General features: G+C 52.3%; 6 protein-coding genes across 6 annotated transcripts; 3 read left to right on the top strand and 3 right to left on the bottom strand.

Moving 5' to 3' along the window:
- Positions 1 to 2,204: 2,204 nt before the first annotated feature.
- LOC100897252 (cytochrome P450 3A4) lies at positions 2,205 to 5,828 on the top strand. The gene is made up of 9 exons (XM_003743638.1): positions 2,205 to 2,309; positions 2,696 to 2,942; positions 3,061 to 3,183; positions 3,319 to 3,411; positions 3,736 to 3,874; positions 4,026 to 4,171; positions 4,366 to 4,562; positions 4,669 to 4,866; positions 4,957 to 5,828. The coding sequence occupies exons 1-9, from the start codon at positions 2,245 to 2,247 to the stop codon at positions 5,351 to 5,353; spliced, it is 1,605 nt and encodes a 534-aa protein (XP_003743686.1). The 5' UTR covers positions 2,205 to 2,244; the 3' UTR covers positions 5,354 to 5,828.
- Positions 5,829 to 13,001: 7,173 nt separating this feature from the next.
- Positions 13,002 to 40,818, bottom strand: LOC100897394 (estrogen-related receptor). The gene is made up of 7 exons (XM_003743639.2): positions 40,386 to 40,818; positions 23,274 to 23,520; positions 21,370 to 21,591; positions 18,377 to 18,632; positions 16,167 to 16,351; positions 15,228 to 15,375; positions 13,002 to 13,965 (listed from the first exon to the last, which is right to left on the bottom strand). The coding sequence occupies exons 1-7, from the start codon at positions 40,563 to 40,565 to the stop codon at positions 13,845 to 13,847; spliced, it is 1,359 nt and encodes a 452-aa protein (XP_003743687.1). The 5' UTR covers positions 40,566 to 40,818; the 3' UTR covers positions 13,002 to 13,844.
- Positions 40,819 to 78,199: 37,381 nt separating this feature from the next.
- LOC100897541 (egl nine homolog 1) lies at positions 78,200 to 79,653 on the top strand. Its single transcript, XM_003743640.2, has 4 exons — positions 78,200 to 78,399; positions 78,540 to 78,775; positions 79,025 to 79,157; positions 79,399 to 79,653. The coding sequence occupies exons 1-4, from the start codon at positions 78,250 to 78,252 to the stop codon at positions 79,609 to 79,611; spliced, it is 732 nt and encodes a 243-aa protein (XP_003743688.1). The 5' UTR covers positions 78,200 to 78,249; the 3' UTR covers positions 79,612 to 79,653.
- A 940-nt stretch (positions 79,654 to 80,593) lies between these two features.
- spict (magnesium transporter spict) lies at positions 80,594 to 84,947 on the bottom strand. The gene is made up of 3 exons (XM_003743643.2): positions 84,931 to 84,947; positions 82,147 to 82,358; positions 80,594 to 81,884 (listed from the first exon to the last, which is right to left on the bottom strand). Exons 1-3 carry the CDS (start codon positions 84,932 to 84,934, stop codon positions 81,027 to 81,029), a joined length of 1,074 nt encoding a protein of 357 aa, XP_003743691.1. The 5' UTR covers positions 84,935 to 84,947; the 3' UTR covers positions 80,594 to 81,026.
- Positions 84,948 to 85,617: 670 nt separating this feature from the next.
- LOC100897688 (sugar transporter SWEET1) lies at positions 85,618 to 89,092 on the top strand. The gene is made up of 6 exons (XM_003743641.1): positions 85,618 to 85,883; positions 87,689 to 87,766; positions 87,939 to 88,062; positions 88,233 to 88,394; positions 88,557 to 88,676; positions 88,829 to 89,092. Exons 1-6 carry the CDS (start codon positions 85,816 to 85,818, stop codon positions 88,928 to 88,930), a joined length of 654 nt encoding a protein of 217 aa, XP_003743689.1. The 5' UTR covers positions 85,618 to 85,815; the 3' UTR covers positions 88,931 to 89,092.
- A 3,434-nt stretch (positions 89,093 to 92,526) lies between these two features.
- On the bottom strand, positions 92,527 to 93,464 carry LOC100898072 (superoxide dismutase [Cu-Zn] 4). The gene has a single exon (XM_003743644.1). It carries the CDS (start codon positions 93,422 to 93,424, stop codon positions 92,867 to 92,869), a length of 558 nt encoding a protein of 185 aa, XP_003743692.1. The 5' UTR covers positions 93,425 to 93,464; the 3' UTR covers positions 92,527 to 92,866.
- Positions 93,465 to 128,223: the final 34,759 nt, after the last annotated feature.

Below are 128,223 nucleotides of genomic sequence, written 5' to 3' on the forward strand. Positions count from 1 at the left end.
GATGGCCAAAAGGGCTTAAAATGAGCCAGTTCACCCGCTCTGGGGGTCAGCGGCTCGATCCGACGACTTTTTTTCCCTACGAAAATCGTCCTTCCATCAAACTGGCGAGGACCGCGTGGCGTTTCATCTCTTTTCCCACCGGTGGTTCCTGCTTGGTCTGACGATTTTTGTAGGGAAAAAAAAAGTCGTCGGATCGAGCCGCTGACCCCCGGATCGGGTGAATCGGCTCATTTTAAGCTGTTTCAGCCATCATGAAAATTTTCGAACTCGGCTTCCCTGAGGAGTTAACGACTGAGTTCAGCGGCAACCCGGAGTTTTAATAAATTTACCCGATTTTCAAACCAAAGTTTAACCCTTCCGCGTTTCTCCCAGGAACATGGTACCTGAATTTCTTCCACGGCATGCCTCCGCCAGGTTGTCCCGCGTCGAACGCAACCAGGTAGAGCCCGATCGACCCAGCGGTCGCTGAGAAAGAGGCCTTTTCGTGGAGCAACGAGAAAAAAGTGACCGATCATTTCCGAAACGCCCGCAACAGGTGAAGTTGGCCGAAATCGTTCCCTTTAGGGACGGAATTGTGTCAGTCAGAGCGAGAGCTGTTGATTGGTCGGTTATTTCATATAGTTTCATTGGGCCGTTCAAAAGTTAAGGCCGGGACGAGGAGGGGGAAGAAAGTCTCGACAAAGAATGACCACCTGTATGAGGTTCCCGTCGAAAGCATTGATCTGAATCCTGACGCACGAGTCAATGAATCCGCATCCCTCAAGTCACAGATCCTTCGGCGATCCTTATCGAGCTCTCGACAAGCCCGATCGTGTAGCGATCCGGCCCGTCACGGCAATGCGCGGGGATCGACTCGGATTCAGCTGGCAGAGGCTACGCGAGTCCGATGAAGGCTGGTGGCGATCAAGGTCCTCGGAAGGAATCCATCTTCAAGCGAAAATCAGCGCAAATGTACATAATATGAATTCGTATTCCCGATTCGGCTGTTCCACTGTGCGGGCAGATGAGCTCGCACACGCTCCTCGGAATAATTTAGTGCACGCGATTGCCATGGAAACTCCTCTGGGACCCGCAAGGAACGAGCCGTGGGAAAACAGCAATCGAGTACATGCGTCGATCACTCTCAGGAGCGAGGACATCTTTAAAAGTAGAGAGACATCTGATGTAGTATTTCGGAATCGAATTCGCTGATGCGGGTATATTTCGCCGTTGGTTTTTCGGGGGGGCATCCAAAGATCTCGATCACGAATTTCTCGATCCGCAATGAGTTAGGACACGATGAACAAAGGGTAACCCCAGAGACCATGACAGACGAGACGAATCACACCTTATGGTTCGATGATGATTGATGAATGAGTGACTCTCCATTCTTTGAGAACCCGAATGCATATCCGAGCTTGAACTCGACTGGCTCCCTTCGATTGGCTCGAATGTCGAGAATCATATTCTCGACAGAGCTCCGCCTGTGGGTTCTCCAAAGCGATGCTTTGCGGCACGTGTCGCTGACGTCTTCCTCCCAGACAGATCTGTGGCTGAAAATGGTCAATGCCTCGATCTTTCCAAGTTCCATAACGTTCTCCTCGGTTTCTCGTCGTCTTTCTCGGCCTGAGGATCTCTGACATGCTGCGGGTGCAGCAAATTCGACAGAAGGGTCAGTGTGCCACGGCCTCCGGTTGCGAAACGTGCTCCCGCGGAAACGTCGTTGACTCTCCAATGAGCGGAGCCTGTCGGCTACGAGGCAGTTCTCCTAGGTTTTCGCTGGGTTCCCCCTAGGACCTCCGGGGAGGCTTTGCTTTCGGTGTCGCTTGCTGAGCTCATCCATCGGTGTTCATCTGGTCTCGATCGGCATTGGGCGGCGGTATCTATCCCGGCTTGTATCCTGCACCTATCTTGATATGTGTGTGTACCTTTCAGAGATGGCAAGGACATTGAAAATTTCTACTTGAAGGAGAGAACAGATTCCTAGGATCGGGAAATGCAGTTGCGCGCAAGGACTGATCGAGCGGACCAAAGGATGGGAACGAGCGCTTCGCTGAACCTTCGTTCAGTATTGATTCCTTTGTCCAACGATGAGACGACCGATGGAAATGAGGGCGGTTGAATCGAGAGAGATTTGTGATAAGCCGAGTGATTAGGAACCTGTTCGACAAACACTTTCCACTAAGCTACTCCTCCCAGTAAGCTTTGATTTTGGATGTGAATCACACGCCACGGGCGCTTCGCAACGCACAACGCAACGTTACGATGTGGGGATCCGTAGCAGCCTCGCTTTTCTTGGTGGTTCTATTCTACGTGGTAATTCAGTACAGGTGCGTGATCCAATCGAGCACCCTGACAGAGGAGAATTTTTCATCAGAGCGGCGACTCCTTGATTGTGACGTCGCATGATTCAAATAAGCATAATACCTAATTATAATAGATGTGTATGTACTAGAAGAATGGTAGAATACTTCGGGTAGAAGTGTCCGGTGAAACAGACGAAAGCATGGGGTGGGCCTGTTTGGGAGATTTCTTCCGATTTCGAGTGCTACAGTCCATGACGAGGATTGTGAATCCGTCGAGGAAATGGAGATGGGGTGTTCTTGGAGTGCTCCAGCGGCTCCGCGTTCAATGGGTCACCCCCTGCACTCCTGCTCTGGGTATCACAAAGAGTGAGGTTGAATTGTGAACTACTTGCGAATGAGTGTCTCCACAGACGACGTCGCGAAATTTTCCGGCGCTTCGAGAAGATCAACGTTCCTGGTCCGAAACCCTCCTGGATATGGGGGAATGCCTTGGAGATAGAACGGAATGGTTTGATCGCAATGCAGGTCGAATGGCATCGGAAATACGGACCCGTGATTGGTTATTTCATGGGGGAGATTCCCATTTTAGCGATCTCCGATGTGGAGCTCCTGAAGCTCATTGAAATTAAAGACTTCATGGACTTCGCGGATCGACCGGTGAGTTCATCTGCCGCTCAACTCCGAGCTCCAAGACTATGAAGAGCATCGCTTCATATTGAACGAAGCGCACCCCGTCGCCAGAGCGCAGTCTAGCCATCGTCCTCATCCGTTGCAGAGGTTTATGACCGGTGCCGGCTCAGGAATTCATGATCACGCACTGACCGCTCTCACAGGCGAACGCTGGAAACGCGTTCGATCGACTCTCACGCCGTCATTTACAATCAGTAAACTGAAAGCGGTTCGTACGCGCCGATTCTCGGGAATGACTCCGCCTGAAGGCGAGAGCTATTCCCCGTAGAGAGAGGATGAGAGGGTGGAGATCCTGTGCTCGACAAGCAGACACAAATATAATTTTCGTCATGTCTCCCTCAAGCTCAATCCCGAAGTTGCTGCCATCGTCGACGAATTCATGGAAAATGTCGAGAAACACGAGAACAAGGACATGGAGATATCTTCGTACTATCAGGTGGGTCATGGAATCACTCTAAATCCGCCGGAAGCCGTATTACCCCAGTTCGCGATGTACGGCAATATCGGAAACGCGTGATCCGAAGCGTGTCTCGTCCCCAATTCATTTCCCCCGAGAGACATCCGTTGTCCGTGTGAAAGCGTGAGAATTTCCACATCGCGTGAAAATCGAATCATCCATCAATCCGATCCATCCGAGCTCGCCCCGAAAGGGCCGGTGTCACCTGTGAATCTGAGAGCTAGGCTTCGAGAACGTATATTCGGGCCAAGTTCCGACAGGAGCAATTCACCGGAGTGATCCTAAATATTCTGTCAACTGCAGGCTCTGACTATGGACACAATTTGCAAGAGTGCACTTGGAGCTGATTTCGGTATTCAAAAACACGGCCCCAGCCATCCACTCGTCGTCGCCGCGAAAGCTCTCTTCGATGCGCATAGCAGTATTATTCAGACAATTCTTGGTGAGTTCAGAGACGTCTCTGCCCGAGTTGCGCGGTGCAAACCCTCCATCACTCGATCCATGAGCGAACGATAAGTTTTGGAAGTTCGAAATAGAAACCGCACCTTATGTTCATGTGGAGCATCGATGTAATTCCTGAAGCGTCATTCCAGGGAGCTTCCATCCGCTTCGTCACCTGCTCTACCTCATAGTCAAGCTCCGTATGTGGATCTCTGGGAAGAAGCTGTCGGGGAACCCCATAATTTCGTTGAAATCGAAATGTAGACAGATTGTAGAGAGTCGAAGAGCTGATTCGAGCGTGAGTGAGCTTTCCGCATAGTCCAGAGACATACGACGATAATCTCGCATGCATTCCTTCTTCCGATGCGTTCTCCGGAATGAATCTCATGAATACGTTTTCCGCGCCTCGCTACTGGCTGTAACGAGAAAGAACTTTCTTGCTCCTTCCCGAGCTCTCGAAACCTGCGCCTAACCCCCGAACTTTATTCGCAGAACACGCGAGTCGACCTTTTACAGATGATGATAGACGCTCAAGGATCTGAGCTGGAGCACACGAGCCTGACGATCGGTGAAAAAGATGATGACTCGAAATTCATCGCCCCAACGTGTCCTATGGCGAATGCTTCGAATCCGTACAAACTCTCAGAGCAAGAAGTCATCGACAATGCCTTCCAAGTGCTGCTTGCAGGGTGATCTCCTTTCCCGCAGTCTCCTCCGTGATGATAGGTCTCGATTGACTCAAAAGAGTTCGCCCAAGCCAATGCGCGTATTCGGAATTCCTCTTCGACTTTGCAGGTATGAGACCACTAGCAGCAGTCTAGCGTTCATCACTCGTATGCTCCTACGTTTTCCCGAAGTTCAAGAAAGACTCAGAGAAGAGCTAATGAGGGCAACCGATGAGGGCAAGGTCTTCGATTTCGAGAGGCTGCAGAAGTGCTCCTACATGGAGGCGGTCATCCAAGAAACTCTCCGACTCCGGCCACCAATATATTCGTGAGTCGCAACACTTACTGGTGTAAGAACGTTAGCTCCGATCCCCGCTCTGGATATTGAGGGGACCTCCCTTTCTTCCGCTCATTCCAGGTTCACGATTCGAGAAGCTTCTACGGAGAAATTCTACGAAGATTTCAATCTGAGGATTCCCAAGGGCCAAGCGGTTTTCGTCTCTACCCAAGCCCTGCATCTTCGGGACGATTATTTCGCCGATCCACACGACTTCAAACCCGAAAGATTCTTACCGGAAAACCGAGCCTCACTAGTGGCGAACGCGTGGCAGCCTTTCGGCGCCGGACCGAGAAATTGCATCGGGATGCGTTTCGCGCAGCTAGAGATCAAGCTCACTTTGGCGAAACTTCTCACCAGATATCGATTGTCGTGTAACACCGAGCCCGCGGGCGACCCGAATATCGAGACTGTCTCGACAAACAATGTGATACAGAGAGTGAAAACTCCTGTCGTATGCAAGATAAAGAGATTGTAGACTCCGAATTCTCCAATTGTTTACATCCGATAGTCGAGCTCCGGTTCCGCGATAAATCTCTGTTCATTAGGCTCGTTCCGCCTACGCGCGTCTCAGGCGGCTTTCCCCGAAGGAGCCCAGGCCATGAGGAGGATCTCACGCCCTTCGCTCCACATGATTATCGAATCAGCCCGCCCGATTGCTGTACTAGTATCGCAAGCTTATCAAAATCGACCGCAGACAACGGGCTTTGCGTCGATTTTTGGTCACCGGAACACTCGGAAATCTTGCGGGAATCGTTCACGAAAAATCCTGTGAGGGCTGCACTCAGCCGCCCACATGTATTCGACATCAAATATCTACTCGCGAAGAGCTACTAATGAGAATTCCGATCACTATACATGACGTGGTGATTATCGAGTAAAGACAATTGAACTCTTTTCTCTTAGACCGGGATTGTGTTCAGTAAATTATAATAACCCCTCACCCCCTAAAAGTAAGCCCGGGAGTCTTTCTTTAGGGTCGAAGGAAAACAAGCCCCGGACTTAAATTCGGGGAAACACGGTAGCTGCACGCCAACAGGAGTTTTCGATCTCTTGGGGTATTGACACAAGTGGAGCTCCGATGAACGCCCACGCAGGGTTATAGGGGAAGATGTTCAACGATTAAGTTTATCATGTCCTGCATTCAAGAGGGCAACATTGCGATGCGACGCGCTGCTGCTTTTGCAAAGCCTCCCCCCCCAAACCTAGGGGACGCACAATCCGATTGTTCACGGCCCGACCGTCTTTGCGCCACAGAAACGGAGGCCTTTCTCCGCAGAATCTATCCGAGCTGTGCTGTATGGGGAACGAGTAGGGAAGACAGCAGGTGAAACACCGAAAGACTGAAAATCACCCGGTGGAGTCCCCCGTCCAACTGTGGCGGTGCAACGGATTGGGCTATGTAGAATAGGTCTTCATCTAACAAAGGGGGTAGGAGGCCGTCATCAACGTCTAATGAACGTAGCGTCCCCTTGCGGGCCCGCGGAGTCCATCTTGCCCTAAGTTTCCCTGTTTAGGAGTCCGGTTCCTTCTCTCACCACTTCTGGAGTGAACTATTTACTCCAGCAAATCAGATTTGCTGTGGGGATAACAATGCTTTTAGTCTGCTTTCGGCGAGGGGTCGATGCAAGCTCCCCGAACTTTCAGCAAGAGACACGCTGATCGCGAACCCTCGGCACCCCAGTGAGCTGTTCCGATGACTGATACGGGAAGAATGATTCACGCGGATACTTTTTCTCCACGCGGGAACTTGAGCATCGGCAACTGGAGCTTGATCCTCCATAATAAATGAACGACTAGAGCCGGGGAAGCGAACTCAGTAGCGTTCAGATTGTCGATCTTCGCAGAATGCAAGGGATTAAGTCAAGGCGGTACGTCTATTCTGAGCGTGCCTCCACAGCTCTCCGTGCTAACCGGAGGGGGATTTCGATTGAAGAAACTGAGCACTAGCGGAATCAGGAAGGAAAACGCAACGCTCGTCAACTTTGTGAATGTATGGCTCTATCATTTTTATTCTTCTTAGTATTTATATTATATATAGTAATAGTAATAATAATAATATATATGAATGTATATCGTCTAACATTCCTCTAAGCCCTCCTCCGTCTTCATTTTCGTCTAAACAACATAGAATTATTTCCAGACTGCACGCCTGTGCGTGCGGCAAGTTGCACTTTTCGATATTTCAATTCAACTATCCTGGAAGCGACGATCGACTAAATCTCTGATCGCAATCTCTGCTGTCTTCAGCTCAGAGACATTGATCTCGAAAAGAAACTGTCATACTGAATATAGCCGGCCAGAATTCTTTCCAAAGCCAGCACGCGAAGTCTCAGCGAGCACCTGACGGCATTTCGTGGGTCTTGCGTCCTCTTTAATCTCTGTCAGACTCTTGATTCGGCAGTTTGCTTCCACTTCCGCGTATTTGTCATTCTGCAATATCAGGTGCCAGTAACTCAGTTTGAGGGAACGGAAAGAATCCTGAAGGAGAGTGAGTAATTGGGATACGATGCAGAGGTCGACTTCGTCACCGAATCATTGAAACTCAGATGAGAAATGACCGGAGTCAAGCTGCTATATCTGTGTGGTATTCCCTCAGAACTTGTTCATGAAGGCCGGTAATAACAAGTCAGGACACCCAGAGAAGTCTTCGCGGCTTCTTCAGTCCTAACCGGCATCTCTATCAGAGCTTTCTGCGGAATACCGGAGAAGAGTCCTCATCGCAGACGAAGTTTTTGGCGTTCCGTCATTCGCGGTCTGTCTTTGGTTTCAATTTTCTCTCAAGATGGTGAGAATGATAGGAGGATCGAATCGAGACTTCGCCATGGACTATCCGATATCGGTATGTGCTACCGATAGCTGAGAGCTTGACTTTTTCGTGATATTCGTGAATATTACGCTCGGAATCGAACGTAGGTATTTCGATTCTGTAACAGGGATCCTTCTGTATCGACCACAGTAGCTGAATCCATTGTTGATCATAGATTAGGGTGTGGATTAGCTTGAGGTACAGCAGACCAAATCAGAGTGGATTCAGCCGAAAAGGCATAAGTAAGCGAGAAATCATTCCATATGCATCTTCACATCATCTCATGAAGAAATTGAGAACATACATTGCTAAAGAAAAAGTCAGCATAGTCGACCAAAAATTAAGACAGTCATATATCCGAAGTATGGGTGGCTTGCGTGTTTTTTCATTGTTTTGATTTGTAGCTCGCCAGGAAGGGATCCGGGGGATCGGGAGATATCGATGATGAGTTCGATGCATGCGATTGCAGAACGTATGTATTTTTGGTATTCAGCACGTTTTCGATCGCTCTTGGATTTTTCCTGCGTCTTAAAATGAGTAATCGACCCGCGCTAGGCTCCGCGATCCAGAAACGTTAGATTTTGGCAGTTTGGTGAATTCTCCGACAGGAAGTCGGCAGCTCAAATGAAGACAGTTTCCATCCGTGAATGGCACACTGATGGGAAAAGGAGCGCGCAGGGGTGATAGAGATATACCGAAGGGAGAGAGCTCAGATACACAAGACGGAGCGGAAGATCCCGAGCAAAAGAAAGGAAGATGAACGATGCTGCGGGTTAAATGGGAGGTGAGTAGGCGAATGAAATCACGCGTATATTGGGACCAAGTCGCCTAGCCGATAAGGTTCATGAAGATTCATTTTGTACTTCGCATTCGATAGAACCGGCAATTAGTTGGAGTTCTGTGAAACATCTGCGAACTAAGAATTGCCAGCTGTTGCCATCGCTGCCGCCGTCCTCTAGGTGGGACGACGGAACATCCTTCGACTAGTTGACACCTCAAAATCGCCCCGGAACGAATCCACCGATTTTGACTGACATAGATTGTACTCGATTTCGAGCAGTGTGTGTATCCATTTCCAACAAGGATAGAAGAAGCTGTGGTCACCTCGAGGGGCGAGTTCTCCCATAATCCACACAGCAGACGGTTCCCCATTCAGACGGAGTCATTCACACGCAAAATTCTCCAACAAGTATAATTATTGTATTTCTGTAGATTTTGAATCCCGCCAAGCTCAATCGCATCGGCGAAGGCAGTGATTGATATCGAAACGTAAGGGAATGATCCCCCAATGAATAGCCGTCGCTTGCGAATGGTGAATTGAAGACCCGAACATACAGCATGAGTTTGAATGGCTGGAAATCCACGACTGCAGATGTTCGCGTTCGGTTCCCGACGTGACTCAGTAAGCAAGCGTTGAGTTCTCCGAGCTTTTGATCATCATTCAGCTTGCTCTATATTCTCTCTTTCTCTGATGAGTATGAAGAACCGTGATTGGCGATTAGGTATCCCGCAAATACGTTGTCCAAGTTCCGTGGGGTCCCGCGGGAAGATCGGGGGCAGAAGGCATACACTCGGTCGATGTTCTATTAGCGGACGAGTTGCATCACTTACAGTGATTTCAAGAAGCGGAATCAGTTATACAAATTCTAGTCTACGGCACAACTCCGAGCGGTCACTCCCACAGACTGCAATTGACCGAAACAGTAGACCCATTCACGCGAGCACGTTTGTGTCACGCAATGCAATCGTCCCCTCTGTTCTCTGTATAATTGAGCTTTCAGACCGACATCTGTATTCCCTCGCCATACCTTAGGTCTCTGCGCATTATCACGCATTCTCATCAGAGGCTGCCCGAAGTCGCATTCGGCGCCCGGAACCGTTCCACACGAAGGTCGCGGATCATATATCCTGAACACCTTACCCCCAGGTTTTGGGCCGTGGCCGAGCAGCGCTTGACTACCCCACGCCTCAAACGACCAACCGCCGCGCAGTCATGGATTCCGTCGTTTTGAGTTTCCTCCAAATGTGTTTCGCCGCCCTCTATGACCACATCTCTTTTGCACGAGCGTGCTACCGAAGTTCTCTATTCGATGTGTCAATACGGAACCGATGATGATGATAACCATCTGAGTGGGAACCGCAGACCAGAATTCAGAGGAGCAACCCGCTCATTTCCGGCCTCTTCTATCTCGACCGAGCCTGCTTCAGACCATATTATGCAGACGATCGCTCGTCATGATGCGATTGAAGCCACCATATGCGCGGTATCGCCGCACCCTTCATTCATTCCACACTCATAACCTGCTCGTATCAATTCTCTGCTACCTTCGATAATATCAGTACTCTCGCTATCTATTCCTCCATCCAGTTTCAAGAGCATCCTCAATCGGACATTGTCCAATGTACTTCCATAGGTAGGTTTTCTCAGTCAGATTTTTACATATTTGACATCGTCGAACGATAGAAACCGCGACGCCGAGTTCTGCTCGACTCCAGATAATCGCTCATCGATAACTGCGTCAAAAAATGAGCATGTCCGAAGATAGATTTGTCGCTAGTACACGGTAAATCGTCATCGTTCGAAATTGCACGTCGATGCCGGATTCCACGCGATCGCCGGAAACCTTGGAAACAACAAAGGAAACTCACTATAACATAACAGGATCATCCGCTCATTCGAACTCCATGCTTCCGCGTAGCCGAAGAGGGTAGAGAGAAATCAGGAAGACGAGCTGAGCGGAGGTCGATAACCGTGCTCGATAGTTTCGCTCCGACTCAATCTTGCCGGGAAAATGAGGAGGATGAGGGGAAGGAGCTATGATTTCGGCAAGGATGCGAGTGAGAACATCCCTCCTCCGCTGAATTGTACTCGAGTATATGAGCACTCCTCCGAACAGTTTGAAGGGGTTAACATTCTCTCCGCGTAGTAAGGGAACGCTACTCGACCGAACGATTTCGCCGCAAGCAGCACGCTCATCCAAAATAACCGCAATGATGAATAATCCTCGTTCCGGAAAATGATGTGAATCGACGGATATCTGTTCGCAAACTGCACTTAAGAGTAATTATCCTCCGTTTCGCTCATAATCAGGGGTATAATATTACAGTGATTCTAGTAGGTCTACGTGAAGTATTCGAGTCACAGCCGCACTCGATGGGCAGGATCTCTACTTGACACGAGGACAGAAGTTCGAGCAGAAAGACTTTTGAAACCATTCATAAAACCATCCTTGCTGTCCTCGCGTTGAATCTTCGTTATATCACTAAGGATGATCACACTACGGAATACATTATATCACCACCTACTTAAGTTTGCGTTCCAGTGTCTAGGCAACTCGCATGGGAGGGTTCCTAACGAAATAAAGTCCTTGATAACGACTCCATCACAGCTGCATTCCCTCCTCTGAATATCTCCACGCCGAGTTCATGGCTCGCCGTTCCGTGCCAGCAACTCTGGAGCATGAATCTATGTCAAGCGATTCCGGTCTAGTTTCCAACCTAAGCCACCGCACAAACCTCCCGTCGAGAGTAGTTCTAACCCATCCATTTTCTTTCGCAGTTGGCCACCCGCTTGATCAGCTGTCCGACTGAACGGCTTCGAATCGAGTCTTCCATGTTGAAGATGATCCCAAACGGGCCGAGTTCGAAGAGTTCCGACCTGTGCCGGTCACGGACTGAATCGTACGAGTTTAGAAGCTCTGCGAGAAACATTCATGAGGCTTCAATCATTCGAGTTCAGATGTTCTCAGACAATCAACACAGTTCAGAAAAACTTGAGATCATTGTCGGTAGAACTCGCTGGGAGATTAGCTGGGCAGCATCGTTCAGAAAGTTTTGTGAGCTTCACCGGTAGATCGGGGAATATTCCTGCTGGATCGTGTTCGTCAGTGGAGCTTCTGTCGCTCTTTATGGCGTGTCTCTCGTATCGCGATCTCGGTCTTTTCCAAATCTTGGGGTCAAGTGTTTTTAGGACAATGGAGGACATGAAAATGATTGACTGTGACGGATAATTGATTCGGAAATAATGACATCCCTACACCCGTCATGAGTTTCCCAGCAGATGCAGCATCGCATGTCGTTCTTGACAAGCAGCGAGCTGTGCTTTCTGTTGATGAAATGAACGCGATGGCTAGATGTACTCTAAACGTCAAAGCGTTCCCGTATCTAAGCTAAGAGTCTCCTCTACAGCACTCCATGGACGTCATCATTGTTTCTGAGCAGCGCTCTCTTGCGTGGAGAGCGCTACTTTTGAACTTGAGGCCCATACACCGAGAGCGGCCTCGCGCCTCCCGAAGGTTGGATGAACCTCTCATTTGTACTAAGAAGGATTCCCAAGCGGCACAACCATAGACTGCCGACAAAAGCTCTTCAATCATATTTGAGGTCGTCGATCGAGCTCGGGATCGCTGAGGAGCTCGTCCTAGAATTTTGTAAATTGAGTTTCCCACGCAGTATGGGAACAGCTTATGAGGGAGAGTTGTGACTCGATGATGCAAAATGAAAAGTTTCCTCGCATCCCCTCGCGATCGATGAATTTGGGCATAGATAGCACCTCTTGCATCCTTGGCAGTCTCCTCCGAGCATGAGGGCAAGCCGGAAAATGTTCCCGAGCCTCACGTCGGAGCTTCCCTGAACGAAATCTCAACTCTCCCACCGACTGTTGAAATCTGGATCTGATTGCCATGAGAGAAGAGCTTTTTCAAAGCACCAGGGCACTCTGCCCATATACCCGACCCCGGTCACCGACGATAGAGACTCTCTCTATTCCGTCGAGCGATGTCGTTGTACAAACAGGATATCATACGTAGCCCTATATATCAGTCCGTTTGCAACTCTTTCAAGTAATTATTCCGCTCTGTCGATTACACTCAACAGTCTTCAATCCGTAAGTAATTATTTCAGAGCGGACTCCTCATCAACACCTTCCCCTTCGATTGGAAATCTTAGACGTGACTCTTTTCTTTCTGGAAGCGACTGGAGAATGCAAGATAACGAGTATCCACGACACGAGGCATGACGACGAACCACGATGGCACAGAGCTCGAAAACGAACCGAACCCGAATCACTTGACGAAACGCAATGACTCGACGCGAATTCACGATCGACGGATCAATTGTACGATCGGCCCACCGACGAATATTCACGCGCCCCTTGGAGCGGGAACATCATCTCTATGAGAGCACTATTAGCGAACAGCTTTCAATTGCTTGTTTGTTGGTAGGTAGTTAAGTTTGAAGTTTATCAATCAGTTACACCAGTCTACACGGTTCCAACCGCACAACATTCTCTCCTATATATTATCATCATCATCATGTGTATATATAAATTTATATCTATAGCCTTCAGTGTTCATCTATGTTCCGTCGTTTCGCGAACGTCATTTTGGGTAGCTTTGTTGTGCTGATTTTCTCGTATGGATTACTAACAGACGGTCTCCGATTCGAATCTACGTCCCAAGTCGTAAAGTCGATAGTCGACCATCTGACGACCCACGCATTTAATCAGGTTGTCAAGCACTCTTAGGGGTTCAACTCACGCCTCAACACAATTACTTGCCGCAGTCCTACAAAATCACGGACCTCCATTCCTCAGTCGACGGAGCTTCTGTGACGCGATCAGATCGAGCTTCCAGAAAGACAGCGCCGCAAACAAGGAAGTCAACCCGTAACAAACCCATCACTCCGTCCCGATTCTCTACCTCTTAGGCGCCACCAGGTTTCGTACTTATTCCAAGCTCCAGGTTTCCCGAAGCTTCAGTCAACGTAGTCAACAATAGATTTAACAAAGATGAGCCGCGATGCTTCCTCGCTCGACGACCGAGTTTCGATCGAATGGATATACTCGCATGCTCCTCAACCTCTCGCACATTCAACACGCCCAGGAACCGTCGCTGCTCACGTCTGCTGGTGATCGCGCTGCTGGTATTCATGCAAGAGGAGGGGCCCACTCGACTTTTCATCTTCTTCAGTTCCCCGCCTCCAGATCCACTTCGTCGAGGGAGGAAAATCCCCCTTGCTTTCTCGACCGCGAACCCAACAGCACCATCGAAACAGCTGGACCGTTGATTCGTCCACTGGTGCTTCCTGAATCATTCTCATGCATATTCGAGGGTTTTCGAGTGGACGACGGCGTCTTATTCCGTGACGAGTTCCTCCTGCTTTAACAGCCCAGTTTGAATGTCATGTTCCACTCTAGCATCTCACACAGTAGTTTGTTCAATGTGGCATTCCGTTCTGAACGCATCCGCTGCCAGAACTGCCTGATCAGGACATCGAGGTGCCTGCGGAGGGAAACAAAAAAAATTATTGTGAGACACCGAGCTCTTGAGCGATGCAGGAATAATCTCCAGATGGAATGTCGGACCTTATTTCCCTAATTTCCGACGAACATGAGCAAAAGAAGGAGTCCGCGACCATGTGGAACGCGAGACTTTTCCCTTGCAGAGTGTATCCTCTGGACTGCTAGTGGACAGAGTATTCCTTAACTCGATGGGAATTCAGTGGAATGGTCGAAACATTGGACACCTTCCACTCCTCAGGGTCAGGGGAGACGATGAATTCCTCCCACGCTCTGATCCGCCGACTCTTGTCCGCGACTCCAGAAGGGGAGCGGGTAGGCTCGACGTGATCGAGGAATTAAGAACGCGAGGCTGAAGGACTCCTGGATTTGCATGTCTGGCTAGAATCCCTCACAGATGGGGAGTTTGGCCGAACAGGCGAGACATTTATTTTGATCTTGGCGCCTAGAGAATTTTGAAACCTAAGAAACTCCATGGAGCAAACCGACCAGCAAGACGAGCTCCCAGTTTCCTTGTGAGCCGGATAGTTCGCAGCAAGGCCGCCGCAGAAGGACTTCATCATCCTCCACACGGTTGACCATTTGGGAGCACGACAGGCGGGCGTGCAGGCAGCAGGAGCAAGCTCCACAAACTTGTTTGTGAGGGAAGAGCTCCAGGTTGAGCAAGAAGAGCATCCCTTGGGCGCCGGATGTATTGGATGTTTGGAACATCTTGCCCCGTAGGCAACGTATGGCGTGGGAGGAGCCGGAGCGGAGTCTCTCACGATGTCGCCTTCTGAAGGCACGCTTGCTCGGATACATTTGTTTGTTCGTGCCGGTTCGTACGCAAAATATCTATCGATATGCCACTGCTGCGACTAGATGAAGGATTTTCGTCGGACGCCAATACGGTCGAGTATGTCGGTGTATGCGAACGCGCAGCATATTTCATCGGGTCGTCCCGTATCTGCATCCTCTGAAAACTCGATAACAGCCTGAGACATCGCGTGATGGGACAGTTTGATTCAGAAACGACTGACATAGATTCTGAATGTCACGAGGGAACGGATGGATATCGAGCACATCGTCGAGGGAACTTCTCTCAATCGCGGGATAAGAATAATCGATCCAATCCGACGAGCCTGAACTGTTTCGTCACGCCGGGAATCGGCCGTCCCATGTATTCAATTCAGGATTCGGGGGGAAGTATCCGAGTATTCCCTGAAGTAGGCAAATAGCGTGGAAAATAAGAATATTCGTTCTCACCTGAGTAAGGGCAGCAGAAGAAGGAGCTGTGCCATACGGGGAGCCGCATTGTTTGTACTGGGGCTCAACGTCAATATGCAATCCTGCAGAGATTGACTGATCGACTCTCGCATCTTGTACACTAGAGTGGAATTCTCCAGCACCGTATCTGGAAGTTGTATACGGAAACGCTTTAGAAAACTCAACACGAGCAGCCGGGCGGTTGGGACCGAGGTATGATTCACTTCGTAGGACATCGAACGAGCATTCGAGTCTCATCAGAGACGTATGTGCGCCGGAAGATTTTTTCCCGATGAAAACAATTCATTCTCCTTGACAGTCCTCTGGGATCCCTCGGACCCGGAGCCCTCGGCTCTTCTCTCCGGAGCACGGCAAACCGCAGAATTCACGGGACCGGAACTCAGCCCAGCATGGCTCGCCCAGCGGCCTACAGGAACTAACAAACGGCGACTTTGACAAGTTCCGAGGATCGGGGGAAGAGGCGTCGTTAGGAGCATCCGGCGAGGAAACGATTCTAGTTTGCTGTTGCAGGGATGGTCATTTTCGGCCGCGTGAACGGCGCCGTCTCCCACCAGTGACAGATGCTGTCCGCAAGGCTGCTTTCGCGGATGCGGTGCGGGATCGGGCGCTGGAAAAACGCCACGAATCTGCGGGTTCACTGCTCTAGAATTGATGCCATCTAGCGCGAAGAGGGGCTCAATGGTGGAGGCGCAATCGCCAATCCCCTAACGCACATCAATCAAACGAGGAGCCTCGGTGCCGCTCAGCTATAACAACTATCTAAAGGTGAAATCGCAGCAGATTCGCCCCTTTCGGCCATCGAGCTCCGCGGAAAGGTTACGGGAATGAATTGGAGCATTTGTATGCGCGGAGGAACCATTTGTTCCGCGTGCGATGCGAGGGCGGCGGGCACCGCGGCATTCCTATCACCGAACCTACCGGCATTGATAAGAGCCATCGCTTTGAGAGCAAGGTACTCCTCCTTGAAGATCCGGATCGCATTGAGCCTTTGAACGAGATGCTTGGTGTATAGGAAAATTTCTTCGAGACCCATTTCTTCAGCTTGTACCTGAGATAGGGTCAGGTCGTTTGCGTACGAGAGACCGTCACTGCTCTCCATCGAGCTGAAATGGGGAAAGATATTCGTTATCGATAATAATTCCCTGCGATTTGAGAGTCCCGCTAACTATTAGAGCCTAGGCTTCGAATGCTCGATCGAGTTTTCCGTGGACGCCTTCAATCTACTCGTTCTGGCCAGCCTTTCCACTTAGATCGATTTGAAACAGGGCCGAGTGACCCAGCTCTGGGAGCTACCGCTCCGGTAAGATAGCGGCGGGGCGTATTGAGGTGGAAGGACAGAGGTGGGTCAAGAGGGAGATAAGAGAAAATCTCCTCTGACGACGAAAAAGAGAGAGACGCTAGTCCCGAATCCTCAAGAAAAGTTTCGTTCTCCCATTCCATCAATCGCTCTGACTTCCCTGAGAGTAGAACCAAACTAGAACAAATGGAATGCAATATATTGAAAGTAACAATGATCGGAATAGGAAAGGAGCTCTAGAGAGCTCGATGCCCTGTGAGGGGAGAAACAAAAAACGAAGAAAAATTGTTCCTTTCGCCCCAAGCCGAGATCAATGCCTATAATAATGCCCCTCCCCGCCTTCTCCCCTTCCCCCTCCCCGCCTTCTCCCCGCATGTTGAGGGGGGACATTCGGGGACCTTGAAAATTCGGAGATCTATCTTCCTCGCGCCGGAGTTCTGCCGCTATGATCATAGTGCCGAGGAGGAGAAGATACTTGACTTCATAGCGGTGTAGGCAGTGGATGAGGGTTTTTAAATCAATAGTCGCTGATTAGATGAACGCCAAACAAAGGCACGTCGGACCCCCTTCCCCCCCCCCTTTCGGCAGTGGCGCGCAGAGTGAACGTTTGCGTACGGGATGAGAGTGAGCCATAAACTCCTCCCTGCCACGTTCGTTTGGTGGTGGCGGTGGAAGTCCGTAAACTTGCTCGATGTCATGATCCTGCGGTCAAATTTGCTTCCTCCGTAGACTCTAATTTTCTATGAGCTCAAAATTGCGCCGAGAATTACGGTGCAGTAGGTCGTGGGTCTGGAGTCTTGTGAAGTCTCCAAAATGTTTTCTCGGCAAAAGTCGCGGCTAATATATTGACCACACGGGAGGATTCGACGCTGGGAACGAGAATCGGAAGAATCATTTTTCAGCGATGCGAAACAATTGAGTCGTCGTTCAGGAATCGATGACGGTCGAGACGATCCCGCGGACTTTTCTTCTTCGAACTGAGCGCAAGTCGAAAATCTCCATGGGTCATTGTCTGCGGAGAACTAAAAGCGAAACGAATTTCTTCTGATCCTCGCGGAGGTCCGGGGTATCCGTACATTATTTCCGATGACGCTCCATGGAGTTCGAGGTGCGATGCACACCACATTGAACACGGCCCAACGATTGTTGGAGCGACGGCGATCGCGACGACGAGGCGTCATCGTCGTGAAAACGCATCGCGAGTCGCTCCTCGTGACCACTTCACTCTTTCCTCCGGGCCATTACCCCACGAGCTCGGGAGACTCGGGTCCACGCGTTCGATCCGCTCCATCCCTCATGGGCATCCCGGTCCTTTCAGGAACCCATAAACAACAAAGAGGACGGCGACAGCACAGCTCTCGCGAGTGGGATCGTATTCTATGCCTTGCTCTCATTTCTCCTCTTTCGCCCTTGCGGCAAAATGCGCGGCGAGGCGATCCGGCCGACATCGTTCAGATAGAGATGTGCTCGGAATTGAAAACTGCCCTATCCCACGGGAACCCCGTCGAATTCGGAAGAGTATTTTCGGAATTGCGGAGCACTTTCCAACAGTTTCTTAGCCCCACTGCGATCGACGGAATCCCGATGGAAGTCTCCCTGAGACACACTAGCCGCGTCGGACCTCACAGAATGACGAAAGCCTATAGGAGAACTCGCGATCGAGGCGTTTTTAGAAAATATTATTCTGTATCCCTGATGGCGCTCTGCTATTTTCGGAATCGTCTTGACCAATTGACATCCGATGCCCTCAACCCACGCAACTGAATACCCGCAAGTGACGCGAGCGAGACCCGAGCCCAACCCCTGGCCTCATAACGGGCAATTCACTTACCGGAACGCTAGCGTTAGCGAGAGGACTTCTCCCCACGACATCTGAAGGAGTCGCATCTGGTCGTCGAGATGGATCTGGCTGAAGCCAGGAATCTGACGAGCCCACCCGATGATGTTCACGAGCTCTCGATCGATGAGCTCTCCGAGGGCGGCTAGTGCGGTCTTCGAGTCACAAAAAGCATTCGTATACTCCTTATTCATGCTGATGGATAAGGTGGGCGGCTCGCAGGCGATAAGTGCTGAGATGATTGTATTTTCTGCAACGGAATCAGCCAGATCTTTATCGGAGGAAATCTCTCAGGCCAGGCCTGTCTCCCTCAAGATCGTCTCCATCCTTCAAAGAACGAACGAAAAGAACGCGGTAGCCCGAACACTGTGGTTTCTCGAGATGATACTTGGATTATCCTATCTACTCGTTTAGAGCGATGCTTAATTCCGCCGGAGAGCGCAAAGTATTTTATGGGGCTACTGATATGGAGATTCGCACAGGGTTGGAGGCGTTGGTCCAGCGCTTGTTGCCATAGTGCACGGCATTCCGACACGCGCATAGAGGCGCCGTTTTCGTGTTACTGTCAGACGAGAGGCAGGCGCATCGTTGCCAACAACGCTTTATATTTGTCGTTGGAAGACAGAGTTGACAGATACCAGCGAGCAGGCATCGCAGTCGGCCGGCGCAGTCTTTGACGCCAACACAAAAGATCAAGTGACTCGCAAAAACTTGCTGTGCACGATCTGAATTTCAAATGTAAGCTCTAGGTCCACTTGTGGAAGGTCTCTGGTGGAATCTAGCCGTCTGATCGAGCCCGGGGAGAGGGCTCAAGCATCGGATAGAATGGCAGAAGAGCAAATCCCCGATTGCTCGCGGCCGGAATTCGGCTATGCTGCAGGCGGCGGCGGTGGTCGCAGAAGCAGCGATTGGAAGAGCAAAAAGCCAATTAGAAAGAGACAATCGAATCACTTGAATGAAATGAAACGAGAACGGCGCTGCTCGGACAAGCACAACAAGCAAGCCGCCAACGAAGCGCCCCCGGAGTTCTCTCGGCTTTTAAGCACGCACCGATACCGAGCGATCCAATTAGGAAGGGAAGAATTTCCCAGAGCGGATACTTTTCTACATGCGTACCGCCGTGACCGAGTCTGCATCGACTGCGGCCTGTCCGGCGCGCTGTGTTGGTGTGTTCGAACAAACCGTGGGTCGAGTCGAACAGACATTAAGGAGTCCATGTTGTCACTGCGGTATCGACGAGCAATACACTCGTATGGACTCGTTTACTCTCTACGCGGCGTATGTAGGGTAATAATGAATCAATATTTCGAATTGAGGATTTTCTATCGATCGTGGGGCTTTTCGCTATCGTTCAAATACCTCAATCGAACATTCGCTCCAAGACCCTCCGGACGTCTTTAAGTGAGCAGCCATGCAAAAATGTGCATGCTACGCTCGTGCGGTAGAAGAAAGAAGGAGCCTTCGGAGACGCCTCCCCGATCGGAGCAAACGGGTGAAAAGGAATGGGGGAGTTCAATTTAGTCATTTTCCGTTTGCCCTCGCAAACCGGACCATAACTCTCGGCTTGAGGGGGAAACCGCCATTCTAGCCGTCACTGGGTCAGCTATCTGCATGGAGGGAGTTGACTGCTGACGGGAGACGTTCTCAACGTTTAATTCAATTTTGAAGCTCAGTCAGACAAATTGCCGAGGCTATTTTTCTCGAGTGGACGAGTCGTCGAGGAAGAAGCTTCTCTATCTCGCCCACTGGAAACTCACTCGACACGGTTTCTCCGCACCGCGGCGGAGGACTCCCGCTGGAGGAAAGCTCACGAACAACGAGCTGCTAATGGAAAACTTCGGAGGGAACCTTGAAGCATCGAATATGGTCTGAGGAAGACTCACGAAAACCCGCTATTACGAAAGCCCGAGAAGACGTCTATTAGGAGCCACCGAAAATCCGAGTGAAGAAACCTCACAAAGGATCCGTGAACGAGCTCAGAAGACAGATTCGTGGACAGCAGCCGGGACTAGGCATAAATAACGCCAGCGTCGAGAGGAAATGGAGGGTGGGCAAGGCAAGGCTCTCCCACCGAGGTGGAAAGCAGAAATAATGGCACCATGGCTTCAAAAGTGGGAACCAGTTGTTCCCGGACCGAGTGCTGGTTCAACTCAAGAGCACCAGTGGCGTTCGCAGAGCGGAGTCACCCTCGGCGGGTTTCGATGTGCCGACCACTTTCGAAAATCAACCGCATCGAGCTCCAAAGATTTATTGCAAATAGGTACATGTAATGTCCACCGGGACATTCGTCTGCTCAGCGTAGCCGACCGACGCGCTATTATTACAGTTTGGTAAGTCAACCGGTAGCGAGCCCAAACTCCGCCACTGGGCGATAAGCAGACGGCGGGCGATGGTAGTTTTCCGCCGGCGCTCGGTGTCATCTTTCGCTCGTAGAGCAATTCTAAGATCCATTGCCGAGCCATCAGTACGACGGTCAGTAATTCGGCGATGGTCATTTCCTATATTTCTTCCTCGTTGACTCGATTTGCTCCTCCCGAGATTTGATCTGATTGAGACGAGCAATTCGATATAGAGACTTTTCCCCCGGGAAAAAACTTCGATCTCTCGATTGACTGACCGACTGACCGACCGACCGTACGAACATCTACACGATGTTTGACCGGAGGATGCTCCAAGGAGTCCTGAGGTCCCCCAAGGAATCGAATCGAAAATTTCAAGAATAGGGGGTTGTCTTATCCCTTATGCTCCGGAGAGCATCCATACCGAGTAGGCAGCTCCTGCCAATGAATTTCTCTGTCTCGGAGTATCCGCGATCTCCGGGGCTCCATATCGATGGTGTCTGTACGTGCACGAGGGTCCCAGGTCTAGGCCTGCTCCAGGAAGCGACGAGGCCAAGTTCGTCGAGCCCACGGGAACATACCTCACCGACCGAGTGTTGATTTCGGTGGATTTGCAATTCTACTATTGTCAGTCAATGAGCCACTTACCGTCGATCGTGATGCGTTTGATGGGCTGTGCTGCCACCTGATAAGGACCTTCGGGATTCCTTCGGTACTTCTGCCGTCCACCACGGACTCTGTCTAAACGAACTCCTTCTTTGAGCATTCCCGTTTTGAGGCATTTTTGGAAGCGACACGCTTGACAGGCTTTCCGTCGCCGCTTGTTGATTTCACAATCGTTGTTCGCAGGACAGGTATATTCTATGTTCCCTGCAAGCGAAAAAAAAACTCAATTATCGTTCCGCGGCGTAGACGATGCAGGAAACGTTTCCCTCCAGCGGAGGCTGTCAGTCGCTCGCTCGCTCGCCTCGCTCGAACGGGCAAAGCGCGAGAGTAGGCCGGAGTTGCGATCTAAACAAGAACGTTCCCTCGTTCAGTCGTAGCGGGCCAATCACAAGTAATTTAGTGCTACATTAACGTTCAAGTTGCTGATTGGCATGGCGAGCCTGCAACTCTCTCGAAGGGTTCGGGTGCCGACACAACCACCTCGTTGGATGGATAGGGCTCGAGGTGTTTCGAAAAAAAACGAGTGACGCACGCCGGCAAACAAGACCCCACGCGTCGAATCGAGGGCGCGGGCGCTCGCTAGCTCCGGCCGGCCATGGTACTGTCTGGTCTGAACCGATGAAAATGATGACAGTCTGGTTTTGAGCGTTCTTTGTTGCCCCTCGGCAAATAATATATTCTTCCCGATTCTCGTGGGGACATTGTTCAAGCTTTCAAGCAGAAATTAAGTCCAGCGCGTCGGGGGGCGTTGGGCCTTGATAAACCCCGGGCGGTTGAATTCCGTATTCCCAAATGATGAGATGAGCAGAAAGTCTCGAGTGAAATGCAGTGGAATAAACCATGGCGTCCTACGCGCTCGAGTGGTGGATACGTCGGCGAAGTTTCGAGACAAATACTCCTTCCCGTGGGGATTCTGACCGTAGACGCGACACGCTCCATTCAGCTGAGAGGCGCGACGAGCGGACCGATCATCCGTGAGGAAATGTCCGGACGGATCGCGGCTTGCGCGGGGCTAATTCTTCCCACGAGGGAACCCAATCCGAACACGCTATAGTCGTTCCACACCGGAGAACCTGCCGGTTATCTGGGAGGAGAGGTGACGATTCCCATGGCAGCAGTGAGCCATTCCGATCACGAAAGCAGGAGCCCGAGAGGGTAGAGAGTTTGGTGGAGTGAGGGGTCGGTTGCTCGGACATCCCGGGTCGAGTACCACAGAACTTGATCGAGTTCCTCGTCGTATGGGACGATCTAACGGGACACTGTGAGGTTTTGATAGAGCCGCCCCGGGAAGCCGAATATCCAGCCCCTTCGAAAAGAACCGGAAGGTGTCATGGAAGACCTCCTTTCGCCCCTCGGAGTGAGGATAAGAATCACAAAGCCCACCGGTAGGTGCTATCAGAGTTGTTCGATCCGAGGGTCGGAGGGGGAGCCGACTGCTTCCGCGCCATACTCCTCCATAGCAATGCTGTCTTTCGGCGAAAGGGTTCCAGAGGCGCCATCGATCAAAACAAAAATAAGTTCCATCATTCCATGAGAAAGAGAGGGGAAAAGTCAGGGAATCAATGAATCGCCATGACTGAGAGCATGGACCCGAGTTCTCACAACGATCCGAAATTCGAAGGGAGGGAACGAGTTCTCCTGAAGGCTCGTCGCGACGCAGGATGATTACAATAGGCATTGGCGAAAAACTGGAACTTTCGTCCGGCGCCAGCCTTCTCGTAACCCGCATCGTCCCATCAGCGTCCAAATCCTATTAGAGTTTCGTGAGGAGAGAAACGACAAACTGGGGAAGCCAACGACATGTTTCTCTTCGTAGATAATTCCAAAGCTCCTTTTTTTTGCTCATCCTACCGGAGTCGTTCGAGGTCGTAAGTACGACTTCTTACCTTGGATCGTTCGTTTGAAGAAGGCTTTACAAGCCTCACAGGAAGCCACTCCGTAATGGTAGCCTGAGGCTACGTCTCCGCAGACAAGACACACCCGTCGAGGAGATCCTTGTTCTACGCGAGCTACTTGCTGAGCCGCCGCTGCACTCTGAACAGAACGCATTCCGAGGTAGAGCTGGTGATCTGTGTTCAGTTCGGGGCTCAACGGAGGCGACTGCGAGGCCTCGCCGATGTCATCGCTGTACGTCTGCAAAGAATATGGAACTTTAGCCGAATGTTACATTCCTGTCCCACTTATTTTCTTGATTCGAGAATACTCCAACACCAGTCTCCGATTTCTCGTCAAGAGAGAGAAATCTCGAGGCCGAGGCGTGTATGAAAGCCAGTTTCCCCACGCGTAACGTAATTGCTGACGACAGGACGTTTGATCGCTCTGTTGGCTGGAGCCCCTAATCCGTAGTAAGATGGATGAAGCCGATTTTAAATTGCGCAACCTGGAGAATCCGATCCGGCTGGGCAAGCAAGAGAGCTATTGGGAAACCCCTGAGCTCCCCGGAGCCCGATCGAAGAGAAACACCTCGACGCGAGTCCTACGAGGCGTCGCCGTCGTTCCGAAGGTGCCAAACCTTGAACGTTAGCTCGCGAGCTCGTTTGCATACTATAGGGACCATCCCGTTCGATCAGAGCTCAATGATCAACGCGAAAGAGCAGGGGATCCCGGGAAGCCCCCCGGAATGGCTTCGTTAATAGCGCGTCCGTCCGATTAACCGGAGAGACAGCCAACCTGGCAGCGCTCCACATCAGGCGACCCGACTAAATGAGCAATTTCTTCTCAAGCTCTCCACAGGCGGCAGTGGTCCCACGCCGCCCGTCGGATCGCTTGTTTGTGGAATTTTCCCGCCGAACCCCTCCATCTGAGCAGACAGTGCATCTGTTAACTTCCCAATGCTTGGTACAGGAAATAAACTTCGCTTATAGCATGTGGCAAGATTTCGATCTAGGCGAGGGTAGTAGCGGAGTCGACCACCGACGATTAGGTCCGCTTAGCCGGAAGACGGCGCTTAGCGAAAACTGCCTCGGGCTCTTTAAGATGCAGGCCCAGCGTCTCATGATGTTTTAATAACGAATGCTTCTAACGTGGCTTTCCGCAAAAGACCTAATAGAATAAATAGTCTCTCACATGAGACTGACTTATGCCGTTGGGAAGCATCACCAAGCAAGACCACACCGCGTACCTACATTGCGGTGGTGTCGACGATGGGTCCACAGCATAAACTGGTGAGTGAACGACAAAGCGAATTTATACGCTGCCTGACAGCCCCCGAGAACGCGGGCAGCTAACGGTAATCATCCGAAACATGGATCCTCGAACCGCATGTTGAGCAGGTATTCCTGCGGACTCGATGCGGAGGGTTCAGGATGCGTCGGCAACAAGGTTATCGACAATAAATTTCCCCGTGCCGTCAGCAAATGTTCCGTCGATTCGTCGCGTGGCTCCTCGTGCGGCACGATCGGCTGCCGAAAGAATGAATGGTCGGATAGAAACGACTGCAGTACCGGAGCGACGGCACTCGGCACCACCGTAGGGAAAAAGCGGGAGCCTCGAAGGAGGGAATCGCACACAGGCGAGTTGCCGCGAAGACCACGCAGTTCACACGGGTACAGTCCATGTCCGGGGCATTGCCAGTGTTTCGCGATAAGGTGAACTAGTGACGGGGCAGGGGGATCGGAATCATGAGACCCCTCCCTGAGGTCTTGGTTCGAAGAGCAGGACGGAAAATTTAGAGGGGGAAATGGGGGAGGGGGCCATGCCGTCATGACCCCCGTCCCTTCCCCCACCCCCAAGCCCCCGTACGCTTTGCGTGTCTCTGTAGCACGACGAAAAGCAACTTTGCCTTGAACGGACGACGATTTTATGCGGTAGAAAATTCTAACGATGCTCCGATCGATACCGTGCGGGAATTCTCCCGCCTTCACCCCGAGGAAAATCTCTCAAAAGCATCGGTCGAAGTAGTTTGATCGTCGAGTATTCCAGGGCAAGGTCTGCGATCGGGGAGCATTTTTGCTGTTATTGAAAGCGTCGATGGCGATGGAGTACATATATTGGGGTGACGAGACATCGAACGATTCTTCATGAACTCATCCATCAAACTTCTTCGTCTCGTTGCATCACATCGGAAACTCCTCAAAAGTCCTCCACTCGGAGAAGGCTCCAACTTCACAATATTGTGGGGTTTCCTCTTCAGAGCGACAGGTCTTCGGGCCGATGTTTGTCCGAGCTGATGAGTGAGTCGCTTAGTTGCTCGCTCTCTTTCTCACTCACTCACTCACTCGCTCCAATAGTGCCTCGGCTAGCTGGCGCGAATCCAAACTTTAAACTCACTCTGGCAGTGATGAAACGCGACGAGAGTCTCGGAGAGCTTTTGAAAAATCCGTGCCACGTTCGTCAGGGGGCTCTAAACGTGCATCAACGAATCAACAGAAGCATAAAGCGGAATGTGGTCTTCTTTCTCAACGGCAGCGGCAACAAAGACTTCATGAAGGTACAATGGCCTCGTGAGAGGCATTTGGAGAGACTAGTCGCGAGGGACACGTCTAGGCCACAGCAGCTCTGGTTGGGAAGACACAGACGTCGTACCTTGTCTTACTTTGACAAAAGATCTCCCCCAATGCCGAGAAGCGCTGGCTTCATGCGGCTCATACAGCTCCGAAAGTCTCTGCCGTTTCCAAGATCTGATGGGGCACTCCGGTAATAGTCGGAAAAGACGGCGACGGAGTCTCCGATCAACGGTATGATGCGTTCATGTACTTTTGAAGCGCATGAATTTGTCTCCCGCGCCCCTGTCACCACTCGCAATCATCACCTCGATCAGCAAGCAGGTGCCGTGTTGAGTTTACTTAGCGTAGGAATGCGACTGCAGGTTCATTAACGCGTCTCGTCGCCATCGAGCGCACAACGTATGATCGTGTCACTCGAAGCTTGGAAAATGATCGCAGGGGAACAGACAAGGATGAAAATAGATGGAGGAATGATAAACGTAACTTTCCCCGGCACGACGCGTTCTAAGCTCAAGGAACTATGAGTGGGACCGCGACAAGAAAAGAGAGGCTGGACGCTCATTAGCAACGAAACGAACGTGTATCGACATTCGACGTCGCTGCTGATGTCGCGCTCGTCGAAGGTGCCACTCATCCTACGGAGACCCGCAACTCATACGGAACTTCCCTTCCCGAGACGGCGTGGCTCCCTCGGATCCCCGTGCCTGTGACTTGAGTTCGTATTCTCAATCCGAACACTAGGAAATCTCTCCGCCCACGCTCGCTCGACTCGCCCTCTATTCCCTCCGTTTTTTTTGTTTCCTCGGCTTTTTTCCCTCAGTTTAATATTGCCCGAGCGGAGGCTATTCCCGTTTTTCCGCTCACCGGAACAGAAAGGCAGACTGAAGCAAGGAAGTCCCATCCCCCATCGGTCGTGGGAAAATAAAGAAGCACCACCAGTTAGAGCCCGAGCTCCAACCATCGAGCTCGCCGCAAGCGAACAAGGGACTTGGGGGAGGCCATGAACGATGAGCAAGGATCGTGCAAAGCGGTGGCGGGCTTGAGTTCCCTCCTGGGCCATGGCTAGGATTGGAGGCGAGAGCACAATAAAACGCGAGAAGGAAGAGAAATACAACTTATGCTGCTCGTTGGGAACTCATCATACCGATCGGAACTTGCGGAAAAGATTGATGCAGGAGCGACAAGTCCCTGTCATGTTTTTGTCAGACTTCCATTCGCTTCGATGGCGGCTGGCTCATCTCTCGAATCCCCAAAGATTAAATAGGTACGCAACGCACTCGTGAGATCCCTCACGACGCGTGAAGAAAACAAAGCGAACAGAGGTTCAGAATCGAACGCCTCCGGAATGAAGGTTGTGCCGTCGAACCTTGGAAAGGATCTTGCGTTCGCCAGTGACCTCGCTGCGGCTCCGACCATCCATCCACGTATTCCTGGGATTCTGTCCGAGGTCATCGTTACAGGCCGATCTCCTGTTCGAGGCTGCTATCGGAGAGCAATGGCGTGTCAGATTCAGGCAGGAAGTATAGTCGCCCCATTGAAAAGTGAGAAATTTCTGTCCGCGATTCACCGGAGAGGTTTGGTGACCCATTCTGCTCCGGGACGGCTTCCATGGAAAACCTCCCAAACTTTTTCCAAGAAGTTCCCTGTTCGAGCCTTTCGACTCGGAACTCGAGCTCCCGAGGAGAGCAATAATTCCCGGTAAGCACGAAAGTTTCGCATGAAATCTGAGTAGGAGCAACCGCACCGGTATATTTATTAATCGCTGTAATCAATTCGCGTTAATCTATCCGTAATTCGAACCGGAAGGCCTCCGCTAATGCGTCACCACGAATTTCAGTCATTCCACCCGCGCCCATGAGAGAAGCCCCTTCACAGATTCCTTCGGGCTGCCCTCTTTCCCGGACCTCTGGGTGAACGATCGAGTGGGAAAAGAACTGGCGGAGGGTAGACGAGACGTCTGCCAAAACAACGAGGGCATTCCATGGCAAGAAGAAAGGAGCGATTTTCGGTGGGAAGAGCACAAGCGGACCCGCAGACAGCGAGAGAATAGCGATGGCGCGCAGTGGACGGAGGAATCGGGGAGATGTGACTTAATTTAGGTGGTGATTCAGTTCCCTCTTCCCCGCATACAATGCGCCTCTTCCTGCTCCTATTCCATGACGTCGAACAGCTCGCCAATGGAGATTTCGGTCAGATCTACGAATCGCAGCACTTGGTTGATTCCACCGTACGATTAGGGGGACCAGCTCGGTCGATTGTGTCTGTGACGACAACAGACACAGAAGCGACCTTACTTCGGGAGAACAAGAGGATGTCGAGACGTTCTATTCGCCGCGACTAGACAGCGATAGATAAATAGAATTATTTTCTGCCGTATTTACTGTCATAGGACGCGGTTCTGGGTGTTGTTTCGACGCCGCGTCGGCCTGTACCCACGCAACTCTGACATCCCTCCCCCGTCTCTCTTCCTCGAATGCAGCGCTAGGGGACCGCATAATACGAGAAACGCGAGGATGCTACATACATAGAACCAAGGAGGGGAGAAGAGTACATCATACGCCCGAGGCGAGCGTAATACAAACACTAAGCGACTGTGCCGGCGTGGAGCGGTCTCTGGAGTCGGAGGATCGCCGCGCCGCCGCCATGTGACACCGGCCAACGAATTCAAGAGAACAAGACTCTCGCTTCAGACTCGCATTCTCTCTCCTACCTATGGGCTGTTTCCCGCTCGGTTCAATCCTGTCAACATTTTTCCGCCGAACTCTCCCAGCCCCGAGCTCCGATATGATATTTCACGGAAAAATCCGGAAATAATATGACGTTTGGGGACGGTCTCCGGGCTCCTGATGGAGACAGTCTGACAGTCTGATTTGGACAGTTGTTCCCTCACGGAATGCCCCCGCTCCTCCCGATACGAACAAATAGGTGCCTATACATTTGCGCGCAAGTCAACTTGCGCGCAGCGTCGATTTGAGCGCAGGTACAACTAGCGCGCACCTTCAATTTGAGCGCAGCTTCGATCAGCGCGCACCTCCAATTTGAGCGCAGCTCCAATTAGCGCGTACCTCCGAATTGAGCGCGGTACCGATATGAGCGCAGATACGATTTGCGCGCACCGCTGATTTGGCGGATAGATGATTCGTTGAGACTTTCGGAGGATATAGTCAGGAGTTAGATGTGAACGCGGGCAGTATGTAGAAGAAGAACAAAAAATTAATCACGTGAACTTCACACTCCATTCGACTGAACGTCAATTAATTCATTCAAGAAAATTCCGATGATCTGAGTCAGACTATCACAGACTATCGCACAAGCTTTTCTTCTGTCAGGACTAAGACTATTTCAGGACTAAAAGACACATCGATCTTCACAATTTTATATTGTGTGCAATGGCCTTCAAATACTTCCAACCTCGGACGATTGGTATAGAATTCGACGACCTCTGCCAGCCGTTTCGTTCGATCTCGATAAAACTTCCTCGGTTTGCTGGTACGTTCTTGAGCAAGAGAGTTCGTTACCGTGAATTGTGTTTTAGCTTGCTCCACTCTCAGGCATTCCAAAAGCTTAGGCAGGGTTGGGTGCTGGGCGCCTAAACTCAGAAAAAATTACCTAAAGGAACTTAATAAACTCAGATCCACCCGCCACGGTTTACTCCAACGTTACTTGAGTCTGTCGTCACCATCGCGGTTGGCGGGCAGGTAACTTCCCGTTTTTCGCAAGATCATGAGTGCTCATGACTAGTCTATAGCCGGGAGGTAGCGCAAGATAACAGTTGGTATCACCGTTCAATATGTGATTAGTGTGTTCGAGCTATTCCGAATAAATTAGGTGACGCTCCGTCTTTTTGCTGGCCTTCACATCTGAACCCTTTCTCCACGAAAGTCTCAACGAATCATCTATCCGCCAAACCGCGGTGCGCGCAAATCGTATCTGCGCTCATATCGGTACCGCGCTCAATTTGGAGGCACGCGCTAATCGGAGCTGCGCTCAAGTTGGAGGTGCGCGCTGATCGAGGCTGCGCTCAAATTGGAGGTGCGCGCTAGTTGTACCTGCGCTCAAATCGACGCTGCGCGCAAGTTGACTTGCGCGCAAATGTATAGGCACCGAACAAATACGACCGAGACATCTTCAACCAGAGCTCATTCGGGCAATAATAATTCGATACCGGCACACGATCCGAGCCCTATGTCAAGTTATTGTCCTGCTTCTTGCTTACCGTGTGTCTCCACGGGACTGTAGCGTCACACTCGAACATGATCAGGTCAAGCACGGCTTCATCAAGCTGCCATATCCGAGACGGGCTGACCCCAAGCGCAAGTGTTCGAAGTGTTTCCACGACTCTCAGGAAATTGGAAACTCGGAGGCTTGCTGTAAGCGAGCAATTATCGACACGAAACGCGCCGATTCTTCGAGCAAGTATTTCGAACGACGTGTGTAAGTTGAGAAAGATTGTCACGTCGAAGGTTTCGATGGCGATGCACATGTCGCGCATCCAACAACACTGGCCGCCGTTCCTGCGCAGCACATTCTGGAAATTTTCGCCCTTTGATAGAGCGCAAGTCTTCCAGCGGAGTCTCTGTCGAGATGAAAGGGAAAAGAGTGGGGTCGTCCGTTTCATCTTCTGAGAGTGCGATGGGAAACGTTCCAACCTGAATGAGTCGGGAAGCCTCGATATAAACATCACGTTCCCAAGTCACGTGAAACGTCACCGAACTACACAGGGATCGAGGCGAGATTTTCAAATCAATTTCTTCAAGCAGATCCGAGAGGAACAGCTACCTTTCGAAAGCTCGGGGAGAATTCCGGAGCTCCAACTTTCCAGTTGACACAATTCTCGAGGTCTCCGAGGAAATTTCCCTTATTCCCAACCTAGATCTCCACTCCCCTAATGTGATCGGTTCTCGACCCAACCGTGGCCGGCACACCGGATAGCTATGCGGAAAACACGAGAAAATCCCTCTGGAAGTTCCCTCGCCTCCCGAACGCGAGATACGGGACACTAAAGCAACAAACTCGCTCCCTGTTCGAGCTCTGCTTCCAGGGCAAATCAGCGGAACTTATCTCGGCGAGCCCCTAGATTCAGCGTCGGTCTTCCTTCGCTTCGGCATCCGCCGCTTCCTCGATTTTCCTTCGCTTCTGTTCCTCCGTTGAATGCACGTTGCAACGTACTCCCTCCGACGAGGGGCAGTCGAATGAATCATGAGCGTGATGAGATAAACGCAACTCACTCAGTCGGACGATATCGATTCGTGTACAGTCGATCCTCGAAAAGCGTCCCGAAAACGATGACGGTCGCATTGCGGAAGAACGAGGGACTCAAAGCCTGAGGAGCCGAGGAGCTGCCCGACGTTCAGTTCATGCGTTATATGCACTGGCCATTCATGTATTATACAACAAGTACAACTTCAAGTTGAAAAGCCAGCGGCTGCAGAGGGCAAACCGTGTTTCGTCAGTCCTGTTGTTTGTACATGGCTCGTTCTGTATTCCGGTGTTCTGAGGAGAAGGGTGTGGTAACAGGATCGGTTGTGCTGAGCGAAGCAGACCCGCTCTCAATGGAAGAGCCCTTTGTGCTCGCTCGCTCGGCCAGTCAGATGGACGCTCGGAAGCCCAGTATATTGCACTTGCTCTCCCTTCGCGGATCCGCCTCATAAGGGATCGCCGAAGCTGTATCACAACGATATCACAATGCTGATAAGCAAGCGATCATCGGTTGCCGGGAGGTCATTAGGGGAGCGTCCAGTATATTCTCAGACGGCGAACTTCTGCCACAACTGGCTGAATGACCCTCCAAGCCGACCATACAACCCGTACGCATCGCGGGTACACTCGTATCCTCTCGTATCTTTTCGTTCCCCGTGCTCGTCCCTCCGCCCCCTGAGAGGATCAGTCTTCGGCCCTCGGGGAAGACCGCATGGATCGAAGACGGACGGAATCGGAGGGAAAGAGAATCCGACTCATCCCGACCAGGAGGCGGATCTATTACGAGTTTTTTTTATTATTCAAGCGACTCGATTTCTATTTATGGACTCTCGCATCGGAATTGCGCTGCTGCTCACTGGTACTGGCTCGTCGTAGTCGTCGCTGTTCCACTCAACGTCGACGACTGCGAAAGAGGAGAAGATCGATGGGGGAAAGGGTTCTCTTTTTTGCGAGTGGAGAATTATACGGTGCTTCCATCCAATGAATCGGAACGATTCGTTACAGAAGTCAAGGCTGTTCAGCCTGTCTGAGAATGCTCTGGTGGCTGTCTGCGGGAGCGTTTTCAGGGAGAATCCCCACTTTTCTCCAGAGATTTCCAGCCGGACAAGTTTGCGGATATTATCATGGAATCGACGCGGGTCTGGCAATCCATTACGAGGCGGAATCGCTGCGTCGCTCCCCGAGCCCCTGCACCTCAAGCCTAGCCCGGGAGCGCCGTGACCATGTATCCCCCGGCGAGCCTCAACAGAATGTCATCGGTCGATAGTTTCAGGTCGAGTAAACACCACGAAACTCACCAGTCTAACGTTTTGAGATCGATCTCGATCAATTCGTCTTCATGGGAAGCGTGTTCCTTGCTATTATTCAACAGTTTTGCTAGCTCGCGATATCGAAGATCCGTTAGGGTTCACGCTTGGGTGCGGCGGAGTCCGCAACAAATGGATTTCAATGAATAACTCTCTGAACTCGAATGATCCGGTGCTGCGCACAACTTGGAAGATTCCACGAGCCGGAATCGGACAGCTCGACCGCGATCACTTCGCAGACGAGATCGAGATTGTTTTCGGGGCCGTCGGGTGGTGTTTCTCAGAACGTTACCACCTGAGAGGCGAGCTCTCACGGCACCTCTCGGGATGCTTAATTGAAGGAACGCATCTCAATGAGCTCCTTAGAGACAACAGCTTCATGCACATTTCGAGGGAACGGTCACGCTAAAACTGATGGTTCACCTCGCAAGGAAATCAAGCCCGAGGCCAGACGAAGCGTATCAGGACTTTATGAGCGTCCACGGATGAATATATTACGTCCATCGATAACTTCCGAGCAGACGAGTCCATTACGCGTATCGGCCACACACTCCGACTCGGGAAGAGCTTCTCCGGGCGGCTCCGGTGTTTTTAGCAGCCAAATTGATCATGCCGAGAGATTTTCCGAGATGCCCGTCAGTCACAACGACAGCTCGTCGTCGTCGGCTGCTCTACGCGCCAGTCCGAGATCCACAGACCTAGGATCTCTTCGGGTCGGTGGATGGGCACCGCGTCGCGAGCGTAGTCTTCCGCGAGATTCCCTAATTAGGATTGATGGACCTGCTTCTGAGCACAAAAGAGCAAGAAAAAATTTTCTTATTGCAATACACTGCTATCTCTCTTTGTGCTCTCCGCGCACGTCGGATCGACTGCGAACGGAAGGAATGATGACGACAATTCCAGGAATCTGGGAGCTGGAATGAACGTTGAGGGAGTAATGGAAAAGTCGGCCGAGCAGAGGAATCCGGAGCAGGAATGGAACTGAATAGGTATCCCGGATCCAGAGAAGGGTTTGATCTATTAAATTTCTTCGATGCCCTCGCAGCAGCTGTAGGTACGAACCGCGTTCCGTCGACCGAGATTATCGGAGAGACGAAAATGTTCATAGAAGTCTCCTGCTTCTTCGATCCCATGAACTCGTCGCGGTGGAACACGATGAGCTCAGGCATCGTTCGGAGGGAAAGCACGAGGAAAAACTGCTGGGAAAAGCAAGACACTGGGAGGAGCGAGCTTGAATCTGACCTCTGCCCTGAGCCCATGCTCCGGAGCCCTGTGGAGCCCGGGATCCTAGACAAACTATCGACAAGCACCTCGCGGGAAGAATGCGGGAGACCAGCGGGGAAATTCAGCAGAGCTTGCGAGGGACCGGCAGGTCCTTCCGGTCCGGACGTGCACCGCCAAGGGCAGAGATGTGCTCACTGCGCGATATCTTTCTCCGTTGATTTCGTTCCCGTCTCGTCGATACCCTTTTTTTACCACGACCGCCTGTAGACTGGAGACTCACTCGATTCTAGCTCACGCCCAGTCGGCCCCGAATCCTTGCGGGAGAAACAAGGGGATGCGCTCAGAGATATGTAGTTCTCTGTTTGCCTGAGCCTTCGCTGCACCGGATGGAGTCGAGGTGGAATTATTTGTTTCCGAGCTCGAGAGCAAGCCAGTTGTCAATGAGCAGTCGGTCGTTTTGGAGGCTCTACATTTGTGAGAGTACTCAAACAGTGAATCAGGAAATCGGGGAAGCCGGATCGGAAAAGAGCCGCGCCGGCAGCAGTTCCGAAGTCGACTTCAAGCGAGCGAGCGAGATGAGCTCGGGAGCTTTTCTGTACTCCGCTCTCTGAGGAACGCACTGTAAATATTTCTTTGCTGGGAACAAATCCTACTTGAGAAGCGAGTGGGGGAAAGCACCTCGGGGGAAGGCACAGAAGGCGATGTGGGGGAGGGGAGGCGAATATAGTAGCAGATGGACTGCGGAAAAAACACCGCGGAAGAGAAACAGAGCGGGAAATGAGGAGAAAGGATTTTGAGATTGTTGATTTTACGACCGGTCTGAGAAAAGCAACCCAGCCACTGGGCAGTAGTCCTGTCGATTGCGTCGAGTATAAAAACCGGACCAGCGCAGCGATTGGAGAGCTGCACGGCCCAGCGGGCAAGCACTGCAGAAAGTTTTCCTTCTTCTCCCCACAGGAACCGTGACAAAATAATTCGAGTGGGTCCCTTCAAAAACTGTTGCGACAACGAGAGCTCGATGCAAAACGATTTCCGAACCTCCGGCTTCGTGTTCGAAATCCAGAGGATATTGACGTCAATTTCTCCTCACAGCAGATTTCGTCACCGGGAAAATTAGAACGGCTAGATTTAGCAGGGAACTTTCTGCTGATCGCCACGAGAAGACTTCGGAGGCAAGAATGCAGCACAGAGCTTGTCCCTCCGGCGCGTCTTGCGCGACTGTGAATTTCCTCCTGGATATCCCCAGAACTGTTCCCTCGTGGGTCGGAGCCCCGGGGTCTGCAAACAGCTTTTCGGAACTCCAGAAGACTCACAAGCAAGCGTTTGACGGCTCTTCGAAGATATTCCACCGCAGTGCCAGCTGCATCGGCGAAGCTTTCCATGGGAGTTCCTTCGTCTTTGTTAGCTTATACCCGAATGTAAGCCTCTTCTCCTAGGTCTCAAACCCTCCAATCCTCCCTTTGAAACACTCTTTTGCGCTTTCCCGCACCCCGCTCGGAGCCGTTCCGGATTCAGCGTTCCCATCCCGTCGCCGCGCCCTTCTCCTCTAACGTTTCCCTCTACATTCGGTCGGGGATCCGTTTCTTCGAAATTCGGTCCACCTAATTTCTATCGTATCCATTATTATTATCCAGGAGAGTGACTGGTGAGTGAGGAGAAGACGAAATTGACTACCGCAGCCGGCTGCCAATGAGCTAATTCGTGACCTACTCCAGTCATCGAGTTGTCAGCAGGCTCTTCGACTGCTGCATCCGCGGAGGGTATAATTCAGTTCAAGGAACTCCCGTGACGTTATCCCAGCCGGATGTGTTCAACGGGAAATTCCCAGGGGGAGCGCCGGGTAAAATGCAACCAGCGGAAAGGAAACGTTGTTCAGCGGTTTCGCCAGCAGCCGAAGCTACCCGAGCAAGGATATTTGACGCACGTGTTGCACAACGCCTCGCTCGCAACGCACGCCAGTTCCGCTCTCTCCCGCTCCCACGCTCGGTCGGTCGCTCCCTCATACGAACAAACGGACGCTCAGTCCCGTTGCTTGCGAATACTCTTGTAAAGCAACGACTTTCTGCTGTCGTCCTCTTGGAGAAAACCGCTCGACATGCTGCAGAGTGGCGGCGAGCAACAAATGAACGAGCGCAGAAACTTTCTAGCCATTCAGTGGTTCGAGCATGAGACTTCCCTGAATTGATGTCCTACTCGGCTCGCTAGTTCCAGTGGTGTCCCGAATCCTTCATCAGAGTGGAAGCTTCGTGAGTGTCACCACGTTTTTTTTCGGCACGCAACTCCCGTATCCGCCCGCTCGCTCGCCGTCAAGGATCTCGATATTAATGACATTAATGATGAAGCTCGGTGCCTTCCTCTCCTACCTCCATAGCCACCTTATCGGGGCAACGTAGTCTTTTTTTTCCAGTTCGTAAGCGGAGCCGCCACCGCATGCTTGCTCTCGTTAATGCATTGGAGAGTAATTAAATTAATTCATCAGTCTAACCAGCCTTGGGTCTGCATACAGCGATCGGGGAGAAATAGAAGGAAGGAGAGGTCCGACGGAGAAGGTATGAGGCATTAGATGTTCAGCCAGGAGATCTCCGCGAGGAGAAGCGGTACGACGAGCAGGCGATTAGTCAGGACGACTAGAGAGCAGCTCGAGTGAAGAGACCGATCCAGGAGCACATGGAGACAGGATCGATCGAGGCAGGAGCTGCGGATGAGCTCAGAGGAGTCTTTTGCACTTCTCGGTCAACTTGGAGGGGCTCTGAAGAGACAAAATAAAGTCGAACGACTTTCGCTCCATGTGTTGTGAGACTGTGGCAAACGCTCGGTTGAAGGTGAGATCGCTCCTTCCCCCATTCAGCGGAAAATCCCACAAACGGCGTCGGATGGTTAAAGGAAATGACGAAGTCGTTGTCGTCAACGACGACGACTGCCCAAATCACCAAAGGAGCACGATGGCGGCGAGAACCAACACTCGGACAAGTTCCGCTCGGAACTCGGAAGTCGAAGACCACGAGGTCGGCGGCGTTGATAACATCCGACGCTCCTCCTGGGCTCTACGTGACCTTCTTGAAACGCTTGCTCCGATAAATTCCTGAAACTACTCGACGGTCGCCCGGCTCTCGCCGTGACATTTCGACAACGAGGTCAAACGGTGCAGGGAGCATTGATAGACGGTATCGTGAACGCGTTCCGTGCCTGGTCACGCCCCGCATTTCCACATTGAGTCTCCGGTTTTATCTTTATGCCACGAAATTGCGGGAATCGAGGTCCGCGCAGCGGCAATGTCCATGGAATGGAACATTGAACGCAACGTATTGATTGCTAACATTTCTTTTTCCAGCGGTCGACCTGTTCATTAGGACTGATCGATTACCTCATAACTACCTCGAGAATAGACTGGGGCGTCCTCAGACGGGTCGCCCGGCCCCCCATCGAGAGAATCAATGAAAGAGCGAAAACAATGCAGACCTCGGTCAAGATTATTCGATATGCGGAACCTTGCAGGCTCCATGCGTTATAATTTCCGACAGGTCGCATTTGCTCTGAGAATCATCTGCTCTCAGGTCGGGACTTCGACTCGGTAACAGAGAAGTCCGAGCTCGGGTCTGTCTAGCTTCTTCCTTTTTCCCCTCCCGCAGCTGGCCCTATCCCCTCACTGATTGGCTATTATTCCCCGATTCTCCCGTCTTCCCCTTCTCCAGTTCTTTCGAGCATCGGCACTCCCATGCGTTCCTGGGAAATTGACCTGGGGGCAACACGGTCGGTACTGGCGATGTTGGAGTATCCATCGATCACCTCCGCCTTCTCGGAATCGTCCTTGTCGCCCTCACGCAAACGTTTGTTGCTATAAATGAAGACACCGGGGAAACGGATTCGGCCCTTGCGGGATCGTACCCAGCCGGAACGATATCGGTCGAGGTTTGGAGCATCGGGGAAACCGATCCCCATTCGACCAGCGAGAAAAAGATGAAAGGATGGATGGACCGACGGACGGACTGACGCGTGAGTCGCGGACCCACCCACTCACAGTTTGAGGCGGTGCGGCTGTCCGGTCGATGTCAGGCAACTCTCCAGCGGACGGTGCAGGATTCGCCCCCTGAGAGTTTTCGTGTCTTGGCGAATTTGGCCAAGCCATCCGTGACTGTCTGTTCCTCCCACCTCGATCGTTCCCCCACCTGGACCACGAACGGCGGCCTTCCAGCAGAATCAACCTCTCTACATAGGGGTAGCCCCTGATCCCGCTTCGGAAGGGGGTCGTGATGGCTTCATGTCCCAGTGGCAACTTGATTACCCTCAATTTTCTCAATGGAGCCGAAACTGTCTAATTCGGTTGCTCGTCGACCTATCCACCTCGCCCAGCCAAACGAGTGGAATTCGGATCGTGACGATAACGAGTCCTGTTGTTGAGGTGCTGCCTTACTTTTCATCATGGAGCGGCTCTCCAAGAATTCTATGCCGAATCCGGTATCGGACGCATTACTTCGAGAAGCAACACGAGTAAAGCTTCGAGGAAGGGGCCTTGTTCGAGTCCATCTAGGGAGTCAGTGGAGCCGAAGGGAACTCCGCCTTCAGCGATCGACGATCCAACGAGCGCCGGACCGCAACCATGAGGAGCCGCTCCGGTAGGACCCGCGAGCCGACTCGTTTGCAGTCGGACGCTCTTGACGGGTAATCGAGTGGTTAGCGCGTTCGTCACTTCTCGTGCAAACGTGCAACGACGCCGCTCGTGCGGGAGTTGGAGTGGGTTCGATCCCTACGTCTGGCAAAACAACCCGTAGGATCTGTTGAGGAAACTCGCCCCTGATTCAGGGTCGCTCGTGTGTACAATGAAAACGTGTAGGAATGAGTGAGGATCACAAACGACCATACAATAGCGATGACCGAATTTCCGCTCAATAATCCCGTGATCCGTGAATTATTCGGTGCCTAAAGCCCATGCGCAGAGTCTCATTTTGACGTAGGCGTACCCTCTCAAAAGGACTGACCTTTGAGGATTCTCATTGCGAGTTTCTCCGCAAGACCAAATTGAATGGAGGCTTCATCCTTTCATTGAGGCCCATTCGTCGCGTGTTACTCTCCATTCTATCCGTCGACGCTAACGATTGCTCAGCAACATGTGCCAAGAAATAGTCTCTTTTGTGCTTGAGTCCGACGACTTCGAAATTCTAGGAACGAGCAGACTATGAAGCTGTGCGATGTCGGAAGGACGAGCGAGAAAACTACGGCGTCATCGGGAGCGACGACTCTGTTGGGCTCCAAGCCAAAAGAACAAGCCAGGAACGAGTCCCGGCAGTGTCGTTGCCGCTGTGGCGGTCGTTTTCCTTCATCAGTTTCGCGGCGGCGCGTTTTCAGCATCAACGACGCCACCTTTCCAGCGCGTTCGGTGGGAATTCCCCGATGCTCTTCAAAATCTCCCCCGACCGATCCGCGCTCTCGTTCTCCCTCCCTCCACCGAATAGAATTTCTCGCGGAGATGTCGTCGTCCCACGCGCCGTCGTCGTTTACCGAAGACAGAGTCACTTCCCGGCGCGGCGGAGCCCCACTGGAAGCAATTTATACGACTCCTCCCTGCGGCACATAGTGAAGCTCGCCGGTCTAATCCTGCTTTACGCTCATTTGACTCTCTCCTCTCGAAATTCGTCGTCATCCGCCTAGGATACAACTGGGTGGAAATTACTCCTGAGTGAGTGGAGCACGGGGCCCGCACGCAATTTCCGAAACTCTCGCCCCCGTCTCAGGTATTCCTCACGGCCGAATTCCGTCCGGAGCGAGCGTCGACGTGGATGAAGATCGTTTCATGAGCGATTCTTTGCTACAAGTGATGATGGATGGCGAACAAAAGCGCGAATTAGGAGAAGCTGCATCGAAGGAAAGACGCTGACGGTTCTCAGGCAACCGTCGATGCACGTCCGTCATCGAATGGCTTCCCAGATCCTATCGATCAGCTCGGGCCTATTCCTCTTCCCCATCCCTGAGAAGCGATGGAATTCACGGTCAATCGCGAGCTTCGGCCTTCCCGGGAGAAACCACTTTCCAGCTGCCGCTGTCGACAATGCTCGGAGACCCTATCCTCTACTCCAGATGGCTTCTGTGCAGAGACCAACGATCCAGAGATTCATGCAGCATTTTCGGATAGCCCGACAGATGCTCGAGTTTCACGAGTCGTCCGTCCACGGACCGGCAAACAAACAAACGAATGACAAGAGCAGAAGTCCACATGGATCCGTCGTCGGACTCTGTTACCGGGGCCGGCCGGCGACAGAGGGTGGCGAGGGGCCAGCTGACTGAGCAGCTGACCAACCGTGTCGACAAAGGGCCACAAACAAGCCGTCGAACACATTCGGGGGCTGCTTGCTTCCAAATAATTAGTTTTCTCCATTCGCGTCGACGTCACCGGTTCCCTCTCATCCTACCGAGTCAACGGTAAATGGAAAGGAGGGCGAAACTCGCGATCTCAAGTCACCCTTGTGATCCGCTCGGCGAGGTACGCATCGTGTACATATGCGGAGTGTATACACAAACACGAATATGAAATGTGTTTACATACGGACATACATAATCAACGCGAGATGCCGCCTGGTCGGACCGAGGAGTTTGTCGCTCATGGAACGAGCAGGAACAGGCTTAGATCCCGTAATACGAAGTGAAATCACCCCGCGCTACCTCGGTGACAGTTGCGCCGACGGCGCGGCGTCGACGTACGCGTCCCATGGCGTAACACTAGCAGAAGTTATCGATTTTTGCTCAAGTCCTGTGTCACGAGGCGGTTGTCGAGCTAGTTTCGCTGCTCGGAACTAAGGGAAAAAAGACGGGAAAGGGAAAATTCACTCACGAATTCGCTGATGAAGCTCATCTGCTCCTCGTGGCTCGGAGAGACCGACCGCTTGACCACATTGTTGTAGAGCGCAGTGGCCGCTTCCGAATACGACGATAGCATAACCGGCGGAGGAGTTGACGAGGATCCGATCGACGAATTCGAATCCTCCCGCTTTATCATGTGATGGTGCAACATCTCGTCAACCCAAATCGACACGCTTGAGCGTGCTGCTTCCTGCTGATCCGCCGGCTGCTAAGAAGGCTTCGCTGATGTAGGTGCCCTAGTTCGACCGGTCGACGACGCTTTCATTCACATTAACATGCTAGATGGGGTATGACTTGTGGGACACATGATTTCAGTTTCTCTATCTCCTCTGCTCCCAGTCAATCACTGAGCCTAAAGGTCGACGTGATTGCAAAAGCAGCGAGCTGCGGTGTTTTCCAAGGAACTTTTCCCTTCGACTTGTCGGATGGGCCTCGTGATATTGCGTATCCTTGCGATGCACTCTCAGGTGTTTGCGTTGGCTTTCTTGGCGGTTTTATCTTAGGGCAAGTGTTCAGATCGAGGGTAGGGTCCTAGGATTGAAGTAAAATGACGGGTTTCTTGGGAAGAGGGATCCTGAAATAGGAGAAAGGCACAACGTTAGTATTTCGTACATTAGTCACGTTCGCGAATTACTTTAATATGCGGCCGTTTCGAAAGAGAAAAAAGCGGACGGCAGAGAGAAACGGCTCAAACAGCTCATGTAAATCATCCCGACGAGAGCGACATTTCGAGCCTGGACGAGTGCGCGCCTTCTAGGCTCCGGCTCCAGCGGAGTCGGCCATCCACAGGCCGTCCGCTGGCTCCCCTCAGCTGAAGATGATGGACTTCATAATTCATTTACAAATGTCCGACTCCTATCGCGCTCAGGGCGACTTCCGTCATCCTGTCCAGGATCTCGTGGGAAGGTCGCGGCAGTTGTTGAGCTGGCAGGGGAGCAAATTGTGCGGTCGCAGATTGGCCTGCTCTAACGTTTCGGCAGAAAATATCTTTAAGCTGTTTGTGTCATTTTTCAAGCGAACGTGGCTCCGGACCCCTGTGACGGACATCTTGTGCCCTTCGGCCGTTGGTCAGTAGGCGAATGGTCGGCCAACATGGCGGCACTCATTGCAGTATAGAAAGAGAAGTGCCTCAATTTGTTCCTACAAAGCAAACAGGCCCTGCCTCTGACGGTGCCTGCCACCATTTCCGCAAGCCTGCCCACCCTACCGCTGGCTCGCTGACCCCCATCCGTGACTCATCTCAGCAGGAAGAATCTCGCATGATTCGTGTGAACACACAGGCGGGGTAGGTTCACGACTCGCGGGATAAGTACGATATGGGATGAGTAAGTCATGGCAGGATTCGTTATTCGCAGAAAATCAGTCGATCGAAGATGTTCAAGTCACGGGAATGAATTCCTCATTACCAGATACCGGGTATTTTCCCGGCGATTCGAGGACATACGAGGGAGTGGGATGAGCGCAGGACGGGAAAGGATTCGGTGCCTCCCCGGCCAAAAAAGGAAGACTGTGCTGACACGTTCCTTCAATTGAACTCGAGCCCAACCCTACCCGGCCGGCTTGTGGTTCCTTTACGTCGGCGCTCGGGAGCCGGGGGAAAAACGGAAAAAGCAATAAAAAGCAACGCTCTTCCGCTCTCGGGAGACGAGCGGGGGATCCTCCTATCATAGAAGCATAGACAATCTGCAGCTTATAAAGCAATTCTCCTTAGCGTGCTCCCGAATTCGCCGGGCATGTTCCTCTCCTGACATGTTTTTTCCTCGGGGAGACGACTCGACGTTCATGTTCGGCAGGACGGAGGCTCGAGCTCGTACCTGAATTTGTTCATTCTATTTTAAGACGAATGAATGCGAATGCCCCTGCAAAGGGATCAATAGAGTCCTCACGGGGATGACGAGATGGCAAGAAATAACGGATCCTTTTTGGGGACAAAAGTCCCTTACACTGTCAATCACGGCAGGCAACATCGGTATTTCGCCCAGGGGGCTATGAATCGACGACGGTCTCAATGTCAGTCGGACCGAGATCCATAGTGCACGTCGTAGAGGATGACAGAGAGAGTATCTGCCTCGGCGTCCAGTAGCATGTCGACGATTCTGTGCATAAGTCTGTGAATATCAGCTTCTCTGTTGTTTATTCAGCCTCCCATCAGCACGTTTTGAGAATCGCAAGGTTCTGCACAACAAGAGTACCTCCCTATCAGTTGCGTCCGTTCGAAACGTGGAGCGGTTTCATCGATAGCACGCACGATTCTCAGAATCGACAGGATGGGCGCATTGAAGAAACTCTTGTAGGAGGAAGCAAGCCGGGGCTTGAATCCGGCAGCTAAGGACAAGGAAACCTGAGCGAAGTTTTCTCTGAGAAATCCTTGATTTCGAGTCGACACGGAACGGTAATCCGAGAACGATTACAATTTCGGGAATATTATAATCTTTCCTGCTCTTGTAATTCAAGGGAAATTTCGAAAACGCAAAGCAGAGATGTAATTATGCTGTTTCCCGTCGATGCTCCAACGAGTCGGAATCAGCCGTGAATGGCGCGAGTAATAATGACGACGATATCGTCATCGACAGGCTTCCCCGACTCGCTGCAAAATGAGCTTTCTTCCCTCTTGGATTCGCATTCCGCTCTCGTAGAATCGGCACCGGCTGCAGATCTGATAATTCGAATTGATCTGCTGATTGATTTACCATTCGACGAGATACTCCGCGATTGACTGATTCGGACGTTTTCCGGGTCGCTCGGATGATTCCCGAAGACCCCTGTCGATTGAAAAGCTAAGAAATGGATCCGAGAAGATCCCATCGTCTGTTCGCCTAAAAACCGCAGCACGTCTCGCTGAGAACCAGGAGCATCGGAAGCTCCTGGGCTCCGCAATCCAGCCGACGGTGCGATTAACATGTCCGGGTATCTCACGCGAGGCGGCGCCGCTCAGTCCGAAGACGGTCAAGGTCTAAAAAACTCTTGCCGTTATCAAACTGCAATCAGCTGGCAAATCGAGGAACCGCCCTCCAGGTTCTAATGGAAGCGGGGAAACTAATCAATCAAATAACGAATCGGCCGTGCGCGTTGCACGGCAGGCCCCGGCCCGGTTTCACTGTTAATGATTCGATCGTAACTTCACTGACGAGATGTCAAAAACAAGCAAGCTCGCCCCCGCTGGCGTCTAACCGTCTAGCGAACCTCGGAACCGGCTTGCGGAGCCCTTGGAATTTCTTCGGGCAGCCGGACCGTCATCGACGTCATGCTCACGTTCCGTTCCCAAGCCCGACCGGAAAGCGACCCATCAATCAATCAAAACCCCATCTATCGTTCGTCTCGGCCACCGGATTCGGGATATGCGAATCACCCATGCGATGAGGTGCCGAGACTCTTCAATGAATCCGAGTACCGCCCATGTGGATACCGCACCGCGGATCCCTCGAATGACGCGGGTATACGTTTGAATACATTTATATCGAATGACACCTCTTCCCCCGTGAGCCCTATCGGAGAAGAGGTCGAGGAGACTGAGCCTGATCCGAAGAGAGGCCCGGAGGACGAATAGACAGACGACACGAAAGGCCGACAACAGTCGAAGCAAATCTCATCGGATGCACCGGTATCGATCGATCGACTGCTCGAAGAACAGGATCGGGGGAAAGACAAGCAGAAAGAAACAGCATCGCCCAACCGATTCAAGATCGAATTGACGTGTCCCAGCGGACGAGTATCCAGCCTCCTGTGGTCGGCTCCTGCGCAAAGGAGCAGGCGAAGGAAGGGAACAAGCTCCGAGTCAGTGAGTGAAGAAGACAGTGAGAAAGAATGAATCAATACAAAGACCGCGACAGTGGGGCTTCGAAAGACAAGTCCACTGACGCTGCCCGTCGCTACTCTCTCTCTCTCTCTAAGGCCGTCTAAGGAGCACCGACTGAGCGAACCAGTGTGACTGAAAAAACGAGACAGCCAACGGGTGAGCGAACGGGCAGATGAACGAGAAACCAAGCAAGCAATCGCTCCTGGGAGACCAACAACCGAAATTCGCCTCCGACGGCTGCAGCATCTCTTGCCGCATCTCCTTGTCTGGGTCTTCGCCGACCCCGCTTTGTGTCGGTCCGTCCGTCCGTCCGTCTGACGGTCGGTCGGTCACGGAGAGCGCCTGGCTGTCTGAGAATACGAAACCACAAGCACTCACACGAAACCCCTCCTTTCCCTCCCCCCCCCCCTACTATCGTTCCTTCATATATTCCCTCGTTTCTCATACTTGCGTCTGTGTGCTCGACGTCGTTGGGATATTCGAGATCGCTCCGAAACAAGACAAATAGTCGAGCGCACGTTATAAACGTCTGATTCACGCCCTTCATTACCGTCAAGACCATGAGCGACCAGTGATGCAGCTCGCAGCGCAGAGGCACTTGATTGATTTATTCGAACCCCCAACCCAATCAATTCACGAGGCTGAAGCCCTCGGAAGAGAGATCTCGAATTGATTCATATCCGAATTCGCAAATGTCTGTCTCTCGCCGAGCGGGGGAAAAGACTCGCTCTCGGCACTGGATACGTAACAACAGATTGATGCGTTGGCTCAGATGGACGGAATCGAACAGATCTCGTGATGATTCTGACACCGCGGAATGTTTCTTTGAAGGAATGAGGAGAACGGTTGTTTTCGGAGTGACAGATTGATCCCGGGGAGGAAAGGGGACAGGATTGGCGATCTGGTGCATAGCCCTGTGATGAGGCGGGCGGGGGACTTCACGCCTGTCCGAGCCTTTTCATACGGCTGTGAGTCTGAGGGACGGCCCGTCTCGAGAACAACTCGCCTCTCGCCCTCACCAAGCTAAAAACTCGCTCAGCAGAGGCAGCGGGAAACCTCGAAAAAGGTGCAAATCATGCTCTGAACACTTTAGTCTAAACGACGGGAGAAAAAATCTCCACAAGACCCACCAGCCGTCCGCACGGTGAGCCTTTCATGCGGGTGTGGGCCACGTAACTACCTCTCGTCTGCCCCATCCGTAATCCCCGTCACCCCTCCACGGCAGCAAGGGTGGAATTGAAGTCTAACCTTTCATCCTTCACCATGGCTGCCGTCAATCTTCCGAGAAAACTCCCGCGCAAAGCGCACTCTCAGCGGATGTCGCTAGAGAAAGCGGCAACGGTGGCATTTTTCCCTGCTCTGCATTCGGAGGCGATCGGACTTTCATGTAAATACTTCCTTCCGACTCGAACGAACCCAAAGAATGAAAAAGCTTCATCGCGGAATTCGTTGGTCGACGCTGCGTCGCTCTATGGATCGAGCGAGAGAAGCTCCATGTTTGCCTCACCAAACTCTCGGGTTTTTCTCGTGAGCATACTTTCTATCACCGTGTTTGTTGAGGGACTCGTGTAAAATTTCAGATAGAGGCAACGCTCGCTTGTGAATTCTAAGTTTCCAAGAGGACTCCTTCGATCGCGGAATCGGCGAATCGTTATTTCTCGTAATGCACTTCAAAGCGGAACCCAATGACCGAGACGACGCTGTCCGCGTGACTAGACAAATCTTAGGCGATTAAAAGTGTTTTACGTAATGACAATCGCGCTCATGCGCATCCCTGATGCCGACCGAGCCCACCGCGAGCGGTTCCAGTTCCATTACAAACAGAAATCGGAATCTTTCGGAGCTGAATCGGCGGTCGTGATCCAGGGAGCAAGGTTCGTCTGATCACGCGCAAAATCGGAAATCTCCCCTGAAAATCGAGCGGGCAGATTTCGCAGCGGGTTTCCAATAGATGAATGAGCCCGGGTCAGGACTACTGCGAAGATTCTGCCTCGCCCCCCCCTCTTGCCGTCATCGGTGCCATTGACTCTGAACAATCGCCCATCACCATTGGTGGGGAATCTCCGTGATTTTCGGTTTCCCTCTCTCCTTGAGGATGACTCGGGTGATTCCGCAAAGCCGGGTAGTTCTCCCGTCCTCAATTAATCAGCTGAATGAACGTTGCATCGAAATAGTTTTCATGATGATCTTTTCATCTGATAGGTCCCCATGCGGGAAGATGAAGCGAGAGTTTCCGACGACGTCAGCCTTCCAAGGTCGACGCATGTTTTCGTGTACGTATTCCGTGCATGACATACTCGAGAAGGGAAGCGCACAACTCATAAGGTAGAAAATAATAAGTGACACATGAGAAACCATCAATCTCGCAGAACTGACTCAACGGACGATAGAGAGTTTTTGAGAGCAACGGAGGCGAATAACGATCAGTGCTAGCTCGTCCTGTATGATCTCCGAGGACCGGAGTCGACTGTGAAGCCCATCCCTCCACAGTTGTCGCTTTTTTGCGCCCTCGTTGAGTTTGCCGACTTCGAGGAAATCGCATCAGAACCGCTCAACAATGGAGCTTCTCTCCCGATTTCCCTAAGGAGCTTGTGTTTCAGAGCGTCGGAAGCAGCCGACGAAGTCAGCTGAGCCTTCTTCTGTCATTGACTTGAAGTCCCACATACTGTGTTCCGCTTTCTCGGAGTACCTCGCTCACTTCTCTGTCGAGCCCCTCTGTTCGGCTCAGACCTCCCCAGTTCTGCTACCTGTCCGTCCGGTACCTCCCCCCAGTCAGTCAGTCAGTCTGACAGTAAGTCAGACTTTCTCAACGGATACCTACTCTCGCGACCGAGAACATACCAAGCAATCCCTTTTTTTCCTGCCCTCAACTCCCGACTTCATCGTCACAGCCACCTGCTCACGCTTCTCTCAGCTCTCCCCCTTAGCCGTAGCCACGGTGCGTTGTTTCTTCTCGTTCGCTTCTGTTCTTGTCTCGGGCGTCGTTGGCGGAAAACCGAACCTATGCCCGGGAGAACACTTAGGGTCGACTGCTAATGCCCGTCCTACCGTCCCCAGACTGCTCTCGTTTCGGGACCCAGACTGCCTGGTCTCCCTTTCTCCCCTTCAAGATTCTCGTTGTCCTCGAGCGTAATTCCGTGTTTCGGCGAGACTTCGACCGCGATGGCGACCGACAACAATGCCACGTCGCCACCTGGGCCGTTATACGAGATACCGTCGACATCCATCGCCATATTATTGGTTTCAGATTCCTCTCTCAGTGAGGGCATCCTATCATGAATTATTTGTCCCGGGCCTCAACGTCCGGGCCCTTGTGTCTCTCCTGCGATCTTTCTTTCCCGCTGCTTAAAAAAAAATGACATGCCGAGACTAATTACAAGATATTGACCGATGTGGTACCTGACCGTGCGCTTGACTGAGCCGGATCCAAACGACAGTGGAGAGAGGAGCTATCTCGCAAAAAATCGACCTCAAGCGAGAGCAGCATACGTACTCCGGATACCAGGATCGTTTTATTGTCGAATTTTTATAGCACATGCGACTGCGAAGCTCTCGGAGTTCATGATTACGCTCGGGAACGTCCGTGCGCGCCCCTCAGACTTTTGAGCATCCGAGAGCTAATCGAGAACGGAACAGACTCATGTTATGCATTGTGGAACTTCGCAGTTCGGCTCGGATGTCCCTTCAGATTGAGACGTCCTCTCTCAACTAGAATTGGATTTCCGTTTTTCTCTCCGGAATTGATCGAATCTATCTCGACCCCCAAACCGCCAGCCCGCGCCTTATGAGGACTCGGAAGAGGAGGTGATTGATTCACGGGCTGTCTCTTTGCCGGATGTAAAGCTCAAATCAGCTCCAAGAACACTCTATCCGACGTTCGAGCGAACCTTAGGTCTGCGCACGAGGAGCCTTCCGAACATCCTTCATGGAAGCAATTCTTCAGCGGGATACTATTTCCCTGACATTTTGCGCAGATCCATCACTCGAATATGCAAAAGCTTGAACTCTGGGGAATTCCGAACGAATGCGAGAAATACGAAACGAAGAATGGTACAAGTCGAAAGATTGTAATCGTACAACAACTCCGGATGTTGAAAACTTCGTACGAGAGAGGTTCGGTCTCCTCCCACCTATCCATTGGCAAGGCTGTCAGGCGAGCAGGGGAAGCGGCAGTCGACACCTGAGCCCGGCAGGTTGCATCGGGTTCGGATGCGACCCATCACGACGTCGACGCGGAATCGGCGTCTCAAGCGGTCCCTCTCCACGAAGCGACGCAGTTGATTGAACAAACTATGAACAAGCTAAGGCGTCCGAACCGCAGAAGACAAGCGGAGGATTTCTGAAAAATTCGAGCAATGTTCATAAGTGGGCCGGCAGGAGGGGAACGCAGGTCGGTCGACTCCGTGAGGAAGCGAGCAGAGACGCAGAAGAAGAAACGAGAAGTCAGAAGATCGTCGTCGTTGGCATTAATGCCCGATGTCACCCCTGCCTCCGCTAACCCATCGCCTTCCGTAAAGCGTTCCACCCAATGTCGCTCTTCCTCGGAACGAACGTCTAGCGGCTGATGTGACAAGTTTGGCAAAAACCTCGGCCCCGGCTCAAATATATATCATCATAATAGGAGTTTTGCGAAGCAGCAGCGAGCAGGGAACGCTGAAGCAAGCTGCACCGGCCGCCGCAACGACAACAACCACAAGCTACGCCGACTGTGATCGAGAGTTTTGTTTCGCCGGTTTCGCCTCAAGTCGACCGTGAGCATCGGTGGCGCCGCGGGATTCAATATTTCTCGTCCCGAATACTCGCTGACTGGATTATTGCGAAAGACAAAGGCTTATTTTTCCTCGGCAATCGTTTACACACGACTTCGATTCCGGAGGCGTAGAGCGTTGTTCCGAATAACTTCGTCGATGAGGTCAGGCCAAGTGGAACTCTCATGAATATTTGTTAGAGCTTCGCCGGACTCCGTTTAGTTCAAATTCTGAGCCCGTCGGCAACACAAACGATAATTGATTGGGAATTTCCATACTGAGCCATAAGTGCGCCCCCTGTACCTCCAGGAGCGGCTTTAGACATCGGAACTCAACGCGCGCCCCGAGCGCCTTCTAGAGACGTACATAAAGCGTTTCCGATGCGGACTGCTCGATTCATGATGGGCATCCACCGCTTGATCGGTGACTCGGACACACCCGCGACGGGATGGAGGTCCGCTCATGCGAACCGGTGGTTGGGTTCGCGCTCGAATTCGATAACGTTTGGACAGAGGTCCTGAGTCCGGAAGAAGAAAACGCCACCCCGATCGTGATATCGTCCATGGACCAGCCGCGCGGTGGGCCGGCGACCGACCTCACCGGAGCTCGGAATAGCTCACGCTAGATATATATTCATGATTACATCACTTGCAATACAAGAGGCTGCGACTAAAAGGGCGCCTCCATGAAGCGCCGCTTCCAGCCACTCTCCTCATCCATCGGCGACGACCATGGCCGAGCTCGGAGCTGGCCGACGGGAGCCCAACCGAAAGCCGACTGAAGAGACAAAATTTCCTTCGTGGCTCGCCATCTCGTTTGCCATCTAATTTCACATCTGCTCGTAGCGAAAACAAGATATTCGAGTCCGATAGTTTTCCGAAGGTCTGGAAATCGCGCGCGCACACGAAAATTCCTATCGATCCAAGGTTTCCTCACTCCGATCGATACTCCATATAAAGACACTTGTCGAAGTCAGAGAACGACGCAACGTCCGAAATAGACTCAGTCTCGTGGCCGGAGATCCTACAGCGAGATCTCTTGGGACAATCAAGCATCGAGTCCACTACGATCCGGAATCATGGGCACAAAAGCAGGAGAAACGAAGTCAAAAGCCATAAACCCAGTCACGGACAGTGCCCTACCGCTCGTTCATCGGTATTCGACTTCGATAATCCTCGTGTACTCGTACAGTCCGGAGCACGTCCCGCTCATCCGTGACCGGAGTCCCGCAGGAAAACCGCGTTCGGACTCGTTCGAAAGCCAGGCGATTCGCTCTCAGCTCGGTGTTGTCGGCTCGCCATTACGGCAATGTCGCTAATTCCCCGGTGCGACCTCGTTCACGCACCGACTAGCGACTTAAGTCGTCGCGAGTCGTCCCCAAATGTCAACTCGGCCAAGCTCATAAAACAGCTTAGACCGACAGTTGAGCCGGGTGCCCGGGCTCTTGGACGAGCGATAGCGTTCGGACTCCCCGAGACGAACCAGGTCCGCGAGGAGGTCGCTTTCCCGCGAGCTCCGTTCCGGTATCTTCCGTCGTCTCCTGTTTCCGGGTCATGCGCATGCCGACATGAGTACGGATTCGGTCCGAAATCGAAAAAAAGGAAAAGCTCGAGTTCGCTCCCGGTAAGTAGAGAAAAGGAAAAACCCGCTCTTGCCTTCGCTCTCGTTTTCCGCTCTCGAGTCGCGTCTCCTGATCCCATCGCTTGTCTCCGCTGTCCCATCCGGAACCTCGTCGGGCGTGACTTCTCTTGGTCGTTGTCTAAAAGCTCGCCAACAAATGAAGGAACAGTCGGATGAACGGAGCAAGCCCTGAGCTTACCACAACGCGACGTCATCACGATCCGGAGCCATGATTACCGTCGCCACCTTTCTGCGCTGGACACCCGTCCGCCCGACGGCCTAGTCGGCTGAAATCTCCATCAAGAAGGGTTTCCGATGCTTAGCGCACACGACATTAAGCGAAACTCGACCCGAGCTCCCTTCGGAGTGTTCCTCTGGACGGAAGAGGTCGTATCGGATATTTCCCCCTCGCTAAGACACGATCTCGGCTCGTCTGAGGCTTGAAAAAGATGCCGCGCACCATAATTGAGAGTTCGTGAGGGAAACGCAGCGCGGAACGTAATCGATAGTTACAAGCTCCGGATTTATCCCGCGGCTCGGCGAATTCAAAGTCTCAGACATCCTTCCCGATGATTACAATGTTGGCGCCGGTGGAGAAGCAACTGGAGTTCTGAGCCCCACGTCGAGGGTCTCTGTCCCCGCACGGACTCCGAGAGTTTTCATTCCGTTTCCCGCCCCTCCCCGATTATTGAGAATTCCCGGTTGTTGGTCGCGCTTCTACACCAAAGGCTGAATTCGAATCTCTGTTCGACGTTGTTATCGTTGTTGAGTGAAGTGCTTTTCATGTAGTAGCTTCCGGAAAATATTATTCCCGAGGCGCGTGCTCCTCGAGCTCGCTAGCTGGCTCAAAGAGCATCTGCATGGCGCCTCTCTCAAATTCTCGACTGGAGCTGGACACAGGAATTTCAGCTCCAGATCGTTATGTCCGATGAAAAATGGCGGAATGAGCCGCCGTCGATCAACTCAACTTTTTTTTCTCGAGGAGAGCAATGAACTCGACAAGGCCAGGAAGCTCGCTTCAAACTCATAAGCGACCTCCCAAAGTATCTCAGGTGGATCCGCGAATGCTTCGGTCTCCGAGTCAAGCCCGCGGGGTTGAAAGTTCGCCCCCCGCTGAGTTGCGCGCTCTTCGGCAATGACACATTTAGAAACCTCTCTTCCGAGACCTGGAGCCCTGGAGGATTTCGCTGGTGTCATATTACAGATAGCTCTCCCGTAAATTCTGTTTCCACATAAAATGTTACGCCCGGACTCTTATTTACGGCCGAGCATAAGCCGAGCGAATATGAATCGGGGAGAGTTCGAAGTAGTTCACGAGCCTCTAGGCTCAAAAGTTGTTTACCAAGCGAAAATGCGCACCTTAAAACGAATCGCCCCGTGATGAACTCTCGGAGTTTGGGGGTCGGTCCTGAACTCTGAGAATCACGAATCAGCGTGATCATCCGATTCGAGGAAGCTCATGGCCAGGAGCTTTCCAACGGAGAAATACTTAATACGTGCGTCTGTGAGGGGTATCGGCGACTGACGCCGTCACGGGAACGGGAACGGGAAATGAAGCTCTCTTGATTGAAAAAAGAAAAGAAAATATCTGGAGTTCCAACGCCTCCGAATCCGTGAATGAGCGGCGCTCTCCCGAGGTGGAATTGGCTTTTTATCAAGTTGATAGCGTCTGGGGGAAATAATGTTATCGGAACACTCAGTTCTCTTCTCGGTCTCCGCAAGCTGCCGAATCGACAACGTTCGTGTTCCCAGACGCCAGCCAATCAGCAAGAATCTGAAATATGTGACCGCAATCGGAATCTGAGACGAACGAAGACGGTAGGAGAAAGCGTCTAGACTTCGCTAAAAAGTAACCGGTCAAAGCCTTACAAACGGGTCCACGATCGGGAGCTTATTGCTGGATGGATTGAAGACCCACGGATGGATCACATGGGCTCGATAGAAGAAGGAGGGACCGTCTTTAGAGAATCGGAATTGAACGAGCACCGGTACGAGAAAAAAAGTGCCTGCAGAGGGTCACCCGGGAATTCGTGAAATGTAGCACAACACCGCGCCGAGAAGAAATATCTCGAGAAGCGACTAAAATAGAATATTCAGATTGATCAATTTACAGATAGTCGGATTGACTGATTGACGGAGAGCCGCTGCGACCCACGGGTCGTCGTAGAAGCCGACCGAACAACAAGCGACGCACCAAAAGGTTAGCCAGACAGAGGCCGGGGACAGACAGAGAGACGAACGAACAAGCGCAAGTGCTGTCGACTCAAAAATAACTTTTGTGACTCTCGCAGCTCAACAGAACGGTCCGACGACCTGGCGAGTTCGTCATATGTAGCACCCGCCGGAAGGAAAGGTCTCGACGCTCGGATGGGGGAAGGCTTCCAGCTTCGAGCGACAAAGCGACCTGACCGGCTGGGAGTCGAGCGTCTCCGACCGGGGCAGCCAGCGTAGCCCCAACTGCGAATAGAGCGCTTCGATAGAGTGCTCGTGGCGTTCTTCGAGATGACAGACCCTCGATCATTTATCCTTCCATCCACTTTCTCAGGTAATCAGCGGAACGAAAGGCGGACCAGCGGCTTGGAATACGAGATTCAAAAGCATATCTTTCTTATAGCAGAGAATGGGTCATCCGACTCGATGGTGAACGATCCGACTCCTGTGAGACTGTGGTCCCGCTCTTTGTGAGGATGGAAGTAGACACTGGAACCTCCTGTATCCCGCTCGGAGGAATTTCTCGATTCCTCCTCGGTGATGCCAAACCTGGCTGAATGGAGCAACAATGTATTTCCCGATTTTCCAGGGGATCGGAGTAACTCTGATCGGGTCGGACAGATTACTATTCGAGAATTCGAGCTCAGCGATGACCGCGAGGCCACTGACAACGTACAGCCGTCAGCACATTTCTCGTGCATGATTCATCATCGATGATTAAAATCGCTGGAAATCGGTGCCCGAGCTCACGGTTTTACGAGATTCAAGAACGATCAAACACGCTCGAGAACCAGACTACCTAATCGTTATCCAGTGTTTAACACTCATTGAGGCGGGTGTGAAGCGTGGGACCCTTGGGCCAACGACAGCTTGCCGCACCATCATCGCCTAGGGTCGAGTAGCAGGCCCGGCAATGCACCGAACGAACTCTGTGGGTTGGCGCACGCTCAGTTGTCTGTTGGCCGCTCGCCGATTGAACACATACCTTTCTATCCGTCAGTCAGCTTCACTCACTTCAGTACCGACGCCGCTACTGTCTAGAAGAGGGCTCGCTGCCTGGAGGGCTAGGCATGAAGCCCGGTGGGTAGCGGGCCAGCTCGTCGCATACATGCAGATAGATAGACCCACAGACAGATAGATGAAGGGATACATAGATTGGGACCTCGCCAAGCTGGGCCCGTTTGCCTACCGGGCAGAATGCCACCGAGCTGGCTATGCAGTGGCCGCGACTACGACGACGCACTAAGATGCCAGTCAGTGAGGCGGTGAGTCGGGCCGGTCGTCTTGCGCAAGAGCAAAGTTTGCACTTTTCAGGAAGACATCGCCGAACGATCACAATCGCCGGCGGGAACAAATGCCCTGCCGCACTCTCAGAGGAACAGCGAGACAGGACCACTAAAATAAACAGACTTTGACAACGCTCTATTCGTCTATCCTGTGCGTGAACGAGCGACGAGGGGACTAATGCGGAGCGAACTACCTAAGAAGATCTATGGAGACAGCTCGGCTCGTCGCACCGAGATCGAAAGTGAAACAGGAAGCAAAACACAATGAGGAGACGAATCGCCACCGATTCGATCAATGCTTTCACAGCATCCAGAGGAACAGATTGTCGACCATATATATCGCGCGCCTCCTCCGCGGCGTCGATCTGTTAGCGAAATAGTTCGACGCTCGCTCAGATCATCGTTCATGTGAAAGGAGACCCTTTGAGTAGTGGAGCTCGATTTCCGGCTGAAGATCCGACCGAGCAGAAAGTCCAATTAGTCGGTAGACATCTTTTTCACCCGAGTCTGGGGAAGCCGAGCGAACCCGAAGAATTCAAAATCGGACTGTAGGACAGTCTCACAGGGGCAGGAATTGAATCTAATTGAGGAATATTCTCCTCTCGGGGAGGAAGAAATCTCGACGAGAAAACAGAGACTGGCGAAGCGTCACTCAGAGCAGTAGTCGGGGGAACAACACGAGTTATGACGTTCACCGAAGCAGTGTGGACGCGCGAGCAGACCGGCCGACTGACTGACTATCGGAGGGGGGAATCCAAGGATAAGGACGGAAACAAGCGAATATCGGATAAATAAAGCGGTTTTCAGGAGCTTGTCCGACCCTTCACCTCGATGATGAGCTCATATTATATCTGGCGAGTCAATGCATTGGGAATTTATCGGACGACCGGACTTAGCGACCCTGGCCTTAGCGACTGAACTTCTCCATTCCCGTCTCTCCTCATCTTCTCGCTCGGCCCGATCACTTCTCGCTGACAAACGCTCACGGGCAGGTATTGTTTTCCCCAATCCCCCGTTCTGTGTTCCTCCTGATGTTCCTCGTCAAGATCGTTCTCTCTCCTCAAGCCCCCCTGGCTAGACAAACAGGAAGGATGTTGTGACCCACCCACGGCAACTCGCACCACCGGCAACCGCTGCGGCGGGAAAAGCTCGCGGCAAATTGAAGGCAGACACTCCAGGGTTCGATTTTCGTTCGTCCCTCGCGTGGTATTGTCATTCGCAAGGAACTCACGTTTCCCCTGAGGACTCGCTTATTCAATGAGTCGCCTTCTATAAGAATGAGATTATGAGGGCCAGGTGGGAGAATTTTTTTCTTCTGTTCAATCTGGTACTCCTCCAGATCGGTGAGCGGATTTCCCTCGAGCAAGACGACGGCGATGGCAATTTGATTCAATTCACGCATCTCGGCCGAGATTCGATCCAGTTGACTCGGTCACGGGAAAATGTTTTTACCACCCGGGAAAACCTGGATATCTCCAAGTAAAACTATTCCATGTCTCGTTTTGGAAAATCCTACGGGGCCCGACAGCCTGTTCGACGGACGGTCTAACCCCGTCCTTTTGCAGTCCCTGAGGAAAATCTTTAGAGAGAAAGGACAAGGCTGCGGTCTCTCGTTTCCCAAGGCGAGGGAGTATTCCCGAGCCGGTGCTCCTCTAACTCGACTCCGGGCAACTGAAGGAGTACGAATAGCGAGAAAACCGAGCGAAGAAACAAAAAGTTACAGCTATATAAACCAGAACGAACTTTTCGAGCGAACGCTCCTCACCGGCATCCTCAGTTGTTGTGCTTGTCAGGCGCAAGAGTCCGAGAGCGTGACCGGCCACGAGTACCCTCGGACCACAAAAATCAGCTCCCAGTCATCAATCGCGTTTGACGAGAGCCTAGCAAATCCGGACGCCAGCCGGTTCTGGAGAACAACCTCATCCCAGAGCTGAAGCGGCGCATTCTTCCGTGGCTTCGGGCAAACAACGCACCCGGAGCTCATTCCGTGCAGTCAGTGCCGTTCCAGGTAGGCGGCAGCTAATGATATTGCTTTTTCGGCGGCAGTTCGGCGGGGCTTTCCTCTAAAATCGAAGAGCCGCCCAAGCACACAGGGTCCACGGAATCGACGAGGAAATCAGGAGAAGCTCGACTACGCCGTGCCGTCGAGTCGTCGAACTAGATGCACCGATTAATTGAAGTCGACCCCAGTAAGCAGACGGAAATTGTCGGGACAGCGATCGAACTCGCGCAAGAGAGGAAGGTGGAAAGTTCAGATGAGTGAGCTTCAAGACTGCGTGCGAGGGATGAAGGGCGAGGCCCGTGTGGGACGACAATCTAATCCTCTTATTCGAAGGCCATGAACGCCGATAGGTTCCAGGCTAGCTGCTCTTTCAGGCTAGCACGCTAGCTCTAGAAGCAGCGTCCGGGCAGGGGCGGTGAGCTGAGGCATCGAACCAGAGGCTCTGGACGAATTGAGAACGAACCGAGGGGTATTGGTCGCGATCGGGAAGCTCCTCGTCTACGGAAAAGAAATAACAGAGAGCCAAGACCGGTGATTCCATAGACGAGATCCCACGCGAGAGCTAATGGAGCCTTTCGTGGTGGAATTCCGACGGTATCCGTAGACCGTTGTGGACTGCCGGAAATGGGACGAGGAGGAGGAATTTTCTCGCAGGGCATCTTGCCATGCGGTTTGTGCCTTGAATGAATTGTCCGAGCGTCGGGTGGGACGTCGGCGACGAAGACAGCGAGGGCAACAATCGTTCACACGAAGCGACCATGTATAACGCATGTTCACTCTATCAGGAAAGAGCTTAAGATAAGGACTGGACTGCTCTCATGTCGGGAACATCTCTCGCTTCGGAAAGCTGTCCTGCTTCCACGCACTCGTAATGGGCTCCCGATAAAACTCATCGAAACGAGGCTCCACACCACTAGAAGATAACGAGCCGGCATTCCGGGCTGCCTGAACAAATACGCTCTCGGGGTGCGGAGGCAGGTGCGATCAGAAACACAATTTCCGCCTCGATTCTACCAGATGAGAATCGTATTACGTATTCACTAGCGTTTAGTCGCAGGAATTCCCGCATAAGGAGCTTCATAAATAAAGAATTCACACTTCCCCGGACGAGTCAGGTAGGTAACGCCGCAGCGAGCGATGTTTTCACAAGTGATTATTCTCTCCACGGGATTGTTTTCCCGGGAGCTCGGCGAACCCTCCTCAGTTTCCGGCTACGAGCTCCAGCCCTCAGGGACAGAACTCGGTGGGGACCTGGAGGCTCTCCGGAGTATTCGGGAGGGATATTCGGTATCCTGCGTTCGACGCTGCCGAACGATTTGGTGCGGCGCGTGAGTGAATATTCGGGGAAACGCGTCATGGAACCACAGACTCAAGCCGGGTGCTCCTCTAGAAGTCACCTATGATCATTTCCTAAGCTTCAAGCTTGATTTGAGGCTGTATTCCATCATGGAAACTTCGGTGCGTCGCGGCTCGACAGCTCGGCACAAGCATGGTGGAGTCGCACAATGAAAAACGAAGGAAGAAGGTTCAAAAACGCCAAGAATTCCTGATGAATAGTACGCGAAAGTGTTGCTTCATTTGCATGAATGGTGAGTACGCTGCCTGTGTCAGCTTCGGTCACAGCCTTTGCAGTGACAGCAGCTCTGTCGAAGAAAGTGAGGGGAATAAGCCGCAGACCCTTGGCATGCAAAGCCAAGAAAGATTCCTTAGCCGGCTGCCGCGGCTCACCGACCGTTGAAGAGTCACCGGGTCTTTGTCGAGAATTCGCGTTTGACGTGAAGGCGGTGAAGGCGTCACTCCATCGAAAGTGGGGAAGAATAGTGACAGAAGAATGGTGCCAAAAAAAAAGTCATAATTAATTCATTTGCGAGAATAAGCGATCGCGAAAGATGACAATAATCGCTCCGATTGAAGGACTCCGATTGAGAAGCGGGAACAATTAGGATGCCCTCTTCTTCGCGAGACATCCTCTGCTCCGGGTTTTAATCATGGGGAGCCGGCACAAGGAACGGGATGGAATTACGGCTCTGAGTGAGAGTGACCTGTCCCTCGGCGGAAACGTTTCACGACGACGGCACTTTCGCCGTCACTGCCATCAGCCTCTCCGTATGTGACAGTACACTAATGATCGCTTATAGGGTTGTATGCATTCCTCGTGATCCACGCCCTGTCGAGATCGCTCACACCGTCACCGATCCGCGTTCTCCCCGCAGCAATCAATGCACATCGTTCTTTTCACATGGAATCGCTTTTTGAAACTTCATCACCGTGCCGGGCGACCGCCACCGATACTACAAGTGTTGCTTGACCCTTCCGAGCGTCTGAGCCGCTCCGACTGAACATCGATCCGACGAAGGATCGTCGCGGAGGGATCGATGATCAGTTGGATGGAGGACGGAGCGGCCCAACGCCCTCGAATCGACCACTCAACCATTTGTCAAAACGTCTAACGCAGTTGAGGAGCCGCTCCGATACCAATTCACTCAGGTCTCAGAGCTCCGTCTCCCCGACCACCACACTCGGTCCCGTGCCCTTTCTGAACTCCATGACCTCTCTCCTTCGAATACTCCTCCGATGGTCCGCGTAAGCTCTGCTGAGCCGATCAAAACTCTCGGCCCGGCTCTTCCTCCGAAGACGCTCTCTACACGGTCGGAACTCGTCGTCTATACCCTCTCCGGAACCCTTTCAAACTTGCTCGAATCCGTGGGAGAACTTTGAGCTACAACCGTCGATTTGTCCGTCTTGGCCTATACTTGGGACCGTATCGGATTTTATCGCTAAGTGCCTCATCGAGTAGCTATAGTCGTCGGCGTCGTCGACGTCTTTTCTCCTCCCCCTCCCACCCCCGATCCCCCTCCCGATACCCACATCTTTCTCGAGCCATTCTCCTCGAGGCGAGCGAGCGAGGCTTTTGAAAATCTCTCCCTGGATCACAAACTCCGTGAGCGTTAAACGCCTTGGTTCCGATAGCTAGTACAAAGATCGGCGGATAGAAGCCCAAGTAGTACAAGTCAGTCGAACGAGTCGTCGATGTTCCGTCTCCGGTCTAGGTCGCTCCACAAAAGTCAGCATCATCGGTGCAGCTTCACTCCACGCCCTGCGTTGTCGTCAACGTCAGCAGCCCCCGCGGAGTCGGCGGCGCCAAGCGATCAATCATTCACCGACAAGATAAGAGTGCGCCACCAAGGAAAGATCTGCCAACAAGTAAATCTAGCAATGCGGCCCGCGAACTGTAATCGCAGTTTCGTGCTGCTGTCTTCTTTCCGTTGTAGGCTTGCAAGCTCGCCAAAATCGAGAAGAATCTCTGCGAGCTCCAAGCCGCCGCTTCGAAGCTCGGCTTAAACGATGTCACTGGACCTTGGGAGCGAGCGAGCGGGTGAAGCAGTCGGCCTGACCGAGCGAGAAGTCGATTCGACGCTTGCCGCATCGTTGGTCGTTCGTTCCTCTGCTCTCCGCCTGCTTGTCTACTACTCGCTTTGCTTCCCGGTCTTCGTTGTCGTCTCACCAGTCCTCGCAGAGTATTCTTTCAATTCTCCGGCAGACGAGCTACCTGGCGTCTGTTCAAGCCGACCGTCGTCGGCCGCGGTTCTAGATACTGCGTCGCTGCTGGCTCGACCCGCTAGTTCAGTCGCTCATTCGCCGACTCGGTAATAATACAATGTCGCCCTCTACATCAAGGGGCGTTTGGAGACAGGTGATGACTTCGTTTCCAAGTTTCAAGCTTCTCTGTCACTGTCGTGTTATGGAAGAGCGGCTTGTGCCACCACAATGGCCACATTACGCTTGCTTGATTTCTTTGTTTGTACGGAGATGCAATTTGGAGATTCGAGTCCGAGCCACCGGGTACCCTACTCTGCCGATCGGGGATGCTCGGGAAACATCGACGACTGATCCGAGTGGCTTCCTCTGAGAGAGTCTGTGTCGTTACCATCCCCCCTCCCCTTCCCCCTAGAGTCGAAGGTTTTAGCCAGTGACTTATGTAGCTTATTCGAATCGGTCGTCGAGTTCCCCTAAACAGATGGAACCGCACGGTGACGTAAATCACCAACCTCGGTTTGAGTGTCAGAGGAAAAGTTGGTTTTCTATTCTCTTAGAGTCTCGGATCCTTCGAATTCACGGGGGACGACCTCCTCGAAAGCGGAACGTTTTTCGAATCTGAAGAGGGCACTTGACGAAGTTGGAAATCACCAAGGAAGAGAGGTATTGAAGCGAATCCGAAGAGCGAATGTCCGAGCTTGGCGAATAAACCGGAAACGATGTATGATCACATGTATAATGAATAGCTCCACGAAATGGGGATTCGATTGTGTCGACATGAGGAAAGAGCGTTACCCCCAAGGTTGAGGTTTTCGGGTTCGTCTAGCGAAATTCTTCCAAGAGATTATTGGGAAAAGTTACGGGAGCGCTTTCCATTTCGAAGTCCCTCCCTAAACTTCCCTTTCCGATTGTCTCTATTTTGTTCGAATGAGTCGAGTGGGCGATGTCTCGGAGCCACCGAGAGCGGAAGGTCGAAATAAACGTCGAAGATCCTGCCCCTCATTGAAGAACTTCATTACTTTAGCTAGTTGTTCCAGCGTGCTAAGCTCGAGTTCACTTTGAAGTCCCGGAGTCCGAAGTCCCTCTCGGCCCCGATTCCCTCTCGAGAGACGTCACCGCACCGCTTGATCCGGAGTTTCATTATTTAAACCTCTTCTCGGAGCGCATATAGTCCCACTACTGTGCTCGTCATCGTCCTCATGTCATATACTCAGTATGACCCTATGCGCGAATTCCTGTCATCTTTCAGAACGGCAGTCAGCAGCGACGGGGAAGACGTTTTTTGTCGAGGGTGCTTCGAGTGAAAGATTCAGCATGACCGGCACCGTGGCGTGAGTCGGAGTTGTCAATCCGCGATCGCGGGATACGCTCGCGAACAGAGTGCGTGGTGGTCATCGGAAGATCGGTGCTCGGTAGCGGTTGTGTAAAACCACCTCGGTGGTGTCGATGCGGTTCCTGATGACTGATGATGCACCCAACGATCACCGAGATAATGAAGAAGACGGCGGCGGCTACGACGGCGATAATTAGTGGTCATAAAGACAACGTCAGGAGCCGAGATTCCAATGCAAAGATCCTCCGGCCGCTGTGAGCCGTCTACTTTGGGTCAGCGGGACGCACAACTCACGTCTATCGTCTGAGATAGCGATCGAGAGTCTTACGCTCACGGGATCTAGAGATTCCATCGAAAATGCTCGCGACTTGTGTAACAGTCGACTCTTCGAAATGAAAGCAGCGGTGGCGGCTGCATCGAAACGGACGCAATGATGCTCGTAATGTTCCTCGACTCTATTCCTGGGCGTAATACCCAATGAGCTAGAGCATGATGGCAATCTCGGTCTCATTCGATCACGAACGAATCGAATCGAGAGCGGGGGCACGTGCTCCGACCGACCTCCTCGCTTTCATTCTCTTGACAAGAGGGCAGAGCTCGAATGGAACGGCGCCTATTCGCTGCCTCGAGCCTCGGTTACTGGGCTTCACACGAGTCGAGTTTTGGCACCCGTAGACGGTCTCGCCCGGCGGAGGCCTCGAGAAAAACGACGTCCTTGGACTCAAGGCCGAAGATTTGGATCAACGGTCAGATTACGGAGGGCTCTGCTTAATCATTCGTAAACCATCATCCAGGCTCAGTTCAAGCCCTCTCGGGACTATCCGGGTAAATTTACGTACACGCGACCAGAACCCGCTCTCCGGTCAATTTCCTCCTCGCGGTTCTGACGGATTGCGGCGACCCCGATTTTCCAGCCAATCGATGTACGTACGATACGTCTGTTTCTCCATAGCGGCCGGATCGCCAGCCTTCCCCTAGGTGCTCCCCTATCTATGACGGAATGTCTCACTCAGGCTCTCTCGAGCATCGTCCGCGCTGCAACGCATCGAGAAACGATGATTTAGATAAAGAGATGCCGTGCGCGCCGGTCACAAACCGAACGTTGAAGACGATGACAATCGCCGCAAATTTATAGACCCCGATCTGATTTCTCGAGCCAATGAGTTTTCGGAACGGATGAGGCAATTTCTTCCGATCCTGCGGGGTTATGTTAGATGGTTTGCTTCTCAGGCTCAACAGAACGCATGGCTGAACCTGGTGAGGCAGCGATGCCCGGCTAGGATCGCAGAGCTTTTCCCCACGCGTCGTAAGAGACAGCGATACCCGGCGAGTACCGCTTCTCCCAGTCGAGATTCTCTCGACTGAGCCATTGTTTAGGGAAATGTCGACGAGATTCCAGCTCGAACGAACTTGGGACTCGAGAGCAGGCTCCTCCCGCGTTGATATCGGCTGGCTTTCCTGAGGATTCGAGGCCAGTGCTCAAGGACGTGCTTGTTTTTAGCGTCGAAGCTTCTAAGGCCAGGGAACACGTTGTCTTTTTCGGCAACAGTTCGTGAACAACGTAGTTCCAACGTGACTGATAAGGAAGATTGCAGCCGAAATCGCGCCGGGTCCACTGCCGCTACGAAATCGGAAACTCGGGATATTGTCGGGAAGCACTCAGTCGAACAATAATAATAGAGATATCTCAATTGTGTAACGATGTCCTCGCTCGGGATCGCAGTACGCTTTTTCCGGCGACGCCAACGAAGATCCAGAGACGACATATCCCAACAGAGAGGATGCGCCAAACTCGATCGCACTCGAGGAAAAAAATCTTCCCCAACACATGTTAAAGTTTCGGCCAATCATCTATTTGCATATTTCCGTATTCCATATTCATATATTTCCATATTTGCCTCCCTTGAATCCAACGTTCGCGCACTCGATTAGAGCTGGGCCAGCCGAGTTGCAGCCGTCTTGCAGACTCCGAGCTCCCGAAACTGAACGACAAGACGCTCAACAATTCGACGAGAACAGCGGGGGCGCAACACTGGTAAATCCATTCCCACAAACAATGTTTGCCCAAAACTTGCTTCGCTCGCTTGCGTTCTCGAACACCCTCTCCTTGATTGACCCCCGGAGCGCGAACCAGGGAGTTCTGATTTCGTTCTGTGGAGCGAGATCCAGCTTGCCGCCAAAGGCGGGTGGCAAGGCTAGACGCAATCAAGTTTCACGGCGGGCTCCAGGAGCTGAGTCTGACGGCGCGTTCATGAACTCGGCGAGAATGAGGGTAGGAGGCCTCCGGTGGATGCTTCGCAGAATACGCTTATATCTGCTTTCGTTCGGGGTGAAGAGGAAGGCGTCCGCTCCCAGAGGCCGTCCTCACTTCTCGGATGATGTCAATATCGATGGGGAAGGACCCGGAAAAGTCCGAACCATCATCTCCCGCGTTCCAGCAGAATGGGAGGAGGCCGGCATCCGAAGACAGGCCTCACGCACTAGGCCTGTTTTCTGTTTCCTCCATCATTTTCAATCTCCCGCGTCCAAACCGCAAACTTTCAAGCACTCGTCCACTATCGCCGCACTCGTCGCAATCTCGTACCGCGGCCCGTGATTTTCCTCCCGCAGTTCACGCTGGAGACCTCCGCCCGAAGAACGGACGCTCGGGCTGACTGACAGGGAGACAGAATATGATGGCTGTCAAAAACGTGTTCGCGACACCGGACCGTAGTCGGACCTTGCTTCTGGTTGGGACACGTTCGAACGACACGCCTGGAACAAAGGTGCCCGGCTCAAGCGAGCGATCGCGGATGAATTCGTCCTCCATACATCTCAATCGGAGGCGTGGAATCGGCCCTCGGAGCGGTCCAGACAACCACTTGCCGAGGAATCTGTTGGCTCTCGATTCCCGCAAGTGTTTTCTCTCATGCCTAAACGATCTCGCTCGCATCTTCCGCTGGGGTATACGGGAAACGGGCTGTACGATGCTTGTACACACCTACGTACACCGATGTGAATCAAACACGGGGCTATCGCGGGCGTTTCTGCCACTCGGGATGCAGCACATCTATTTTTACGTTCTTCGGTCGTTAATATTTACACGATGCCCGTGAAGCCGATGGAGACGGAAACGTGCAGGGGAAAACTCACGGCGAAAGAAAGTCCGGCATCCGGAGCATCAGGGGAATGGAAAGGGAAATAAAAAGACAAAGGCTGACTGGTTCCTCTTCGGAGCAGGCAGAGGGAAAATAACAGTATCCGGACGATCGCGAACGAACCTACGATGGAAAAAAACTTGGGACAGCTCACTACCACCTCGGACGGTGGGAGATTCCATAAGGACAGAGGACATTTATTTCCCTCGCAGTGGCGAACGCTGCCGTCGCAGAACATATTTGCGGATGGCGGTGGGCCCTGGAAACAGACAACGAGACTCTGGGAGCCTTTCAGCGCTCTCGAAAAAAAAAATCAGATCACCCAACAGATCGTGTTACATTTTCGGGAATAGCAGGTCGAACATCAATGTTCATTTGCGATGTCACGGGACACGCAATATGTCCAGTTTGAGGCCAACAGCCGCGTCGAATCGACTGACCACGCGTAGAAACCTTATTCATTCGTTCATTCGGAGCCGTCGGTATCGAGAGGAACGACTGATTCGACTAAGCCGCCGCCACCGCCGTCGACGACGCCATCCACTTCAGTTGTTCGGACGCAAGTCATCCAAAACCGACCGAGTAAGTCAATCATCCGCACTTATCGGATGACGATGTTGCATGGACAGAAAATAATGCGCGACATCATCGGCTGTCGACGAGTACTCCGGCTCGACGACGGAATGTTCGCTCACGAGAATCACTGGATTCGAGTTTTGGGATTCCGGGAAGGAATCGATTCGGCTCGAATCAAAGTCGTCGAGAGTGAAATCGAAACCAACACGGAGAAGCCCACGGAACCTTTGTCTTATTGTTAGAATCGCCGGGGCTGAGTGAGTGCTAAAGCTTCCCCCACAGCCCCCTGAGGTGAAGAGCTCGACGGAAGTGGAAAGAACACTTCCGAGCTCTCGAAGTCATTCTGAGGGCTGAAGGGGGCAGAGCGAAAGGAATAGAACGCTGGGAACTTGGAAGCGAGCGTTGACAGCCATGATGACGGGGAGGAAAGGTACGAGGGTCGGCGGGCCAGCTGGAAGATATTCATTATCACGTCGTCGGAAATCATATTAAATGTGATAGGATCATACATCACGAGTACAACGGCCGAGCAGCCACTCTCAGTCAGACGTTTTCCTCGTTTCCTCATGATTCTCTCTCCTTCGGTCGTTCTCCATACTCTCGATCACTGCCAGCTCGCGCAATCGTTCGTGGTCGACATCGCCGCCAACCGAAAGAGGAGACAGAACGATGGGAGGACTCGGGGAGCGATTGAATTGGACTCTCGGAGAAAGTTCCTATAGCTTGAACATAATCACATGGCAAGCGCAATCCCGAACATACTTTGATCTGGGTAAGCCCAAGGAGGGCGTCCTGCATCCCGGAATTCGCCTCCAGGACCTGCCCTGGGAACCGTAGGCGGCTTGAGGTGTACTCTAAAAGGAGCGGCTCTGAAGAGAAAAATCGCCTTGGCGGCGAAGCTTCCCCAACTCGAGAAACTCCCCAGACATGACGATGACTTCGCTCAGAGCGGATAATGCTCATCTATGGCGACGACACCGGTCGCGGTGCGCGAGATCATCGAAAACTTTATTCGTCGGATAGATATCAGGCACCGTCGAACGGAATGCGAGGGCACTTGGTCAAAATACGCGTTGCGTCCCGCGCAGAGAGCGAGTTCAAGTTCGTCCCCGACCGGGCATGACGTCAAATCGTTGCGCTCAGCACGTGGTTTTCCGAAATTAGACCTACTAAGTCCAGTAGCCCGCTAAATTTAGCGCGCTAACAGGCGTGGACGGCCTCGGACCCACAGCAAGCAAGCAACCAACCAGACAGGGTCTCGATAGGCCGCGGGTGGAAGGTTAGGTATCGTTCGATGATCGATGATACACGTACGCTCTCACCTTCGGCTGCGAACGGGTTTCAAACCCAGACTTGCACCCGTCTGATCTCGGAGGGGGCTCCGTCGAAAACCGATACGAGCATGCGCCCTCGAGATGCCGACTCGACAAAAGCAGCAAAATCTGGACCAGTCCCCCGGACGCGACAGTCAAAACCGTCGTTCTCCCGAAGGAGTTCGACGAAGCGAAAAAATTCTTCTCTCGGAGTTTCCTCCTGTCCGATCTCGCTTGTCCTTACTCGCGGCTGATTAGTATTTCCTGAAAGGAGAATTCCTCAACATCCTGGAGTTGAGGGAAAAACACTCGGGTGGCCCATCCCCTCTCTGGTGGTCGTTTCCAGTAATATGCTTCGGCGCAGGCCTGGGCGGCGAGCTCGTCAAACCCACTCTCCTTGATATTCAGGACCTGCCAGAAGTAGCTGCCCCCTCGTCCTCCCGAGGAGCAGCGGCGTTTTCTCGGAGTGACCAACGAGCCATCATCCGTAGAGCATCCGCACTCTCGTAGGGTATGGGGAATCACAGGGCTAGAGCGGCGGAGAAGGTTTGAACGAGAGCCAAGGAAAAAAGTGGCGTTGAGACCGAAGACCTGCTCCCGTGGGGTAGCGGCTCAACAGGGACGGCGGGCAGGCAGATTGACGTCAAGGAGCTCAGAGCTTATAACATTGGCTTGACACAAGCTTCTTGGCTCAAGCGTCTCAGGCTATCCCGAGGGGCATTCCCAGAAGCGACCATATTAGCTCCGACCATCGGTGGAGACGACGCGACGCTCCACGCCAGGATAAGTGTCATCGCTGTATCCTGTCGATGTATCGGCTTTTCAATCTATTGGAGCCCGCAACGCGATCACGAATCCTTCAGCGAACGTTGATGACTTACCATCTGATGGCCGGGATTTCTCAACTCATCGTAGGACCTCGCGAACATATATGTATTCATTTACAGAGATACGTATCCTTCCGCTCATTTGAATATGCACATACAGCCGGAGATACATTTACTCGTCGACTAGCATATGTCAGAGACGGAAGATTAGCTCACGGAAGATTATAACTGATCGTGTCGGCACGGGGACTCCGAAGAGCAGATCCGGGAAGAAATCGACACCCCATTACATCCCCATGTCAGGTTATCGCAGTGACTGCGGTCACCGGGGAAAATGAGAAATCAGATTACAATTTATTCGAATTTCGTCCGCTCGAAAAGCTGATTCTTCCGTTTCTACGACCATTTGCCGCTCTCAATCCATCCTCGTGTGTCACACTCTCTCCCCCTCCGTTCTCCAAGTCCTCGAACAGCTCCACCCACTGCGCTCAAAGTCTCTATATAGATCCAGGGCGACAACGATGACACAAAAATCAGCAAATGGGAGACTCATAACCGATAGCCATCCGTTGGCTATATTCTTTCTCTCGCCCCACTCGGTTCCCATGTTCTTTCGACGTTTTTCTCCAGAGAAAAACTTCAGCCTAAATACAGTTCGGAAAACTCTTCAGCGCGGGACCTCAGGCCGCTCGAGCAATCATTAAGGAAACGCGGTCCGCCTACACCCATCCTGAGTTCAAAGGGAACAGTATGGTCAATCGATGTAATCCTACCACTCACAATTAGTCTATCGATCGAAAGGCTCGAGAAGAATATGCGACCGAGCAAGGATATTGCGGGTCCGAGTCCCGCAAAAGGGGCGGTTCGGATGGAAGCCCGGGGGAAGCCCTCAAAAGGAGCGACATTCAGACTATCAGTCCATCGATCCTTTTTTCGTAAAACGACATTCCTCGTCCTCGTGAAGACAAAAGGAGCCCGAGAACCCTTACCAGCAGCGAATATTGAGGAAGAACTCCTCCTCAGTCGGCTAGAGCAGCTGCCTCGGACGCTAAGGTTCGTGAGCTATCGCCGTCACAATATTTGCTGATCTAATCCTCCGACCGTATAATTATGCATTTAGCCAGGCAGGGCTGGCTCCGCGGGAAAAACTCATGCGAAGTCAGTCCGTGGTGGAAAACCCGCCGAGAACTCTCCTTATCACCAAAAAATTCACAAATGTAAGAACGCTCGAAGTGGAGAAATTCCCCGAGCTACAAGAGCGAATGGGTTCACCATTTACAGGGAATCTCGACTGACCGAAAAAGACCACTGACTGGCTTAATCCCGCGTCCCGGAGGCGATGGAATCGCCGCGGCGCAGTTTATTCAGTTGCCGTGAGTCCATACTGAGAAAAAGCCGGCTCTTCGAACGCCGGCGTAAATCCCAATACCGTACGTTCCGAGCCGAGTAACTCTCGTCGCCTCCGTTACCGACTCCGGCATCCTATATCTGCCGCGCTGCTGCTGCTGCTCATACGTTTTCTCGGAGTTTCCTTCGAGCGCACGAACGCGTCGAGCGCAGGATCGGAACGGTACGACGGCAACAGCTTGTCTGTGAACGCAAAGTCAGTTCATGAAGTCACTGTTTCGTCGCCGGGCCACTGCAATGGGTACTAGAGGGAATTCATCGCCTCCACTCTCGACAGATAACTAGGCCGTGGACATAGATGGTCGGAAAGACAGCTGCCCTCAATCTCCGAGACTATTCAGAGTTCGTCCTCTGCCGGTCGCACGGTGAGCGCCCTTTCGTTATCGGATTCCGTGTCGCGATTTCGGGCTTTAATTGCTACTGAACGGCCCGCGGACATTCCTATTTTCTATCGATCCGTTCCGGTGTTCTTCAAGAGGCGGAAGCGAGCGGAGAGTTCTCCCAAAAGTCTTCATACTCATTGCGGATGCAGACGGCAGTACCGCCGATTTCGAACGTTACCCCATACTCTGAGTTCGTCTCCCTCGTTCTTTTTACTCTCACAACCCTCTATTGCATTCCCTCTCGCTCACATTGTTTCAGAATCGACATCCCGTTTGACTGACAGGAGAACGAGTTCCGCAGAAGTCTACTGCTACCGCGACCGCCACCGAAGTAAATTCAGTCGATCCGGACCGTTGGGCTTCGGCCATGTTCCCAACCGGGCTTTTCCGTCAGATGATAGATACACTGATGTTGTTTGGAAGTCGGTATTAGCTGAGTCTCCGACCCGTCTCCCTCTATCCCCGGACTTCGCTCTTCGCATCGAATCTCCTGTCGAAGGCGGTTTCTTCGATCCGATCAACGAATTTCTTTCGGACCTGATCGATGCGCCACGACATTAGCGAATGGCTCCGAATCTGACCCCAAATCTCTTCCATTCCTCTTCCATGAAACAGGAGCAACGGGGACGAGTAAGGCTCCAAAGGCTCTCACCCCCACCATTCTTGTATCCGGCTCGGAACACAACGACTGCTTCCATAATTCATGACCTGAACACCATTCAGACAAATGCGTCTATCTATCCGCCCGTCGGTCGCTCTTTCTATCTTCGGGTCCGTTCGTCAGTCCGTCAGTCTTTCTGCTCGTCCCTCACTCTGCCCCATTGGCCGGTGGTCTGGTCGTCGAATGACTATTCAATAAGGGCGGAATTCGGTGGCGGCACCGCCGAGGCCCCTCGACCGAACGTCCGGAGGGGACCTGACGCGGATTCTATCGAGAGCCTTTTTTGCTCATGCGAGTCTGTCGCTCAAAAATTCTACCCCACGTTAGCGGCGGACACGCGAAATTTGTCGCGAGCCGCGTTCGATGTGGAAAAAAAATGCAAATGCTGACGTCCCGGATATTCTTCCTCCCATCAGACTCCGGCGACGTTCTTGATATGCTCCCGGTACTGGTAATCGAGTCATCATTTTCCGCTACCGATTCGCGACCGGCCAGAGTCGGCTAGCTGAGGAGCATGGACTCGCTGGGCCGGAAAAAAAGAAGAAACCATATGCAGAAGCTGAGCGAGCATGTGATTTCATCAAACATCATCGAGCGACGACGGAAGGAAGCGGATAATCGCGACCCAGAAAATCTTGATTGCGGTCTCTCTAGTCGGTGCGGCTCTCGTCTGCACGAAATCGACAGGGCGATCCAGAAGCGAAGTCGGCCGCTGCTCGGATGTAGTCTTCAGATTGTTCGCGATTCGCCTCCTTCACACATCGACAGAGGAGCCCTCGAATTATGTAGGGGAGACGCAATGGCCTCGGCGACATGCTCGTCGTCCATCCATGGAATCAAAGGAAAGCGCCATCTGTGGGCTCGTCGAGCTATGTATGTGCGTCCCCTGGAGGAAAGTCAGCGGGAAATTCAATGGGAAACCTCACAGGAAACCCGCTGCTATGACGCTGCAATATAGCCGGGAATGCCGAGAAGATGAAGCAGAGACTTGAATCGCTCCGAATGGAAGACTTGTTCACCCGTCGACTGCGCTCATCCGACCTCCGACTCGGCGGACTTCTGTCATTCCGAAGGAGGAATGACCGGTCGGCCGACCCACCTCCCTGACACGGTATGCGATTTGGGCGGGCGAGGTGAAAATGGAGTTTAATCGCCCTGCCCGACCGGGTGCAAGCCGGGAAGGTTTCGAAAGACCGTTCGAAGGCCACGCACGTACTCGCTCATAGGGAGTTCACAGGAGGGACAGAGAATAACATTCGGTCAAGGTCATACTTTCGACATAGCGCATGCATGTGCCCGCGCGAGAGACACGGCTAGAGCCGCAAGCCCGCGGCGCCAGAGGAGTTCTGGCTGCGAGCGCTGCGTTTGAGGCAATTCATCGACGATGTCACGTATATAATGTGTCCGGGCTGCACGACCAACGGCGAAAGCAACGTCGAAAGCAGGACTGGTCATGTCGGACGAATATCGCTGAAGGAAGAGCAGAAATTCCGGTGGTCCTGAGATTGGTCGATCATTCGGTCAGCCAGTCGGTCTGTCACTCGGTCCGTCACTTGGACAGGTGCAACATTTCAGCGTCAGACGAACCTCTACGTTGGTAGCATCCTTGGAACAAATGACCACAGCGTCAACAATCGCCGCCAAAAAGAGGCAGTGAAAGATGAGAATCCTCTAGCTCAAACCTTCGAAGCCACAACGAAATCAACGACGCGATTGGAAGACGCTCTCGACAACCAACCGAGAAACCACGTTTTTCCGCAACCGTTGGTTCGAGACGAAAGCGTGAGTGCTCTTCCTCGATTGTCCGTCTAATAGCTCGACAACAGCACCGCGGGCAACGACGCCGGATTCGGAGAAGGAAACCAGTTCTGGCAATTACTGCCATCTGGTGAAAGCGTCAGTGTATTCTGCCTGGGGTATACGAGCCCTGAAGAGCAGGGCGGATGCTGTTGATATTTTCCTCCGGGAGAAACCGCTCCGTCGGTTGTTGATCTCGTTCTTACGTTGACGAAATGAAATCCATGCATCGAATCTCGATCGATTCAACACTGATAGGTCTCCGGTAGCAGACCGGAAGACCGACTACATCGAAGAGATGGACGACGGGTGGGACTCAGCTCAATTAGTTGAAGCAGCCTATAAAACAAGCTCTCATCGACCCACCAGACGCTCATGCAATGAGTTTAGTCGAGACCGAATCGAATTGGATCGAGCCAGATAGGTCCAAGAAACGGGAAGGGAAATGTCTCTGGAGCGGGAAAAATCCAACGCTAACGAAGACCGGCCATACATGGAAGAATAATGTCCTAGTGACGGCGACAGTCGTAACTCGAGCCGATATCTAGACCGGCTCGCGAGTTTTAGAATCACTGACTGAGTGACTGACTGACTGGCAGTCCGCCGGACTGACGGAGTAGAATGAGTGAATGAATGAATGAGCGATCTGGCCGTATGGCTGACAAGCTCCGTGGAAGATTCTCTCGGAGATCCTGCAGGACCGACGGTCATGTTCTAGGCACTCTGCCGTCAACATTGGAACAGAACAACAGACAGGTTGCTCGCGAACGTCACGTGAGCATCACGGGATCGGACCGACGACGGCGGCAACACAGACGTCGTCGCCGCCTCGATTGAAGCTATATGTACAGTGGAAGGGCCCGGAAGGATTGGTAGTTTTCGCCTATTGCCACGAGCGGGACACTGGGTAGACTCTTAGATGAGCGACGACGACAACGACGACGTCGATGGTCAGCGTTGAGTATCTTATCCGGTTTAGCCGAATGAACTACGGCAGCAACACTCGCGGCCATCGACTCTCACGAGACGAATGACACACAAACATACTCTCAGGGAAATACTGACATCACAAGAGGATTCGATCGACTCAAAGTATCAAACAACGTAATCGACTAGGGGAACGCGCGTTTCTGATGCTATCCTCCTTCACTTGAGCATGCCACACGCGGAAAAGCGGAAATACACCTATTGGCACAATTGCCTGATTTCTCATGACGGCCAGCGTGGACCGTCCGGAGTCTCGGAGCGCCAGTCATGGGACCGGGAAACGGCCGATTTACATGGAGCAAGCAAATGGAAACCCGCAGCCGAGTGACGTCTGGGACGGGAGCGGGAACGCGCGCGAATCGCGACCTCAGAGGATGAGTGACGAATCTCGAATCGGAGGAAGCTCCGCCGCTCTCTCCGGAATGTAGCTGCAGTTAGACGGGGCTGGTCTATCTTGCTCCTTAGGGAGCCTCAGAACCTGGTCCTCGTGAGGGAGTCGTTCACCACAGGATCGGTTTTTGGTCAATCGATTGTCGGCGTGCTGCTGACCATTGGAGTCATCCGAGCATGGTATGACTAGATCAATTCCAACCACTTCGCTCAGGCGAGCTGGCTCCGGCCCCGGGGGAGAAGCCAAGTTCGATGTCAAAGCGCTCAGGTCTGCTGACATTTGCTCTGAACCCCAGAAGTCGAATCTGGTGCACTCTTTCTAATGGAATTCATAGGCAGAGCAGCTGTTCGAATCACTGGTCAGAGCAGAGTTAAAAATAATTGCTGCAGCCCGGCGCAAAACGTTCTCTGCCGGCTTGGCCACACGAGACAAGGTAAGCCTTTTGGAACAATGTCATTTCGTGAAATAGGCAACAAAGTTCGAAAATTCTCGGCGTTCGATGTGGGTCAGCTCACTGTCGACGGTGACTGTGAGCTGAGGCTGTATGGTATCTCCTGCGCGAATAGTTCCAACGCGGCGGATACGTGGACTGTGCGCGGTGATCTTCTCCAAAACTTTTGTTCACTTCCCCATGAGTATCCAGTGAGCCTAGAAGTCCAGTGTACTCACCTGATTGAAGCCGAAACGGCTGAGGAAGCTCAATTTTAGCTCAATTTTCCCACTATGAACACGAGAACCATAATAAAATCGCTAAATACTCGAACAGCAGCGATGTTTATAACACTAGAGGCTGAGCGGGTCGGAGCAGACGACGCATCGAGGTAATAATGTCATCGGGAGGCCTTTAGCGCTCCCGAGAGGACTATTGACAAGAGAGAGCAGACACTATTCAAAGATGCTGGCGCCGATCTCCGAGGGAACCAATCACTGGGCTCGATTGGTGTGGTCTGGCTCGAACCGGAGGCGGGTAGTTCGATGCGGGCTCCGAGAGCATGAGGGTTCAGCAACTCTCGAAGATTTTCCCCCTGATCCTCGGGAGCAAGGCTCATCTAGAATGCGCATTCCGTAGGTTCCTGGAAGACACCACCGCGGTAGTTCCGATCGGCGGGGGCGCTGCCTTCTCTTCTCTGCGCAGAGCGTTGCTGGTTTCTTCGCTGACGAGTTTCCTTGGAAAGCGCATTCCAGCTCCGTTTCGCGGCGTTAGGGCGCGAAATACATAGGTCGCGCACTCCGCAAACGTAGTACCGGTGCGCCAAGCACTCGGCCATCTCCTCGGTCTTCCCTGCCGGTTGGCGATGAAGTAACGGGGGAAAGGGGGGTTTATCCGCTTGAAATGACGTGGAACCTTCCGTGTTCTGTGCCAAAGCCACCAATCGATGTGAGCTCCCGCAAACTCGTTCATGAGTCGCGGCCCTACATTCTTCGTAAGATTGGTCCTACTTCTGCTCCCCCTCCGAGATGCTGGTCATGAGGATCTGCAGGATCTGCATAAGTTGCATGCCTGCGCCGCACGTTCTCCGAAGGGGGATCGTCCCGATTGGTGACCGAAGTCTTCAATATCGGACTGAGCTTGAAGGTCTTCGATCGATCTTTCCCCAAAGTCTGGAATGGAGTGACCCTTGAGAAACCCAACGGTCTCACCGTCCCATTTGTCGGCCTCCTGTTCAGGAAAGTTTCGCATCACTCACGACCTCATCTGAGTTTCGCCGTTCGGCGATCGTGACGATTCACGGGATGAATACGACAGACGTCTCTGAACACGTGGAGCGTGGAGTGAAGACCAGATCGAAGGCAGAGACATTTCTTTCCACTCTTCTCTGATCTGTCGGATGTCTGTCGCAAAGAGAGTGTGCTAATCCTTCATCCTCAACCCTCTATCTATCTATCGCGATGCTATCCTACGGTACGAATGCGCGCGGGATGCCGGGAACACGAGTAGGTCCCGGAACGCACCGGCTCTCGCTTGCTTACACGAGCGCCTTCAAGCGCCCAGATAATAAAGAGTCGGGAGACTCAACTCCTCCATTGTCCTGCTTACTTTTCCTTCCAATATAGGTGTCAGATTCCATACAAACTCCCCGGAATGAAGGATATCGCGAATACTCGTCCAACCACCGCTGCTTGGACTACAGGACTTTTTCTGAATTCCTCTCACGAGGGAATCTATCGGCAACCAATAATGGCTGACAGCAGATAAGGGACATTGCAGGCCGCCGGCGGCCAGTCAGAGAGCCTCGCGGCCGGTAGCGCTTGCGGACCGGTCAGTCCAGGAGACAGTATTCTCTATCCGTAACTTCAAGGAGAGCCTCTCCGCACTTCCTATCGGTCGGTGATTGGTCGTCCCTCCATTCTCGCGAGAGGGTTTCGAAACGAGTCAGATCTGTCCTCGGCGTGATTGATTTTCGCAGCTTCCAGCTGGAAAATCTGAGTGAAGCTATCAATCACGAGGAGCTCTCCTATCCTCTCATCACGCGGGAGATTCCCTGCGACTGAGATTGAACGAGCATGACACGGCGAGGCATCCCCGGAAACGAGGAAAAGTTGATAGGGAATGCCTTATTTCCGAGGAGAGACGGTGAACCTAGCAGCAGTCCAAGAACTTGGTCTGTGGCTCGCCTTCGACAACCCGTGCCCGTTGCCGTCCCTTTCCAGCTAACCATTTTTGAAGCCATTCCTGAGCGTCGAAGCGAGAGACGCTATCGACGGTGAGTTTTCGCTCCATATGACATTATCCCTCCCGCTCGTTCCGAAACCCCATCCTTTGCCAGGGCTCACACAACTTGCGAGAGGGCGTTTTTCTTCTCGAAAAAAAACAGTTTCCTTGCCGGATCACACAGATCGTACAAAGCCTCGTGGATCAGGGAAGGTTCCCTGTTTGCCGCTCGATTTCGAAGGCTGTAATTCCCACAGATTGCTCATTTGGAGCCGGGCGCCCATACGCAGGGGAAAGAGTACGAGCGGAAGGAAGACCGAGAATGTATTCCAATGCCGTTCGTATCCTGCTAAGATTCGAGACCCTCGTCGACTTCTCGTGGCCGGTCACGTACATCGGACGATTCTTGTTCTGGGAGTCTCCCTCATCGCGGAGAAAAGGCAAAACATACAAAAAAGCTGGAAGCAATAAACGGTCCTGAATTTTCTAGGTATGCTCGACGATTCTTGCGAGCGCATTCAATGACAAACTATTTTCTTCCAGGTCCGTAGTCTGAGATCGGGCCATGGAGTCGGGAGGAGGCCCTTCTTCTCCCGGCGGATGCCTCCTCTCTGATACGCTTTCCTCAAATACTTTTTCATCGAGGTCCGAGAACCAGAAATAATTATTCCTCTCTGCTCTCTACGAGCTGACGGCTGAGATTCATTCGAGCGAATGCGACCACAACGTCAAGCTGTTCCGATTCGGGAGAGAGAGAGCCGGGGGCATGAGAATTCCAGATTGATCGCTAGCAGATCCGAAGCCGACGTCGTTTTAGAACAAGCCTGAGGGAATGTGAGCCACTGCAGCAGTCCCAGATGCGAGCCAGTGTCGTTCATACCTGTTCCTCTAGATATCATGAAATCATGAGCAATCCGCTGACGGCACGGAGAACGCACTCGACAGGGACCGGATCGAATGAGGAGAGAGGAGCGCGGGTCGAAATTATTGGGAACAAGGGAACGTTTCAATGGACATTCGTCATATATCCTACTCGACGCGAACATATCGCTGGAGTTGTACGATGGACTGGATCTAATATTGAGAGAAAAACTTCATGCTCCAATGAGACCACCCCGTTCAGGGAAGATTACTTATCAAAGGAGATTGTCACATACCACTGAGAACGGAGCATCTCCATAGAAGATTGTTCGAAATCAGGAGGAACATTGGCGAGAGAAAGGCGACCGACCGAAGCAGGACCATCGCTTCGATTAGGCTCCGTTTTTGGATTCGATATGGGAGCGACCACGGTGCCAAGGGCTCCATTGGACGTCATGATCTATGTATGGTCTGAACGAACTTCCTGCGTGACTCGGATCTCATCGGTTTGGGACGACACAAAGAAGTCTTCTCACACCTCACGTCGCTCCGATCAGTCGCGTCCCCGTATCCGCCCCCGTGCGACGCCGGCTCTCGTTCTCTATTAACACGCAGCCATTCATTGTGTCGCAAATTACAGCGCCCCTCGCTGGCCGACTGGATTAACCGCCCCCCGGTCTTTCAGCGCAGACCGTTGATACGGGACGGGCTCGAACGAGCGGCATCTCTCAATCCATTATTTTCATGCCTCGGGGAAGTGGTTCTGATGAATTCCGGCGGACTATTCATCAGCTCGTCGGATGTCACCGAAATTCGGTGGGTCCCGCGAAGCCGTTGTGAGATTCGCCTTTCTAACCGAGCTCGATATTGGAGTCGCGCCTGATTCTCGAATTCCGGCCGATAATGGTCTCGGGTGCTTTCGATCCGTGAGGAGCAAACGCCGCGTGGAAGCGATCACGTAGCTCACCGGCGCGCCCGCAGCAAAAGAAACGACACTTGCTCGCTTCGGGTCTCGAACGTCGCGTGGAGCTTCCATGGATGGAATCGCAGTCGACCGCGAGGGAGCAGCTCAAGCTGCCCGAGTGAGCCACCGTCATATTCCATCGCGGCGGTCCAGGATGTGAAAAAAGGACGGGATCGGAGCGAGCGCCCTCGGATGAGGCTCGGGGGCTGGCTTCGTGAATCTCGGCACGCCGCAGGATTTCCCAGGTAGGGTCCTATTCCGGGGAACTTTCGCCTTACTTCCTTTCTCGAACGCGTGGAATCGAAGGAGAGACTCCGGGAAACCCCGGAGGAACGGGTCGAAGGTTCCAAGAGCTCCGAGCCCAAAATCCCGGGGCTAAGAGAGAAGCTGGAGCCCCCGGCCTTTCTCGGTGTAAGGGGAAATCGTTCAAAACCTAGGAGGTAAACGTTGGTTACACCTCACCCCTATGCCCCGCCCAATCGCCCGATTACCCCCCCCCCCCAGAAATGATGCCTGCCGGATTCTCCATCGATGACAGTGAGGCCAGTTCTCCGAGAAGCTCTGGGACCGGCAGAATGGTTCGCCGACTAATTGTAAGAGCTCGGTCCCGAGAGCAACGTGGACGTCTCGCGTTTCGAGCTGCCTGATGCTCAACTCGGAGGGAACGGCTGGATTCGCCAATCAGCTTCGCAGCGGATACCGCAGGAGCTAGGGCAAGAACTGCCGGGCATCGGACACAGTACACTGGCGGGGATATCGAATGATGGTCGTATCGATATTGTGCTGCTGCTTTCGCAACTACTGCAGCCGAGGCTTACCGGAGGAACTCGAGCTTTCGGGAACCTCAGCCGAGCTCCGTCCGATATGCACGTCTGCCTGACTCTCTCAGCAGAATGAAGCTGGCTGCCTCAATATTCAGCTCACTTCCGGCGATTTCTGCAAGAACAAAGAGCTCGGCTCCAACGACAGGGTTTGCTTCAGGGATTTATCGAGGATCTGGGACCGGGAGGATCCCCTCCGTGCGGGGAATTCGGCGAGGTCACCTCCGCGGGAAGGGATTTCCAGCCGATTGGCAGGTCAAGATCGACTTGGAACTTGAAAGTCGTGTCCTTTGAATCGGCTCGCTTGACCCTGGCTCACGTCGCCGGTAAGGAGTGCAAACAACGTCACCCTCCCGAGACTCGACTAACGATTTCGAGGGCATTAACAGGCATCGCTACAAACACTCTCCCAATTAATCTCTTCTAATCTCCACAGCTGCCGCGGCATCGCCAAGAGCTTGGGATCTCATTGATGGCAAGCTGTCCCTCGACTTGTCCTGCGAGTACCGATATCCGCCCGTACGATGTTGCCGACAAGTCGCTTGAACAACATCGTGTACGACATGAATACCTTCGGAATCTGCGTCGTGGACGGGTTCCTGGGCCCAGCGCGAGCGGAATCCGTGCGGAAGGAAGCAATCGGCATACTCAATGAGAATAAACATCTGTTCAAGGTTGGTTCCCGGGCTTTCTGGGAGATATTCCTCTCACCCGAGATTTCCGAGTTCGGAAATGACCACCAGCCCCGATCAATGCCGATTCATAACGAGCGGAATCGATCGTGGTGATGATTCGGGAACACGGACTATTTCAGAACGGTCAGCTCATTAACGACACTGCGTCGAGAGGCGGTTTAGTGGTTCGAGGAGATAAAATAGCCTGGCTCGATGGATCCGAGAGCTTTTGCAGTTATACGAACAACTTTACGAGATCCCTGGACTCCGTTATAGCCCATTGTGTTGCCAATGACGCGACGGGGGAACTCGGCCTACACAAAATTAGCCGAAGAACCAAAGCCATGCTCGCTTGTTATCCCGGCAGCGGCACGAGGTAAGTATGCATCTTCGCCGGGAGGATCGGTCGCCGATATCCACAGCAAATGAGATTATCTTGAGGGAAGGAAACAGTTATGCGTCGGTTTGCCGCCCATGAGACAGACATATTCAATTTCGTGATTGTAAATAATGGATCAGGAAGAGCTCCCTCTCTTTCCATGATCCCGTATTCCTTAGGGCCTTCGCAGGTCGCTGCTAATGTTCGGCTTGGGAATCCCATCGAAGTTCTCCTTCGTTCAATCAGATACTTCAAGCATGTGGACAATCCGAACTTCGACGGACGTAAGATCTCGTGCGTGTATTACCTGAATAAGGATTGGGACGTCGAGAGAGACGGCGGAGCTCTCAGGATTTACCCGGAGGAACACCCGGATCAGGTTCGAGATGATCGCGAGCTTTTCTCCCGCTTCCCTTTTCCTAGATGCACTATCGATACCAGCTGAACGCTGTATCAGAATACCTACCGCCGGTTCTGCTCTTCTCTCGAGATGCGAGAGAGCAGCTTCGATTTCTGACCTTTGTGTCGGACCCCTGTATTCGTTTGAGAAGGGGTCCTTCACAGATGCAAATACCATCTCATATTGTCGGTCCATCTGAATACGCGAATTCGCCTTACAGATGGCGACAGTGCACCCAATCCTAGACCGCCTCGTTCTCTTCTGGGCAGATCGACGGAATCCTCACGAAGTCATGCCCGCAGCCCGATGCCGGCTCTCTATAACGTTGTGGTATTTCGATGATAACGAACTCGCGATGCAGACCTGTATAAACTCAGCGCTCCAGCAACGCATCCAAGATATGGAACCGTTCTCCCAACGAGATGAGGGATGAGTGTGATCGAAGTGTGTACAAATAGACAATCCGTCTCGACATGCAACGTGCCTATCCTTTCTGCCGCACCGGGAGTTGCAAAGTGACTGTTGTCCTGCACGGCCAAAATAGGACGACGAGGAGTTTCAGCAGGATGCCGGAGAATTCTCCAGCTTGATCATCGTTCCCAGATCTCAAACTCCAATAGTCCTGCATTTCCCGGAGCATCCCGGCCACCATGGTATCCGAGCTTGATTTCCAAGGTAACAGCCGCTCCGTCAGACATGTGCTGTTACCGACAGCAGAGGCGGAGACTCATTCGGGCCCCGACACAAATTAACACGCGAATGTCCGCTTACGGTGTTGTGTGTCCACGCTCAGGTTGACAGCATCCGTCCGCCCATCCGTCAAGGCCTGACAAAGCAGAGAAACTTTTGGATGACTCGTCCAAGCATGGAGATAGGGTTCCATTGAGCGGAACATCATACGACGAGCCATTTGTACAGGTTGAGGAGCCCGGGATACATGATGAGCTCTTCGCAGGTGAACAGACGAATTTCGTGATGCGAGAAGAGAAGCCGAAAATTCTCGCATAGAATCGAGGACAATAATTGAGTTGAGAGCCTTCTGGCGAAATCGCTCCTGCTCCGAGAGGTCTACGGGGTCGGCGCTCCTGCAGTTGGAACGACCTTCTCCCACAGAAAAACTTATTCTGCTCGACTCATTTGTCCCTCGCTGCGTCTGTCCCGGTCGCTTCTGGTCGTCTCTGGCGAGTTTATTCATGACTGCTCCTTTCCCATCCTCTGAGGAGGAGGTGAAGGAAAACCTCGGCAAGGAGACAGACGAGAAGAGCTCTATTGTGAGTTTCCCTGTGTTCCCGCGCTCATTTAAATGAAAAAGTATTCGCAAAGAATGGCGATGACTCTGGCGCAATTTGCGCCTGGGACTTCTCCTAACCCTCGTAGCTGCTTCGGGAAGAAAAGGAAAAACCTTGTCGAAAGAGCAGCTTTGTACACTTTATTCAGCAGCTTCGGCAGGTGTAGAAACTCAAGCGAGAGATCCTTACATGACTAGCGGTGACTGCCGCGAAGGCAGGATGCCCTTTTTGTTCCAGACGGCCCTGGTCCTGCGGTATCTCGTGCAACTCCCAACATACGGAGAGAGAGTCTGACTCTCAAAATTGAAGAATCTGAGCCTTGGTCTCACCAAGCTTTCTCGACGCCAATGTTCCAGGCACTAAACTAGACATTTGTCAATCTGATCATTCTCCCGGAGTCCAAGATGGCGGGCTCGGTGCATGGCTGAATTAGAAAACTCGCTGATTCGGTGGGGCTCTGCATTCATAATAATTTGTATAATCGAGGAGATTCCCCTGGCGGCGGCCTCCGGCCGAATGGACTTTTGCGATTTTGAAACAACGTGAGGTGGGAAGCCCCTCAAATCAAAGAGACGTTTTCTACAGATACTAGATAGTCGTCCGCATTCGCAAGCTCGGAATTATTCACTCGGGAACTCGTACGCTGACTCGCTGACTTCCGGACGCTCTTCAAAGTCACATCTACATCTTTGAACGCGTTCAGGAGGAAAATTGCGCATATCACGGTGAGGAACCCCGATAAAAGACCAACGATATCTCTGGCGGGCATCATCGTGAACTCGTTGAATAAAATTCCGGAAGCGATTAGGACAAAAGTTGTGAAAAAAACATAATATATGGGGGTGACGATTGACGTATTAAATATATCGAGCGCTTTGTTGAGATAATTCATCTGTACAGAGACGCAAAGCGTCACAGATATGAGACAAACCCACGTCACCCAATGGAACATCTGGTTGTTCCCGGCCAATGTTTCCCTGATAGCGAGGCCTAAACCTTTACACGACGTAACCGAGAGACTGCCGATCAGCGAACAAATCAGAATATAGAAAATGACGTTCGTTTTACCGTAGCGGGGCGCATAGATCCAAATGAACGCGCTCGACAGAACAACTACGAATATCACATAGAGGACGAACTGTGGTTCGAGGAGCATCATCCCTAAAATTCGTACGTAGTTGACGTTGCCTTCCGGTGGGCTATGGAGAACAATCACGGTGGATCCTAGAACGCAGAGGAGGCAGCTGACTTTTCCCAAGAGGTTCAGTCGCTCATCGAGATAATATGTCGAGAGCACGGCGCTCACCAAAACGCTCAAAGCACCCAGCGGAGTGACTAGAGACGCCGGTGCGAAGGCATAGGCCGCGAAATTCGCTGCCTCACCCACGCCCATAAGGATCAGCCCCGCCCACCACACCTGGAAGAAATGGAATCAGTTGAGCGTCATCTTTCTCAATAACTCCCAAGAGCTATCTGAGGAATTATTCCACCGTGCCCGAGTGTCAGTCACTCCCTCCGTTGAAGACCTGCAATATCCTGGTGGGGGTCATTCAGGTATTGCGGTCGATTGGCAGCCATGAGCCACGAGAGACTCTCTCCTATAGTCGGAACCCTGTCTCTGAACCCATGATTTTCTTTGCATTGGCATCGTTCCCTCTGCTCATCGACTTCGATCTTACCCAGTCCCGTAGATATCCAAAACCGCCAGCTCCGGCTCGCGTTCTCCCGAATTTCGAGAGTCTCAGGAGACCTTTTTTCTTAACGATGAAAGATGATCCAATAAAAAGACTGCTGCTCACGGCGAGCACCAGGCCGACCGTGAAGTTCTGATGTTGTGCGGGAAGCGTCTCAGCGTCCTCGCTCGCTGAAGCGTGCGAAAGCATCGAAACTTCTGAAACCAAAGGCTCAATCAAGCTTTTCGGATCATGGAAACAAGCGTCTGTTTCTCTTCAATGGCATCATCCAGCCGAGCAGAAGATTTCCGATTCGCAGGATAAATCTAATTCGCCTGATACAAAGCTGCCAAGCGAATCGGAACCGGTCCAAGTACGTCCGAGAGCGCTGCTCGTTTTCGCTCTGTTAGGGAAGGCAACTCGACCAACTCCGAGTAGGAGAGCCACTATTTCAAACTATCTCTGTTATTCTGACGGAGCGGAACTGACGCAAACAGCACGCTCGCTGGCAATGGGCCAACCTCAAAAAACCTATTGGGTCCAAGAGACCCTCTCGTAGAGTGCTCTTGGGAGGGGAGGGGCAGCGAAAACAGCGTATGGCTGACTGCGTTGATTTGTAGTCGACAGCGGTAAGTGCCTCTGCTGTGGCACCTGCTCGCATTAAAATCAATCGACCGCTCCGCCCACTATGGAAATAAGTCTCGGTAAGGAGTAAGATTATCGCTTATAACAGGAACCCGCATTTCAGTGACCAGGAATTGGAGAGCGGAGGAATGTCGAAATCTTCCCGATAATTAGAGCCACGGAGTGTCGACCGAAGAACGGAACGAACGTTCTCCCTTGCTGACAGCTTTCTCCTGCTTGCTTTCACTCTGTGCCTGACGCCGATTGCGACATTACGGAGCGACGAGCGGGAAGGCGACATCGATCATCGCCCGTCGGGGCGGCGCAGACTCTTGCATCCGCAATATTTCGCCCTCCGCCGACATCGAGGGCTTCGAAGAATTCCGCGACGTCCTCAGGCTGCTCTGACGTCGGCAGTCGAGCAGGCGACGAGAAATCCCCTCAGACGCTTGTCTCCCTCACGAGGCTTCGAAAAATGACGGATGAGTTGTCGAACATATCCTCATTGAAAAATTTGGAGATGGAGTATCAATATCCACTCTTTGAGCGAAAGTTGATTGTGCGTCAAGTTCAAGCTCAGAGGAGGAGAGTAAATATTTTATCCGGTCGGAGGTTGCGAGGTGATCACGCGGTAGACGAGCGACGACGACGCTGCGTGGCCCTAGATTCCCCCAGCGTCCTTAGGAGCTGTCGAGTCTTAGCGTCATTCATAATCAGTGACGTCATCTTGAATACCGCCTCCGACCACGGGATTATCAAGGGGTTAGCGCGTCGCGAGACGTGATGGACGCCGGGATCATCCTCGCGCAAGAGGGTTGGCATGCTGCTGGAATCCCTGTTGCCTTAGGCATGCACAGGTCCGAGGCCGGGGTTCACCAGAATTCATTCGCATCCAGGGTCTGATCTCGGGGGCGGTTTCTTGATCGACGTGCCGGGAATTTGAAGCTCGGCTGCAGGGGTCCGCTCGGACACGGAAAAAGGTTCAAGCGCTCATCGAGGTATTTGCTATACCGTGAGCATAGCTGACCACCAATCAGCGCTCCTCGAGAGGCGTCTCTATGGGAATATCGCTCGACCCGGGTGAGGTCGTACCTCATCTTTCGGCCAAGAGGTTCCTCCGACGATTGGTGGGTTGCCCGAAAATTCGAAAAACGGCGCGGCAGTCTCCGACTTCGTCCCTCGATGAATCGAAACTATCGTCTTCATCATATTCTCCGGATTCTCCGGGAAGAGGAATCGAGTTCCGCAAAGAACCTCGAGCGGAAATTTTCATTCGCCATGGGGATGCTTCAAAGCCTGAATGAACGGAAGCGAGATCTCGTCGAGGAAATTCGACGAGATGCATGCTAGCTGTCCATCAGACTTCGTTTTCCAATTGAAAAGAGAACCCTCCTGCTTTCTCTAGCCTCTCGTCGCAAGATTAATCAACGGGTTCGCAAGCTCCCGACGGTACTTGTCCGACAGATGCACTCAGGATATATTCCGGGAGTCTCCCTCTCCGCGGAAGGACTCTTGGTAGACTATGGTCGATGATGATCGAAGAATATTAATTTGAGGAGAGGCAAGAATTTCTCTTGTGCCATGTCAGATGCGAGCAGCCCCCCGCAGAACAGTTGGTCGTCGGAAACTCTATGTTACGCTTTGATCTGTCTCTCGCGCTGGCCAGGACAAGGACAGGCGTTCCGCGTGGGAGAGAAACGAAATCCTCGCGTTCCAAGTCTCATCCTGTTCCCGATAATCGAGAAAGCCTGGATACCCGAGAATGCCGGTGCACGCGGCGAGCGCCAGCGATTGATTGGGTCGGGATACGATGTAGAAAAAGGGAAACCCAAGATCTTCCAGATTCCCGAGCGCCAGCGTGCCGTACGTTTCACTTGACACAGGCTGTAAATCATTTCCCCATAGATTGATACGAATAGTGAAGAGAGCCTTTTGATTGCTAGGAGCAGAATCAGTGATGCTTCATGCGGCGTCCGGGCTACTCTAATAAGATTGCATGTGCCTCGCGAAAGATGCTGAATCTGTGAGTCATCGCTAGAAATGAGTGACAGGGAGTTTGTGATGTTCGAGATGTCCCAGAAGGGTTTCAACAGAACTCTGACGGGACCCTCGACTCGCAATGACAGCCATAATCCCTAGGACGCCCCGACTCCTTGACCGACTTACCCATGACGACCGCATCGATTTACAACACGGGTGATGAATCACGGACACATCCCGGGGCAGCACCGATTTCAAATCTCTCACGATTGGCGCGCCGCTTACATCGAGAGTTTATGATGTGACGCTGAGAATCAAATTCGAAATTTGTTCTGACAAGATCCTTATCAATCAGCTGTCAGGAGAAAGCCGTCAGAATCGAACACGGAGCATGCTTGCTTATACTCTCTCCCTCTTGTTTACCGACAACGACGCTTGTGATTTGTGCTGAGCGTGAACTTCAACACCTCGAGATCGCTAGAAATTCTGACTTCCTCCTGATCTCCGAGAAGAGATATTCTCGTCCATCCGCCAATCGAGAGGCGACCATTCGGTGATTCGGAACTGGGAAATGTGAGGTTGTTCCCTCGGCACCTCATCCTGAGGGAGATATTCCAGGCTCTGTTTTCCCTGAGCGCCGGGACCAATCGGAGCACAAATCTCTCGTCCAGCAGGATGACGATGACTCCTAGTCCTTGAAAACGTACTCCGGCCGTGGAGTGCTCCGAACGACTGCGAGCAGTTCGAGGATAAGGGAGGACGGGGCAGTGTGACTCGGTCAGAGAACTTCTTTCCGCCGCCACGGCCGGTGATGAACCTTCTTCCTCTCGAACAGCTGATTCCCTCTTGCCCAGTTTTCGGACCGTCAATTCCGAGTGGCGGTGCCAACGTCGCTCGGACAGAAAGCTGTTGCTTTGCTGCTACTTAAATATGTTGTCGACCAGTGATCCAATACTTTAGATTGTCCTCGAAGACCTGTGCTCGCCACGTTGTTCTCCGATAAAACTCCGGTCATAGACGTTACCGCGACTACCGGAGCGTTGTTCCGAACGCCAGCGAAGTTTAATCCTGATGGACTACACGGAGATCATCGCTAACTTGGCGACTGTGGCCACGGTGATCAATTTCGCCAGTGGAGTGTAAGTTCGGAGTATGGACAGTAAGCTGCGGAATCTGCCGGGCTCTAGAGCATTCAGTCGATTCCCTCCTCCCTGATAGTTCCGACTGGAGCTGGGGTGGAGCTGCTTGCGGAAGGATTGGAAGATAGAGGATTGGAAGCGAGGGAGCTCTGATCGTCATCTGGAAGCGATTCGGGAGCGCTAGGGGCGCTCCACGATTCGGTTCATCTCTGATGAATGGTCGTTCCGTTGGGTTATTCCGCTGAATCCTGTCACCCGAAGCTCCAGGGAACCGCCGTTATTCGAAGATGAAGGGGGCTCTTGGAAGACCGAGCTAGGAATGATTTGAACCTTATGCGCTATGAGCTTCCGCGGAGCCCGGTCGAAACTGAGCACCGTAGTCTGCTGTGTAGTTCCGATCTCCCCGCTTTAGCACTGTGATACCGTTTTGGCAAAGAATCGACTGGCCCGCTACATTTGCTCCAGCGGTAGTCGTACGGAACTGGCTGTTGATGAGCTCAAGGTCTCCGGGGCTCCAGAAAGCGAGGCTACCGTTCCGGCGAAAGTTCCACAGAAGTTTTTATTCCTCGGCGGCCGCCAAGTGGGTCGCAACGTTTCTCCGCCGTGTCCCGCTTAAGTTCCCCATGCAGTTTTCGTTTCGTTCCCTGATGATCCTGCTCATCCGTCGGATCGACGAGCTGACTATAAGCATGGTCAGCAGTCCGTTTCGCTGGGAAGCAGTATTCCTCACCCACGAAGCACCGATACAGCAGGGGGAAGAGGGGTTTACTCCGTGACTACTCACTTAGACCATTCTGAACCCTCGAGTACGAGACCCCGTCCACAGGTTTCGAGCATATACGCTGCGATCGGAGGCTGAAGCTTCGCATCAGTCTTCTCCGGGTCGCGAATTTTCGACTCTATGATTTATTTTTCTTGGCCGGAATTTTCCGCATGATACTCTCGCTGTCCACATGTAACTGGATATTGATAGTGAAAACATCCTCGCAGAGGAAATTGCTACCTTTAGAAGATCGTGAACCTTGACTGATGGCGTTTGAAGGATCGAGTCGGTGACTCGCTTGGAAACTCTTGCGCATCACGTAACATGCGTGCGATTCGCCTCACTCGATCAAGGGAGTAAGCGAAGCCTTCGCAGCTCAATATTCGCTAGGCACGAATATTGAGATTCCCGCCGCCGAGCCGGCTCTCAAGTCGAGCAAATTATGTGATACCTAGTCGCGTTCCGATGCGTGCTATTGCTATATGGGATGCCCATCAGCTTGATGCTTCCGGCTCATCCTTTCTGCTCTCGGATCAGGGAGAACCATGCGAGTCCCCGAACAGAAGTTTGTCCAGCTCCTCTGCATAGTCTCCTCGATGCCATGCTCGCCATGGCCTCCATCATTCACAGGAAGATCCTCCGTCTTGCTCTCACCCTGGGTCATTAGCGAGCAATCGGCGGGAGCCGCAGTTCGCCGGCGACGGGCTCTTCAAGTCTCCATGATCTCGATCTCGATTTCCCCCGGAGCATGTCTGTGGTGCTACTTCTGTTCCTATAACGGGGAGCTCGACCTGCAGTCACGCCCTCTTGGATGGTTTCGGAGGTCCACAATCTAGACGACCATAATTTTCAATTTCCTTAGCGAAGATGATGATTGACTCAGAAAGTCTTAGCCGATTCGGGCGCGCTCATCTAGTCATTGTCAGTCCATCTGCGGGAAGTGGAACGCTATCGGGACATTCAGAGAATGGTTTTGAAAACTAAGCTCTGTGAACTGGAAGCATCGTGACCGGGCTACTAACTTACAGTTTCCGATCCACAGGGAAATATGCTACAAAATCTACAGACAGAACTCGACTGTCGATTGCACACCTGCTCCATTCATGATGGGAATGCTCTGGTAGGTACCAAGACCGGAAAGTCACGCAACCTCACCGGCCAGAGGCTCGCGATCGATTTCTGGAATGTTGTCACGAAAATAGCCGTATCGGGAAAGTACTTTATAGTTTACTGTAGTCTGGAAATACTATATCTCTCAGCGGATAACCGTTCTCCACGTTCTCCCTCCTTAGTTCCTTCCTCTGGTTCCAATATGGCATCCGGAAACCCGACATGACCGTCACGTCGGTTAACGTGTTCGGCTTCACGCTATGGACAGCTTTTTTGTTTTGGTTCTATCTCTATTCCAAGCCAAAGGTGCGTTGAACATCGAATCGCCTGAAAATCGATATTCACTCAAGAAAAGACACGGAGGCTCAGATTTCATGCACATCCCGTTCCGTGGATTCCCGGAGGACCTTATGGAGTCAGGCTCGCGCTCCTCCCATCTTCCATCAACTTCTGATGGTTCCCGTTCCTCCTTTCAGAGTCATCTCAATACCCACATAGGCATTCTTCTGATTGTTATTTTTGGAACGCATTTCCTTCTCTTTTACGGGCTTGAAGATGTCGATACCGCATTGAAGGTCGCAGGATACATGGGCGTTATCTCATCACTCGCGTATTTCGCTTCACCATTGCTGCTTCTGGTAAGTTTCTGCCTACGTGAGTCTCGTGTTCCGGCTGCGGATCTATTTCCATGGGTAGCTCCATAAGAATGCCAATGCCGACTGCAACATGGTGTGCCATGGTCCGGCTCCTGCCTGCTCTGGATGTGGGAAAAATACTACAATAGATCTCTCCTTCTCCAGGCGAAAGTTCTCCAGACGCGGTGCTCACAGTGCCTCCCATTACCATTGATAGTCTCTTCGTTTTGCACAGCGTCTCTCTGGACGCTGTACGGGCTGCTGCGCGAGGACTCCTTCATTGTTGTAAGTCACAGTGGGGAACTTTCTACGAAGATTCTTGCGATACAACCCACTGTTCTCCTTCCCGATTTATTCTCGTCTTTCTCGCCATATCGCTCTACGCTTACCGCGGAGGATATTTCACCATTCGATCTGAAATCGGTCTTCATCGCTAGGTTCCCAATGGAATCGCGTCCGTGATCACGTCGTCCCAGCTGTTTCTGATCTGTATCTTCCCCCGGAAACCCCAGGGGGACCTGACGAGACTCGTCATATGAGATCCGAGAGCTCAAGTGATATGAAAAACATTCCCTACGCATCGTTGGTCCGCATTAGCAAGCGAAAAGGACAAAGCGAAAATGTACAGAATAATATACGTATTTATTTTCTACATGTGATACGGGAGCGATCCTCGACCTCATTCCGCATAAAGAGGAAGATGTTTTTGCATTGGCCAAATTCGTCGTGGAGTATTTTCGCGGACTCTGACCGATGTGCAGGGAGATATTTTCTGACAGTCTGGACCACATCGACGCATGCAACCCCCGTCAAGGTTCCAGGAGACGACGTCCCCATCGGGGATCCATCGAGGAAGTTTCACATTCGCCGTTCGCTAGCCGGAAACGGGATGCCTGTACGGAGATCTAGAAACGTCAGTCCGTGACTCTCGCTCGGCCTCTGCCGTATATCCCGGAGGCGATGCGACGATCGTCAGGTATTCCGCAAAGACCCACACTTCCGGAGCAGGGGCAGCGGTAATTCCCTCCTGATTTTGAAGTTCTGACAGCGTGCGCGGGGAGGCCTCGTGTCGGATCCTCGAGGAGAGACATCAGGTTAGGGTAAGATGAGATGGAGCGAATATGGACCCGGCTTGCTCCGATAACGACCTTCGTGCCCCTTGCGTTTCTCCGCTGAAACCCGTGAGACGGTGTTTCCGCCGGGATAGATCTTCCACCGCCCGTCTCAGTCGAAGATCGGGCTCGTCAAGCAGTCGATTCAGGGGACCGAATATCGCTCGAACGAATTCGCTGAAAACCTGAACCTTCTTCTATGCTTTCCAGATCATTGGGGAGGAAGGGGGTGGGGGCGATACAGAACTCGCATATTCAGAAGTCTGTGTGATCATATCTTGGCTTCGGCGTGGATTAAACGGTGCCGAATGACGAGCATCGCAATGGATCTCGCGCCGCCGAGTTCGGGACACACCGGTGGGCCCGGCAAGAGCGTCAGGCATCTCTCACGGCGCGACTTGCATCCTGGAGTGAAGAGCGTGTACACATAGCGACCCGTAGTGATGGCTTGGTGAATTGCTTCAGTGAGGCGAGTCTGCGTGGGTGTGGTATCCCTATTCTGAAACGGAGGCGATTTGGGAAACTCTCCTTACAAATAGGAACATTCCAGTCGCTATCAAGGGAGTGTCATGCATCGAGGGGTGCGTAGGCGAGCAAGGCTTAATTACAATGACGATGCGGATTTTTTTTCCTCTGGTCTCTCGGGTCATGGTTCGAAGCTTTCTACCGTCTGACCCCTCCGGGATAGAGAGGTGACGGAGAATGGTCTGCCCGACAGATTTTATATTTTTTTGGTAAAATAAAGGATGAAATGGTAGTTGATGCCTATACCTACGATTTCCATACGGTTTGTGTCGCATTCGTCTCTCTGAATGAGCTTCCGGCCTCAACAATACTTCTCCTCGGAACTTCCGTAGGCTCAGGGATTTATTTCACCCAGATTTCGCTTCTCAACTTGGAAGACGGGTCTTGGAAAGGGAGAGCTCCAGGGAGTGAGACCTTTTCTCCGAGTATCCTATTCATCCACAAGCGCCTAGACAGACGGTCTCGGGATAGCATCCATTCTCGGAGTTTCCTTCGTAATTCCAGCGCCTTGCTGGAACTGTTCTCTTGATTTAATTTCTCATGTCGTCCTTCCTTACGATTTCTCACCCCCATGAGCTGGAGCGAAGTGCTACAGCTGTCCTCGGCGGTGGACTCCGTCGAGAATTATTTATTGTGCGCTTGCTGTGCTCCCCTTCTTGAAGACCCGATTCGATATACTCCGAACCGTCAGGAAGAAACCCGGGCACCCGGTATTCACACGATCTCGAGGATCCGAAGACGGGTCTATGTGCCTATTCGAATATTTCATCATCTTCCTAATCTCACACATCTTCGAGCAACCTCGATCTGTCGGGTCCTAGCGGAATGCATCGATTCCGAACTCCGCGATAAATTTCGTTTCTTCTCTTAGTTCGGAGCTGATCGTTCTCCCTGGTCAGGAACCTCTCGCGAATGGCCTGCGCGGAGCGCGTTGCGGGCTCGTGCCTCCCAGTCCTCCACCTAAATGTTCTGCCCCTCGGGAAGTCCGCTTCAGACGTACTCCATGTGCATTGCATTCTAGGTGAACGGAATTTCCGACAGATCTATCAAATGCAATGGCTCGTGGTCATCCAGAGTGCCGGTCGCAATGTTTCAGGCCGTGGTCGTTCCGAGCATCAGGGACTGGCTTGGAACGTCGGCGCGTCTTCCGAAGGCTTATACCTCAACATCAGGAACGGGGACGGAGATTAGGGATCGAGGGCGGGTGAGGGGCGGATTAGGGATTCACACTCCAGTGGAAAGACGGATCGTTCCCAGGTCGGGGCGGTTCGTACTTATCGTCCGGGAGGGGAAAGCCTGCTGCATGCCTCAGGAGGACAGCCCAGTCCTTCACGCGCTTCAATCAGGCCTGGTCGGGAGGGAATGTTTTGGAGAACACCGAAAGGTATAATGAATGGTGGATTTTCGTAGCCGATTACCCCTGCAGCCCTCCTACTTTAGCGGAGGTCAACAGCGGTGAGGCATCAAGGGATGGTGCACAGCTCGCATTCAATTGACGTATTCCAGGACGAGTAATCATTCCGCTGGCGCAAGAGATACTTTGGCCCGACTGCACACGGGAAGCATATTCACGAAGATACCAGACGGTTGGAGCAGATGAAGTAACTTTCACAATGACTCATCACAAGGTCATAGGCCAGGCCTTACAGCCAATGATGGACCGTCGATGAATCATGATTATTAGAGAGAGCTCTTCTGACATGGCAGAAGCTCTTGATAGTGTTGTGGTGTAAAGCGGTAGGTATTGGAACATCAAGGAAGACACCGTCGAGTTCACCTGGTTAATACTCAGCTCGTACTTGGCTCGTACTTTGCTCGTACTTAGCTCGTACTTTGCTCGTACTTGTTTATTCTGGGATCGGTGGCTCCTTTTATAGTTCTCTAGAGCAAGGGCCACTTTTAACCTTGACATCTCGATATCCGCTATGCTGACTCAGAATCGTTGTAATCTGGTTAGCAGTTTTCCAGTCTACGCGTTAGGCAGGAAAGCCGACCGCGACAGATAGTCCGATCCACCGGACCCAATGTTTACGTGACTAAGGGGAACACTCAAGCCGAGCCCACTGTAGATCTTTGGCGAAACGAAGGGGGGAAAGAAGAGGTTTCGTTTTTGATCCATCTGATCCACGGATAGGATATCTCCCCAATTCTGCGTAGAGCCTGTCTATCGAGGAGGGGTTTGTGGGGAGTTCGTGGAGTGTCGCAGCCAAGAGCCCCTACATGACGGGTCTGTCCCCGGGTCGACTCTGATCTTTCACGAAGATTTTTTCCCGAATTCCTTCGGTCTATCAGCTTCCCCAGATCCGAGCTCAAATTACGGGATCGACACCTTTCGAGAGAAGCCCCAATCAGATTACGCCTTTCCTCTCTCGAAACCTCAGATAACTGAGGTCTTCGCGGTACTCAATGGCTTGAGACCGCTTTCGCGTCTCGGCTGTCGGTCATTGCCAAGCGTCTACGTCACCGTGAGATGTTGAGAATGGGAAACGAGACACAAGACTTTATACTATGATTCTGACTCGAAAGTTTATTCAATTCCGAAATGAATAACAACTTCAAGGATGAAGTCCCAGATGTGATTCTAGATAGAGCTTCCCATGCAATCAGACAAAATCACAATATCACATTAATTGTCTCAGCAGGCGAATGATTTAATTAGATTGCGGCCCGGGAAACCGCAGGAGAGCTCCACCTCTATCAATATCGAACGTGAACTCCTCCAAGAATGCCTTCGCGGAAGAACCAGCTTGTTGAGACGACCCTATCGCAAGCAATGTCTTCGAAGAAAGAAGCTTTCTCACAAATGAACGCAGGCGACGAACTCGGGACCTGTCCAGGTCAAGCTTCTATGATGACGCAGCAGGCCAGACGTGGCCCCGCATTCCCGTTTATCTTTGAAGCCGACGTGTTCCCCCGCCCGTAGTCATCGACGCCTTTGTGTATGACAATCGATCGGTTGATGATCGCGATATCTCCCGTTAATCGCGCGACTGGATCGTTGAAGACGAGCATGAACGGTATCCCGGTCACTTCGAAGTTGCCCCAATCACCGATGTGTCTTATCTCATCATGAGGTCCTCCATGATGAACATTGAATGGGTTATAGTGTCCGCCGGATTCCTCACAATGGTTCCCCGTGCTGCCGAACTCGTGCACGTGGATTGCGTGCGTTCCGAACGGCACTTCGTGGAATAGTCCTTCGACCCGCGTCCCATCATCGAATTCTTCCAGCACAAGGGTCCCGTTCATGGATCCGACGAGAGCGCAAGTCGCACGAGCCACCACACCATTGTCCTTCTTCGCGTAGAAAAAAACTGCGACGAGAACTGCGATCAGGACGATGATGACGAACAAGCCCAGTGCGCACAGTATCTTCCTTCTGCCTGAAGATCCCATCGTAGGTCCCTTCTCTACGTGTATCAGCCTCTGACGACGAAACTCTGTCGTTCCTCGCCACGCGAGAGAGGTTTGCGAGTCAGACGCCGGGAGCCCTCTCCGGATTGGAATCTCACGCAGTTTACAAAGTAATTCTAAAATCGCGGACTCCGGCGTCGCGTCGTACGCTTATTTTGAGAATCATCTGATTTTTTCCGAAACACTTTTTCCTGCCTCAGAGCTCTAAATACTCGGAGCCAGAGGTGCCTGTGACGGACGGTGACCGTGAAGTCTAAGAAATCAGAAATCGCGAATTCATTATCTGAATCCGTTCCTGAAGACCAATGAGCTCAGATTGCATCAGAAATGCGACGGCCCGGAACAGAGGAGCCCGCTCAGTCTACAGCGACACTCGCGAAGCTCCATAAATATTTGGCTTCCGACGATTCAGTTAGCTTCATTAGATTGTGCCAAGTCAGGTTCTCCATCGCGCTCCGTAGTCATTCACTCTGCAGATGCTTGAGGACTCTCCGAAAATTTTCTTTTGGGCCCGTGGATGGCGCCACCGGCCATAGGACCGGCGAACGGTGCGGACACACCGACGGTCGCTCTCATTTCATGGGAAGTCCTGCGCGATCAAAAATAGAAACGATGCGAAGCTTCCCGATGGAAACGCCCGAGAACTTTCATCCGCCAATCAAGATGAAACCTAACCACACCCGAACTGTCCTCGGGGTATAATTTTGGTAACTCTGGATATTTCCTGCGAGCGAGACTCGGTCCTGGAAATGAAACTTTTGGAGCGCAGATGAAGACCCCAAAGAAAATGCGCAATTCGATTCCGCAATCATTTCCGCGGGAACTTCGAATAACTCTCCCCAAGGGTTTCCCCTGATCTCCCGAGAGGTTTCCGGCTGTCCCAGCCCCAGGGTCCCAGCAAGGACCTCCCGCATTTTGGACGATGCGCTTCTCCGATGATGCACGATGCTTTTGAATTTGGCATCGTAAATTCTACCGGAGGGAATAAAACGTTCTCCCTGGGTGTGAAAGATCCCATGGAGAGACGACTCCGATCCGACAATAAGCATAGTGGCTCCTCAACCAATCGCCTGATATCTTATCGCCATACCGAGCCGATAATACATTGGTGTAATGAGGGAAGCGCGGAACGGAACCTCTCGCAGAAAACTTCGCGAATCAACGATTGTCTACTCCTTGTTCAAGTTCTCAACCCTCGCGAGCCCGATATTAAGCGTCACTGGGATGGTCAGAGAGCGAAAAACTTCTTACGATCTTTCAGTCACCTCGCAAACATCTCTCTCGAACAAGGTCCATCCAAGCGACAATGTCGAATGACGGCTTGAGAACTCTTTCGAAGAAGAAAAAATCCAGCTCCTGACGACATCAATGCGAGCCGCATGTTTACACTAGTTCGGAGCTCTTGAGTTTTCTTTTCCCTCGCTTTTCTGCTTCATCTTCTTTAGCCAAGTTTTTGAGGTTCTCTCAGTGTGACTAGCGGTCAGGTTAGCAAGCTATGTATGTGGAGCTACGAGAGGACCGACAGAACAGAAAGACCACTCGACTGAGGAGGCCATTTGGCGTTTGACGCTCTGGGATCTCTGCTCGGTAGTTTGAGGACGAGTCGTCCACTTTGTCAATCTACTGTTCGTCGACCACCGTAGATGATCTTCTCGCCGAAGCACACAGCTTGTTGAGAGAGACGAACGCATCTGCCAGCGAATTCGAAATCTTCTTCTCCTGCCTCAGGGTTCGTCCCTACTTCAGAAGCAGAAGAGTCCCACGATCGGGGAGCGCGGAATACTTCTCACAATCTTCCAGTTGTTGGATCTGATATATCGATCCATCAACCAATAGATTTTCGCAGTACTTCTTGCCGTACCCCGTGAGTGCAGCTACGTTCGCAGTGTAGTCATACCTCAGGCATCACTTCGGCGAACTTACATGGCGAGCTCGGAACTAAGAGACCTATTCGCGTCGAGACCAGACTCGCTTTCGAATCCTCTCGGTTCTGTGTTTTCATTAACGTGAAGTTCGTGTATATGTAGTGTCATCGGCTATCTTTTTCTTTCTCTCTCTCTCAACTCTCATTCACTGGATTCTCCGCTGAGCAAACTCACCGCTATTGACACTGGCGAGACCCAGAGGAGACAATGAGTAGCATTGGGCATGGTCCGGTCGCTCGCAAGAACAAACTGGACAGATTTCGCTTCTCTGGACCTATTATTATCGACAACATCCGTTTCTTATCTATGAATAAGGCTTCATGCTGGGAAACCCGAGGAGTATAGCGACGCCCGAGGTGCGAGACCGATGAGAAGCGGACCGCAGAATCCATCGAAGGATACGGTACGCCCCGTCGCATACGAAAGCCTTCGTTTTTCCTCGACTTAGAGACAAAGAAAAGCCATGCCGAAGTTTAACTTGATGAAGTTAAGTGCAAGCGACGTGCGCTTGTCTCGGAGGCGCCAAGTACTCGATGTCGTCTTGTTGTCGTGGACAGCAGCAAAGCTTTGTCCGTGAGTGATATTGAGAGCTCTTCTTCACTCTTCAGCTGAGCAAACTCTTCACGAGGGGGCATGCGCTCATCTTTGCGCATTGTGCCGTCTGTGCCGATGGCCAGGCAGCGAATCCAGCAGAGAGACGGGCATCCCTCGTCTCATCAATCCGTCAATCCACCCCTCACCTATCCACCTGATTCAATCGCTATTTCTATCCATTCATCTCGAAAGGTCACTCCGTCAAGTCCGGCGAGCATCGAGCTCCCCAAGAGTATCGCGGGAGAAACGGCTCCGAAAACGATTTGAAGTGGCCCGGAGGCCGCACCGCATGACGGCGTGAGTAGTACCTCGATGTCCATCGCCGGCGCGATCGATCTGCGTCGGATACCTGAGACCGGAGAATAGGTTTACGGGAGCCGTAAAAACGCAAAAGGGTGAATTGACCGGAAACCATTGACCGGGAGTAGAGAACCGTCCTCCCGAGGGTTAGTTTTTCTTCTGTCAAATTCCGGGATAATTAGGTTGCTCTTGCCCACGCGAGCAAACGGCTCGGTATTCGATGAAAGATATTATTGGCGGGCTAATGCGAGGAGCTCAGCTAACTGTTTTCTCGCGCATATTCAACAGCGGTCGCAGCGTTTAGGCTCGACGATGGTGTTTTGTTCTCGGTTCACACGACAACGATGTAATGTCAGAGCACTTATGTTCTCACATTTCGGCTCCAGTGCGCAGTCTTCGGAGCAGCATTGTCGAGTCGTCGTCGGATAGCGTTTCTCCCGCTTTCGTGGGGAGTCTCAAGAGCTCTGGAGGGCGCTGAAGAGCCGCTGCCGCCGCGGCGGCCTGCCAGCCGGCGAGCCTGCCAGCCGGCGAGCCTGCCCACCCGCCCAGGGTCTAGTGGGCCCCTGAGGTTTGGTTTGTGAGGTTTTTTCGATTCGATGAGAACAGGACAAGATGTCGCCGTCGACGATGTCGAGCTCCAAGGGTAAAACCCAGATTACTCTCCACCAAAGGTGGACAGAGTTGACGGAGTCCGAAGTGGTCGAGGGAGCGAAATATCCAACCGCACCCCGCTTTCGTTGAGCGTCTGTTTTGTCGGCGCTCGCTAACGAAGCTTTACCAAGATTAACGAACGCATCACTCGCCTCGAGCTCGGGGCTCGAGATTTCTCGTACGGACAATCCGAGTCCGTACGAGAATTTTTTTTCCGATGGAATAAGGAAAATAAACCATCAGAACGAGTCGACGCGTGTCCTTCCGTAGAGCTGACCCTCATCGGAGAGAGTCGGCTCGCGAGTGCATTGTGAGTGAAACCAGTGCAAGGTTACGACACGGTCTCGCATCTGGACTGAGCAACTTTCACTTCTGTTAGCTAACCCGTTACAAATTGCTGCTCGGATGTCTTTATTGTAGTTTGCGGTCACGCCCCCTAAAAGCTAATATTCTACCAGGTCGCGAACCGAGTCCCTGGAGTCGGGAGTCAATTTAGCAGCCATGCAAACTTTGTACATCTGAAACTGTGGAAGTTCTGTGCACTGCAGATGTTTACAGTCCGTTCGGAGTCGAGCCAACGTTCGTCATCGAGTCAGGCCGGCTTCGGATGAACAGCTCGATCGAACGGACAGTTCGTCGTCGAGGACATCGGAGCGCCAGCCTAAGGTGGAAGCCGGTGATTGAACGCTAGTTTACTGCCGAACACACCCTTTTCAAAGGTGGATTTGAATCTCTGCGCTTTCGATGCTCTTCGACGACAGTGGCGGCAGCAAAAGCGATTCGCAGCCGTCGGTGAGACAACTGGGAAAGCGGCAGGAATGAAAGTATTCGACTGCGATCAGAATCCAAGACAGAAATTAAACCGCTATCCGACCGAAGGATGCCGAAAGCGTCAGGAGCGCTCCGGGAGGAGACAACCAAATGTAGAGTCCTCGGAGGATATTTAAACCCATCCCCTCGTGGAAGACTACCCATTCTTTTTTCTCTGCCTGTTCTCACTAAACGCCCAACTCAACACCAGGTGGCTCGGATGGAGATCGGTTTGATTCTCCGTTGGATAAATTGCAAACGGAGGAAGAACACTTCAGGCATTTGATTCGATTTACGAACGATTTTTATTTGATGCTCATTTTGATCACAGGGATTAACCCGGGCTTGAAGAGAGGTGCCGCGACGAGTTCCCGTTCGACCAGAACTTTGAGTAATCTCGGTGATGGAGAAACTTCAAGATAAATCCAACCTGGGAGCATTGGCTCAGAACGAGCTCCGCCGATCACTGGAACCCATTCGCGAGTCGCGGTTTGTCTCCTATTCCGTCGCACTCTGAGCTCATGGTCTTCATCAGAGAGTTTTCATGGATGAATTGTTTTGTGTGTTTCGGTCTAGCTACTAATCTCCTCAAAGCTGAAAACTCCCCGCGCTTCTTCGGCTCGAGCTTTAATTCGAACCTATGTCCCCTCAATGAAACTTGGTGAGTCTGCGAATTTCGATGTGTTGCTCCCAGCCTGCGGCAACGTTTCGCATCGTTTCATCGGAGGCCAGAGTCCGATTCCCTCAGTGCATATTTGTTCTGCCGTTTCCCCAGCTTTTGTCCGATATATCATCCGAATAGATTCCCCCGCGAGTGTCGAAACAGAAATCGCGAATTCAGTCTCCGATCTGGAAGGGCTCGAATGCGCGATTCTCCAGTGTTTCCCTTGGCGAGAGATCTGCCAAGAGATCTGTCTTGAGGTTTTCGGCGGGAGGAAAGCTCTGCTGTTCCACTTCGACATCCTCGATATGAGCATAATGTACTCTGCGGGTATCTGGAGTCTTCACGAACGCCCCTTGTCTACCGAGACAAAACAAAATGTGCTCTCACGTGCGGGCGTTCACGTGTTGCTCAGTATTGTCCCAATGAAGGACAGTCACCATGTTTAGCTCACACCTCGAATTCTGTCATGCGTTCGTTTAGTTCCGTTAAGCCAAATCGGAACTGACCGCCCTCTTCTGGTTAGCAGTAGATGAGAACTTGGTCGGTGTCCACCTTTCCCGAAAAGAGAGTCTCCAACAAAGCGTTTAAGCTCCAACACGAGCGTGAGTGTTCACTTGAAGATAGAAGCTGCATGCAGCGGCAGAGCCATAACCCCGGCCGGCTTTAGAGAGGGGCTGTCCGCGATGAGCGCCCGGTAAGCTCTAAGCCCGATTTTATTACACGCGCGTGCCTGAGATTTGTCTGACTGAGTGAGTGAGGAAGCTAATAGAATGCGATGCTCACGACCAGCATCTTTTCTCGGTTCTCGCTTCGCTATCCCGAATCAGATGTCATCGTGGTCTTCATCGGGACTGTCCATTTCTCTATCCTCGTTCAGTAGCGATCCCGTCTCGATACAGGACGCACATTCGTATATAAGCTCGATATTGATTGACGGGCGGGAGCGGGAGAAATACAGCGGGGGGAATCGAGTGATTGGGGGGGGGGGGGGCGGGCGTCATCTTGTACAGCTGGAGAGAAAAGGACAGAAAAAGCGTCTTGACTGGGAAATTTTCAACAGTCCCCCTCTCTCTCGTTCTGTACCGAGCGGAATCATCAAATAATGGATGTGCGCAACTCTGTAGGAGTGATGAGAATTCGAGGTGGGAGTCACGGAGTCGAAATACGTCGTGATTTTATCACTTCAGCCACGGAAGCGAGCTCTGAATACGGGGACATCGAGTTCCGCTGAGGGCGTTTCCGTGAAGGCGAACGGAAAAGCGACTTATGGTCTGCGTTTCGTGTTGACTCACCTGTCCAGGGCGGAATCGATTGGTCCGCAGTGGAGTCGACACAAGTATTTTACGGTCCATGACATCGCCGACCGCGACAACCCGGTTACATCTCGAACCAGGATATGTGTAACGATGATGCGAATCTGAGGAATTCATCGATTCTTCGGATCGACGCTCCGGAGCAATTCAATCAGTACGATTGCGCCCCGAAACCCGGGATCGGTCATGGGGGTTATATTTTCATAAAATCGACCTGTACAATCAAGGATACAGTCGAACCCGCTTATAAGAAAACCGGTTAAAAGAGAAAACCGGATATAAGAGACCGATCCCGATTCCCCGATTTTTTCTCCATAGGGTTTCATGTTAAAAACCTCGCTTATAAGAAACTCGGATATAAGAGAAAACCGGATATAAGAGACAATTTTCAAACCCCGGCCCCATAGAGTTCCATGTTGGAGACCTCGTATATAAGAGAGGACCGTCTCAAGCAGAATTTCTGTTTGCTCTCCCATGACTCCTCTTCCTCTCGGAACCTGCGCGAATGAGATAACACGCGCAGATCCACGGTTCGATATGATCATTGCTCCGAAAATGATCGTCTCTTCACAGGATCATGATACAGGCATCCAAGTCATACGAGAACGAGATGTTTCAAGTCTTTTCGTCGAAAAACCGTACCTCGGATATTAGAGAAACCGGATATAAGAGACCATTTTCAATTCCCCGAGAAGTCTCTTTTAAGCGGGTTCGACTGTACAGTATCAATCGGGAGAGGTCAAAACGCACGCTACGATGACCGAGCGTGTACAGAAACTCCTTCATTGTTCCACGAACGCTCGTATCCGAGCAAAGCGGGCGATCTGGCTGCATTGCAATCGATTATGCTGCTCTTGCCGTGGCTTTCGCCAAGTATCAGAGAAGCTCTCTCAGAGAATATTAAACTGGGAGTTCGGGATAACAGGCTCGCTCCGGGGAAGCCCTGGGGACATTGGAGAGGACCTCGAACAGTGCTTGTTTGCCTGTCTGCTCAGGACCGTTACCCTTGAGTCGATAGAGAACGACATCGACGATCTCTATGCCGAAAGTCCCGACCACATGATCGACTCTGAAACGATGCAGTCGTCGCATAATGAAGACGATTCCTGATGACTCTTGATCGAATGGGAGATTAACGCAGCGCTAGCAATGGCCGGCTCCCTTGACCGAGATTCCGTGTGGGATCCTCCGGGACACCGCAAAACCGCTGCTGCGATCGAATCTCTGAAATTGAGGAGCCCAAGCCGGACTCCAGCTGAAGATCCGGACCCTCTCGACGAACGATCATCCGATTTTATTTCCTCAGGAATTCCGAGCTGCTCCGCTGTGATCGTAATATAACTTTGCTCGTGCTCGTCCTCCCTTGACAGATGTGCCGAGAGCGCATTTGTCTCTTCGTGGTGGCGAGTTCGAGCGACGAATCGTTCTACCCGATGACTCTAAGAGAATGGGATCTGTGGTGTTTACGGACGGGGCTCCTCAGTGGGATGAGGCGGGTTGTGAACGAGGGTGGCCGGTCGCTTGGGCAGGCAGCCAGCCAGCCAGCCGCGGGTCCTTCCTAATCCTGTCGGACCTCGCTGTGACACGTATGTTCGAGGCCAAACTCAGTGAACGGGAGTGGAGCACCGATGTCGCAAACTTCGTGGGCGAGACCGCTCGTGTGGAATGTTCCTCGCATTTCGCGTACTCAAGCGCTGTCCCGAAGATATCTTCGTCCATCCGTCTGGGCCAGAAACCGGGATGGTCGATCGATCTCGAGGATCGAGGACTTCCAGACGATCGGGTCGAATCCTGCCGGAGGAGTCTTTCGAGAATAGCTCGATGTTTCCGAGAATTGACAAGAGTTTCGCGCGTCGTTCACGCCCGCCGTGAGCTTTCAACGCCCCTTGGGGAAGAGTTTTGTGTGGGATCCACTCAGCTTCTCGGTTCGACAGTGGTCCCCACCACCCATGTTAGGTCGCTCGTCCGCCCGCCCGCTCGCTCGTTCGTTCCTCCGTTCTTCACTCCGCTCCCTCGTTTCTCGAGCAACACTTGTGAATTTCAAATGCGTCCGCCTGAACGGAAGTAACAAGTCTCGGAAGCAGGCGCTCCGCTCTAAGAGCCGCTGCTGTTGCTGCCCGAGGCGCTCTGGGTCTTTCCCGTTTTCACAGTCGAGGGAACCCTTTGAGATATAGCCGCAAACTAGCGATGCCACTCATGCATTTGTGCGTCGGGCTCATTGTCTCATGCCGAGCAGACAGTAGGTTAGGAGTCGCGCGAAGGCGATCGCGAGACCCGACGACGATCGCGACGAAAGGGTTAGGAAGACCGGTGAAGCAGTCACGTATGAGTCCATTCTCGATGGCGAGGAGCGACGAGTCGCAGAAACAGATGCAGGTGTATCCGTAATAAAGAAGTAACCGAGGGCCGGAGGGAGCTATGCTTAGTGTTTGGAGAGCCCTCGAGCGTCAGCTAGCACAGATGTCTCTTTCCTTCCTTCCTCCCTCCCTCCCGGACGGCCAGGCTGGTCGACTTCATCCATCCATTCAGTCATCCATCCATCCGTTCATCCACTCTATTCGCCAGTCCGTTCGCTCGTTCCTTCAGCCGACGGCCACATCCCAAGCTCACGGTCCCCGGAGATGAGGTGCTGAAAACGCTCTTGAAGGCCCCGTGCCAATATGAACTCAGCGGCGGCGGCGGCGGCGACGCTCCTTCCTTGCCTCGTTCCTTCGGGGGAGAAAGCGGAGAAGAGAAATCAAGAGAGTGTCCTCATGCGGGTAGCTTTTTGCTAACTGCTTTTTCTTCATCTCCTCGCGCACGACCGCTCCTCGATGTTTAAACAGCGGAGGCGGAGAATCGAAGCTACTGCCAAAGTCTACTATCAAGACGAAACAAATTGAACGGAACCCACTCGACCGCCAAAAGCTAGAAATGAGAAATCTTCTCTCGAGTGGATATTGAAAACGCTGTCTCATGCGCGATTTCGGCCGTGGACAACAACTCGTTCTACTCACAATATGAGGATATCCCCAGAGGACAATATTGGAGGATGATATCGGACTGGCTGCCGGGGTTCCAGAAAGCAGGGGGAGCTTATCCGCAGAGACCCCGAAATCATGAATTTTCCTCGCCGGCATTGCGGATTTCGCATCACGATCCAGGGGGCGATCGGTCTCGCTCCGCTGTTCCGTGCGTTTTATATTTTTTTCGGAAGCAGGCAATCGACGGAGCATCCCATTCTGCGAATTAAGGACTAAGTTGTTCAGAAATCGAACGAGAAGCGTCAATCGGGAATGCGGTTCGTTTTGCGAATGTAACAGTTCTCTTTTAAATTGACGCAGCTCGAGCCTCCGAGGGATCCGGACCCGTCCGCTGTTGCTCCTAATTGATCACCTGAGTGTTTTGGCATCGAACCGTGAAGGGAGTATATGAACTACAGACGACGATATCGGTGTGTGCTCAGCCAATCAAATTACATACATACATCGCAGGAACGTCTACGATTCTGTCTGAGTCCTCCCCGTCGATGGGCAGACTCTCAGCGAAGATTCGTCAATTTTTTCCGTGCAGGGAACGAAAGCAATTACTCAATGGACACATTGTTTCTGCGGGCGGCGACAGTCGCGTGCGAAACTGTCAAGTCTTCCGGCGCTGCGCTCTACGATCAATCGATGCTCTCGCCATCGTAGTCAACAGCATCGGGACAATCTGTCGAGAGGGAATTCTCAATAGTGGACGATGCCGACGAGTCGACTCGCCGATGTTGCTCAATAGAGATCGGCTTATTATGTGATGTCCACTGAACAGGAGCAGCAGACGACCAAGAGGCCCTGATCCGGCTACCGGGCGGGGACCGAATCAGTAAACGAACTGTCAAGATCGCGTGCTCTCACAATGCGATCGTGCTTCTGAACAGCCACAAACTGATACAACAACTCAAACAGAGCAGGCGACGGTAACAACAATGCCAAAAGACTCTTCGAGCCTCAAAAAGAAGCTCCGAGCGCCCATTGACGTAATCCTCCACTAATCCTCCTCATGGCCTAACGCGGTTCACGCTCCCGCACTCACTCAGTGGCTCGTCTTCTCAACCCAGCCGCCTAACCCCCAGCCCCTAGACATTCCAGAGCGGTTCCACTTCACGCATGCAAAGTCCGTAGCTGACGCTGCACCACTTTCACTCCTCTCGCTCATCGTCGTTGATCTCCCCTACCCCTTCGACCCCGCCCCCCGTCCCCTACGGCCCACATTGCCCCGCGCCGCGATTTGTTGAGCGAAAACAAGCTCCGGAATGATCCCAAAATCCCCGCATGGAGAGAGACCCACGCTGTGAGACGGGCTGAATCTGCGAAGACGACAAATGCACCTCTCCAAATAAAGCCTGCATGCCTCGCTTGGCCTGTCAACCACTTATTGCCAGACACACAGAGGGAAAACCGCCGTGGGTACATTAGCAACGTCAGTGAGATTGAGCATATCTGGGCGGCGAGAACTGGATCTCTCTGGTATGATCATGCGGCAGCCAGTTTATGAATCCTCCAACGTACTGAAAGAGGCCAGAAGACTTGAGAAATTACATGAAGTACACTGATGCGAATTCCGGCAGACCGAAGCTGAAATCGGAGTCATGTACGGAGTCGCGCAGGGAGTCTCCGCCGGCTTCGGAGACCTGTGCTATGATTCCAGGCAAAGGAGACGAGTATAAGCGACTTTTAGCACGAACAAAATTATCTATTCTACGATTCTAGTCATTCCGGCTCGGGATCAACACGCCTTTAAATTCGGTGGATCATTCTTACCCCTCCCCGAACAGCTGAAAACCCGCGCCAAGTCATGCCGGATTGTCAGTTTGGAGAACACGTAATGTACAAGTTCAAGCTCATGACGATCAGAAGGAGAGAATCTCCCGTCACTTCGCGTCGAGTCCGGAGAATGGCCTAATGCAGCCTTAAGTGGTCCTCAATCACCCACAACGACATCTAGTTCGGGATCTAGTTGCACGCATCGACCACAAAGAGATTTTCGGACGCACTGGGATCCAATAGAATCCCGCTTGCGGATTTGGCCGAAAGAATCTGACCACACTCCGCGTAACCCAAGTATTCACAAATCGAGTTCGGATCCGGTTTCTAATGCTTTCATTTGGGGTGGAGCGCTGCCTGCTCGAAGCCGAATGCCAATTAGATCACCGAGGTCAGAAAGGGACTCGCGATCATGATAGAGAAGCTTTTGGTGGTGGCAACCCGGTGAATGGGAGGCTGAGAGAGAGAGAGGACCAGCCGCAGAGCGAGTGTAAACGCGGGTGGCGGGTGGTGATTTTTATTTGACATCTGTCAAGGAAGCCCTTGAGCTGTTTTGATGAGCTGCATATTTATAGCGGCCGAGAATGTGCGAGACGTGATTCATGCTCGGGACTGGGAATCGGTGGTCTGTGGAAATATCCTCGATCACATCAATGATAGGCGGATGGATGGATGAATGATGATGGGTGATTGGCTAGGTGTTCGATGGATGTTCTGATGGAATTTTCGGTCTGGGGGTATTCGAACACCCCGTCGTTGGGGGACACGAGTTCCTGACTCGAGCCATCTTCGGAGCCGGAGGCGATAGGAGCAGTAAATCGTTCAGTGAGCTCAATCCGTTTGGAGTGTTATTGTTTTTGTCTCTGCCGTCGGAGCTGCTGTCGGTGCCGCGGTCGCGTAAAGCGCCTTTACGACTAGCTTCACTGGTAATCGTCGTCATCATCTTTAGCACGCCCACTTTTTTTTATTATTAGTGGAGTAAAAGCGGGGTTTTTGTGCCGCGGCTTATGCTCCTTTATGGGCGGCTCAGGCGTCTTTGAGAGCGAGTTTATTCCGCTGGGACGTTATTCTGGCTACTGTTCGAATCGGCGTCACTTCACGACGCACGGCGCATCTCTTGAGCGGCCACTTTCACGAAGTGTTGCTTTGACACAGCACTTTCAAGATGTTAATGACTGCTCCAACAATAAATGGTGGGCGAAGCTGGGAATCATACCAGCTGATTCGAACCCAGTGCGCGAATCTTCGACTCCGATGGTTACACGCATCGGTGTCAGAGCTTCGAATTTCGCTCTCCGCCCTGTTCTCGGATTTCAATGCGCAAGTGACTCCATAAACAAGAGCGCGGAGCTCCCCCAATAGTCCCACGATTACTTCTCACGCCGAATTAGCTGCAATCGATACGCATCCTATCGGAGATCGCTTGGCCCCGCGTATTCGCGTCCGTATTTTTTCCCGTCCCCCTCCGTTGAACCTGTGGAACGAAACGTGTTCGCTCAAGCACTTGTGCAACCCGAGCGTTGTACACATGGATGTCCGCGCGGAGTTGCCGACACGAGTGTGAACTCATGAACACCTACTCGGAATTCATGCCGTGAGCTTCGCAATATCGATAAACGAGCCTATGTTTGTCGTGCACCGATGTTATTGAAACGGATCGAACGCTCTTAACCGACGATCGCGGAGAGAGGGGACGACGACAGCGACAACAATATCGAGACTAGCAAAGCTACAACTGTAAGAATGATCTGACACGGTGTGATATTTCTGCGTTGCTGCGGCAGACGATGCTGTGGGAAAGCACTCGGAGCGAACCGCTCTACGGATGTATTGGCTCCAACGAGCGCACTTAACTTCATTAGCTCGATTGCGTCGACGGGTAGTCGAGCAACCAGCATTCGAACCGGCGGCGGTTCCAGGACACGCTATGCTGTGCTACGGTATCGTTCCTTGTATGCCCTCGGATCGTCCGATGATGTGCGGAGCGTGACCCGAGCGATCGAAAATTCGTTCGATCGGGAAACAATGCTCTATTGAGACGAACTGCTCTCCTGTTTTATTTCGTTTTTCTTGATTCGATCCCAAGACCTTGAGTTTCTGTTCCCCGTGCGGAGACTTCCTCGCGAGCGCCGACTTCTCCCGCGTAAATCTCATGGAAAGAAGACAGCTGTTGCGGAACCGTCCTGAACGCGCTCTTTCTTTCCGCGCCCTGCTCGATAGAAAGCCACACGCTCGACCAGCAGTGTGAGTGTTGATGCTCATGGATATCGCAACCATTCATAGAATTCCTCCCAGCCACCTGTCGCTCATTAAGAAGCACGTAATCCCGCTCTTTAAGCCAGCCAGCCAACTTCTTTTTGTCATGTGTCAATCATGACTCAACCGGTTTAGCTGCTCGCCTTGCTTCAATGGTAGCTCGCAAATTGAGTTAACCTCCAACCTTCGAGCCTCCGATAATTTGCATCATGACAGACAGCAAGCGAGCCAGCCAGCCAGCTAGCTAGCCAGCGAGCTCGTTCGCTGGCTCGGCAGCAGCCCCATAGACAGAAGCCAGGTAACCTGGCTCGCTACAGCCAGTGCTTAAACGCCCCAGCACTCCTCGAGCTCCTCGCAAAGGATAATCCTGGAGCGCTCACGGACAAAGGGACATATGTCAGGGACCTGTGGGATCCAAAAGACTCCATCTTTTCAATGATGGACTATTGCTAAATCTTCACTCGCACACACACTCACTCGCTCGCTCACAAACACGCACGCTCAGACATGAGCTCTCAAAACACACAGGTGCATCGCGTGCTCTCAACATGAAGCAATACTTGCAGCACGCTCGCTGCACGATTTGTTTCTCTGCTCATTTTGCTCTCGCGGAGCGGCCCTGGCCGAGCGGTTGCCCGGAAAGGTGCGTGGAGATTGCGACGCGGCGCCGCCGGAAAATATGCACTCGCTCAGACTTCCCGTGTAGATGTTAAAAGGGCAGGAATAACGCTGTCCGCAATATGGTCACACGTCCGCAATGTTTGTCGTCAGGGCGCTGAAGCGCTTGCGCTCCGGCCCAACCTCGCAGAATAGCGGCCGCGGTTTCAATTTCTCTCGTGTTGAGGCGCCCACCGTGCCTCACAGCCGTGGATTTAGAGTTTCTTCTTTCCACGCTCCCTGCAGAATTGTTCCGCCGCTGCCGCCGGGACACATAATGACGACGACTGAAGCGCTGGAAGGGACTCGGTCGGTCGGTCGGCCGGGCGCTCGACGCTTGCTTGTCTCTTCTATCTAGTTAATATGTTCCGATGCCCATTCATTATGTTTATTATTGCCCCACGCCTGATTGGCTCCGCTTGCCTCGGGCAAGCGCCTTTGTCCGCGTATCTTATATGGTGTATTAGCCAGCCACTGTGGACACAAGTAACTCTTCTATATAAATGAATGTTTGTCTAGGTCCCTTGCTTGCTTGCTTGCTCGCTCGCTCTCTCGCTCGCAGACAGGGCCGGTCGGGTGGCTGAGTATTCGGCTCGACGGTTCGTTGGTCGGTAGCGGGTTCGGTGGGTAGCGAGCTGGATGTTGGACGACGGTCAGAGAAAACTTCTCCATTCCGCTTTCGCTGCTGCTCGTTCTTTTCCCCGATCTCTTGTTTTATCTACTCGCCTTGTGGATATCCGTCCACGTGTGTGAGGGAACGTGTGAAGGGATGCCCGCGCAGGGTGTCCGATGCTTGGAACTCAGCGATGTGCTGACGATACCAAAGAAAAAAAAGTTCCAAAGTCTCGGCGCTTCGAATCGGCAGACTTCGCTCGTTGCTCCGCTTTTGCTTTCGAGTATCCAATTTGGAAGATATCCCCTCAAGATTGCCTCCCTCAGTCAGTGTAATAATTCGCCTCGACAAACGACGGCCGCGACCAAAATGCAGTTCTTCGATGCGGAGTCGGATTCGACATTTCCTCGGTAGGGATGAGCATCGGCGTATTTTTCCGAGAATCGCAAGCGAGGACCGATCACGCCAGACGGGACTTCCCCGGAAATTTTCCCAATGGCGCGAGTGTTCGTGTACCGAAGGCTTCTCGACCTCCCTCTCCATGTACGGATATCAATCCGAAGCTTCCCGAAATTTCTCCTTGGATGAAGGAGACAGAAGCCAACGGTGGATTTTGTCGCTGAGGAGGGTCATAAGTCGGTCATGTCAAAAGGGAAGAGAGCGGCCCCAAGAGCTGAACACGTTAACGGTAGCGCGCTGCCTGCCTCTCATAAAAGTATTTGAAGCGCGTCGTCACGGAGCTAAGTGTGCTTTTGACGACAGATTTCGAAATTTGTCTTTCAGGAAATGTGCGGTACCATGCAAACAACAATCGATGGTCATCGCCACCGAAGGGAAATCTGAGCTCGGAATCTGATAATCTTCGGGTTCCATTGTCTTAGGCGGTCGCGATTTATCAGGCGCGTGATGAGTTCTCTGTGCCGTCGTAGCACATGATTATCACTGGACGCCATTCGTGCAGAACGTCACATTTGCTAAAAGTCGCATAATGTCTTGCCGGATGTCAAGGGTGTGGGAGCGGCGACTTCTCAGTTTGGCTGCTTAACTGTCGACTACAGCGGTCCCAATCTTCGGCATTGACTTTTGTCGCATCTCATGCGGCCGTCGATGACGAAGACAAAACGGGAACCGAAGTACCTACAACTTAGGGTCGAGAAGTCCTCCATTCGACTGAAGTCGGCCGAGAACTGAGGATGGAGTCTCGGTCTAGGTCGTGATTCGGTCCAGGATTTTCCCATCTGTACGTATATTCAGGTGAGATCGAGAACCTCGACGAGGTCGAACTTCAGCTTGGGAATCTTCTTCAACTTCTGAGTTTGCGATTCTTCGGCACAAACTTACGCCTCATGCGAGAGCGAAGGGAATACAATACGTATACGCGAGCGAGCTCGAAAATTCTGTTTTGTTGTTGCGTTCCGGTCCAGAGGGATCTCTGGAAGCATTTGCGCGGCAGCGTTTGCCAGGGCGAGGCTCGTTTGCTTCATCTGCTGCTTGTTCATTGCTGTTTGCCTGACCCCGGCCTGGCGTGGTCGATCTGGCCGCCGCCGCCGCTGGCCTGCTTCCCCCGTTCGGCGGCTGCTTCCGAAGCTCTTGCCGAAGCCCTGTCCCCGGAGCTTGCCTCGTCTCGAAGTTGCCCCTTGGCCCTGTCGATACCCTCTGCAAACACTTGCTTTGCTAGCCGCCCAGCCAGCCGGGGCAGAAACAGCGGCGGCTGAGGCAAATGCAGCAGCTATTGGGCAGGAAGAGCAAGGAAAAGGGAGAATGTCGGCAGAGGGGCGGACGGGCGTGCAGGCAGGGGAGCAGACATAGCACATCGTTGGGGCTCCTGAAGGAAGCTCCCGAAACAAACTTAATCCGTGAGTGCTCGCCAGCCGAGCGGCCAATCCGCTTCCTTGCCCGCCACATAGACAGCTCGACTCGGGGAAGTTGGGGAACGACGTGCACGCGAGACAGGAAATTTGGGCATCGATGCTCTACTCCGCAAGGGGAGATTATTTTGCTTTCATGATTTTCGGCGACGAAAATTCCAGACTACCGGATTTGTCTCCGGAAAGCGCCCAAAGCGGACGCGCGGCTTCTATATATTGTGCGGCGCACACCTATATGTGCGTCCGTAGTTCACCGATGGCTATCAGGAGTTCAAAAATTCTTTATTCGGCGCTGCGCTTTGTTTCACTGTTAGTAGAAGAAGTCATGAGTTGCAGTCGAGAGAACGAGGGGGAAAGCTGGGCTGCTAGCTTGCATACCCGTTGATAGCATCACCGCCTCCTCGCCCAGCGTTTGCTGTGGTGACTTGGCTATCAATCAGCATTAGAACAATTTGCACCAAGAGCAGCCGGGAGGATCATCTTCTTTATCTCAGCGACTGAGGACGCGCTGGCGAACAGACTGCTTGACGGACTCGATTTCATAGAGAGCGGCAGACTAGGGGGGTGTGAGTTTGTTATGGAGAGAATCTTCCTCCCCGACCCGGTAGAGTCGGGCGCTTGTTCTATCCTGATTCACTTAGAGCGAGGAGCAGCGGTTCTAGCAGCATCGTCGATATATCCACTTACCTGAAAGCCGAGGTTGCTCGCTCGTGAAGCCATTATGCTTTCGAGATCGCGCGTCATCTCGCATTCGAGACTCGGCTAATGAAAAAAAAACTGAACCCAGCGATTAGGTCCTCATTGTAGAGACCAAATTGAACTCCAGGGAGGGAGCGCGATCGCCCTGGTGATATCGAATATCTACAAATTTTGTAGTTTTCGTGACGGTTTCGATGATTGAGGAAAGTCATCGATATCGGAGACGATTGATATCGCACTAACTGACAGGAGAGGCATCATCGGAGTTCCCCGTTCGAAAGGTTGGCAGAGAGATCCGCTCGCATGTCTTCTCAGGAAGGGCGATCAATGGAATCCGTCGGAAAACTGTCATTTTCTGACGAAGCGTATGCGTTCATTTTCTAACTGGATGGGGAATAGTTCAACCTCTGTCTTGGCGTCCTCACCATTTCCGAACTCTCAAAACTCCTATATTTTCTATTTTATTTGATTTATCCGGGGTCTTGATTCGGTGACCCCGTGAGCTGAAGATGAATTCTGTGAGTCGGAAGAGAGCGGAGCACTTGGTCATCGCAATGCAATCTACAGCTTCCAGAGCCAGAATTCGCTCTTGCATCGATCGAAATCGAATAGAGCTCCGCTGCCTTCGATCTTCTTCTCGTTGATAACCTCCATTTTCAGAGTAAAACTCGAATGTGTTGAGGTCGCCGACTCCATTCGGAGGACGACAGCCGTTCCAACGGTTGCTTTTATGCTGACAGGAAACCAAGCATAGGAGTGAAAACCAGCACTCGGGATGAGGCCGTGCGAGTGGGCCATAGTAGGCAAATATTTGCTTGCCGACATCTGCTTCTATACTCTTGCTCTCTTGGAAAGATGAACGACGGAGTTTCAAGACGGGAAGAGCTCGTTTCTCGCAGATAAAGTCCGCTCGAGGCGTATTTTCACTTCACTCCACATCTATTCAATAGCGTCATGAGTCCCCGGAGCTAAATGGACAGGTAGAAACCTGCGCCCACCGTATGTTTACCGCGAGGCCTTGTCTGAACTCCGTTCGAGATGACACCGCATCGGTTCGGATTTTTTCTTCCGCGCTCAGCCGTGTATCTGGGCGTCGTAGGGCGGAGTGGGTAACAGAGTGAGGCTTCTGATTCTCGAGAGCTCGATCTTCATTTTCCTCGGCGAGACCTCGGCATCGATCGTCGGAGTCGAATCGTGTGAGGCGTGAGATGAAGAAATTTTCTGAAGGAGAATCGCGATCTTCTAATCGTCTGATCGACTTGACTCGGAGTTGGGATTTCCTCTCGGAATTTGATGCCCGGTCACAGCCGCGGAATATACCGTCGAAGAAGTTCTCCACCAGACGTGCCTGGATTCCTCCATGACGTAAACAGCTGCGACTCCGAGCAAGAGTCCCTGGCCGCCTTTTTGACTAAATCCCTCCGCCGCTGCCGTCACTGCCGTCAAACCGAATGGACCGCTAACCAGGCAGCCAGCCAGCCAACGTCGGAGTCGGCCGTCCAACCATCCATCCACGTTTTCCTGAGCCGCCCGAAGGAGGAGTGCGAGAGTGTCCTCCGTTCCTGGCTGGCTGTCTGCCTGACTGGGTTGCCATGGCGACGTTCGAGGGGTCGAAAGGAACGGTCTGGCGAGGGGCTGTTTGCCAAGAATGGCTGATGGTAAGCCCTACCCTCCGTTCGATCGATCGAGTAGGAAGGACCACCGAGCTAGCTCGCTCGCTTGCCTGCTCGTCGGGCTGGTGCCGGCCCGGTCCGAAAGCCCGCCACCCATCCTGCCGACCGGTCGGCCGGAGGCAAAAGGTCTGAGCTCGCACCGTCACAGGCTTTCAGATGGGGGAAGAACTCTACCGTTCAGAGTGGAGCTTCGGAAACCCGAGTTCAGCTTCGCTTCCTCCCCAGCATCGACGGCCGCATCCGCTGCCAACGGATGGTGAAAAGTTTCCAGCAGTTTCCACAAGGAAACGCTTCCGACATCATCGACAATGTTCGGCGCTCGTGGAGGTCCTCACAGACTCCCGGGAGAAGCCCCCACTTGAAGCGAAAAAGCTGACGTTTCTACGCGTGAAGCGCAACTCTGAGCTTGACATTATGTCTTTTGGCACCCCGGAGCCGAGAAAGCGAGCGAGCGAGCGGAGAATCGGTTGCCCGAAAGACCGGCCCACCCACCCATTCGCTGGCATCTAGCGCTGACTTTCGGCCCCGAGTCTCCCTCTCGCATACTGATGCGGACGTGAGTTGGGTTCTTCTCGGCGGCAGAGGTGACAAGCCGCTTCCGTTGCTTCTCACAAATTGACCCTGTTGATATTCAACCCGAAACCGTTTTGTCCATTCCAATTATTCTCGGCTCAGTCAGCGAGAGGATGATTCGCATCAGGGAATCTCCAGCACACATCTCCGACGTCCGCCCTCTTGGCACGGATTTCCATGACGGAGCTTGGGACTCGAGAGATCTCAACGGAGGCTGGAGCGTGCGAGAGTCTCTCGCTGAGGGAATTCTTCTATAAGACGGAGCGTCGGAGAAAGGATTCCGCGCTGCCGACTTTCGGTTTCGGAACGCCATGCGTACGAGGAGCAATTATTATTCCCTGCGGTATCGGTTTCTGTACGGATCTCAGACAGCGGAACTCATTCTGATGATAAACCGCCACCTCAGTATAGCGTCGACGGCCTGGCCTCACAAGTGTTTCGCCCAGCGTCGTGTTTTCCCATCACCGCCTCGAGGAATCGACTGGTGCTGCTTGATGGTACAACACTCTTCGGTCAACAACGACAACACGCCGTCATCATCGTACTCGCGCTGGCGGGCTCGGAGACGACAACGAACGATGTCAAATCCGTTCGCACGTCGATGGGACACGTATCTGAGGGACTGTTGGGGCGCACCGTTGATGTCCACAGGCAATTCACTAGATCGTTCGAAACGGTAGTCCCCTCGATGAATTTCTGTTTTGAAAGCCATAGATTTTGATTAGTCTCGTTGTGTCAAAAGAGAATGTTTTGCGTCGAATCGCTGGCATCATTCGGCTGCTATCGATGGCTCTCATTGCGATTTTGCATCAAATCTAGTCAGATAGCGATTTAGACATACACTGTGAGAGGAAACATACAGTGCTGACTGAGTGTGCTCTCGCTATCGATTGAAGCTGGGTGAAAGCAGCGGACGGCTCAGAGAAAAATTCCGACAGATTTTCAATGCCGTACCGTTTCGATCCGATGTCATCGAGACTGCCGCTGAGGTGTGTGTACTGAGAACTCTTCGGCATCGGCCTCCGTGATAGAACGTCTCCTGTCAGCGAGCGTTGGTCTCTGAGGGGTCATTCTGGGACGAACTCCTAAGGCGAAGCGTGAAAGGTTGCGATAGCCATCACAATGTTACCGATTATAAAATCCGTTTGCTCTATTGTTTACATCGATTGCATGGATATTTACTCTGAGCAAATATATGTATATACAATATATGTGTGTGAGTATGAGAGAGAAAGTGTGCGTGTGTATGTGTGTTCTTGTCCTGTTGTCGCTTATTGTTGCCTCAGTATACACCACGCAGCCGTCGATGGAGAAACAAAGATTGGAGATTGTATGCCACCTCATTCGCGTAGAGAGGCATGGTTTCATCCCCAAGAGTTAGTAAATTGGGGTCTCGCTCTCCGCTGCGGGCCGCCTGATGGAAACTACTGCGGGATGGAATTTGACGCTCATACGGCTTTTTGCCCATGCAATTGTCAACGATGTTCCCGATCTTGTCGAATTATTCTCAAGTTGAAGAACTCTGCATCGCTTTATTCTGAGGCTCGAATACCCAAAATATGTACGTCCATACAAGAACGCGACCATGCTCGCGTTGCTGCTCGTTTTCTATTAGGGCTCGGATCGGCTCATCGCAAGAAATTATACCTGCGTGCCTAAGTCTACGCGAGATGCTCTGAAGGATTCTGAAGGATCCCGCTACCGGGTTTCCGGGGCACCTTGAACGCGACGGTGCGAAAAACTCCCGAAGAGTAGCCGAACCTGGTCCCAAGTGCCTTGGTTTGCAAGAGATCTTGGCAGCAAAGTTCCAAAATGAGTCTCCTCGAGCGAATCCAAGTGGAGCTGCATCGGATTTCGAATTTGGTCGAAAGATAATGAGGGATATCGCCAAGTATGAACGTATGAAAGACATGATCCTCATTGATTTTCGAAAGCGTCAGAAGTTGATGTGAGAAAGAGATGATCGAAAGTCGCCCGCGTCGCCTTGGATTGATACTACCGACGTAGTAAGCAGTGGCGTATCTGGGTGAAATGGCGCCCGGGGCAATCGAGGGAAACGCGCCCCCTATTGAACAATTTTTTTTTAAACATCTGTTTTTTTCCATGTATTCATTTATATGCTCCGTATTTTATATTACACGATTACACGATATCACAGTGTTTCACAAGGTTAGAAATTAACTTTACGCGCTTTCATCGAAGCAAACTCTTCCACTGAGGCTTCGAACTCCGTTTCGTCGTAATTGCAGAGGAGAGGACACTGCTGTTTGCGTGCCGCATCTTGGCGGGAAAGCTGACTGCTGAGAAGGAAAGGGTGTATATTCTCTATTGTGAGAGCTTGCCTGCATGCAATCGTATCCAACGGATGGCGATCAAAGCTGAGGTAAAAGAATGAATTCCGAAGAGCATGATGAGCCTCCCGTAATTTCTGTCAACCGGGCGAGTTCGTTCGGAGCGGAACGAGTTGTTTAAGAGCCTCGGTCAAGTATTACATCTCCAGATCATCACACACTGGATTTGTTTTTCCAAACGGCTGGTACATAGATAGTATGAGCTTGATTCACGATTCTGCGCCCCCTGAGATCTGCGCCTGGGGCGCGTGCCCCCTCTGACCCCCCCCTTGATACGCCACTGGTAGTAAGTTATGCATAAACTCGGAGCGCAGTTCATAGCTTGGAAGTACCGCTCCGGAGACACAGTCTCAATCCCCGACGTTCGGCTCACGACACGGAACAGGATCGAAACTGTCGACCTAAAAACCTCCATTCGAATGTGCTTGGTTTCAGTCGAGCGGTCGCCAACCTGAACCGAACGACACTCCTACGTTACGTGGTCCAGAAACGATGACTCGAAGTCGAACGCTCGAAAGCGGACAGACACCTCCGCCCGCATCATCATCGACGACTCATGTGGCTCGGAGCTCAAAGCAGCGCGCCGACTTGGTCCTTTGATAATAGAAAAAGGGTTTAGGCGAGGCGATCTATGCGACTTGGTCTTGTCGCGATTTCCCAATTTATGGTTAAAAGACATTCTGGCGAGTCAAGATGCCAAAAATCCGAGGAATTAAGGAACGGGCACCTTCTGAAATGTCAGGGATTCACCGCATGCACAAACGTACCCTCCAGAAGCTTACCTCTCTTCTCTCTTATTATTGTTTTGGTTGTTTATACCTCCGATTATTTATGCCCTGGTCGCCGCACCTCGCCATCTACGAACAACGAGACGGTGCCTACGCCAAGTTTGCCTACGTAAGGCGTTCCGTGTCTCTTTGAATGGAACTTTTGTTACATGAAACGACACGGACCGTGAAAACACCGCCAGAACCAACTGACTTACCGTCGTAGGACCGGCGGCGGCGTGACGACGGTAACCGCACAGATATCGTTGTTTCACGATTTGCACTGTGTCAGTCAGTCAGTCCGTCTGTCGGTCAGATATACCGCTCCCACTCATTCAGAATTCGAGACCAGATATTATCGTACTCGTTATTGACAAAAGAGTAGTTCTCGTCGGATTGTTTTGCCAGAACGGGAGAGAGTCCAGACCTTTCACCTGGTGAACGGCGATCGAACGTGGCGTGGCTGGCGAGCCTTGCTTCGTAGCGAATACGTGCTCACCGGCGCTGTAGTTTCCCGGGCAGCCGACCGCGACAACTTACTGTTACTTCGGACAGACAGCGATTTAAATTGCCTGTCGATGTGGGAACGCATCTGGGCGTTCGTGCCGATCAGTTTCTGGAGCTTACGTCGAACAGGTTGTTACGAACAGTAGCCACCTGCTCGTTCGGAGCTCGCCGGTTTCGATCGACCAGGCACAAAGCGACCCGAAACCTTTGGTTTCACCTGGATTTCCGAGTCGGGAATTCGGGGAGGGTCGAGCAGTCACGGGTATCCCTTCTCGATTCGCTCATCAGTAGAACTGACTACGGTATCGTGAATCGCCGGTCCCATATCTGAGATTTCGGAATCCAAATCCCACGGAATTCCCCGCACTCGGGAATCTTCCCAGAAACTGGGCGGGATCGAACCTTCCCAGGGGAACAAAGAGCGAGAATTGGAGGGCGCAGGAATGCGCGGACCCGAAGGGTATTATTCTCCGAGACAAGTGTTAGTTGCAATATCCTGGAGAAGGCCGACAGCTCCTTGTCTAAGTCGCAGCCCCCTGTCGAGGTGTTGTCCTTGCACACTGGCGAGGACTCGCCACTTGAAAATCTCCCGCCGAATTCCTCCTCCGGTGACAGAGCAGAAACTGACTGACTGACTTACTGAACGAGTGAGTTATTCGGACGGTCGCCCGCTGCTCGGCCAGTGCTCGCTCGATGTCGACTTGAATCGAATCGAGTACTTTCCCACCAAGTGAAGCGAGTCGACACGCAAAGCACCGCTAGGCTCTGGCATTTGTTTCTGTATGGCCGCCGGACAGCGATCCATACGACGCGGAGAGCGGACATTGAGAATCAGGGATCCCCCGTCACAACCTACAATGCCAATGTAGCGGTCGGTGGCTCGCGGTTTTCCGGCTCGGACGTCCGTGTCCGAAGAGCGTAACGCGCTCTTCCGAGTCACCTGGGATGGAGCTCGTGACCACCACCTCGGTAGAAGGACGCTCTTCGTGATGCGTTTTTCTCTACACGACACGAAAAGCAGCATCAGCATCTAGTTCGGGCATTGACCGAACCGCGAACGTTTTACGGTTCGCGATCGGCTCGAACGGCGGACGGGGATTTCGATCGATTCCCAAAAGGCGCTAGGAGTCGTCTCCGCCGACAGAATCGTCCATCCCGGAGGAATCGTCTCGAGTCTAAGGAAGCTGTGCTTCCTAACTCAGTCGGTCGCACTCGGTTCCAGTGCAGAGAGACTCATGGCTACCGATCTGAACGTGATCGCCGCCGCCGCCAGCGTCGTCACATGCGACCGGAGAGAGTCTGAGCTCTGTATCTTTGATCAAGAGGAGAGCAAGTCTATGCGATGCCAGACTCAAGCTCAGATTTTGGCTATCGATTCGCTCCTAATAGAAACAACACACGACCCAACGGGCCGCCGGCGTCGACGACCACGGTCTCCGTGGCGGCAGCCCGTGGGTAGAGCACGGAGCACAGCCTGGCTCCGGGCGCCATAATGCAGCGGATCCGCTTTGTGCGCGCATAAGAAACAATGGAAATCTCTGATTGAAATATGAAATTCACCAGCGAAAAAATACATCGGGAAATGGATCTTTACCTTCGATTAGATCGGCTCCGACGAACGGATCAGAATCGGATCACGCGGACAAGCCCTCGATGGCTAGCTCGCGTTGCCCAGATCGATTGAAGTCTTAACAATGCTCTCTGTGCGGATGGGTTTCCACGTGCCAGATCGTGTCTCTACGCCGGCCGCCGTGCCTGCCTCGATGGGCTGGAGGAGTGAGGCAACCGATATGGATATCCGAGTCTGCATGAAGAGGGGAGTGTGCGAGTTGGTGCCTTCGGGCGTGGTGGCTGATGATGCTCATGTGGATGCAGGCGCTGGTGCCCTTGAAGTGCGAAATCCTCCGCGAAATATATGAGTCGCTGTGAAGAGCGAAGTGTATATTGAGAGACAATTTCGCCATATGCCGTCGAGGTGCTTCACGGTACTTTAGAGAACCCCTTTTTGCTTCGAACCTCTTCAACTCCCTCCGTTTCCCTCGCCTGGGGAACGAGTGACTGAGCGAGCTTGTGACTTGGGAGCCTATCGGCTGCTACTTGTTTTTTCATTTCATTTCATGAGCACCTTCGTTCGAGGCTTAATGTTGCTCGAGGCGCTATATTCTCCATGGTATCGTATTCATTCCGGACTCGAGCTTCCCTTGAAGAGATTCACGGAAACGGAGACGCTAATGGGATATGCTTGGCGCTAAGGATATCGCGAATATTGTTTATTTTGCTCATTTTTCCAACGTCGGGAGAAAAACTATCGCCCCCTATGACGATTCCGGTAAAACCTTCTTTCATCCCGGATAAACCGCCTCACGTCCTCGCGCATGTCTGACGTTGAGTTCCTCGCTATGCGGATAGAAAATCCACATCAGCAATTCGAAATCGTTGCTGAGTGGCGACTTCATCCGCTCTCGAACCTGTTTCGAAATCGCTCGGATATGAATTTTCGGGGACCCAGGCTTAGGCTGGACTCGGTTTGCCGAACGCGAATCCTGGAGCATGTGGAACGATGAGGCGTCCACGATCTCTGCACGAGATATTGCGAATTCGATACGATGATTAGGCAATTTCAGTGATCACCGGGTCGGCTTTTGCACCTTCGATCGGGAGTGCTGGCCCTCGACAGGCTGGGGACCTGTCCATTGGTCGATTCGGGAGTCCTACGGAAATGTCGAATGGGGAAAATTGCGGAAGCGAAAGCTGAAGCAGCAAAGATATGCCTAGTCTGTCTGATCGGGACCTGGGAGACTTGGATGCTGTCACTCGTCACATGTTGCTGTAAAACGCAGAAATAATCAGCAAGTTATACCAAGACTCGCTTACTGCCGAACATTCCCGCGTGGATTTTCGTACACGCGGCTTGCTTACTTCGAATTTTCACACGCATAATCTTCTGCACCCAGGTGAGCATCGGAGCCGAAACTCCGATCGCAATCCGTTCGATCGTCACGTAAGGACCAGGGACGAGTTCAATCGATTTTCACAATCGAGTCATCCCTCACGAGTGCTAATCTGAGATCCAGGGGAAGCAGGGGCACTGAGTGAGGAAGGGGTCGCCCTATCGATGATTCGGATGGATTTCTGAATTCTGAACCTACATCGAATTACCTTTGATTGGCTAACGTCCCTTGAAAGATTTGATGTTTGAGCGATACCTCCTGCTCGAAAGTATACGGCGATGTATAAGCTCGAATGTGTGCTTTCCTGTGCATGCGTCGATGAGGGTGTTTGTGTGTTGGCTGGAATGGTCGATGCTTTGTGAACTCAGGAGGACAGTTTGCTCGTCTCCTTGTAGTCGTCCCTCCGACGGGCTCCCCTTGCGTTCGTGTTCTGGGTCGCTCCCAGTGGCAGCGGTAGTGGTGGTGATTCACCATACATCACTCATCTCTATTTACCCAAATAATCCCCGCCCGTTCTCTGTGCGAGGAACAGGCCCTCCGTGTGTTGGACAGAGCTAATTCTATTACGTTTTCCAACCGACTGATCCCGTTACCTCCGAGGATGATTTTTTTTCCAAAGAATGAGCGTTCTCCTTCCGAGTTTTCGAGCCCGTCTTTTTCTCTCAGCTCTGGACTCGACGGCACGGCGTCTCCTCCCCGTACGCAGCCGGGTCATCGTGATGAGCATCGGGCGATAGGTTCTTCGTTAAAATGTCGCTCGCTCGTTTCCGCGTGGCCGACTCGGAACTTGAATCGTCCGTAGGTGTTGAAGTCGAATCCTCGTCAACTTCGCGTTTCGGGTGAACGGATTCGTGATCGACGTTTTCTCTCTGGACGTCGTCGTCGATGCTGCTGTTGATGATGACGACGACAAGCGCGTCAACAACAACAGTAACAACGGCGACTTTGCCGCCGGTTTGTCGTCTTCTTGTCGGCGTCATCCACAGCATCGAGAACTAGACAACGTTGCTTGATTCGCTTTGTGAAGACAATGTGGAATCTTGAACATACGTCGTAGTCTATCATGTCGACGTTTTCTCGCGGCCGTCAGTCGGTGCCGCGTCGGGGCCCCGGTGCCGCTACCGTCCACACGGAATCCTTTCTGGAAGGGTTTAAAGTCGGTCGCCGCCGTCCATCGACAGGCCACCTGGTTCCTTGATCGTTCTTGTCGTCGTGTCAATCCAGTGAAAGAAATTCGAGCTCTCGGCCTTCCTTTTCGGGTTTGGATGTCTTGCTCACAATGAAACCGGTCAGGTGCATAGACCTCAGGAACCGGTCGAAGTACTCCGAGTCGTACGGGGGCGGCTCCGAGTAGTTCGCATTCGGCGACTGTGCTCGTGCATTAATTGGCCCCGCCGTGTCCCATCGGGGAGGAGGGATCCGACAACTCGACTCCGGCCGATACTTCCGAACTGTTCTGCGACACTCGAACGTATCAACATGTATTCGGTTGACAATCCGGATGCGGCGGAATGTCTTTTGCGTGGGCAGCAGTCGCAACTACCTCCCAGGCCGCACAGGTGCGCGCGTCCAAGAATTTTCACCCCGAATTCTTGCGATCACCAAGCCGTTCCCAGCTATCATCGCATATCCATGACATCAACGCCTCGCTCCAAAATCTCAACAACAAATGACAGCAGATTCCTGAAATCATTGTCGAGAACTCGTTTTTTTTCGGACCGCAGGAAACGAACCTTCCCATCCAGAAATCCCATGGAACCTGATTGTTGGCGACTTCTGCCTCAGAAAATGAGAAGTTCTTTTCAGAAAACACGTCGCCCAACTGGTAATATGACTTTGATTCGGAGCTACATCCCAAACACAGAGAATCGAATATGGAAGTTCGCCGATTTGTCACACGTTTCCGTGAACGTCGAGGCTGCCCCGATGGATGGGTGCCGGCCGGCTGGCTATACGCTCTCTCTGTCAGTCAGTGATTCACGCGGCGAAAAAGTTTCTGAATAGTGTTCGAAGGCCTCAATGTTTTGATCTTCCGATGGATCCATGCGTCGCTTCTTGCTTGACGCTGACTACACGTCGGCCGCCAGCGCCGCCGCCGCCGAAGTGCGAAATGAAGGATCAAGCGAAGAATGTGGCTACGGAATGTTCCGGAGGCAACCAACTCGAGTTGAAGTGGAGTATCGGTGACATTTTTCATGAAGATGCCACCAATCCATTCGACGACGATCAACACTCAACCGAAGCTCTTTCCGCTGCGAATTGCATGCAGAGAAATGAATGTTGTTCAAACATAGGATAAAAACCGTATCTACTGGCCAAGTTTCCGGGAGCTTCAGGGGGGATGCACCAGTCGAGACGACCTAGGAATCGTCACTCAGCTTTTCACGTGAAATCTCACTGAGTCACACGCGTGTAAGAATCGCAAACCGATGAATTTCACGAGTCGGAGAACCTTTCCGTTTACTGTGCTGATGGAGCGTTCCCATTGAAGGGCTCTTGACAAGGAAACGAGCCTGGGATTTTTTTCTTCACGAGAAATCGTGATGACTGGTCAATATAAAGAATGATAATAGTAAACGGTGATGATGATAATTATAATAATCTCTCGGTAATAATGATGATGATAATAATAAAAATTATAATTATGATAATAACGCAGGTGATACCGGGCTCGAGTCGGACGAGCCGATCAGAGATCGGGATACCAATCGGTCGACCGTTCCAGAGACACCGCGGAAATCTTATCGGACTAGGTATCTTAACTCGAGCGTGTCATCTTTCGTGTGTGCAGAAAGTGATTGGAAAGAGGAGCCCACATGATAACGTCGTGGCCGCGCATCGCCATGCACGAGTATGTATCGACGGAATTTCGGGGTGCATTCCACGGCCGAGAAGCGCCACTTACGAAAGCTCTTTATCACTTGTTTCGTTTGTCATCCCCGACGCTGAGTCATTTTGGCCAATCGACTCGGCAATAAACGAGATCGATCACTCCTAAGTGGCAGCGGAGGGGAAACCGGACGGATCATTTCGTTTGATAACGTGACGCCCTGGCCGATTCACTTGTCTGGAAAATGCGACCCGGTTCCAATTAGGCGGCAGATGATGTTCCACACGGTCTTTTGTACAAGCAGAGATGATTTCACAGATTGCGCGAGACCGAGCAATAGCTCGACTGTCTGGGTGTTCGAGCCGGTCTTCGGTCGGTCGGTCGGACGGTCAGACAAAGTCGGAGCCGGACCGGAGGCGACCTCGTCGGTCTCGTCGGCGGAAAAGCACAGTCCTACGGCGAGAAGAAAAAACAATATCTGATTCACTACAAATAATTGCTTAGTCTGTCCGTCTCTGGCGTCAGACACAAGCTGGCGTCTGATCGCTGCTGTATCGACGCACGGTTGTAACCTTTCCCTTGGGGTTTCACCGCTCGATACCCGAGCCGTTCGACGGTCGAGTCCACGACGAACGATATTCGCGTCCCGATGGCGGGAGCATCGAATGTTCATGAAACTTCTCCGTGGACGCTGCCATGGAACTACATCATTAATCTCGTCAGGTACATAGATACTACTACATTTTTCTGTGGATGAACGTGGGAGAATTAGCCTCGGAAAATGAGCGTCCGTCGCGACTTTCCACGGGTTAGCCGCGATAATTGAGCGCAACTAATTCATTTGAACCGCTCACGGGACCACGCGACTCCCGCAAGCGAGGCTTTCGCTTCGCCGAGTTTAGGCATGCTCTGAGATAAGGAGGGTGCTCAAGCCGAGGAAGCGCTCGCACAGATCTCTATATGGACGGGATTAGGCGTTTCGAAACAACGAGTCCTACCTAAATCAGGTACAAATGTGTTTTGGCAGATTTTCGCGCACAGACAAAGCGGAGCGGGGCGCGTTCTGTTTGGTCCGCAAACTCCGCCGAGATAGAATTCGAGTCGAAGTGACTTCATTGTAGCGTTCCGTATCGTCGCAAGCGAGCAAACGACGCGCCAACCAACACACCCTCGTGGATTTAGTCTTTCGAGGGCGCAGCATATCTGTAGTACACACGGCACGGCGACGGTCCCGCAAGTCGGTTTCGGCAGTCGGTGTCACCACCTAGCCAGGAAGCCTGTCGGCGAAGCAGCGTGACATCAGCGAGGAACGACATTCTGTACATAATACACTCTCGTCACAAGAAAATGCTAATGGCCGCCTTTGGCGGGCTCGGTTGGTTGGTCGGTCGGTCGGTCGCTTGCTTCCTCGCTAGCTAGCTGGTCGGCTATCTCGCGGGTTCATAGGGAAGGAAGGCACAAACGAGGCGGAGGGAGAGAGTCGGGTATCAGCAGGTGCAGATCCGAGGGGCGTCTTTCTTCTCGAGACGACGACGAGGACGAAAATAAGGAATTATGCCTCAACTCGCCGATTGTTCGGCTACCTGTTCGTTTTCGTGTTTGATCGGCCGATTATTTGAAGCTTTCATTAGGGAAGGGGGCTGAGAGAAGATGAACTGTCTTCACACAGTCGAATTCGTGGCAAACACATGATGATCACTTTCGATGTGACCGAGCCCGTAGAGTAACCGTCGCGGTCATTGTGTCTCCCATTCGGTCACGCTTTCTGTGCTCCCCATTCGGTCGAAATTCCCGTTTCTTCCATTCCGTCCAGATGTCCGATTCCGTGTTTACCGTTGCGACTTCGGGGCCGGATTCGAATCGAGGAGCCAAGGACCAGTCTCTGATTTCAAAACAAAAAGAAAGACAGGAAGGGGAGCGTCCGAGGTCGAATCGCCCTGAGTTTTCTTGAAACTATTCTCCGCTGTCAGGGAGGATCAATCATGCAGAATTCAGTGCGCAGATGCAGTACTGAACTTCATCTTACTTTCGGCCTCGAATCGCTCCAATGCACGTCTTGTTGTTCCCCCCCCCTTTCGCGCGAATCCGTTGTCGTAATATTGCGTTGATGTTCGGTCTCCCTCGATAGCGGCATGGTTGTTTTCGATCTAAAGGCAAAAAAATCAGAAATTCCCTTCCCGGTTCATTCGCGAACGGAGCGCTCAATTATCAGTCCGACGAGGAATCTTGGTCTCTCTAACAGCATCATACGAATCGAAAGAAGTTCACGAACGGCCAACGAAATCTCCGACGCTAGTCCTCCCCGAGCTAGGTGAGGGAGGTAGAAATAAAGACAGATGAGCCTCAGAAACCGAGCATGCACCCTCGCTTCGGACGACGTTCTCCGTCGAATATTTTGAATCGGCCGAAGCTCCGAGTGTGCTGCCCAGACGTTTCAGCGAATTCTTTGCGTTCTTCGGACTCTGTTTGCACATTGAGACCTCCTAGAATTCTAAGACGATGACGGCAACAGGCTTCGTCCCGAGACTGCTTGGCGCCAATCCCACAAGCTCGCTCTCTCTCTCCGTCTTTCTACCTCCCTCTCTGCCGAAATACGCATCCCAACTCTTTCTCTGCCAGATGTAGGACATTTCATGAATATCTGCGCGATCGAATGAGCAAGCCCTTAGGCCGCTCGGTGGTATCCAGTTTCTTCTTCGGAGAAAACCGCTCAGTCGTTTCTAGCGCACACGCAAAATGCCTCTCCCTAACTGAGGAACTCTACGGGTTAGAACGTCGGAAGTGCTCTGTGCACAGAATACCCCGTTTTCCCCCGCGTCGGGCACGCTGCTCACAGATCGGCACTATCTCCTCTCGTTGAATGTTATCATCTCCTCCCTTTGAATAAACACGGTCGTCGTACTGTTGACGGTGGCGTTAATATCAGGCAATCGGGGCCAGGCAAAGACGTTCCTTAGAGGCAGCTGTTGCCAGGTACGCTCTCTGCCAGCGGAACGGACGAGAGGTTACAGCCAGCGGTGTTGAATGATGAGACGAGGAATAATTTCCGCTTATCGCTGCAAGTCGAGGCATTCGGAAGAGGTGTGTCGGCCCAATCGTTGCCGCCTGGGATTGCGCGTCGGATGAGCGTTCGAGTCGACAGCAACAACAGCTCGTCTGCCTCATGGATAGGCTGATATCGACAAATCGACGATCGGACGGACAGGCGGATGAACGGAACAGAAATCCGCCCTTGGTCAACATGGAAGCAACGGCACTTCGAGAGACGCGCTTGTGAGTCACAAAGCGCCGACTATACCGTCAACAACAACAACAGCAGCAGCGTAAAGGGACTCGTGAATCAGGACGGCACGCGGTCTGACTCGTCCTGCATTGTCTCGATGACGGCCTTGCCTGCGTAGTCCCACACACGTATTTCAGTTGTTAGCGAGCGGCGAGCACTCGAAGCGAGGATCGACCGACCGGAACCTGTCGCCGGCGGCTCCGCTCCACACAACGTCAACAGTCGACAACAGATAGCGAATCACGATATGGAAAAAGATTCCCACACAGATGCTTTCCCTGATTCCCTTCGATTGCATCTCCTCGAATCCTCAGCTTCGAGCCGGAGTGAAATATTGACGAGAGAGACGGAGAATAATAACTGAGGATTCCGAATACCATAATTAAGGCTGTCCGTTTTATGCAGAGAACTGTGCATGGAAATCGGTGACCCGTTTCATTGACAAGGCGGCACTCCCATCTCTTCATCGAAGGCAGAAAGCACAGGGAAGCCCCGGAAAACGCTCCAAGTGCGGGACAGGTCGGAAACATATGTCCTGAAACGATTGGGATATGCCTAAAGGCAAGAAAATGTGCAGGGCATAGAGTGCACAGCCCAAACCATAACCGAAAATTACCTGATCATTCACCAGTATATTGTTCTGAGGGATGAAAAAAATATATACCTAGCCCCGATAGGATTGAGTTCAGAAACTTGTTTCTACAGACTTCTACCTTTTAAATTTGAATGTCTGCGATCCGGAGAGAACTTTTCCCCGGGTCGACGGTCAGGAGCCCGATGCACGGAAGCAAGCTCAAAAGCCGTCAACGGAGTGGGTCGAGCGGATATCGAGGTGAGCTGAGGATAACGAACGAAGGGACAGCCAGCCGAGCGACCAAGCAGCCTGCCTGCCGTGTTTGCACAGACGTCGAACGCTCGTCGTCGCGGCACTTGCTGTTGTCGAAATTGCTCACCGCGCGCAAACTCCTTTTATTCTGATCGTAGTCAGTACCGTCGACGATGGGGCTGACTGAGCGACCAGAGATCCGACGTGGGGCTGATCCCGAAACGGGACCGGCTCGAGGGTCAGGCTGGTAGGTACTGAATCGAATGCCTAGTCTGAACGGATCAGAGCCAGATCCGTCGATGCAGGCATCCAGCGACTCGTCTGGCCTAGAGCATATTTTTGGTTTATTTATTCACAGCTACATGTCGTAAAGAGAGATAAGATCCACGACAAGAATCGCTCTCGATACTGACGGGTATAGGTCGCTCGCTCGCATCTGTCGGTACGCGGTACGGGTTGTGACGACCTTTGCACTGCGGTTCTTGGTGAGCGGGCCCGGCGTTGATCGACGCGAAAATTCGCGACGCGATTTCTGTATCGCTCCGTGCTTGGGAGAAGTTCGGCTCGACCTCGATTCTCCCCATGGGGCGATTCGTCGTCGAGTATAACTATTGCGTGGGCTGCGTTCCTGACTGCGAAAATCCGAGCTGTGGTATTGCTAAAGGAGAGCGGGTCGGACAGAACGTTCCTGGGGCTGTCAAGATAGCCGCCCGAGATAAAAAAAGAAAGTGTGGGAGCAAGTTCTCGCCGAAACCCTGTGGGACCACCCCTGAGAGATCTTCTCCTACTTGCGAGAGAGGCTTCCACCGAAACTCGGTTACTGTTACGAATTTCGTTCTCACGGTGTTCTACTCGAAATTGCACTTATCTAAATTGGTTCGAGTGCACAGAGCCTTAAGGCATCATCGTCTTTCTCGCGTAGAGTCGCTTGAGCATTTGACGTCGGCGTCGGTGTGTGACCGACCGTGCGCGTGAGTGATCGAAGAGAGGAAGTACTCTATTCGAGACTCGGCAAGAATGACCGAAACAGGTGTGTCATCAAGATTCCCAAAAAGTCTAGCTGAGTTCTCCAGCCTGATTCGAGCTGGCGATCAATGACGGTGGAGAAACGAGCGACTCTGCGATCTATTCGTCTTTCATATCACAAGGTTGTTCCTCTCTCGGGTTCGGTGTGAGAGTCTCCGCAGATCGCATCTAATACTCAATTGTTTGCCAAGTTTCCAACAGGGGCAAGAAATCTCTCGGAAGAAATTCCAGAGCTCGTCCGTGCTACTCGACTATTGTGTTTCAGGCTTCTTTAGATCGATGCATATTTCGAGACGTTTACCGTTTTCGACGAACAAACAAACCAAGCAACCGAGCATCATTTTTTCCGGAAGAGAATTCGGAATCACGCTTCTAGGCAGTGAATTTTTCAAGCTATGTACACCGTGGCTTCGGTGATCAGAAAAGATAAAATCATATCTAATAATAGGAAAGCAAGCGGCAACGGACTCTTCCTCGAAACTGACGGGGAGTCGGAGTGTTCGCATGAGAGGCATTACTGAAAACATTCTTTCTGGAAACATTCGCTCCCACAGGCTCTACCCGGTTCCGGCTTCGCTCGGGAAAACGCATCTACCAAGACCACTCAGTGAACGCACTCTCTCTCTTAGTTATTTATTTATTTATTTAATTGTTTTGTTAGGATCCAGTTTCATCCATTCCCAAGTCTTGTAAAATGATATTTACAGCGGATTGCGAGACTGCTTCATTTTATTCATGAATATTTCACCTTGTTCATCTTCCCCTTCATATTTTGTTCCACTCAAGCTCTCCTCTCTGGTAGTTTTTCCTTTGTTCCATTGGTTTTCTCCTCGCTTCTTCTTTGTTCCTTAGGTTATCTG

The sequence above is a fragment of the Galendromus occidentalis genome, unplaced genomic scaffold (assembly GCF_000255335.2).
Source record: "Galendromus occidentalis unplaced genomic scaffold, Mocc_1.1 scf7180000077450, whole genome shotgun sequence".
Taxonomy (NCBI): Eukaryota; Metazoa; Arthropoda; class Arachnida; order Mesostigmata; family Phytoseiidae; genus Galendromus; species Galendromus occidentalis.

Excerpts from the sequence above, each read along its gene's own strand:
- spict (XM_003743643.2), bottom strand. Across the intron at positions 81,885-82,146 it reads TTGGATATCTACGGGACTGG|GTGTGGTGGGCGGGGCTGAT; the intron begins GTAAGATCGAAG and ends CATTTCTTCCAG.
- LOC100897252 (XM_003743638.1), top strand. The coding sequence starts at position 2,245 with ATGTGGGGATCCGTAGCAGCCTCGCTTTTCTTGGTGGTTCTATTCTAC. Across the intron at positions 2,310-2,695 it reads TACGTGGTAATTCAGTACAG|ACGACGTCGCGAAATTTTCC; the intron begins GTGCGTGATCCA and ends GTGTCTCCACAG. Across the intron at positions 3,875-4,025 it reads TATTATTCAGACAATTCTTG|GGAGCTTCCATCCGCTTCGT; the intron begins GTGAGTTCAGAG and ends GCGTCATTCCAG.
- LOC100897394 (XM_003743639.2), bottom strand. The coding sequence starts at position 40,565 with ATGTTGCACCATCACATGATAAAGCGGGAGGATTCGAATTCGTCGATC. Across the intron at positions 18,633-21,369 it reads CAAACGCATCACGATCGACG|AAAATACAATCATCTCAGCA; the intron begins GTAAGTGGCTCA and ends ATTCCGTTGCAG. Across the intron at positions 16,352-18,376 it reads TCGCTAACGCTAGCGTTCCG|CTCGATGGAGAGCAGTGACG; the intron begins GTAAGTGAATTG and ends TCCCCATTTCAG.
- LOC100897688 (XM_003743641.1), top strand. The coding sequence starts at position 85,816 with ATGGACTACACGGAGATCATCGCTAACTTGGCGACTGTGGCCACGGTG. Across the intron at positions 85,884-87,688 it reads ATCAATTTCGCCAGTGGAGT|GGAAATATGCTACAAAATCT; the intron begins GTAAGTTCGGAG and ends TCCGATCCACAG. Across the intron at positions 88,677-88,828 it reads GCGAGGACTCCTTCATTGTT|GTTCCCAATGGAATCGCGTC; the intron begins GTAAGTCACAGT and ends CTTCATCGCTAG.
- LOC100898072 (XM_003743644.1), bottom strand. The coding sequence starts at position 93,424 with ATGGGATCTTCAGGCAGAAGGAAGATACTGTGCGCACTGGGCTTGTTC.
- LOC100897541 (XM_003743640.2), top strand. The coding sequence starts at position 78,250 with ATGTTGCCGACAAGTCGCTTGAACAACATCGTGTACGACATGAATACC. Across the intron at positions 78,400-78,539 it reads AGAATAAACATCTGTTCAAG|AACGGTCAGCTCATTAACGA; the intron begins GTTGGTTCCCGG and ends GGACTATTTCAG. Across the intron at positions 78,776-79,024 it reads TATCCCGGCAGCGGCACGAG|ATACTTCAAGCATGTGGACA; the intron begins GTAAGTATGCAT and ends TCGTTCAATCAG.